Genomic DNA, 144,179 nt, shown 5'->3' with positions numbered 1-144,179 from the left:
TGTGTCCCCAACTTTTTACTATTGACGCTGCCTATGCGGCATCAATAGTAAAAATAGGTCATGTTAAAAATAATTTAAAAAAAAAAAATAAACCTGCTATACTCACCCTCCATAGTCTGCTGAGCCGCTCCCGCCGGCCGCCATCTTCCGCTGCAGTTTCCGGTGGCAACGATGGTATGGGAGAAGGACCTGCCATGATGTCACGGTCATGTGACCGCGACGTCATCACAGGCCCTGCGCTCTAATACCAACCCTGGGACCGCAAGCTGCCGTGGACTATAACGGGCCTTCGGAAAGGTGAGTATATGTTTATTTTTTATTTTTTCACCTGTGACAAACCTGGCTGGGCAATATACTACGTAACTGGCCAATATACTACGTGACTGGCCAATATACTACGTGGCTGTGCAATATACTGCGTGACAGGCAATATACTACGTAACTGGCCAATATACTACGTGACTGGCCAATATACTACGTGGCTGTGCAATATACTGCGTGACTGGGCAATATACTACGTGGCTGGGCAATATACTACGTGGCTGGGCAATATACTACGTGGCTGGGCAATATACTGCGTGACTGGGCAATATACTACGTAACTGGCCAATATACTACGTGGCTGGGCAATATACTGCGTGGCTGTGCAATATACTGCGTGGCTGGGAAATATACTACGTGGCTGGGCAATATACTACGTGGCTGGGCAATATACTACGTGGCTGGGCAATATACTGCGTGACTGGGCAATATACTGCGTGACTGGGCAATATACTACGTGGCTGGGCAATATACTACGTGGCTGGGCAATATACTGCGTGACTGGGCAATATACTGCGTGACTGGGCAATATACTACGTGGCTGGGCAATATACTACGTGGCTGTGCAATATACTGCGTGACTGGGCAATATACTACGCGGCTGGGCAATATACTATGTGGACATGCATATTCTAGAATACCCGATGCATTAGAATCGGGCCACCATCTAGTATTTTATATATATCTTTATTTTTGTATATTTTTTTTTTATAATATATATATATATATATATATATATATATATATATATATATATATATATATATATATTATACTGAAAATATTCCTATATACAGTGTAGTACATATACACACACTGTATATATATATATATATATATATTCTGTATATTAGATCTGTTCAATGTTGTTTGTTTTATGCTTTTGGTTGTTGTTGATATATATATATATATATATATATATACACACACACATACATACATACATACACATATATATATACACACAGGTCCTTCTCAAAAAATTAGCATATTGTGTTAAATTTCATTATTTACCATAATGTAATGATTACAATTAAACTTTCATATATTATAGATTCATTATCCACCAACTGAAATTTGTCAGGTCTTTTATTGTTTTAATACTGATGATTTTGGCATACAACTCCTGATAACCCAAAAAACCTGTCTCAATAAATTAGCATATTTCACCCATCCAATCAAATAAAAGTGTTTTTTAATAACAAACAAAAAAACCATCAAATAATAATGTTCAGTTATGCACTCAATACTTGGTCGGGAATCCTTTGGCAGAAATGACTGCTTCAATGCGGCGTGGCATGGAGGCAATCAGCCTGTGACACTGCTGAGATGTTATGGAGGCCCAGGATGCTTCAATAGCGGCCTTAAGCTCATCCAGAGTGTTGGGTCTTGCGTCTCTCAACTTTCTCTTCACAATATCCCACAGATTCTCTATGGGGTTCAGGTCAGGAGAGTTGGCAGGCCAATTGAGCACAGTAATACCATGGTCAGTAAACCATTTACCAGTGGTTTTGGCACTGTGAGCAGGTGCCAGGTCGTGCTGAAAAATGAAATCTTCATCTCCATAAAGCATTTCAGCCGATGGAAGCATGAAGTGCTCCAAAATCTCCTGATAGCTAGCTGCATTGACCCTGCCCTTGATGAAACACAGTGGACCAACACCAGCAGCTGACATGGCACCCCACACCATCACTGACTGTGGGTACTTGACACTGGACTTCAGGCATTTTGGCATTTCCTTCTCCCCAGTCTTCCTCCAGACTCTGGCACCTTGATTTCCGAATGACATGCAAAATTTGCTTTCATCAGAAAAAAGTACTTGGGACCACTTAGCAACAGTCCAGTGCTGCTTCTCTGTAGCCCAGGTCAGGCGCCTCTGCCGCTGTTTATGGTTCAAAAGTGGCTTTACCTGGGGAATGCGGCACCTGTAGCCCATTTCCTGCACACGCCTGTGCACGGTGGCTCTGGATGTTTCCACACCAGACTCAGTCCACTGCTTCCTCAGGTTCCCCAAGGTCTGGAATCGGTCCTTCTCCACAATCCTCCTCAGGGTCCGGTCTCCTCTTCTCGTTGTACAGCGTTTTCTGCCACATTGTTTCCTTCCAACAGACTTACCATTGAGGTGCCTTGATACAGCACTCTGGGAACAGCCTATTTGTTGAGAAATTTCTTTCTGGGTCTTACCCTCTTGCTTGAGGGTGTCAATGATGGCCTTCTTGACATCTGTCAGGTCGCTAGTCTTACCCATGATGGGGGTTTTGAGTAATGAACCAGGCAGGGAGTTTATAAAAGCCTCAGGTATCTTTTGCATGTGTTTAGAGTTAATTAGTTGATTCAGAAGATTAGGGTAATAGGTCGTTTAGAGAACCTTTTCTTGATATGCTAATTTATTGAGACAGGTTTTTTGGGTTATCAGGAGTTGTATGCCAAAATCATCAGTATTAAAACAATAAAAGACCTGACAAATTTCAGTTGGTGGATAATGAATCTATAATATATGAAAGTTTAATTGTAATCAATACATTATGGTAAATAATGAAATTTAACACTATATGCTAATTTTTTGAGAAGGACCTGTATATATATATATATATATATATATATATATATATATATATATATATATATATTTTATGTATAACAACAACCAAACAAAAGCATAAAACAAACAACATTGAACAGATCTAATAAACAGAAGGCACAAGTGTATATAATGCTGAAACATAGAAATAAACATGGCAAATCACGGCCACATTCCTACTAAACATCAGAAAATAAAAAGATCGTGGCTGATAAATCCTGTCTGCGTAACCCTTAAAGGGAGAAACACACGGGAAGACACAACACCGCTGCTGGCATCTGCAGTGCCCGTACCCACTGCTCCGGGCATGTAATAACCCCCCTGCAATAACCCGAGAGGCAGCGCTCTCCCCCTACCCCGGTCCACTTCAGATGCCAGGGTGGCAGCGGCCTGGGCTGGAAAATGACTTTTGCCCTGTGTGGTCCAATAAATATCAGTAATGGACGAAGCTGCTGACAACTTCTGTGTCTGTGATGAGATGGCGGTGCCACATAGCAGTCAAGAAAACGCCCCCATTAAGAAAAAAAAACAAAAAACCCACTACATTTATAGGGAGAATACTAAAGTTGTGCAATGAGGTGAGCCCACTTGTGCCAGACAGGCACTGGCAGCTGCCCAGCATGGACCGCAGGGTCAGGGCAGTGACAGGAGGAAGTGGGCACCTCTCCCAGGTCAGGTGGTGTAGACAGCGGACCAGAAAGAGGACTGCACCTAGCCACCCAGTCATAGCGCAGGGCGGCCGCCAGAGGGCGGAGCTGTGCTCACTGCCCACCCCGCATGCGTTACCGTTATACCGGAGAGCCCTCTTCTCTTACCGGGAGCCGCCGGCTCAGGTCCCCGCCGCTCTATCCGCCCTCCACACAGGCTTACTGCTTGCTCCTGAGTCCCGCGGGCCGTCCCCGGTTCCGTACCGCTCCGGTTCACTTTGTCCCCGGCCGCACGTTTGCAGTTACTACGTCCCCCTCCCTCCTATCACTCTTCTCTCTTTCGTTCTTCCCGTGTGCGCGGCCACGAGGCGCGCTCCCTCCAACGACGTCAGCGAAGGAAGCAGGCGGGAGCGCGGCGCCTGAGGGAGGTGTCGGGAGCGCGCACCAGAGGGAGGTGTCGGGAGCGCGCACCAGAGGGAGGTGTCGGGAGCGCGCGCGGCCGGCCTTGTTCTCGGTGGCGGCTGCGGCTCCCAGGTCGGAGCTCTCATCTTGGCCACGTTCACATTTACATTTTTTTCCCCTCAGACTTTTTCTCTGCAATAAAAAAAAAAAACCGCGAACTTATTTTTTTATTCTCTGCCTTATGTAATCCCCCCATTGTTCACTTCTATTTCCTTCCGTGGTAGGACTGAAAAAAATAGATATTTCTGGCTTTTCATTTTCTTGGTTAAATAGTTGTATAATGTGACAGACCAGGCTGCCTTCCCACCCTGAGCTTTTGGGCGACTTTTGATGTTGCAGATTTTCTTACATTACTTTTTTTTTTTTTTCAAAAATACCCAGCATCAAAACGCGGGAGCGCAGCCTTACAGACGCACCGGACGTTCATTATTTGTATTGGGGGATTATTAACACTTGAATTTTTATTTATTTTCATTTTTTTTAAACTTTTTCCTCTTTTTCTTTATTTTTTAGTCCCCATTAAGTGACTTGAACCTGCGATCGCTTCATCATTTGCATAATTCCCGCACCTGGCACTGGACAGTCCTGACAATGCGCACACTGCACACTGTAATGATTCACGTCTGCAGTCACTCTATATTACTGCAGACTTGTGAATCCTCAGGAGCCGGGCATATTTCCAGCCACATTCTAACTAGACGTGCCAGTTTGCTCAATACACTTGTACAGCGCATGTCTAGTCTGCATGCAGCCATCTGCACCCAGCACTGGAGAATCCTGACAATGCGCACACTGCACAATGTAATGATTCACGTCTGCAGTCACTCTATGTTACTTCAGACTTGTGAATCCTCAGGAGCCGGGCATATTTCCAGCCACATTCTGACTAGACGTGCCGGCCTTGTTCAATACACTTGTACAGCGCATGTCTAGTCTGTATGCAGCCATCCGCTCCAGGCACTGGAGAATCCTGACAATGCGCACACTGCACACTGTAATGACTCACACGACTGCAGTCACTCTATGTTACTGCAGACTTGTGAATCCTCAGGAGCCGGGCATATTTCCAGCCACATTCTGACTAGACATGCCGACCTTGCTCAATATACTTGTACAGCGCATGTCTAGTCTGCATGCAGCCATCCGCACCCGGCACTGGAGAGTCCTGACAATGCGCACTGTAAAGACTCACATCTGCAGTCACTCTGTTACTGCAGACTTGTGAGTCCTCAGGAGCCGGGCATATTTCCAGCCACATTCTAACTAGACGTGCCAGTTTGCTCAATACACTTGTACAGCGCATGTCTAGTCTGCATGCAGCCATCCGCTCCAGGCACTGGGGAATCCTGACAATGCGCACACTGCACAATGTAATGATTCACACGTCTGCAGTCACATTACTCTTTAAGGATAACACATTTTTTCATTCTTGCATATGAAAAAAAAAAAGAATAACATTGATGGTAAAAACGGACACTGGGAACCAAAAATGGATGAAAACTGGATAAAAAAAAACAGTTCAAGCGCACAAAAAAATGAGGCCTTACCCCGAACTGTAGTTGTTACAGAGAAACGGTTCGATATAACGGAGGTTCTGCACATCGGGACAGATTTATTAACGCTGCCCCTGCATTTTGGAATGTTCCAAAGACATCTAATTTATTGCCATGTTTAGTTTGGGTTTTTTTGTGCACAAATTGTGACTTTTTGGTGTTCAGTTTATCCCAAAAACTGGAAAAAAAACAAACAAACAAGCCTGTGCATAGTCTGGTGCAGAAAGTAACATTCCGCATGATTCGTGGCCGATATAATGTTTTATGATGAAAATGTGAATAAAGTTGGGTACGTGTGCGTCTTTCAAGAACTTTATGCAGTTACCCAAGTTTTGTTTTTCTTTTCTTAGGAAGATAAAAAGTTTGTTTTTTTCCGTGGCCCTCCCAGTATTAAACGCTACATAAAACGCCTTATCCGAGCACATTCGCTCATCACTATTGGTAAACAGATTCTGGGAAGAATTCCACGCTGAATTGTTGCTTCATCGTTCATACATCGTTCATACATTGCAGCTTTTTTTTCTACATTTGCGATATACGGAGATACAGAAACAGAGCAGATTCCTTTTGTAAACCGAGGCCGGCAGCCTCCTGTGTATTAGCACTGGGTGGGGTAATCTGCCCCCTATTCAAGTGTTTGTCCAGTGCAATGTAAACCAGGGCCAAGGCCGCTGCTGTTGTGAAATCACCGCATCTGTTCAGCTCAGCCGACGACATGTGATGATTCCGGCCATTTTTATTGATTAGTAGAAGTGGCTTGTAAGGCCACAGTTTCACTTTTTGGATTTGTTGTGATGTCCTGACACTATTTTTTGGAAAACTAAAATAAAAATACATGCAAACTAAAGGCAGAAGTCCACATAAGATGAATGGCCTCCAAACTGGCTGATTCTGGAGGGACCATATGTATGGTGGTGTCCTAACTTTCCTTTGATGGGAGATGCCGGGGAACAGAGGGGTCAGGCGGTTTGAATTGCAACATACACATTAGACAAAAAGTCTAAATTTCTGCGGGATCGGTCGTCAGTCTAGTGTGTACAAGGGCCTACCGATTTTTTTCCCGATAGATGATGTCACTGCAGAAAAGGATCTGGCCTGTTACATTTCCAGTGGCCGATCCTTTTGCTCTCTGGGAGATCAGCTACGAATAGCGGAGTCGGTGATCTAGTAGAAAACAGGAGAACGTTGCTGAGCCGCCGAGCGTTCTTGTCTATGGAGGCGTTGGCGGAGATTGATATACGATATATACAGCTATATACTGTGTATAGTGAGCTTAAGGGCTCATGCAGACGTCCATGGAAATGCTCAGGCTGGCCGTGACTCTCCCAACCCAAGTGTGACAGCCTCATAGAAATACATGAAGCCATCACGCTCAGGTCACCGCCAATCCGTTCATTAGTTCCCGATTTCTGACCATTTTGCTCAGACATCTCCATGAGTGTTATTAGTCTTTTTTTTCAGGAGCGGTAGGTTGGGAGCAGAGGGGTCTGGCAGCCGCTCGTTCCCTCTCCGCAGTGAGGACACATATATGTTAGGCCTTCTGAAACTCTACAAAGAGCGAGAAGACGTGAAAAGGCAGAAGCACCTAAGGAATGTGAGACGTCTTTTGCGAGAGGTGTGTTTAGAGAGACTTTTGAAAAGTAAAGTTACTGGGTTGGTCTCAAACAACAAGAGATTACATTCCTGAGGCTACAGACAAGGATCAGATGTTTTGGTCACAGATAATATTACAGGACCCTACACACATTAGACTTATGTGGTCGTCCGAGCCCACCGATATCAACATGTTTGGCCTACAGTCTAATGTGTATGGGGTCCCTGGATTGTTGGGGTAGATGTCGATGGAGCATGTCCGATTTCAGACTGACGATTGCTTCGCTTTCCGGTCGGGAGACAGTTCTCGTCTGGTGACCGCACGCTCATAGAGAACGCAGGAGCCCTCGGACATATGACGAATAACCGGCCAACAGCTGTCTAGTGTGCATTGTGGGCTTAACCAGTGCACACAGATAGTGAAAGACACATACACATTAGGTTGCTTTCACATTGCAAGGCGGGGCATACGTCCGAAATCCCCGCAAAATGGGGTTCGGATGCATCCGCCAATGGAGCCATAGACCGTAATGGTGAAGGATGAGCAAACATGCGCTGTGCCATGCATCGATTTCAGGAGTGTGCGCGTACTGGAGGCAGATACTCAGACGTACTAGACTGCGTCTGAGTGTCCTCCTCCTGTAGCCGTACACTCCCGAAAAAAGGACACAGCAGAGGGCACCTTTGCTCTTTCGTCACCATTACAATCTATTGGTCCCATTCTCGACCCCGTTTTGCTTAGGATTTGGGATGTATGCCCCGATGGGGGAACAGAACGCAATGTGAAAGCACCCTTAGACTGAACTCGTCGATATCATCGAAATTGTTTGATAATCTAATGTGTTTGGGGCCTCATAGATAATATTGGAGGATAGAAGGCCAATTTTGGATTGCAAAACGGTTTTTTTTTTCTGGGAGAGAAACCACTGCCAAAGGAGTCTGGCAGCGACTTTCTCATAATAGAGAAGACTGAAATGTTCCTGAATACAACAGACTCAGGAAAGATAGCCATCGGCCAAACACTTCCCCGGCTGACAGCTAGCAATTGTGTAAGGGGGGCATCATATATGTATATCACTGCAAACAGTATTATCAGAAAATCAACCAGATTGAAACCTTGCAGGCAGTGGTAACAAGCTGCTCTACACATGAGATATTTATAGATAAATGGCAAATCCAGATAAAATTGGACAAATCTGATGATGCTACACATCAGATTACCAATAATTGGTACTAAGGACCTCCATACACTTTAGATAATGCTCATCCAATTTCAGAGGGATGAGACAATCATCTACTGTGTATGGGATAGTTTCTTGGGACTTCACCTCTGCCCAACTCTGCCCAGATAGATTTTATCAGGGGACAATAGGATCACACATAAGCCACCACCACATTAGATCAATATTTGTCAGGAAAGATGATTTCATGGGACCAGAGGTGGTCGGGGCCGCCCATCATCCCATAGATTATATTAGGGGAGATAACAATCCGCACTTTGAATTTTAACTCTCGATCCTTTGTTCTCCCACTGGGTAAAACTCAGTACACAGCAGATAAGTGTCGGCTGATGGATTGATGAATGAGCCCTCAAATGTCTTTCTTCTCCATTGATAAGTATGAGGAATTGGCTGGTCCAGATAACTAGTGTAACGAATCTCACACCCTCAGACATTTTTCTATCTGGAACAACTTTCCTATCAGACTGATGTTTGATTAAAAACAAACAAACAGATATTTGAAACATATTGTGCGGCATTTTCTTTGTTCTAAGTCCTAGAAAATAGTTAGAATCTCACACGACCACCAAGTGAAAGCAGTGTTAAGTACAGTATGTACCCTATTTTTCAGACTATAAGACGCACCCCAGGTTTAGATACGGTAGCAGAAAATAGTAAAAACATAAATCCTACTAATAAAATGTTTCCTGGCAATGTAAAGAAATGGAGAGGTTAATAACACTCATTTTCTCATTTTAATGCATTAGGGTAGAATAGGAAGATAGTAGATCTGTTAGTGTTTCTCGGCAGAATGTGTATTTGCTACATACTGTACGCACACTACATCAACATACATAGCTTTGCTACATACACACAGCTCTGTTGTACACACCCACCTCTGTTACACACAGCTCAGCTACATCAATACACACAGCCTTGCTAAATATACACAGGTCTGGTACATACACACATAATTCTGCTATGTACACACACAGCTCTCCTAGCTACACACAGCTCAGCTACATCAACACACACAGCTTTACAACATTCACACAGCTGTTATGTGCATAATCACAATTCTGCTATGTACACACACAGCTCTACTACTTACATACAGCTCAGCTAATGTTCATCAACATGCACATGCAGCTTTGCTACAAACACACACATACCTCAGCTACACACCCCCAACTCTGATACTTACAGCACTGATACATACGCACACTGTTCTGCTACCTACACAGAGCTCAACAACATCAACACACACAGCTTGGCTACATACACACATAATTCTGCTGCATACACACAGTTCAGCTACATCAACATGCACCCACAGCTCTGCTGTATCAATACATATACAGCTCAGCTACAGAAACACACAAAGCTTTGCATAGCCTCTCAGTAATGGCAAAGGATGCAGTGTCAGCATTCTCGTCACTAATAGGAAGATGTCTGTTCACACTAAAAAGTGCGTCTTATAGGCTGAAAAAATATGGTCGTTTCAAAACTAATAACTACTGATAATGCTACAATTGCCGATCAGACTTTTTCATGGGAGATGTGAAGAATTTCTTATACGCTGATTTACTGAATATTTCTGCTTGTCTTTTTCCTGTATATCATTCATATTTTCACTGCAGAGCAATAGGGTGTGTGCTGCTCACCAATACATAGCACCAACAGGATATCATCTAGAGTTTTCCAAAGAAACAACCAGGCCAAGTAAATGGAATGTATTATTATTTGCCATACATCAATGAGATCATTACCAGACATGACTAGATCAGATCTGACACGAGCTTTATGATAATGAGGAGCGCATGGCACCACTTCAGCTATTACAAGAGTATTACTCATAAAATAATACATAATTCCTCAGTACAAGGTATATGTAGATTTATATGCTGCTCATTCAAATTAGAGGGGGTGTCCACCTTTGAATTTATTTTTTTTTTGTATGGTGACAAATGGGGAAAAAACTACAGGTTGATGGGTACGTGACCACTGCAAGCAATCACTGGCTGCTCGGGGGACTTAGTGTCTTTAAATCTTATTAAGGAATATATAAAGTTATTTGTAGATCTGCTGAATAGCTATGAATGATACGCTTGCATTCTGGATGAATTACTCCCAGCAGTATGGTAGACGTGTATGGGCTGCGCCTGCAGCTAATGGATGGAAAGGAATAAAAATAGTTGTGTTTATTGTGATGTCACTTTTCCCGTCTGTAACATTTCTTGGCAGGCGTTGTTCTTGGGCTGGAAGTGGCAGAAGCGGCATTCTGTTATACTTACTTGTGAGATCAGGATGCCGGGTGACCACTTACTTTTTCCAAGCCAAATAACAGACATATCATTCATGAGCAAATGTGGCAAACACTTCAAAAAATGAAGCGTCGAAGGGAACCTGTCATTAGATTTTGGGCAACTAAACCACATGCAAGTGGTTATGCCTCTGGGGATTAGTGACCCAAACATGCCCATCTGATCAGTGGGTGTTTAGCCCTTTAAAGGGGTTGTCCAAGACAATTTTTTTTGCACAATGGGCTTAAAGACTAACAGTCAGGTAGATGCTAACAGAGACAACTAGCTGCCAGATCTATGCGGTGCCGCTCCTGCCGGCGATTCAGCTGCGTCGATAGAGAAGCTCTTCCTTTTCCGGGCTGTTCTGCTGATGGAGTGTGACTGCCGACGACATGCTGATTGACAGCCGGCTCCCCACAGTTAAGCTGCGGGGAGCCGGCTGTCAAACAGCAGTATGTCGACAGTGACGACCCAGTTCTTTTTCTCCTTGGCCCAGGTAAAACGCCTCTGGCATTGTCTATTGGTCATGAGTGGCTTGAAACAAGGAATGTGACACTTGTAGCCCATGTCCTGGATACGTCTGTGTGTGGTGGCTCTTGAAGCAATGACACCACTCCTTGAAAATCTCCCCCAAATTTTTGAATGGCCTTTTCTTAACAATCCTTTGAAGGCTGCGGTTATCCCGGTTGCTTGTGCACCTTTTTCTACCACACTTTTTCCTTCCACTCAACTTTCCATTAATATGCTTGGATCCAGTACTCTGTAAACAGCCGGCTACTTTATCAAAGACCTTTTGTGGCTTCCCCTCCTTGTGAGATGTGTCAGTGACTGCCTTGTGGACATCTGTCAGGTCAGCAGTCTTCCCCATGATTGTTCAGCTACTGAAACACTAAGGGACCTTTCTAAACACTTAGGAAGCCTTTGCAGGTGTTTTTGTTAATTATTCCAATTTACTGATATAATGACTTTTGGGTTTTCATTGACTGTAAGCCATAATCATCAACATTAACAGAAATAAACACGTAAAATAGATCACTCTGTGTGTAATGACTATATATAATATAGGAGTTTCCTTTTTTTGTATTGAAGAACTGAAATAAATTAACTTTTTGATGATATTCTAATTTTGGGAGAAGCACCTGTACCTGGCTGCAATCGCACAGTCAGGCTCTGATTCATGCTGCCCATGGTTCAGGCAGCATGAATCTAATGACAACCTCTTTTTTCATTACTTGTTACATATTTTTAGCCTTCTCAGCGTATATGAACCCACAATCATTTAATCTTTTGTACAATCTATTGCAATGCTTTACTATTGAGGTATCTAATTAAATTTTGTTTTTTTTATGAAGACCAGCCAAACAAGCACCAAAATGCTGATGACAGATGCCTTTAGTAGTCCCCCACCCACCATGGTGACCCATCAGCACCCCACAATGGCATTGAAGGATGAGGAGAGACGATTCGCACATAGAATCTGCACCTCTTTGAACCGTTTAAATGCTACAGTCACAGAAGAACATTGTCATCTACGTCGCTGCTATTAGAGGTTGGTGCTGGCTGTATTACACAGGTAGCTCCTGCTGTGTATAGAACAGGCTCGGCTCCTGAGCCTGCTCTATACACCAGCAATTAAATTACGACGTATAGATATATGTCACTAATCGTTAATGGGTTGATCATTAAGGAGTAACAGAGTTTATAACTTACTTAAGAGTCCGGGACTCAATCATTCATTTGCAGGTGACACATTTCTAAAGATTCGCAAACATTAATATTCTACTAATTGATCTCTGTATACCATCCTTTCTGTACATCCTCCATACACGTTAGATGGCAGTCGGCTAAACGATTCTTTGGCTGATCATTCGTCTGGCAGCCATCTCGGCCACTCTCCCATGCATAGGAATGCTCTTCTGGTGGCGGCTTATCTCAGCTTAGTACTCCCTAATAGGGTATGTAGACACATACATGGACAATCCCTTTAAGTATAGAAAACTAAGCTCCATATACTCCGGGCATGTGTCCAGAGTCAAGACATTCTCAAAATGTGATTATAGATGAACTAGGATGGATAGCTTCCTGTCTTTAATTCTAAGATGTCATAAAGGGGTTGATTGGAGCCGCTAATTTCCACAGTGGGAGGCGAGCAGTGCTGATGGCGCCGTGTCCCCACATACCTGGAGGAACGAGTTCAGAGTGGGCAGGTATCATTATCGGGTCGTATTCTAATGAAAGTCCTGCATGACGGACGCAAAAACTGAATTGAGCCCGTTATATTCAACGGAGGACTTCTGCTTCAGTTTGCATTCTACAATGGAAGAAAGACTTATAATAAGTGAAAATGCAGGTGTGAACAAAGCCTTAAAGGGAACCTGTCACCTGAATTTGGCGGGATCGGTTTTCGGTCATATGGGTGGAGTTTTCGGGTGTTTGATTCACCCTTTCCTTACACCCGAAAACTCCGCCCATATGACCGAAAACCGATCCCGCCAAATTCAGGTGACAGGTTCCCTTTAACTGCTGATGGACAGCTCCCTCCCGAGAACCAAAGTATGGGACAGTTTAGGTTCAAACACCTGATCCGTTTCTCCTATCTGTTGCTGAAAAAAATTGCCGGCGCTAAAGCTTAATGCAATTTTGAAAAATTCAACAATTTCTTTTTTTATTTACTTTACGATGAGAGTTGACGGAAATACCAAACATAGAAGGTCTAAAAACAGGCGACGTCAAGGATCAGACACGTTGTAATATTCCTGCTGATCACAAGAGGGCAACAGACACATAAAATCCCATCATATGGTTAATATTACACTGTCCTATATTCCAGACTGGGGGACACGTTTTGACATCTGACAATTCCCAAGTTGAGAGACGCCACTTGGCAAACTTTTCCTTAATTCCTGCTAAAACAGATGTTTGTGTAAAAGCACATGGCCCAAAACATTTGTGGCAACTTAGTGCCACCAGGACACCCCATTATAACAGATAACTTTTTTTGCCTCTTTTCTTTTCCATCTCAGTACTTTTTTAGTTTGCAGTGTTGTCACTAAATATCTGCAATTATATGAACGTCGCATCGTGAAGCAAAATAAGTCGAATGTTCTATATAAAGGTGACTTATGGGTTATTCTCAAGTTCTTCGATGGATAAAATTGCAAAGTGCAATACTCAAAAAAATGACTAATTCATTCTATCATTCACTGCTCGTTGCCTAGGTCTCTGGACACCGCTGTAGTCAATCACAATATATAAACTGCATAAATGATAAAATAGATGTTGTGGACCTGACGAGGCTGGTGTACTTACCCAATTACCAAGCACACAGGCTGGTTGACAGCGTCTCAGTGTGCCGCCTCCCTGCTGCTGAGATCTCACACTGCTCAGTACAATCTGCAGCTGTCAGGCTGGATGAGCAGAGACTAAATACTCTTGGACTCATGAGCTCTCTCCCTCAATATCAGGATTATACAGCCATTGTCATATGGATTTTTAAAGTCAACACATCAGTGCCATCGGGTCTAAGATCTATCTCATAATGTATACAGTTTGTATTGTGAAATATGGTGACATCATTTGTAATTATGTATTTTCTTTTTTTTTTTCTGTAGAGAAGACATAACCAGCATAAACAGCATCGTCATGTGGAGGGGGACTATGGCTGGCACGGTATATGAAAGGACATGAGGTGGACACTGTATATAGGGGAAATTTGGCTTTGATGGACTGTTTTTAACCTTGTGACTGTCCTAATTTAAGAAGCTTTTCTTGACACAGATCCCCCTTAAGCAAGAAATGACCTATCCTTAAAGGGGTTGCCCAGGCTTGGGGTACAAGTCTGCAGTCACTCCTAGTGTGCACAGTGCGTGCTATCAGGATTCTCCGGGAGCTGGAGGTCATGTGATGGCAAGTAACCGATTTGCATACTTCCGGACACATCCCGACTAGATGTATTGTATTGAGCGAGGCTGAGTGCGTCTAGTCAGCATGTGACCGCATGTAGGCTAATCACATGCATGCTTGTGGTCATGAGCCCCTTGCTGCTGATAGCGCGCAGTGTGAGGATTCATGTCACATTGAGTGACTGCAGACCGGTACCCCAAACCTAAAGCCTAAATAAAAGATTTATGAGTCATAGACCAAAAAATTGCATTAAACTTGTACAGGATGTCAGTGCTTCCAAATCCTAAACTAGATTCTGTCATGAGACTAGTGATCAACAATACCATGATTCATCCTCTCGTATGGTTACACAGTACGGGCGGCAAAGTTCAACTGAGGGAAGGGAAAGGATAAAAAAAGGGGATTATTATCACATCTGGAACGAATGACCCTATCTACCCTAAAAAAACCAACCACAATTCACATTCCCTATCAGTATATCTTTGGGTTGCGGCAGAAAACCCACACAAACACTGGGGAGAACATACCAACTCCTTGCAGATGTTGTCCTTGCTGGGATTGGAACCCAGGACCCCAGTGCTGCAAAGCAACAGTGCTAACCACTGAGCCACCATACAGTGCTAACCACTGAGCCACCATACAGTGCTAACCACTGAGCCATCATACAGTGATAACCACTGAGCCATCATACAGTGATAATCACTGAGCCACCATACAGTGCTAACCACTGAGCCACCATACAGTGCTAACCACTGAGCCACCATACAGTGCTAACCACTGAGCCACCATACAGTGCTAACCACTGAGCCACCATACAGTGCTAACCACTGAGCCACCATACAGTGCTAACCACTGAGCCACCATACAGTGATAACCACTGAGCCACCATACAGTGATAACCACTGAGCCATCATACAGTGATAATCACTGAGCCACCATACAGTGCTAACCACTGAGCCACCATACAGTGCTAACCACTGAGCCGCCATACAGTGCTAACCACTGAGCCACCATACAGTGCTAACCACTGAGCCATTGTGCTTTGTACAGTGACAGTATTATGTCCCCATCCATACCTCTTAATACTTGACAATATCCTGCTGGCCGTAGAAGTCACTAATTCACATTGAATGCTGTTCTACAAGTACTCCCATTTCCTTCTCTACAAGTGACTCTTCTAGTTTTACTCCTCGAGAACATGATGCCCGCGTTTTATTAGTGTCCAGGTGTGTAAATGTACGCTTATCAACATTGCCAAGATGAAGCCCAAATACTCATTATGTCCAAGTAAGCCTGTAATGTATTAACATCCTCTATAGATTATATCTATAATATCTATATATATAATTATATCTATACCTCTATAAAACATAGTGTTGTGTCATCTGCGAGAATAGAAACAACACTATTAACCCCGTCTTCTGTATCATTAATAACTAAGTTGAAGAACAGCGAACCCAGCACTGAGCCTTGGGGGTCACCACTTCTAACCGGAGACCATTCAGAGGAGCCTTCCTTCACCACAACTCTCTGGGTGTGATTGATCTTTGAGCCAGTTTTTGACCTTTTTACAAACCTATTTAAGGTCACATTCACACTCTCAGTATTTGGTCAGTATTTTACATCAGTATTTGAAATCCGAAACCAGTAAAGGCTGATAAATACAGAAATGGTGACGTGTTTCTATTATACTTTTCCTCTGGTTGTTCCACTCCTGATTTTGGCTTACAAATACTGATATAAAATACTGACCAAATACTGGACATATGAACGTGGCCTAAGCCATTTACACCTGACACGTTCTAGACTAGAGTTTGCTCTGTGCAGATCATGACACAGGAGACTCTAGTCTAGAACGTGTAAGGCTGTGTGCCCACACTGCAGAATAGAAGCCGAATTTTCTGCTTCAATGCCGCATACCCTTGGCAGGAAAAACGCATGGGGATTTAGACACGTTTTAGTCGCGTTATTGACTCATTTTTAATGCGTTTTTCTAATACATGTCTATGGGTGCGGAATTGCCGGGATTCCGCAAAAATAATGAACATGCTGCGTTTTTTTCCGTGATGTGTTTCAGCTGTGGAAAAAAAACGCAGCATGGACACAGCAATTGCGGAATGCAATTAAAATGAATGGGATGCGTTTTGATAGCATCTTTTAAGCGTTTCCGCAGCGGAAAAATGCGGTGAAAACGCTTAAAAAACGCAACGTGGGCACATAGCCTGATGGTCAGCTGAAAGGATTCTAATCTAGAACGTGTCATGTTTGGCTGCATAGAGCAGATTCTAGTCTAGAACATGTCACATATGGCTGCATAGAGCAGATCCGAATCTAGAACATGCCATTTTCGGCTCCACGGAGCAGATTCTAATCTAGAACATTTCATGTTCTGTTCCAAAATTGGATTCTAGCCTAGAATGTGTCATGTACTGATCCATGGAGAATATCCTAGTCGAGTTTCATGTTCAACTGCAGAGTTGATTTTAGTGTAGAACGTGTTACATATTGTTCCACAGAGCGGATCCTACACTAGAAGGTGTCATCTTCAGCTGCACGTAGTGGGTTCTAGTTTAGAACATGTCATCTTCAGCTGCACGTAGTGGGTTCTAGTTTAAGTTTAGAACATGTCATCTTCAGCTGCACGTAGTGGGTTCTAGTTTAGAACATGTCATCTTCAGCTGCATGTAGTGGGTTCTAGTTTAGAACATGTCATCTTCAGCTGCACGTAGTGGGTTCTAGTCTAGATTGGGTCATCTTTGGCCGCACAGAGTTGATTCTAATCTAGAGTGTGTCATGTACAACTGCACGGAGCAAATCCTAAACCGTGTCATGTTCTGATCTAGAACGTGTTGTGGGTTGGATCCTAGTCTTGAACACGTCATGTATTACTGCTCAGTCTAGAATTTGTATTTTGTTAATGCATGCTGTACAGTTGTGCAGAGCAGACCCTAGTCTAGAACATGTCACGTTCAGCTACCCAGAGCGGATCTTAATCTAGAACATTTCCTAAATGGTTGCACAGAGCTGATTCAACTCTGTTACATGTTGTGTGCAGCTGCATGGAGCAGAAGCCACCATCTAGAACGTGTGATTTCTGGATGTCCGTCTCCAGGAGGTGCACACTCCCGAAAATATTGCATGACAGAATATGCGTTCGCTCTTTCGCCACTATTAGGGTATGTTTCCACGTGCAGGAAACGCTGCGTGTCTGACGCTGCATAGAGCCGCAGCGTCAGACACGCAGCGTCCAGATGTTACAGCATAGTGGAGGAGATTTAATGAAATCCCGTCTCCACTATGCGTGGTAACACGCACGCGGCGGCCCTGCGACTCCGGACATGCTGCGCGTCTTTTCAGATCGCAGCATGTCCGTATATCTTGCGGCGACGCTGCGTCGCCGCAAGATATAGAACAGGGCCCTATGCGATGGGTGCGATGATGCCGGATGTGTGCTGTGAACACATCCGGCATTATGGCGTCCCAGAAGGGGGCGGGGCTTAGCGCAGAGCGGCAAAGCCGCTCCGACGATAACGCCGGCCATCCTGAAAGTGGACACATACCCTTATAGTCTATGGCCCTGTTGGTGAATATGCCCGAATCCCATCTTGTGGGGGGTTCAGACCTTAAGCCCCGACGGGACCACCGAACGGGCGCCGAAGTGAAAGCACCCTAACTAGTGATGCGCGAGTGTACTCCTTGCTCGGGTTTTCCAGAGCACGCTCGGATGGTCTCCGAGTATTTGTTAGTGTTCGGAGATTTAGTTTTCCTTGCAGCAGCTGAATGTGTTTCAGGAGGTCCACTCTGCTTCTGCTGGATTCTGAATGAAGGACGCTGGCTGGAATTCCTTGATTACGTGAGAGCATATAAAAGCTGACTGCTACTCCACGTATTTCCAGTCTAAAAGAACACACTTTATTCACAGCACACAGAATATATAACACAGATACACAGGGCAGGCCAATAGAAAAAGCAGGCCAGACATACATTACAATAGCCGCAGGTGGCCGGAGCCTGCTGATATTTACTGTGGGAATTACAAAGGTGGAGGTCAGAAGAATATCTTGTCCCCTCTGACCAGGGGCGCAGCCTGTGGATTGATGCATTTCACATGGAACCTATTATACATAATATATACTGCATAACATATTCTTGGTGCTGGGGGTTCTGTAACAACGTCTTTTGGGCAGCACGGAGCGGAGTCTGATCTAGAACGTGTGATTCTCTGTAACGCATGTTGTACGGCCGCACACAGCAGTCAGGTGTGGACGGTGCCATCTCCTAGAACGCGTCCTCTGGGCAGCACGGAGCGGACTCTGATCTAGAACGTGTGATTCTCTGTAACGCATGTTGTACGGCCGCACACAGCAGTCAGGTGTGGACGGTGCCATCTCCTAGAACACGTCCTCTGGGCAGTACGGAGCGGATACTGATCTAAGACGGGTGATTCTCTATAACGCATGCTGTACGGGTGTGGACGGTGTCATCTCCTAGAACACGTCCTCTGGGCAGCACGGAGCTGACTCTGATCTAGAACATGTGATTCTCTATAACGCATGTTGTACGGCCGCATGCAGCAGTCAGGTGTGAATGGTGTCATCTCCTAGAACACGTCCTCTGGGCAGTAACGGAGCGGAGTCTGATCTAGAACGTGTGATTCTCTGTAACGCATGCTGTACGGCCGCACACAGCAGTCAGGTGTGGATGGTGTCATCTCCTAGAACACGTCCTTTGGGCAGCATGGAGCGGAGTCTGATCTAGAACGTGTGATTCTCTGTAACGCATGTTGTATGGCCGCACACAGCAGTCAGGTGTGGACGGGGCCATCTCCTAGAACGCGTCCTCTGGGCAGTAAGGAGCGGATACTGATCTAGAACGTGTGATTCTCTGTAACGCATGTTGTACGGCCGCACAGAGCAGTCAGGTGCCATCTCCTAGAATACGTCCTCTGGGCAGTACGGAGTGGAAACTGATCTAGGACGGGTGATTCTCTATAACGCATGCTGTATGGGTGTGGACGGTGTCATCTCCTAGAACACGTCCTCTGGGCAGTACGGAGCGGACTCTGATCTAGAACATGTGATGCTCTAGAACGCATGTTGTACGGCCGCATACAGCAGTCAGGTGTGGACGGGGCAATCTCCTAGAACACGTCCTCTGGGCAGTACGGAGCGGACTCTGATCTAGGACGTGTGATTCTGTATAACGCATGTTGTACGGCCGCACACAGCAGTCAGGTGTGGACGGTGCCATCTCTTAGAACGCGTCCTCTGGGCAGTTCAGAGCGGACTCTGATCTAGAACGTGTGATTCTCTGTAACGCATGTTGTACAGTCGCACACAGCAGTCAGGTGTGGACGGGGCCATCTCCTAGAACGCGTCCTCTGGGCAGCACGGAGCGGATACTGATCTAGAACGTGTGATTCTCTGTAACGCATGTTGTACGGCCGCACAGAGCAGTCAGGTGTGGACGGTGCCATCTCCTAGAACACGTCCTCTGGGCAGTACGGAGTGGAAACTGATCTAGGACGGGTGATTCTCTATAACGCACGCTGTATGGGTGTGGACGGTGTCATCTCCTAGAACACGTCCTCTGGGCAGTACGGAGCAGACTCTGATCTAGAACATGTGATGCTCTAGAACGCATGTTGTACGGCCGCATACAGCAGTCAGGTGTGGACGGGGCAATCTCCTAGAACACGTCCTTTGGGCAGTACGGAGCGGACTCTGATCTAGGACGTGTGATTCTGTATAACGCATGTTGTACGGCCGCACACAGCAGTCAGGTGTGGACGGTGCCATCTCTTAGAACACGTCCTCTGGGCAGTACGGAGCGGACTCTGATCTAGAACGTGTGATTCTCTGTAACGCATGTTGTACGGTCGCACACAGCAGTCAGGTGTGGACGGGGCCATCTCCTAGAACGCGTCCTCTGGGCAGTACGGAGCGGATACTGATCTAGAACGTGTGATTCTCTGTAACGCATGTTGTACGGCCGCACAGAGCAGTCAGGTGTGGACGGGGCCATCTCCTAGAACGTGTCCTCTGGGCAGTACGGAGCGGATACTGATCTAGAACGTGTGATTCTCTGTAACGCATGTTGTACGGCCGCACAGAGCAGTCAGGTGTGGACGGTGCCATCTCCTAGAACACGTCCTCTGGGCAGTACGGAGTGGAAACTGATCTAGGACGGGTGATTATCTATAACGCATGCTGTATGGGTGTGGACGGTGTCATCTCCTAGAACACGTCCTCTGGGCAGTACGGAGCGAACTCTGATCTAGAACATGTGATGCTCTAGAACGCATGTTGTACAGCCGCATACAGCAGTCAGGTGTGGACGGGGCAATCTCCTAGAACACGTCCTCTGGGCAGTACGGAGCGGACTCTGATCTAGGACGTGTGATTCTGTATAACGCATGTTGTACGGCCGCACACAGCAGTCAGGTGTGGACGGTGCCATCTCTTAGAACGCGTCCTCTGGGCAGTTCAGAGCGGACTCTGATCTAGAACGTGTGATTCTCTGTAACGCATGTTGTACAGTCGCACACAGCAGTCAGGTGTGGACGGGGCCATCTCCTAGAACGCGTCCTCTGGGCAGCACGGAGCGGATACTGATCTAGAACGTGTGATTCTCTGTAACGCATGTTGTACGGCCGCACAGAGCAGTCAGGTGTGGACGGTGCCATCTCCTAGAACACGTCCTCTGGGCAGTACGGAGTGGAAACTGATCTAGGACGGGTGATTCTCTATAACGCACGCTGTATGGGTGTGGACGGTGTCATCTCCTAGAACACGTCCTCTGGGCAGTACGGAGCAGACTCTGATCTAGAACATGTGATGCTCTAGAACGCATGTTGTACGGCCGCATACAGCAGTCAGGTGTGGACGGGGCAATCTCCTAGAACACGTCCTTTGGGCAGTACGGAGCGGACTCTGATCTAGGACGTGTGATTCTGTATAACGCATGTTGTACGGCCGCACACAGCAGTCAGGTGTGGACGGTGCCATCTCTTAGAACACGTCCTCTGGGCAGTACGGAGCGGACTCTGATCTAGAACGTGTGATTCTCTGTAACGCATGTTGTACGGTCGCACACAGCAGTCAGGTGTGGACGGGGCCATCTCCTAGAACGCGTCCTCTGGGCAGTACGGAGCGGATACTGATCTAGAACGTGTGATTCTCTGTAACGCATGTTGTACGGCCGCACAGAGCAGTCAGGTGTGGACGGGGCCATCTCCTAGAACGTGTCCTCTGGGCAGTACGGAGCGGATACTGATCTAGAACGTGTGATTCTCTGTAACGCATGTTGTACGGCCGCACAGAGCAGTCAGGTGTGGACGGTGCCATCTCCTAGAACACGTCCTCTGGGCAGTACGGAGTGGAAACTGATCTAGGACGGGTGATTATCTATAACGCATGCTGTATGGGTGTGGACGGTGTCATCTCCTAGAACACGTCCTCTGGGCAGTACGGAGCGAACTCTGATCTAGAACATGTGATGCTCTAGAACGTATGTTGTACGGCCGCATACAGCAGTCAGGTGTGGACGGGGCAATCTCCTAGAACACGTCCTCTGGGCAGTACGGAGCGGACTCTGATCTAGAACGTGTGATTCTCTGTAACTCATGTTGTACAGTCGCACACAGCAGTCAGGTGTGGACGGGGCCATCTCCTAGAACGCGTCCTCTGGGCAGCACGGAGCGGATACTGATCTAGAACGTGTGATTCTCTGTAACGCATGTTGTACGGTCGCACACAGCAGTCAGGTGTGGACGGGGCCATCTCCTAGAACGCGTCCTCTGGGCAGTACGGAGCGGATACTGATCTAGAACGTGTGATTCTCTGTAACGCATGTTGTACGGCCGCACAGAGCAGTCAGGTGTGGACGGTGCCATCTCCTAGAACACGTCCTCTGGGCAGTACGGAGTGGAAACTGATCTAGGACGGGTGATTCTCTATAACGCATGCTGTATGGGTGTGGATGGTGTCATCTACTAGAACACGTCCTCTGGGCAGTACGGAGCGGACTCTGATCTAGAACATGTGATGCTCTAGAACGCATGTTGTACGGCCGCATACAGCAGTCAGGTGTGGACGGGGCAATCTCCTAGAACACGTCCTCTGGGCAGTACGGAGTGGACTCTGATCTAGAACGTGTGATTCTCTGTAACGCATGTTGTACGGTCGCACACAGCAGTCAGGTGTGGACGGGGCCATCTCCTAGAATGCTCTAGGAGATGCTCTAGAACGCATGTTGTACGGCCGCATACAGCAGTCAGGTGTGGACGGGGCAATCTCCTAGAACACGTCCTCTGGGCAGTACGGAGCGGACTCTGATCTAGAACGTGTGATTCTCTGTAACGCATGTTGTACAGTCGCACACAGCAGTCAGGTGTGGACGGGGCCATCTCCTAGAACGCGTCCTCTGGGCAGCACGGAGTGGACTCTGATCTAGAACGTGTGATTCTCTGTAACGCATGTTGTACGGTCGCACACAGCAGTCAGGTGTGGACGGTGCCATCTCCTAGAACGCGTCCTCTGGGCAGTACGGAGCGGACCCTGATCTAGAACGTGTGATTCTCTGTAACGCATGTTGTACGGCCGCACACAGCAGTCAGGTGTGGAAGGGGCCATCTCCTAGAACACGTCCTCTGGGCAGCACGGAGTGGACTCTGATCTAGAACGTGTGATTCTGTATAACGCATGTTGTACGGCCGCACACAGCAGTCAGGTGTGGACGGTACCATCTCCTCTGGGCAGTACGGAGCGGAGTCTGATCTAGAATGTGTGATTCTCTATAACGCATGTTGTACGGCCGCACACAGCAGTCAGGTTTGGACGGTGCCATCTCCTAGAAAGCGTCCTCTGGGCAGTACGGAGCGGATACTGATCTAGGACGGGTGATTCTCTATAACGCATGTTGTACGGCCGCACACAGCAGTCAGGTGTGGACGGTGCCATCTCCTAGAACGCGTCCTCTGGGCAGCACGGAGCGAATACTGATCTAGAACGTGTGATTCTCTATAACGCATGTTGTACGGCCACACACAGCAGTCAGGTGTGGACGGTGCCATCTCCTAGAACGCGTCCTCTGGGCAGTACGGAGCGGACTCTGATCTAGGACGTGTGATTCTCTATAACGCATGCTGTAAGGCCGCACAGAGCAGTCAGGTGTGGACGGGGCCATCTCCTAGATCGCGTCCTCTGGGCAGTACGGAGCGGATACTTTTCTAGAACGTGTGATTCTCTGTAACGCATGTTGTACGGCCGCACAGAGCAGTCAGGTGTGGATGGTGCCATCTCCTAGAACACGTCCTCTGGGCAGTACGGAGTGGAAACTGATCTAGGACGGGTGATTCTCTATAACGCATGCTGTATGGGTGTGGACGGTGTCATCTCCTAGAACACGTCCTCTGGGCAGTACGGAGCGAACTCTGATCTAGAACATGTGATGCTCTAGAACGCATGTTGTACGGCCGCATACAGCAGTCAGGTGTGGACGGGGCAATCTCCTAGAACACGTCCTCTGGGCAGTACGGAGCGGACTCTGATCTAGGACGTGTGATTCTGTAAAACGCATGTTGTACGGCCGCACACAGCAGTCAGGTGTGGACGGTGCCATCTCTTAGAACGCGTCCTCTGGGCAGTTCAGAGCGGACTCTGATCTAGAACGTGTGATTCTCTGTAACGCATGTTGTACAGTCGCACACAGCAGTCAGGTGTGGACGGGGCCATCTCCTAGAACGCGTCCTCTGGGCAGCACGGAGCGGATACTGATCTAGAACGTGTGATTCTCTGTAACGCATGTTGTACGGTCGCACACAGCAGTCAGGTGTGGACGGGGCCATCTCCTAGAACGCGTCCTCTGGGCAGTACGGAGCGGATACTGATCTAGAACGTGTGATTCTCTGTAACGCATGTTGTACGGCCGCACAGAGCAGTCAGGTGTGGACGGGGCCATCTCCTAGAACGCGTCCTCTGGGCAGTACGGAGCGGATACTGATCTAGAACGTGTGATTCTCTGTAACGCATGTTGTACGGCCGCACAGAGCAGTCAGGTGTGGACGGTGCCATCTCCTAGAACACGTCCTCTGGGCAGTACGGAGTGGAAACTGATCTAGGACGGGTGATTCTCTATAACGCATGCTGTATGGGTGTGGACGGTGTCATCTCCTAGAACACGTCCTCTGGGCAGCACGGAGCGGACTCTGATCTAGAACATGTGATGCTCTAGAACGCATGTTGTATGGCCGCATACAGCAGTCAGGTGTGGACGGGGCAATCTCCTAGAACACGTCCTCTGGGCAGCACGGAGTGGACTCTGATCTAGAACGTGTGATTCTCTGTAACGCATGTTGTACGGTCGCACACAGCAGTCAGGTGTGGACGGGGCCATCTCCTAGAATGCTCTAGGAGATGCTCTAGAACGCATGTTGTACGGCCGCATACAGCAGTCAGGTGTGGACGGGGCAATCTCCTAGAACACGTCCTCTGGGCAGTACGGAGCGGACTCTGATCTAGAACGTGTGATTCTCTGTAACGCATGTTGTACGGCCGCACACAGCAGTCAGGTGTGGACGGGGCCATCTCCTAGAACACGTCCTCTGGGCAGCACGGAGTGGACTCTGATCTAGAACGTGTGATTCTGTGTAACGCATGTTGTACGGTCGCACACAGCAGTCAGGTGTGGACGGTGCCATCTCCTAGAACGCGTCCTCTGGGCAGTACGGAGCGGACCCTGATCTAGAACGTGTGATTCTCTGTAACGCATGTTGTACGGCCGCACACAGCAGTCAGGTGTGGACGGTACCATCTCCTCTGGGCAGTACGGAACGGAGTCTGATCTAGAATGTGTGATTCTCTATAACGCATGTTGTACGGCCGCACACAGCAGTCAGGTTTGGACGGTGCCATCTCCTAGAACGCGTCCTCTGGGCAGTACGGAGCGGATACTGATCTAGGACGGGTGATTCTCTATAACGCATGTTGTACGGCCGCACACAGCAGTCAGGTGTGGACGGTGCCATCTCCTAGAACGCGTCCTCTGGGCAGCACGGAGCGAATACTGATCTAGAACGTGTGATTCTCTATAACGCATGTTGTACGGCCACACACAGCAGTCAGGTGTGGACGGTGCCATCTCCTAGAACGCGTCCTCTGGGCAGTACGGAGCGGACTCTGATCTAGGACGTGTGATTCTCTATAACGCATGCTGTAAGGCCGCACAGAGCAGTCAGGTGTGGACGGGGCCATCTCCTAGAACGCGTTCTCTGGGCAGCACGGAGCGGATACTGATCTAGGACGTGTGATTCTCTGTAACGCATGTTGTACGGCCGCACACAGCAGTCAGGTGTGGACAGGGCCATCTCCTCTGGGCAGCACGGAGTGGACTCTGATCTAGGACGTGTGATTCTCTGTAACGCATGCTGTAAGGCCGCACACAGCAGTCAGGTGTGGACGGGGCCATCTCCTAGAACGCGTCCTCTCTGATCCAGGACGGGTCCGCCTCCTGCCCGTGTCCTGCCGGTGGTGGAGGTGGGGAATGGGGATGACACGGGAGGAGTGGGCAGATGTCGCTCAGGAGAGGAGGGGTGAGTCTGGACTGGGGGAGGGGAGGGAGCGCGCAGGATTCTGGGAGCAGGAAGAAGAGCTGAGCAGCCGGAAGGACACGATGCTCCCCGCTCTCCGCCAGGCGAGCCCCCCGCCGGCAGCTCGAAATGCCCGGGACACGGACAGCTGAGACCCATCGCCGGTGAGTGCTGCGGTCCCGCCTGGGGCCTGGTGTGAGGACTGATGGCGGCTGGCGCCGTCGCTCTCTGGGAGGAGGGTGTGCTATTCTCAGCTCCCGGGGGGAGGTGGGGGATGGATGCGATTACAGCTGCTGCTGGGCGACAACGGCTAGGCCGCAGGCTTTCTCGGGGGTCTCCTGCCCGCGGCCGCCGCTACGGAGGAGGAGGAGGCCCGGAGCGGTGTGACTCGGCACCTGCCCCGCCCAGACCGCGCGGCTATTTACTAATATGGATTACAACCGCGGCGGCTGAGGGAAGCTGCAGTTACCCGTAGCAACCAACCAGACGGCCGCTTTCACTTTGCTTCTATAAGAGCTGCGTTCTGATTGGTTGCTACGGGCAACTGTTCCTTTCTTTGTTGTTGGCTGCCATTATCCGTTGGGCCCAGTGTGGGGCGGCCGGGCTCCCGCGGTGCCGGGGACCGGGAGAGCGGCGGCAGGGTGTGCCCGGGTGAATGCTAATGAGGAGTGGGGGGCTGGAAGTCACGTGACTGACGTGTCGTTAATATCCTGCAACATTGTATCACTGGTTGTTATGGTTACAACAGCCATTGTCATTTCACACTTTGATTCATTTGTTTGGTTTTTTTTTTGTAGTTTTTTTTTTTAATGTTTCACACAGTAAAATAAATATATAAAATGATATGACTTACCCTGTCTTCTGAAGGGAAATACGCTACTGTTACTGTTGTGTTGGGTTAGCTTCGGACCCGTTTAATCGAAGCTGGTGGCAGCGAAAGTGCGCTGACTGTTGGATTATGCTGAAGCAACTGCGGGTTTGATAATTATGGTTCCTGCCTGAGTGGGAGTAGTTATCGAGTCGCTGCAGCGTGCCCAATAGCCAGTACAGAGCAGGCAGCCTTTCTGGCGACTAATTACCCAGGGTGCAGTACCTAATCTGACCTGAGAGTAAGGGGGGCGCCAGAGAGCTGCAAGTGTTAAGGGGAACTGTAAGCGGGATATTCATAAATCCCTGCAGTTCGTGGTATATAGAAAAGCAGTGGGATACCTAGAATAAGCCCCTGCTGTAAACTAAGAGGTCAATAGCCTTGTGTGTGGTTTTTCATCACATCGTGGAGTGGAGGGATAACTAAGATAAGCCCCCCTGCACATGTGATAGCCGTCTGTTGGCCTAAAGTCACCTCAATCCGTGACGTAGGGGTGACGGTCACGGTGTGAATCCTGACCCATTGGTGACAGCGGTCAGGGGAATCGTGCCCTCCGCTCCGCTAATGACCTCAGGTTAGCATCCTCAATAATCAGAACCTCCCACTCCCGTGTCCAAGACTTTACACGTGCTGCGCCGATTCTTTGGAATGCACTACCTAGGTTAATACGATTAATCCCCAATCCCCACAGTTTTAAGCGTGCCCTAAAAACTCATTTGTTCAGACTGGCCTACCGCCTCAATGCATTAACCTAACGATCCCTGTGTGGCCTATTTATAATAAAAAAAAAAAAAAAAAGTTCCTCGCATCATGTTCTCATACACTTTATGCAGTATTAGCCCTCTGTGTCTGTACTGCTACATACTTAGGCAGTTAACTGGTTCATGCAGCTTTACATGAACACCTGAGCCTTACACTATAGCTGGTCCGAATAACTAAAGCAATTGTTACCATCCACCTCTCGTGTCTCCCCTTTTCCTCATAGTTTGTAAGCTTGCGAGCAGGGCCCTCACTCCTCCTGGTATCTGTTTTGAACTGTATTTCTGTTATGCTGTAATGTCTATTGTCTGTACAAGTCCCCTCTATAATTTGTAAAGCGCTGCGGAATATGTTGGCGCTATATAAATAAAAATTATTATTATTATTATTGTGACCGCTGCAGCCAATCACTGGTCATGTGATGAGTTACCAGCGATCATGTGGGTGGGCATGACATTATTGTTCCTGGGAACTATACAGCGGCGGTCAGAGGCCCTGGAATCGCAAGCCTCTGTCATTACCGCGTCCTGGTGGGCTCAACGTTCACCTCTAGGGACCTTTTTTTTATTATTATTATTATTATTATTATTATTATTATTATTAAATGCCTGCATTTGTAGCTTGAAAAAAATAATCACTTTTGCAATTGGGTTTCTTTAAAAAATTTGCGTCGGCTTTTTTTTTTCCTGCATATTAAATTTATAATATACCGTAATCTGTGATCAATAAATAAACTGAGAGGAGCTCAGAACAAGACCGATAACATCAGGACCGCTCCCATTAGAGCTCACTGACAGATCCTCAGTTAACTCCTTCTGCAGCCAGCAAAAGAAAGTGCAACGTTTTTAATGAAACCAAATTGCCAAAATAACTTTTAGCCCAAAATACATGGATGAAAGTAAAAAGGGGGGGACAACCTCATCAACATGAGACTACACAGGCAGATTAGGGAGATACTTTATGCAAACGGTAGTCTTTGGTCTGCCGGTTATAATTTCCAAATGATCGACTATAATGGTCAGAATTGTCAAATTTGCCGTATTATTGTAGTTTAAATAAAAAGTTGGTGGTCTCCGCTCATGTGATGAGATTTGCCCCCTCCGGCCGGCTATGGTGGGTGAGGACCTTTACGTTACCGTGGAATTCCTGCTGTGTTACTTGCTCCTTGTGACATCAGTTGCTTAGCAACAGACACCATTCTGGTCACCGCGCCGGTGGAAAGCGATTCACTAGAGATTCTGAATGACTTCCTAACTAATGGCGCCAAGAGTTCACGTGTGGCAGGTACATTGATGATTTTCAGTCCGAATTTCAGAGGGAAAATCCACAGTGGACGAAAATGTCCTAAATCTCATCCACACCCTACAGAAACCGACACACTGCAGATTTTTAATCCACAATGTGTCAGTTTATGTTGTAGATTACTCACGAATCTGTAAAAAAAAAAATATATATATATAGTGTTTAAAAAATAAATATATATATATTTATAAAAAAGTGTATAGTGTTAAATAAATAAATAAATTAAAAAAAATAATATATATATATATATATATATATATATATATATATATATATATATATATATTATATATATATATATATATATATATCAGTAAATCTGCACTCGAATCGTCGCAATTTGTTGTTGATATTTCTCCAGTGTCAGACAAAATTTCAGCGATTTCTCCCCTTATTAACATATCCTAAGGCATTGTTCATATGTGCGCATTTTTTGTTTCCCCACCAAAATACACAATAGCGGTCTGTTGTTTATCGCCTGTTGTGATACATCCGCATTGTCTGTGCTCTATTGTGATGCTTTTTTATTCCCCTTTTCTCATGCATTTTTGTTCACCGCCTTAGGGTGAATGCACATTTTTCCCTTGAATTTGCTTGCCGAAAATTTGCAGCGTTAATAAAAGCACCAGCTTCATTAATGAGATTGTAATACTCTCGTCTACATGTTGCAGAAATTTTCCTCCCACAAATTTGCGACTTGTAAATTCTGTGTGCAGAATTCATTGCGGTTTTCACTCTTGCAGCGCACAGGCTAAAATTCTCACCAAAATCCGCATGCAGAAGGCAAATACGCCCGGGCATCATTTTTTGAGCTTTTTGGCAATGACTTTACTTTGGTTTTTTTCCTTATTGATTACAGTAAAAAAAAAACTCTGAAAGTCACTCTAAAAACACTAGAAAAAAAACTGCTGAAAAAAACGATCAGGAAACGACTGAAAAAGACACTTTCAGGGGAAACAAACTTCAGATTCCAGAACTCTTTATATTGTTGCTGTGGTATGGGGGGCACATTACATAGATTGCTCTGGGACTGTTTGCACTTTGGTTTCATAGGTAACAGAATTGCATGGCCGACCATGTTGCTGAATATTGACTTTTTTTTTTTTTTGTCCTTCTTTGGTAGACGGATGTTTACCTGCCCCCCTATGATCAGTAGAGTTGAGCTAAAAGATTTGCAGGACGATAGCTCCGTAGTCTGTGGCCACCATGCCAGAGCCCTGTGAACCTCCTCCTACCTGCCACCATCCCTGGCCGTCTTTGGATTAGTGGACCCGATGTGGCGCCATCCCCTCCCCTCTCCAAGAAATATTTTATTTGCTAAACCTCACTAAATACGTGTGTACTGTAAAATACTGATCGTCGCCTATCCCAGTTTCCAGCGCTGCGTCGCTCTTCTCGCTCACTGACATTCCGATTTTCCGGATCGCACTGCGCTCTGTGTGTGAGTCAGAAGTCACATTTATGGCCGTATTGTTGGCCCGAGGGCGATCTGACAAAATATCGGATCGCACCAAGACCAATGTTGGTCTACGGGGCTGTTCACATGTCTGATATTTGGATCGTACTATGTCTAGGCCATGCGAGTCAGCGAGTGCGTGGAAATCATCGGACTGCACTCGGATGACAATCTGAGTACAGTCCGATTTTCGCTCTCTGAGCGCACTCTGGTGTACCGCCTTTACGATATAAGTCTCTGTCGTGTGAGAATGCGGAACTATAGACAAGGGAGGTGGTGAAAACTGGGAATACGATGATCGCTAAGTATTTTATTGCGCTTCTATTACATGTATTTAGAAGAAAACTCCCGGGAGTGCTTCCATAAAGGGAATATGTATTAGAAAATGACATATCGTTTAAATCAGGTTTTTGTGCTAAATATAATTTTTAACATTTTTTTGTAAAATTTTTTTTCATTTGTCAGTATAAGGGTATGTGCACAAGTTGCGGATTTGGCCCTGCGGATCCGCAGCAGTTTTCCATGCATAGTACAGTACCATGTAAACCTATGGAAACCAAATTCAAAGTGCAGATGCTGCAGAAAATTCCACGCAGAAACGCAGCAGTTTATTTTCCGCAGCATGTCAATTCTTTGTGCAGGTTTGTCAGCGTTTTACACCTAGGAATCCGCAGGTGTAAAACCGCAAGCGAATTCCGCACGGATTTCCCAGGTAATGTGCAGACGTTGCAGATTCCATTGCAGATTTTTCTGCTCAGAATCTGCAGGTAAAATGACCTGCGGTTTAACTGCTGGTTTTCTTTAGATTTTGTGTGGATTTCGCCTGTGGTTTTACACCTGCGGATTCCTATAATGGAATAGGTGTAAAACATTGTGGAATCTGCGCAAAGAATTGTCATGCTGCGGAAAATAAACCGCTGCGTTTCTGCACGGAATTTTCCACAGCATGTGCACTGCAGATTTGCTTTTCCATAGGTTTTCATGGTACTGTACAGCGCATGGAAAACTCAAATCCGCAACGTGTGCACATAGCCTTAGGCTCTGTGCACACGTAGGAAATGTGGTGCAGAATTTTCTGCACTAAGGCTATGCGCACACTTTGCGGATTTTGCTGCAGATCCGCAGCGGATTTGACCGCTGCGGATCCGCAGCAGTTTCCCATGAGTTTACAGTACAATGTAAACCTATGGGAAACAAAAAACGCTGTGCACATGCAGTGGAAAAAAACGCGCGGAAACGCAGCGGATTACATTCCGCAGCATGTCACTTCTTTTCTGCGGATTTTCACCTGCTCCAATAGGAAACTGCAGATGAAAATCCGCATAAGAAACCGCAGTAAAAACCGCAATAAATCCGCAGTAAAAACCGCAACGGGTTTTCACTGCGGACATTGGAATTTCGCTGCGGAAAATTCCGCAGTGGAATCCGCAAAGTGTGTACATAGCCTTAAATCTGCATCTGCAGTTTCTGTGCAGTTTCTGTGCAGTCTCTGTGCAGTCTCTGTGCAGTCTCTGTGCAGTCTCTGTGCAGTCTCTGTGCAGTTTCTGTGCAGTTTCTGTGCAGTTTCTGTGCAGTTTCATGTAAATCAATGTGAAAAAAAAAGCTGTGCAGATTTTTCTGCACCATGTGCACAGCTTTTTTCTTTTCACATTGATTTACATTGTACTGTAAGGCTATGTTCACACATAGCGTCCTGTCCCTGCGGGTTCTCCCGCAGCGGATTTGATAAATCTGCAGGGCAAACCCGCTGCGGTTATCCCTGCAGATTTATTGCGGTTTGTCCTGCGGGTTCCGCTGCGGGATTTTACCCCTACTATTGATGCTGCATATGCAGCAATATGCAGCATCAATAGTAATGTTAAAAATAAAAAAAATAATGTTATACTCACCCTCTGATGTCTCGATCTCCTCGGCGCTGCAGGCGGCGGTCCGGTTCCAAAAATGCTGTGCGAGAAGGACCTTCGTGACGTCATGGTCATGTGACCGCGACGTCACCGCAGGTCCTGGTCGCATAGCAAACCTGAGACCGGACGGCCGCGTGCAGCGCTGAGACTTCAGAGGTGAGTATATCATGATTTTTTATTTAAATTCTTTTTTTTTTTTTTTTAATCAAATATGGTTCCCAGGGCCTGGAGGAGAGTCTCCCCTCCTCCACCCCGGGTACCACCCGCACATTATCCGCATTACTTCCCGCATGGTGTGCACAGCCCCATGCGGGAAGTAAGCGGATCAATGCATTTCTATGGGTGCAGAATCGCTGCGATTCTGCACAAAGAAGTGACATGCTGCGGGTTGTAAACCGCTGCGTTCCCACGCGGTTTTTCCCGCAGCATGTGCACAGCGGTTTCCATAGGGTTTACATGTTACTGTAAACGCTATGGAAACTGCTGCGGACCCACAGCTGCAAAATCGCCGCGGTTCCGTGGTAAAAACCGCAATCTGTGAACATAGCCTAAATCACAGAGCAGTTCTGCAGCAGAAAAATCTGCTGCAGTTCTGCACCAATTCTGCACTAAATCTGCATCGTGTGCACATACCCTAAAACACAAAATATAAATTCTTGCAATTTTCACACTGGCCTTTAGGGCTTTTTTTGTTAAGACTCTTAGGCTATGTTCACACTTTGCTTTTTTGCAGCGTTTTTTTGTAGGCACATTTTCAGTTGCATTTCACAGTTCAAGCAAAGTCTGAGATTTCAGAAATCTCATGCACACAGCTTGTTTTTTTTTTCCTGTCTGTTTTGTCAAAGAGCTGCGTTTTTTCAAAATGAAGCATGTCACGTTGTGTTTCTCCTTCGCCTCATTGGGGGACACAGGACCATGGGTTATGCTGCTGTCACTAGGAGGCTGACACTAAGCTGAGACAAAAAAAGGTTCGCTCCTCCCCTGCAGTATACACCCTCGTACTGGCTTCCAGACACCCAGTTTAAGCTTAGTGTCCGTAGGAGGCACACTGATTTTTAATTTCTCGAATTTTTTCTTTTTAATCTATTCCGGACGAAGGGGGCGACGGGTCCTTTCAAGGTCCGATCTCCCCCGAACCAACAACAGGCGAGCACGGGAGTTTCACCTCTCCGTATCCTCTCCTGCGACGTGGGAGCCACTGCCTGAGCTGACATTTTTTGGGCGACGGTTTCTCCCCTAAAAGGGCCCCGATCTCCCCTTTTTTTTTTTTTTTTATACAGACGAGCACTGGTGTTTTCCTCCAGTATCCTCCTCTGCAGCCAGGCCTTTTTATTGCCGGACATGTGCCCTGTCCACCAGGTTCTACCCTCGGCTGTACAGTGGCCCTATCCCCGTGGCATCCGTGCAGACCACACTGCATCACCAATGTTCTGTGTGACTCAGGTGGTGGACGGTTCCTCTCCACCCCTCTCTCTCAGGGGCTGGTGGATTGAGGCTTCCCAATCCCTGCACCGTCCCAGCCATCCTAAGGTTCCTCTCACCTCCATAGGGGTAAGTGTTCCGTGGGGGATGGGGGGGTCACAGCGGTCCGGAGGACTCCTCCTCAACTTGGCACATTGGCGGGCTGCAGCGCAGATGGTGGGCCGAGACGTCGGCCCTTTGCGGCCGCGCGCCGGGCCGGGGCCGCAAATTTAGTCCCCGGCTTCGGCCTGGCCGCTGCCGATAGGCTCCGCCCACTCCTGCGCGTCATCGGCGGCGCCGCCCCCCGGTCCCTGGCGCTTCTCGCAGCCGCCGAGATCTCTCCCCTGATCTCGGCAGCCATCTTGGTCCTCACATACACGCCGCAGCTCCAGCTCTGCCGCATCCCGGAGGCACAGCGCCCACGTGCAGCTAGTTCCCTATCTCTGGATTCACAGCTCGGCTCCCCAGGACAGCGGGACACAGGACCGGGGTAAGGAGACATCGTCAGCTTCCCCTCTGCAGCACCGCCCTCTGCTTCCCAGGCCAGATTATAGCCCCTGTGGCTCCTTGTGCATTAGAGTCATGTCGCAGACTAGATCTAAAAAATCCTCTAAGGTGCATACGACCTTTTTTTCTGCGTGTACCACCTGTCAGGCCCCTCTTCCTAGGCCTCAAAGTTCCCCCCTCTGTTCTGCCTGCGATGCTCCATGTGCCCAGGAGCCCTCCACCGCCACCGACTCTGGCGTACCTAGTCCCCCCCCGTGGGTCGCTTCTCTCTCTCAATCCGTGGATTTTTTAGCCAACGCCATCAAATCCATTCAAAATCCTCCCGGGGAACGAGGTAACCCGTTACAGGCGTTAAGAGATCACTCCATAGCAGGGGAATCGTCGGTTAGCAGGGGCCGCTCTCTCCATAAAGAGGCTCGGTCATCCCGAAAGCGGATCCGCCCTTCCTCTCCTGAACGCTCTCCTCGCCGCTCGGAATCTGACAGCTCCCCCTCTCGCTCACCCTCTTTGGGGGCTCACAGCGTTCCCGACTCTGAACATGAGTCCGAGGTATCATTGGACCCGGAGGCTCCGGAGTTCAGAGCTACGGTCGACTCCCTCATTGTAGCAGTCAATCACGCTCTTAAGGTGGAGGATGACGCTAATTCCGCTCCAGAACACGCGGTCTCTTTTACCAGATCCAAACGTTCCCACAAATCCTTTGCCTCTCATCCAGCCTTTCTGGATATAGTCAGGCGTCACAGGGAGCATCCAGATAAGCGGTTCACGGGTAAGAAGGATCTGCTATCTAAGTACCCCTTCTCAGCGGATCTCGTGAAAGACTGGACGGATCCTCCTTTAGTAGATCCGCCGGTCTCACGCCTAGCTTCTAAAACGCTTCTTTCAGTTCCGGAGGGCGCGTCAATTAAGAGCCCCACCGAACGCCAGATAGACTCGCTAGCTCGTTCGGTGTATGAAGCCTCTGGCTCTTCCCTGTCCCCCTCCTTCGCAGCGGCTTGGGTGTCCAAGGCTATGGTCTCCTGGGCGGATGCTCTAGCGAAATCCATTAACGAACAGGACCTCCCGTCTGATATGGCAGACCTAGCCAAGCAGTTAGCCATGGCTAGCGATTATGTGATGTTCGCATCCCTCGACGCGGCGAATTGCGCAGCATCCGCGGCTTCCAACGCCGTCGCTATCAGAAGGGCTCTTTGGCTCAGGGAGTGGCGCGCAGATTCCTCCTCTAAGAAATCTCTGATCTCCCTCCCTTTTCAAAGCGGGCGTCTTTTCGGCGAAAAGCTTGACCAGCTTATTTCCGACGCCACAGGGGGAAAGAGCAAGTTCCTTCCCCAACAGAGGCCCAAGGCGGCCTTCCAGCGCCAGCCTTACTTTCGCTTTCGGCCCTTTCGTACCAGCCCAGCCTGGTCCAATCCTACCGGTCTTCCCAGATCGGACCGTTCCGCTCGCACTGACAGAGACGCTCGTCCCTCCTTCAGGCCTATTCCTTCCTGGCGCGGGAAACCGAGACAACGCAGATCCCGAGGGTCCAGACCTCCCAGATTCCCGTCTCAATGACTCGGGAACGGCGCCAGTCGATACCATCAGAGTAGGCGGACGTCTGCTCCTTTTTCAGCAAGCCTGGCTCTCCGTCGTGCACGACGAATGGGTCAGGGATCTGGTATCGTCAGGCTACAAGATAGAGTTCTCCTCTCCTCCTCCAACTCGGTTTTTCCCCTCTCGTCTTCCCAGCTCGGCAGCTCAGGCTCGCGCCCTTCTTTGCGCCATCCACTCCCTCCGCCAGAGCGGGGTCATTGTCCCGGTCCCGGAACACGAGAGGTTCAAAGGTTTCTACTCAAACCTCTTCGTCGTGCCAAAGAAGGACGGAAAAGTGCGGCCCATTTTGGATCTGAAGCTCCTGAACAAGTGCGTAAGAGTCCGGCACTTCAGGATGGAATCGCTCAGATCGGTCATCTCTTCGATGGAAAGAGGGGAATTTCTGGCCTCGATAGACATCAAGGATGCCTATCTTCACATTCCGATTTTTCCGTCTCATCAGAGGTTCCTCCGCTTTGCCATTCGGGAGGACCACTTCCAGTTCACGGCCTTACCCTTCGGTCTCGCCACGGCGCCCAGGGTATTTACCAAGGTCATGGCGGCTGTCATGGCCATCCTTCATTCTCGAGGAGTCGTCGTGTTACCTTACTTAGACGATCTCCTCATAAAGGGCCCGTCTTTTCAAGCCTGCGAGTCAAGCATCCACATTACCCTGGATTCTCTTTTGCGCCTAGGTTGGTTGATCAACTGGGACAAATCCGCTCCCGTTCCGGCCCGTCGGATCTCCTTTCTGGGAATGATCCTGGACACTTCGAGGGGTCTGGTCTTGCTTCCTCGGTCCAATGCCCAAGCACTTCAGAAGGGAGCCCGAACGCTCTGTCACCCCCGCCCACGAACCATTCGGTTCGCCATGAAGATTTTGGGGAAGATGGTTGCCACAATCGAAGCAGTTTCTTTTGCTCAACTCCATCTCCGTCCCTTGCAACAGGCTTTGCTGGACATCTGGGACAGGAGTATCTCATCTCTCGACCGCCCTTGTCCCCTGTCCCCGCGGGTCAGACAATCTCTCGTATGGTGGACCCTGGGCCCATCTCTTCTCCAGGGGAAGTCCTTCCTCCCGATCCGCTGGTTAGTGGTAACTACCGACGCCAGTCTCCTTGGCTGGGGGGCGGTGTTCCTCCACCACTCTGCCCAGGGCCGCTGGACAGTTCGGGAATCCAAACTCCCCATCAACATCCTGGAGATTCGTGCTATCAGACTTGCACTGAGTCACTTTCACGCCCTGCTCGCGGGTCACCCAGTACGAGTCCAATCGGACAACGTCACGGCGGTGGCTTACATCAACCACCAGGGGGGTACCCGCAGCAGGGCGGCGATGCAGGAAGTCTCCCTCATCCTTCGTTGGGCCGAAACCAACCATTCCATCATCTCTGCGGTGCACATTCCAGGAGTCGAGAACTGGGCGGCGGACTTCCTGAGCCGCCAGGGCCTTGCCTCGGGGGAGTGGGAACTCCACCCAGAGGTTTTTCACCAGATCTGTCTTCGCTGGGGGACCCCGGACGTGGATCTGATGGCGTCCAGATTGAACGCCAAAGTTCTCAACTTCATTGCTCGATCTCGGGATCCCCAGGCCATAGGAGTGGACGCGCTGATCTCTCCGTGGCATCAATTTCAGCTCCCATACGTGTTCCCTCCCCTTCCCTTACTGCCGAAGGTGATCCGAAAGATCAAGACGGAGGGAGTTCCAGTCATCCTGGTCGCCCCAGACTGGCCTCGTCGCGCTTGGTACGCGGAGCTCGTTCAGCTCGTAGCCGACGTTCCCTTGCGGTTGCCAGACCGCCCAGACCTGCTTCGCCAAGGACCGATCTACCATCAGAGCTCAGGGGCCCTACGTTTAACGGCGTGGCTGTTGAAACCTGGATTCTAACTCGTGCCGGTTTCTCTCAGCAGGTCATCCCCACCATGTTAAGTGCTCGCAAGGCGTCTTCCGCCTCCATCTACCACCGCGTCTGGAAAACCTTCTTCTCATGGTGCAGGCTCCGGGGTCACCCTCCGCTCGTTTTCTCTATCCCTTGCATCTTGAATTTCCTTCAGTCTGGTCTGGACTCCGGTTTGGCCCTGAGTTCCCTCAAAGGTCAGATCTCAGCGTTATCCGTGCTTTTCCAGCGTAGGATCGCCACCAACCTTCAGGTCAAGACTTTCATCCAGGGAGTCTCCCATGTGGTTCCTCCCTACAGGATGCCGCTAGAGACCTGGGATCTCAACTTGGTTCTGGGGGTTCTTCAGGAACCTCCGTTCGAACCCCTTCAAGACGTTCCGCTCTCTGTCCTCTCTTGGAAGGTTGCCTTCCTGGTAGCGGTGACGTCCATCAGAAGGGTTTCAGAGCTCGCCGCTTTATCCTGCCGAATTCCTTTCCTTGCCTTTCATCAGGACAAGGTAGTCCTACGTCCTTCTCCGGCATTTCTTCCGAAGGTGGTCTCATCTTTCCATCTCAATGAGGACATCATTCTTCCCTCCTTTTGCCCGCAGCCCAAACATAGGGTCGAGAAAGCTCTCCATACCCTGGACGTGGTAAGGGCCCTCAGGAGGTACATTTCCAGAACGGCTCACTTCAGGAAATCGGACGCCCTTTTCGTGCTCCCGGAAGGTCACAGAAAGGGTTTGGCTGCGTCTAAATCCACGATAGCCAGATGGATCCGATCTGCTATCCAGGAATCCTATCGGGTCAGGGGCAGTCCTATCCCGGCGGGGATTAGAGCTCACTCCACTCGGTCGATGGGTGCTTCCTGGGCCATCCGGCACCAGGCAACAGCGGAGCAGGTTTGCAAGGCCGCAACGTGGTCCAGCCTGCATACTTTCACAAAGCATTACAATGTTCACATTCACTCCTCTGCGGACACGGCCCTTGGCAGGCGTATCCTGCAGGCGGCCGTTGCGCATTTGTAGTCAGATGGTACACGGAGTTATTTTGGTTGTATTGTTTCCCTCCCAGGGACTGCTTTGGGACGTCCCATGGTCCTGTGTCCCCCAATGAGGCGAAGGAGAAATAGGGATTTTTGTGTGTACTCACCGTAAAATCCTTTTCTCCGAGCCACTCATTGGGGGACACAGCACCCACCCTGGTAGCCTTTCGGCTCGTGATCTTGTTTTTTTGATCTTGACTGTTTGTTTGACATGTTATATTCTAATGTTACTTGTTATATTGTTACTATCCTACTGCTTTTGCACTAAACTGGGTGTCTGGAAGCCAGTACGAGGGTGTATACTGCAGGGGATGAGCTAACCTTTTTTTGTCTCAGCTTAGTGTCAGCCTCCTAGTGACAGCAGCATAACCCATGGTCCTGTGTCCCCCAATGAGTGGCTCGGAGAAAAGGATTTTACGGTGAGTACACACAAAAATCCCTATTTTTCATCCATTGAAAGCAATGGGTAGTGCAAAAATGGCTGCATAAAACACAGGTATCAGGTTTTGCTGCGTTTTTGCTTCCAAAACCTGATGAAGTTGAATCAGATTTTTTTGGGAGCACTAAACTTTATCAGCATGCACAAGAGACAAAACGTGAGCTGACAAAATCTAAGCAAAACCTGCTTTCTGTAAGGTCCTTAAACGTTGCATAAAAAACGCTGCAAAAACGCAACATGTGAACATAGCCTAAACTTCCTGGAAATAACTCATGAACATTAGCCACAATGGTTAGACCTCAACCCTATGTTTTGTATTGAAGCATCTAATGAGCGTGTGCAAAGCTCCTTGTCATACAGACGCTGCTGCATTATATGGTATAAAAGCATCATAAAATGGGGGTCGAATTTTTTTGGGGGGTGGGGAGATTGAGGTGCATGGACTAGTATAACAGGTTGGATGAAGTGGGTGCATGTCTGCAGTGAGGAGGAGCGGTGGGGTGCTCTATTCAACATCTATGGGACCCTCGACAACACGCAGCTGCTGTGAATGTAGAGTGTTTTCCTCCATTTCTTACTTTACACTAAAATATTGGACAAACGAGTGAAGGTTCGACTTCCCTTGGGGTCAAAACAATAAAGTTAAAATTAGTAAATAAAATATAAAGTAAAATAAATATATACACTGTACGTAATGTATGTTTAAATCGCCCTCCCTTTTCCCAATTCAATGATAAAGAATTGAATAAAAATAAACATAACTAAGTTTTGTTTTCTCCCTAAAGGTCCAATCTGTCAAAATATTACATTTACCTGGATGATTAAAGGGGTTTTCTAGGACTATTACATTGATGGCCTATACTTAGGGCTCGTGTAGACGACCGTATTTTCGTTTTGAGAGCGATCCAACAAAACATCCGATGGCCCTCGGGCCATGAACTTGTTTGATATTTTTTTTTTTTTTTTGGATCAGGTCTGTCCAAGGAAAACAATCGCCACATGACCAATTTGCATCCTAAAATCGGATCGCATTTGACTATTCAAGTCATTAAGTCTATGGAAAACACTAGACTGCACTCGGATGACATCCAAGTGCAGTCGGATTTCCATGAACTGACAAAATGGAGAAAATTGAGGCTTTTTTTTCTCCCATCTTCTCGTGTGAGAAAAAAACTGATCAGAGTGTCAGTAGCATAATCGGACTGATTTTTCTCAGATAAGAAAAAAAAATAGTCATGTGACCCTAGCCTTAGGAATACGAGTTCTATGTGCAGTCCCCGGGCTCGGTCACTATGCAGTTGGGGGAGCTGTGCTGTGCAGCTGAGCACGTTCGTCTGGCACTGATAACAGCTGATCGGCGGAGGTGTCGCACCCCCACCAACCTGATATTCATGCTGTACCCTATGAAAGACCATCAGTGTGAAAGTCCCAGACAAATCCTTTAAATTCTGAAAAAATAAAAAATATTGAATCTTCGGAATGTCTTTTTTTTTGGTAAATAAGTCATACAGCTACATTGACCAAAAAGGATAAACCGTATGGGGCTTATATTCAGAATTTGCATAAAAGTGGCGCTGAGATCTGTGCGTGATTGAGGGGACAAATGCTCTCCAGGATTACGCAGACCCCAGAGGTGGGATTCCCGTCTTATCGGCCACATTCTTGGGGTGCAGTAAAAGTCTGATCTGGAAATGTCCCCTATAATTGTCCGAAAATAACAGAGCGTATCATTCAGCTTAGAAGAGAAAACGGCAAGTGTGAAATTTACCAAAAATGTACAGATTTCCCTTATTTTGTTACAGTAAGGCAGCGTGGCTTGTTGTGGAAACGCTGCTTCATCTGTGGATTTTACACTGTGGCGGGCTGCGTGACTGGGGGGGAAATTCGGCTTAATGTCATTCTCTGCTTGTTTTGTTGGTGATGATTTCCGTTCTGTGCTGAGTCATGACAGGTTGCTGTGATGGTAGTGACGTGCACGCGGCCGGGCTGCCATCATACCAAGAACTCTGGAAAGGAAAGCAGCCGGGGGTCCTCCTCTTCTTTGGTGGGGATTGGGGCCAGGATGTATCCCATCTTGTGATTGGGAGCGAGAAGTCATTCCCGGAACCATCATGCAAAGTCTGGTTTGCGTTTAGTTGGACCATCATTTATTTTTCAACAGGACAATGACCCCAAACACACCTCCAGGCTGTGTAAGGGCTATTTGACCAAGAAGGAGAGTGATGGATGCTACACCAGATGACCTGGCCTCCACAGTCACCAGACCTGAACCCAATCGAGATGGTTTGGGGTGAGCTGGACCGTAGAGTGAAGGCAAAAGGGACAACAAGTGCTAAGCATCTCTGTTGGAAGACCATTCCCGGTGACTAACTCTTGAAGCTCATCAAGAGAATGCCAAGAGTGTGCAAAGCAGTCATCAAAGCAAAAGGTGGCTACTTTGAAGAACCTAGAATATAAGACACTAGATGGTGGCCCGATTCTAACGCATCCAGTATTCTAGAATATGCATGCCCATGTAGTATATTGCCCAGCCCACGTAGTATATTGCCCAGCCCACGTAGTATATTGCCCAGCCCGCGTAGTATATTGCCCAGCCCGCGTAGTATATTGCCCAGCCCGCGTAGTATATTGCCCAGCCCGCGTAGTATATTGCCCAGCCCGCGTAGTATATTGCCCAGCCCGCGTAGTATATTGCCCAGCCCGCGTAGTATATTGCCCAGCCCGCGTAGTACATTGCCCAGCCCGCGTAGTACATTGCCCAGCCCGCGTAGTACATTGCCCAGCCCGCGTAGTACATTGCCCAGCCCGCGTAGTACATTGCCCAGCCCGCGTAGTACATTGCCCAGCCCGCGTAGTACATTGCCCAGCCCGCGTAGTACATTGCCCAGCCCGCGTAGTACATTGCCCAGCCCGCGTAGTACATTGCCAGTCGCTCTGATATCAGTCAGCAGCCTGTGTGTGGGGTCTGCCATCTCTTCGCCCAACAGAGGACGTAGGGAGACATTAGGGTCAGGCAGATTGGGTTCTACTGCGGCCTTGCCAGCCCGTTTGCAAATGATTTTTCTTAATTAAATGAGCATGTTAATTAAACATCTTAAAACTCGAATAAACATTTTTAATTTGATAAATTAATAGTACAAATAAAGAAACTTTGTAATCTATCTCATAGAAATCTGTTTCTTTCTGTTCTAGGACTGATCATTAATTTTCAAAATTGCCATTTCATAGGTCAAAATCTCTATTCAGTGAAGACAGATTTTCCTGTATTTCAGCTAGGAGATGGCAATTGGTGCACATAGGTCTCCGCTCTCATCTATATAGAATCTTGGCAGATGACAGTTTTTACTGATTAGTGATGAGTGAATATACTCGTTACTCGAGATTTCCCGAGCACACTTGGGGGTCCTCCAAGTATTTTTTAGTGCTCGGAGTTTTCGTTTTTCTTGCTGCAGCTGAATGATTTACATCTGTTAGCCAGCATAAGTACATGTGGGGGTTGTCTGGTTGCTAGGAATCCCCACATGTACTTATGCTGGCTATCAGATGTAAATCACTCAGCTGAGGCAATAAAAACTAAAACTCCGAGCACTAAAAAATACTCGAGTGTGCTCGATAAATCTCGAGTAACGAGTATATTCGCTCATCACTAGTACTGATAATTTCTAAGCAGAGGAGAGGAGGAAGATGCAGAGCTCCTCCTTTCTGCAAAGAATCTTATGAGAACCAACTGTCATCTCCTATCTCCATAATGGAAAAATCTTAACTTGTGAAATGAGAATTTTGAGAATGAATGATCAGTCCTGGAGGAGAAAGAAGCAGATTTCTCTGATGAGATATATTCCAAAGGTTATTTCTTAATGTCAGGAATTGTATGCCAATATGCCAATATTCAAAAAGGGCTCTAAAAGTGAACCTGGAAATTATAGGCCAGTAAGTCTAACCTCTATTGTTGGTAAAATATTTGAAGGGTTTCTGAGGGATGTTATTCTGGATTATCTCAATGAGAATAACTGTTTAACTCCATATCAGCATGGGTTTATGAGAAATCGCTCCTGTCAAACCAATCTAATCAGTTTTTATGAAGAGGTAAGCTATAGACTGGACCACGGTGAGTCATTGGACGTGGTATATCTCGATTTTTCCAAAGCGTTTGATACCGTGCCACACAAGAGGTTGGTACACAAAATGAGAATGCTTGGTCTGGGGGAAAATGTGTGTAAATGGGTTAGTAACTGGCTTAGTGATAGAAAGCAGAGGGTGGTTATAAATGGTATAGTCTCTAACTGGGTCGCTGTGACCAGTGGGGTACCGCAGGGGTCAGTATTGGGACCTGTTCTCTTCAACATATTCATTAATGATCTGGTAGAAGGTTTACACAGTAAAATATCGATATTTGCAGATGATACAAAACTATGTAAAGCAGTTAATACAAGAGAAGATAGTATTCTGCTACAGATGGATCTGGATAAGTTGGAAACTTGGGCTGAAAGGTGGCAGATGAGGTTTAACAATGATAAATGTAAGGTTATACACATGGGAAGAGGGAATCAATATCACCATTACACACTGAACGGGAAACCACTGGGTAAATCTGACAGGGAGAAGGACTTGGGGATCCTAGTTAATGATAAACTTACCTGGAGCAGCCAGTGCCAGGCAGCAGCTGCCAAGGCAAACAGGATCATGGGGTGCATTAAAAGAGGTCTGGATACACATGATGAGAGCATTATACTGCCTCTGTACAAATCCCTAGTTAGACCGCACATGGAGTACTGTGTCCAGTTTTGGGCACCGGTGCTCAGGAAGGATATAATGGAACTAGAGAGAGTACAAAGGAGGGCAACAAAATTAATAAAGGGGATGGGAGAACTACAATACCCAGATAGATTAGCGAAATTAGGATTATTTAGTCTAGAAAAAAGACGACTGAGGGGCGATCTAATAACCATGTATAAGTATATAAGGGGACAATACAAATATCTCGCTGAGGATCTGTTTATACCAAGGAAGGTGACGGGCACAAGGGGGCATTCTTTGCGTCTGGAGGAGAGAAGGTTTTTCCACCAACATAGAAGAGGATTCTTTACTGTTAGGGCAGTGAGAATCTGGAATTGCTTGCCTGAGGAGGTGGTGATGGCGAACTCAGTCGAGGGGTTCAAGAGAGGCCTGGATGTCTTCCTGGAGCAGAACAATATTGTATCATACAATTATTAGGTTCTGTAGAAGGACGTAGATCTGGGTATTTATTATGATGGAATATAGGCTGAACTGGATGGACAAATGTCTTTTTTCGGCCTTACTAACTATGTTACTATGTTACTATGTATGTCTTCAGGTGCATAGAGGGTCGCTCCTTGGCCTCGCGATGAACTTAAGGTACCGTCACAATAAGCGACGCTGCAGCGATATAGGCAACGATGCCGATCGCTGCAGCGTCGCTGTTTCGTCGTTGTGTGGTCGCTGGAGAGCTGTCACACAGACAGCTCTCCAGCGACCAACGATGCCGAAGTCCCCTGGTAACCAGGGTAAACATCGGGTTACTAAGTGCAGGGCCGCGCTTAGTAACCCGATGTTTACCCTGGTTGCCATTGTAAATGTAAAAAAAAAAACAAACACTACATACTTACATTCCGGTGTCTGTCGCGTCCCTCGCCGTCACCTTTCCTGCACTGTGTAAGCGCCGGCCGTAAAGCAGAGCGGTGACGTCACCACAGTGCTGTGCTTTACGGCCAGCCGGCGCTGACAGTGCAGGGAAGCAGAACGCCGGGGGACGCGACAGACACCGGAATGTAAGTATGTAGTGTTTGTTTTTTTTTTTTACATTTACACTGGTAACCAGGGTAAACATCGGGTTACTAAGCGCGGCCCTGCGCTTAGTAACCCGATGTTTACCCTGGTTACCAGTGAAGACATTGCTGAATCGGCGTCACACACGTCAGCGGGTGATCCAGCGACGAAATAAAGTTCTGGCCTTTCTGCTCCGACCAACGATGTCACAGCAGGATCCTGATCGCTGCTGCGTGTCAAACACAACGATATCGCTATCCAGGACGCTGCAACGTCACGGATCGCTATCGTTATCGTTCTAAAGTCGCTCAGTGTGAAGGTACCTTTAGACTAAACTTTCAAGACCTCAACAACAAGTGATGCTAATGAAAATTTCACTGGCATATCGAGAAATCTCTGCGCATGTTATTGCCTGCCATAGTTGGTCATATGGAAAAAGATGAGATAAAGATGAGACCAAACCCCTTCAAGACTCCTCACTATGGTTTTTCAGCATTTTTTTTCAATATTTTTTTTTTTTACTTTTTTTTTTTAATTCCATTCTGCACTCTATTTGTAAAAATAGCCAATGACTTTCAATATTCTATAATCAATTTTTTTTTGTTTCCTGCCCTTTTTTTTTTTTCCTTTCCCTTTAAACCTATGCTGGGAAAAAGTTTTACTTGTGTTTTTTTTTTTACATTAATGTTTGTGATCCAGTAGTTGCTGCGCTATTGTGCAATGTGTTTGGTGTAAATTTGCTGCTGGTTTTTTTTTTTTTCCCGCCTTTCTTGCGGCCGATGTTGTTATTTTAGGAAATAAATTAGTCACTTGAAGTATAATTACCGAATATCCAGCGCGCCATGGGAGAGGCAGGAGAATGAATGAGCAAAGGAAGGGTTTATATAAAGTAGTGTACAGGAATAACCTGAATGTTCACCGATGGATCATGGCGGCCTCCCTGGACGGCACTTTATGGGCTGAATGATGCTCGGATCGCCTGTAGTCACCGGGGGTGGCGTTCACCCCAAATTTATATGACATGGCTCACACTAAATGGCGCTAATAGTTATTGTGCTGCTGTAATTTGCCTTCTTAAATAGGGCGATTTACACAGATTTTCATAGCCCGGTGGTGACTGCGACGAGTCATGTTACAGCCGCGCTCGTCATGTCAGCCGCTCCACAGACATAAGCGTTCAGTCTAAACTATTATGGCATTAAAGGGACACTGTCACCTGAATTTGGAGGGAACAATCTTCAGCCATGGAGGCGGGGTTTTGGGGTTTTTGATTCACCCTTTCCTTACCCGCTGGCTGCATGCTGGCTGCAATATTGGATTGAAGTTCATTCTCTGTCCTCCATAGTACACGCCTGCGCAGGGCAAGATTGACTTGTGCAGGCATGTACTACGGAGGACAGAGAATGAACTTCAATCCAATATTGCAGCCAGCATGCAGCCAGCGGGTAAGGAAAGGGTGAATCAAAAACCCCAAAACCCCGCCTCCATGGCTGAAGATTGTTCCCTCCAAATTCAGGTGACAGTGTCCCTTTAATAGGATTTGTCGGGGACTTGTACTTTCTGACTAAATTAATTCATTCATTTATTTTACATGGCGGATTTTGGATGACGATTGCCCCTTTCTGGCATCCGTATGAGAGTTGCCCCTTTCTGGCATCCGTATGAGAGTTGGCTCTTTCTGGCATCCGTATGAGAGTTGGCTCTTTGACATCCGTATGAGAGTTGGCTCTTTGACATCCGTATGAGAGTTGGCTCTTTGACATCCGTATGAGAGTTGGCTCTTTGACATCCGTATGAGAGTTGGTTCTTTGACATCCGTATGAGAGTTGGCTCTTTGACATCCGTATGAGAGTTGGCTCTTTGACATCCGTATGAGAGTTGGCTCTTTGACATCCGTATGAGAGTTGGCTCTTTGACATCCGTATGAGAGTTGGCTCTTTGACATCCGTATGAGAGTTGGCTCTTTGACATCCGTATGAGAGTTGGCTCTTTGACATCCGTATGAGAGTTGGCTCTTTGACATCCGTATGAGAGTTGGCTCTTTGACATCCGTATGAGAGTTGGCTCTTTGACATCCGTATGAGAGTTGGCTCTTTGACATCCGTATGAGAGTTGGCTCTTTGACATCCGTATGAGAGTTGGCTCTTTGACATCCGTATGAGAGTTGGCTCTTTGACATCCGTATGAGAGTTGGCTCTTTGACATCCGTATGAGAGTTGGCTCTTTGACATCCGTATGAGAGTTGGCTCTTTGACATCCGTATGAGAGTTGGCTCTTTGACATCCGTATGAGAGTTGGCTCTTTGACATCCGTATGAGAGTTGGCTCTTTGACATCCGTATGAGAGTTGGCTCTTTGACATCCGTATGAGAGTTGGCTCTTTGACATCCGTATGAGAGTTGGCTCTTTGACATCCGTATGAGAGTTGGCTCTTTGACATCCGTATGAGAGTTGGCTCTTTGACATCCGTATGAGAGTTGGCTCTTTGACATCCGTATGAGAGTTGGCTCTTTGACATCCGTATGAGAGTTGGCTCTTTGACATCCGTATGAGAGTTGGCTCTTTGACATCCGTATGAGAGTTGGCTCTTTGACATCCGTATGAGAGTTGGCTCTTTGACATCCGTATGAGAGTTGGCTCTTTGACATCCGTATGAGAGTTGGCTCTTTGACATCCGTATGAGAGTTGGCTCTTTGACATCCGTATGAGAGTTGGCTCTTTATGAGAGTTGGCTCTTTATGTCATCCTTATGAGAGTTGGCTCTTTCTGGCATCCGTATGAGAGTTGGCTCTTTCTGGCATCCGTATGAGAGTTGGCTCTTTCTGGCATCCGTATGAGAGTTGGCTCTTTCTGGCATCCGTATGAGAGTTGGCTCTTTCTGGCATCCGTATGAGAGTTGGCTCTTTCTGGCATCCGTATGAGAGTTGGCTCTTTCTGGCATCCGTATGAGAGTTGGCTCTTTCTGGCATCCGTATGAGAGTTGGCTCTTTCTGGCATCCGTATGAGAGTTGGCTCTTTCTGGCATCGGTATGAGAGTTGGCTCTTTCTGGCATCGGTATGAGAGTTGATTCTTTATGACAGCCCCTCGTTATGGCTGATTTCCACGTATTCCATAAGCCGTAGTAGCATCTTAGCTTTACACTGGCAGGCTCAGAAAGGCGGTGTAAGGTTGGCTATATCACCACCGCATACAGGGAAATGTCTGTCTGTCGGGGGCCACGGGGAGCGAACAGCGGGGCCGATCTGGAAGAAAATTAATGGGAAACCTGGGTGGATGACACCCAGCTTTCCCAACTTCCTCAGACTTCAATTCACCTTAGAAAGGTTGGTTATGATCCATGCTGGGCTCTGCGCCCCAGCCATGGTTTTACCCATCTTTCTCAGAGTCCTGAATGACAAATATTCTCAGCTACATCCCATCGTTTAAGTAGAGCTATCGTCTTGGAAACCTGTGGTGTTGTCACCCAGCTTTTCCAGGAACAGATATATCTTGACAGTAGATGTTTATTTTTTTTCTCCCCGCACTGGCTGCAATCCCCCAGGGTGGCACTTCAATCTCCACGATGGGAGTGAGTTTCCATGAAGAGTAGCAAGGCCATTGATGGGGGATGTCGGCGCCTATAGTGTTAGTGCCATGGAGCATGTAGTGATAGGATACTCACTCTGTCATACAGGGGAGGCTGTCAATCACTAACTAGCTCCTCCCACTGGACACCTAAGCAGAAAGAGGAGGCATTAACCCTGCTGTTCTGTTGGTCAAAAATGACCGACTTTGAACTTCAATATTCTTTAAAATATTCAAGATGCGGCTCTGAAACCCGTGGCCGACCGACCCATCCTCATTTAAGTCAATCAACCACAAGTTTCAGAACCGCATCTTGAACACCCCAAAAAATACCAAAGTTCAAAATAGGTCTCCCCAGACCGAACAGAACAGCAGGGTTAAAGTGAATCAGTTTTTGGGGGGCCGTGAGATAACGATGAATCACGCAAAACCATGCTCAGAAGCGCACTGCCCAAATTATTTGTTGGGATTTTTAGGACACAAATTTTATTTTTTAACTCTTATTTCATGTAATTGGGGCTAAAAAAAAAAAAAAAAAAATCAGTTTTGCAATTTAGTTTAATAAAAAATTTGCCCCGTTTTGGCTTTTGCAGGCTCTTTTTTTCTCCTCTGCACATTCAACTTTGATGTTGCTTGTGGCCATAGACCAGCTGATAGGAACGAAGTATAAAATAAATAAATAAACAAACAGAAGTAACAAACTTTAGAACGCACTCGCTGATGGGTTCTCTGAGAGCTCATTCTGCAGCCTTCATTGGACGGTGCAGCACAGAGGCTGCAGAAGGCAAACAGTGCAAAATGATTCATGGAAACCAATTATCGTAATAACATTTTTCTTTTTAGCCCAAACTACATGCATTTAAGTAACAAAAAAATAAAATAATAATCATCATCCCCCTTATATCAGACATTATGTGCGGCGGACGTCCGACCTTCTTGATCCTAAGAATTAAGGACTGCAGCGCTAATGCAGCACCATCTCCTTCACTTTTTCGGTGGGGGGGGGGGGGGGGGGTTTGTGCCTGGGGACAGACCCCTTTTTAAGTGAACAGGTCCGGCTGCCTTTTACCTGCACAGACAAGTGGCCGCGAGCTCCGCAGTGCAGGGGAAAAAAATACTGCAAATCAGCCCCATTAATTTTCAGGATTGGCGGTGGTACTAGAGGTCGCCCCACACCATAAACTTCAGGGTGCCAGGATGGCACTACCCTTTCCCCGGTGGTCCCGGAGGCTTGGGTGGCGCCTTAGCACGGCTTACATCCCGCTCGTGTCCTGGTGCACGAGTCTCTTGCATTATGCATCTATACATTGTGGTTTTCACAATGACAGCAGGACAAAAAAAAAATAATAATAATAATAAGACCTAAACATGCAACAAGCAATGTCTTGAGGGGGCGGATAAAAATGGGAAGAGAAACTACGCCGTCGTGTATTATTGCCAGAATTAATAGGAATGACATTTCCTGAATAAACCAGAATTGTCACCCTATCCTACCGGGGGGGGGAGAGACCCTCCGGTGCCCCCATGCCATCACCCCGGTCCTGCCATCCTGGGTGCCCACTTCTAGGTTTCGCCTGAAAACTAATTTCCCTCTCCCACCCCCTCCTCTTTTTCAATGTAAATGAACCAGTATGGCTGCTCACTGCTTCCTCTTTTCTTCTTGAAGAGGAGCGCTGCCCCTTTAAGGAGGGCGTGGCAAATAACTTGCAGGAATGAGGAAGCCGAGGCTGAGCAGACAGCAACTTTATTACACACTGAGGTGCTGTCAGACCAAGAAAAGGGACGGTCCGGACCCCTCGGGGGACTGGTGGCAGCTTGATGGAGGGGCGGAAGGCTGGTGAGTGACGGGTGGCATTGGCTCCTGTGCACACTGTGGGCAGCTTGTTGATGTTGTTGTGCAGCGCTGGGTGTGGGATATTGTGTAACCTCTGACAGGAAGAGCCGGGTTTTTTTTCTTTCTTTTTTTTTTTGCTGCATTGTATAAGGATTGAGCCCATTGCTGTAGCAACAGCTCTTTGCCCCCGTTTGTTTGACTGCCACCATTGTGTGGTGCGTCTGCCCAGGCTGCCAGCATCGGTCCGGAGCACAAGCTCAGCTCTGTGTTATGTGCATGATGGCTTTCTGCTCCTACACGCTTTATCCGAATCGCTGCATTGTCATAAAATCGCTCTGCTGTACGGGGTCCTTGTCCCCAGTTCACACACAGTTTGGAAATCTGCTGCATTTTTATATTCGATTTTTTTTTTTTTTTCTTTTTTTTTAACAAGATCCTGCAAGTATTGCATAGAAAGCGAGCGCTGGAAAATAGTACACAAAAAGCGCCCACAAATGTAACATAAAGAGCGAGCAGCCACAACGATGGGCAAGGAGCGAGCGGCCACAAATGCAATATAAAGAGCGAGCGGCCAGAATGCTAGGCAAAGAGCGAGCGGCCAGAATGCTGGGCAAAGAGCGAGCAGCCAGAATGCTGGGCAAAGAGCGAGCGGCCAGAATGCTGGGCAAAGAGCGAGCGGCCAGAATGCTGGGCAAAGAGCGAGCGGCCAGAATGCTGGGCAAAGAGCGAGCGGCCAGAATGCTGGGCAAAGAGCGAGCGGCCAGAATGCAATATAGAGAGTGAGCGGTCAGTCACAATGCTGGGCAAGGAGCGAGCGGCCACAATGCTGGGCAAGGAGCGAGCGGCCACAATGCTGGGCAAGGAGCGAGCGGCCACAATGCTGGGCAAGGAGCGAGCGGCCACAATGCTGGGCAAGGAGCGAGCGGCCACAATGCTGGGCAAGGAGCGAGCGGCCACAATGCTGGGCAAAGAGCGAGCGGCCACAATGCTGGGCAAGGAGCGAGCGGCCACAATGCTGGGCAAGGAGCGAGCGGCCACAATGCTGGGCAAAGAGCGAGCGGCCACAATGATGGGCAAGGAGCGAGCGGCCACAATGCTGGGCAAGGAGCGAGCGGCCACAATTCTGGGCAAAGAGCGAGCGGCCACAATGATGGGCAAGGAGCGAGCGGCCACAAATGCAATATAGAGAGTGAGCGGTCAGTCACAATGCTGGGCAAGGAGTGAGCGGCCACAAATGCAATATAAAGAGTGAGCAGTCACAATGCTGGGCAAGGAGCGAGCGGCCATAATGCTGGGCAAGGAGCGAGCGGCCACAAATGCAATATAAAGAGTGAGCAGTCACAATGCTGGGCAAGGAGCGAGCGGCCATAATGCTGGGCAAGGAGCGAGCGGCCACAATGCTGGGCAAGGAGCGAGCGGCCACAATGCTGGGCAAGGAGCGAGCGGCCACAAATGCAATATAAAGAGTGAGCGGCCACAATGCTGGGCAAGGAGCGAGCGGCCACAAATGCAATATAAAGAGCGAGCGGCCACAATGCTGGGCAAGGAGCGAGCGGCCACAATGCTGGGCAAGGAGCGAGCGGCCACAATGCTGGGCAAAGAGCGAGCGGCCACAATGATGGGCAAGGAGCGAGCAGCCACAATGCTGGGTAAGGAGCGAGCGGCCACAATGCTGGGCAAAGAGCGAGCGGCCACAATGATGGGCAAGGAGCGAGCGGCCACAAATGCAATATAGAGAGTGAGCGGTCAGTCACAATGCTGGGCAAGGAGTGAGCGGCCACAAATGCAATATAAAGAGTGAGCAGTCACAATGCTGGGCAAGGAGCGAGCGGCCACAATGCTGGGCAAGGAGCGAGCGGCCACAATGCTGGGCAAGGAGCGAGCGGCCACAATGCTGGGCAAGGAGCGAGCGGCCACAATGCTGGGCAAGGAGCGAGCGGCCACAATGCTGGGCAAGGAGCGAGCGGCCACAATGCTGGGCAAGGAGCGAGCGGCCACAATGCTGGGCAAGGAGCGAGCGGCCACAATGCTGGGCAAGGAGCGAGCGGCCACAATGCTGGGCAAGGAGCGAGCGGCCACAATGCTGGGCAAGGAGCGAGCGGCCACAATGCTGGGCAAGGAGCGAGCGGCCACAATGCTGGGCAAGGAGCGAGCGGCCACAATGCTGGGCAAGGAGCGAGCGGCCACAATGCGGGGCAAGGAGCGAGCGGCCACAATGCTGGGCAAAGAGCGAGCGGCCACGATGCTGTCCAAGGAGCTAGCAGCACAAATGCTTCATGGAAGGCACAGAAAATTGTAATGTTTTCTTCCTGGTGGCTCTGATGTCTGACTTTGGAAGATATTTATTCTGGAGGGACCTTTTTTTTTTTTTTTTTTTAACAGACCTGAACATTTTGTGTGATTGGGACCACCATCGCTGAAAACATTGACATGTTGACGCAATTGTTGCATTAGGAGCGAACAGGCGCAATTGTTGCATTAGGAGCGAGCGGGCGCAATTGTTGCATTTGGCTGGGTTCACATTGCGTTCAGTGTCTCCGTTTAACGGACTACGTTACACTGCAGCATAACGCGGTGTAACGTAGTCCGTTAACGGCACCATTGAATGCAATGTCGGACACAACGCTAGCGCATGCCCACAATGGGCATGCGCTAGCGATGCGTCCAACATTGAGTGAAGGACCCGAAACGCGGGCTGCAGCGTTTCCGGGTCCGTCACCGCTAGCGCAGATAAAGCTAGCAGATGCTCCATCTGTGCTAGCGGTGTGCAAAGTCGGCACTTGCGTCAGCGCAGTCCGTTTAACGTATGCGTTGAACGGACTGCACTAACGCAATGTGAACCTAGCCTTAGGAGCGAGCAGGCGCAATTGCTGCGTAAGGAGCGAGCGGCTGCTGTTGGTGGGCTAGAAGCAAGTGGCCACACATGCTACATGGAGGGCGCATATAATTGTGATGTTTTCTTCTTCCTGACGGCTCTGATGTCTGACTTTGGCCGATATTCCTCCTGGAGGGGCTTCCTTTTCTAATAGACTTGTACGTTTTATCTGTGACCGCCGCCTCTGAAAACATTGACATTTCATATATGCAGTTTGTTTCCCTATGAGGGATTATTTGGGTCACTTGCCTTATGTGCACGCGTCTTGTGCCTCATATTGGGCCGCACATTGTTGTGTATAAATGGGCCGGAACGGAAAATATGTAAAATATATAAAATTACAACAGGGAAGTTATTTCACGATTTCTCGTAATTAAAAGTTATTCCCACAGATGCCTCCATTGAGAAGGGGTAAATCAGCTAGTACAGACCCCGGCCACAGGTCTCCTGACCCACGCCCCTCAGCCTCATATATGCCCCCCTAAAGTCCACACATGGCGGTCCGTTCTCAGACCCCAGAAGATTTCTCCACCCGTTGTGGAGCCACTGAAGTGACCAGTATGAGACTATAATGGGGGGTTGAGGGCAGAATGTGCGCTGCCACAAGGAGACTGCTCAATAAAGTTTTATCGAAAAGCACAAGCTCTTGTTCACACACAGTTTTTGCCAAGAAAAAATCCCGCAGCATTTTCCAGTACCAGCAAAGTGCGTGAGATCGGTGACCCCCCGTGCACACACTGCTTTTTGTTTCCTTGCAGATTTGAGCCAGCAAAGTGTTTTTGTCGACTCTTGCAGCATTTTTTGTGTAGAGTTTTTCACTTGCCGGTATTCAAATAAATGTGGAAAAAAACGAAAGTAGATATGCACCAAAAATGAACTTATTACATGCAGCTTTTTTCCTGCCAAAAAATCTGCTGCAAAATACTCACCTAAGACTATGTTCACATTTTGCTTTTTTTTTTTTGCAGCAAAAAAAATGCTGCAAAAATGCAATGTGTGAACATACCGTAGCTTAAACCCTAAAATGAGCATGCTCAGATAGCATCATCACTAGTATGCACCCTAAAGGTACCGTCACACTGGACGATATCGCTAGCGATCCGTGACGTTGCAGCGTCCTGGCTAGCGATATCGTCCAGTGTGACAGGCAGCAGCGATCAGGATCCTGCTGTGATGTCGTTGGTCGGTGCAGAAAGTCCAGAACTTTATTTCGTCGCTGGACTCCCTGCAGACATCGCTGAATCGGCGTGTCTGACACCGATTCAGCGATGTCTTCACTGGTAACCAGGGTAAACATCGGGTTACTAAGCGCAGGGCCGCGCTTAGTAACCCGATGTTTACCCTGGTTACCAGCGTAAAAGTAAAAAAAAAAAAAACACTACATACTTACCTTCCGCTGTCTGTCCCTCGCTGTGCTTCTCTGCACTGTGAGCGCCGGCCAGCCGGAAAGCAGAGCGGTGACGTCACCGCTCTGCTTTCCGGCTGCTGTGCTCAGTCAGTGCAGGAAAGCACAGCGCCGAGGACAAACAGCGGAAGGTAAGTATGTAGTGTTTTTTTTTTTTTTTTTTTTACTTTTAGGATGGTAACCAGGGTAAACATCGGGTTACTAAGCGCGGCCCTGCGCTTAGTAACCCGATGTTTACCCTGGTTACCGGCATCGTTGGTCGCTGGAGAGCTGTCTGTGTGACAGCTCTCCAGCGACCAAACAGCGACGCTGCAGCAATCGACATCGTTGTCGGTATCGCTGCAGCGTCGCTGAGTGTGAAGGTACCTTAAGAACAACCCCTGCCCATCTGCCCTGGAATCATATGGATGCCCTTCTGGGACCCCCGCCTGCTCTCCCTGGGCTCACATTGTCCCCTTTAGCTAAACAATAATATGGCACGAGTGATCCTTTAAAGGGATTGCCCAGGATTTACAAGGCTGAATAGTCTGCAGTTACTCTACATGGCTACAGACTGATGAATCCTGACCATGTGCAATATTCACACGGTCACAATTCCCCTGTACTGGCAGCGCGGGGGGTCGGCCATGGGACCGTGTGTATGCATTTTGGTTATGGTTACGTGTCGACTAGATCGTCATTGTAGCTAGAACTGTGTGAGAAGCAGCTGAGACTCTAGTCGGCACTTGCGCTTTTTTTTTTTCCTTTTTTTTTTTTTTTTATGAACTCTGCACCGTGTCAGTTCTCATTTTTGCAGCATTTTTTACCCATTGAAAGTAATGAAAAATTGCCAAAAAAAAGTCTGAAAAAAACCCTCAAAAGCATAGCATTTCTGCTGCATTTTTGAAGCTTTTTTGACTAATTAGAAAAATCAGCAATAACAAATATCTGCGTTTTTATTGCCAAGTGCAAAACTCAAACATGTGAACAAAGCCTTAAACCTTACATAAAAACTGCTGATAATGGGGATATTAGTAGTAATAATAACAGGGTAATGCTCGCCTTACCAACTCCCCTCCTCTCCCATTCTGGTTCTTGCTGAACCCCCCCCCCCCTGCTTGTCTCCTAGTCCATCTTGGGTGGACATGTGACCGCTGCAGCCAATCCCTAGTTACAGTATATGCATGTTCCCCTTGGTCCCTGTACATCCTGCTGCAGTGGACAGGAGCCGGTAATTGGCCATCGTGGAGGCATGTATAGAGACCGGCGGGCGACCCTGGGCTCGTCTTATTACATTATCCGGACTTATTACATCACGGATGTCTGTGCTAATTGCATAAGCCCCGAGCGTGTGATTCCTGCACTCCCGGGTGAATGGCGGGGACTTCGCCGGCTTCCAGAATCGCAGGACATTGCTATCCACATAGGGGGGGCCGTCTTTATATGATCCGCACTGATACCGTGGGGAGCGAGTAGTTCTGCGCTCTTCATGGGTCCCTACAGATGACAGTCCGTGGGTGTGGGCCGCAAATTCCACACTGGATTTATACAAGTTGATGCATCATGTCCTCCGCATGTGACTCTCCGCCACTTGCCCACCTCAGGCTATTTCTCACATATCTTCCTTGTGTAGTCGTCCAAGAGTTTTAATAAAAGAAACTATTTCCTGAAAATGTAATAAAATAGTTCAGGCGCTGCACAGTTACTTTAAAGGGGTTGTCCACTACTTTTTAAATTTTTTTTTTTTTAAAAAAGAATAACTTTCCTAACCCCCATCCACTGTTTCTCTTGTTCCCGGCCAGGTCTCCCAGTTTCCTTTCTGATGAATAACATGAAGTTACCACTGCAGCCACCGATTAGCTGCAGTGGTCACGTGTCATCCGCACGGGAACTTAAGCAACACTTGACCACTGCAAGCAATCAGTGGTTACTGATTGTCTACAGCGGTCACTTGACCTCCAGAAGAGTAAGCAGGGGGTCCTTGAGAGGGCACTACTGAGGAACTTTGAGGGTCCGGTAGGGTTTTTTTTTCTTTCTTAAAGACCGCCAATTTATTGTATGTTAGGACGCCCTCCCCTGGATAGACGCGTTTCCCCCAGTTGTAGTCTAAAATAATATATATATATATATTATTTATTTTTTTTTAATGTATTTATTGTTTACATCCAGAACCAAATTGACTTCCTATTTCAGCACGCTCCTTTTTCGAGGGATTGTCAGGATTTAAAAAAAACCATGTCCGCTTTTAGGCAGAAATAGATCCTCTCCTGTCCACGGGTCGTATCTGGGATCTGCGTCCATTGTCCGACACAAGTTGATTTTTGATCATAAGTCGCGCACAACTTCAGTGTAGGTCGTATAAAGCTGATTTTCCATTCAGCCAAATCTGTGACCTGCAGCCAAAATAATCAAATAGTCTTGGATTTTTTTTTTAGCCAGACATGTTACGGTTGCGGGTCACAATGCAAAACCATGGACAATTGGAAGAGGCAATAACACAGTAACCTTCGTGCGACACAACACTTGTCACGTAAGGCCGGTGCTAGTGATACCTGTCAGCGATTTGGGTTTCACAACAATTTTAGTATTGGGTCTCCATTGACACTCAGTTGTGAAGTCGCAAAGTGACACCGCCATCTTCATATCTTGCATGTTGTCGCGTGGCCCTGGCATTTTTTGATATCAGCCTGAGCTGCAGTTTCAGACACAGCCTGTTTACTGGTGTGACACTTTAAATTAAAAAAAAAAAGTGTCCAGTTTTTCCTCATCTTTTATTCCCGCGTTGCTCCCGAGTATTCCTTTTTTTGTATTTTTCAAATCTGCCATACGGTTCCAGAGATATTTGCCTTTTTTATCTGGTGCTGATTTTAATAGTCTTTGCCAAGGGGGCATGGCTCACAGTGTAATCCTAAATACACGCCCCTGAGGATCCTGTGAGTCCCTTTAGTAAAGATTCTAGATATAAAACATCCCATATCTCCGGACCTGTATGTCAGATTTAGGAAAAAATAAAAAGCAATACTCAGGGGAGCGGTGGGAATAAAATAAGGGAAAAAACTGCCCACTCTTGACCTGGTGACAGGTCCTCTGGAAAGATGGCAGTCATGGCCACAGGAATTCCAGAAGATTCTGATTTGAGAACCCCCGTCTAGCATTCTTCTGTCCGGTTAATAGCTGGTGATATCTGCTTGGGCCGTGTGTTTCGTTCCTTCCTTCCGGCTTCTATATTTGTCTCTGCCCCGTGTGCCCGGTGTCACAGGCGCGCTATTCTTAACCGTTTGTAAGGCGACCTTTATCGCCCACGGGGGTCACAAGATAGAAGTGTCTTTTCTGTCTGCTGTGAGCTTCCTTCTATGAGTCACTCCAATAACATGACCCCTTTTCATTTTTTTTTTTTTTTTTTGTAATTTTTTTTTCTGTCATATCTTCCTCCTTTTTGATGATTCATTTCACCGCCCGGTGTGAACCGCCAGGGATTGAGGGGTTAATGAGGCAGGGTGAGGCGTGCCGCCTCCTTTTAAAGTATCATGAAACCAGAGCAATTGGACCTGTGCACTAAATGTGTGTAACTCCTGAGTCACCCGGCTGAGTGAGCTCGGCAATTTGTCAGACGGGTCGGTCGCCGCTCACATGTCTGTGTGGTTATGGAGAAGGGGTGTCCCTTCATCTGTGGAGGAGACGACGTCTTGTAAGTTTTATTTGGCGTTATATTAATACGACTGGATTACCGTGACGTAATGACTTGTGAGTCATCATCCGTCATAGGTCTCCATGCACTCGGCTTCTGGATGACCTGTAGGGGCCAATACTTCTATCTCTGTAAAGTTTCACTCCGACTCTACCAAAATGGGGTTCATGTAAGCCTCGTTATAGATTCCTGTAATCGTATAACCACGAAGACGAGGATCTGCTGTGTGAACAGGAGCCATAATGTCGATGTGCGACTACTGCCTCCATTTACCGTCAGGACAGACGGAGAAACCCGGCACGGCCATGTCTGTCTGTCCCATAGACCGAGTGCTGGTCCCGCCACTGCTCCGTTTGCACAGGGGACTCGGGGACCCTCCATTCTTGTGGATAGTTAATAAGGTACTATAGACCGTTTCTAACCTTTGTGAGCAGAATTCTTTTGCATTGCCCTTAAGAGTCCATGCTAGCTGGATCACTTTATGGCGGAGCAGCATTTTAGCTGGATCTCTTTAGGGCGGATCGGCATTTTAGCTGGATCTCTTTAGGGCGGATCGGCATTTTAGCTGGATCTCTTTAGGGCGGATCGGCATTTTAGCTGGATCTCTTTAGGGCGGATCGGCATTTTAGCTGGATCTCTTTAGGGCGGATCGGCATTTTAGCTGGATCTCTTTAGGGCGGATCGGCATTTTAGCTGGATCGCTTTAGGGCGGATCAGCTTTTTTTCCTAGTTGGAACTGAAATTAAAGGGGGTTCCCACCAGGGCTGTGGAGTCGGTAAGCCACAGTTGCGACTCTGACTCCTGGATTTTATCAGGTTCCGACTCCGACTCCTTCATAAATGGCCAATTCGTAACAATAAATTTACTGTTGTAAAATATTAACATCGTGCTTATTCAGTTTCTCACCATCATATAAGTAATCAGACCACTTGGTAATACTGTTATTCCTCATGTACTCAGTTAACTGATGCAAAGTTTGTTGAAAGGATAATACTTCTTACAGTCTTCCTCTTCTGAGTAGCAGCTGTGAGATGCTTGGAAGACCCACACCTAGTAAACATCTAGTCTAGAGGAGGGGCTCTACTACTAAAGGTACCGTCACATTAAGGCTAGGTTCACATTGCGTTAATGGGACCGCGCTAACGAACAGCGTTGCACGGCGAAATTAACGCCGTGCAACGCATCCGTTAGCGCACCCATTGGCAGCAATGGGAACGCGCATCGCTAGCGCGTGCCATTTTCGGCACGCGCTAGCGATGTGCCGGTGTTTTGTGACGCGCCTCGGACGCTGCGATGCCGATCGCTGCAGCGTCGCTGTGTGGTCGCTGGAGAGCTGTCACACAGACAGCTCTCCAGCGACCAACGATGCCGAAGTCCCCGGGTAACCAGGGTAAACATCGGGTTACTAAGCGCAGGGCCGCGCTTAGTAACCCGATGTTTACCCTGGTTACCAGTGTAAATGTAAAAAAAAAAAAACACTACATACTTACATTCCGGTGTCTGTCCCCCAGCGTTCTGCTTCCCTGCACTGTATAAGCGCCAGCCGTAAAGCAGAGCGGTAACGTCACCGCTGTGCTCTGCTTTACGGCCGGCCGGCGCTCAGTCAGTGCAGGGAAGCAGAACGCCAAGGGACGCGACAGACACCGGAATGTAAGTATGTAGTGTTTTTTTTTTTTTTTTTTACATTTACACTGGTAACCAGGGTAAATATTGGGTTACTAAGTGCGGCCCTGCGCTTAGTAACCCGATGTTGACCCTGGTTACCAGTGAACACATCGCTGGATCGGCGTCACACACGCCGATTCAGCGATGTCTGCGGGAGATCCAGCGACGAAATAAAGTTCTAGACTTTCTGCACCGACCAATGATGTCACAGCAGGATCCTGATCGCTGGTCGCTGTCACACTGAAAGATATCGCTAGCCAGGAGGCTGCAACGTCACGGATCGCTAGCGATATCGTTCAGTGTGACGGTACCTTAAGAGTTTACAACACATTTTCACTTTCAGTTTCATACATTGTAAGTAGGGGGGTTGGGGCAGCGTGAGGTTAACCAAGTATAAGATTAGATAAGGGCAGTGGAGAACAGTGACACACAAGAAGTAAAGGTACCTTCACACTGAGCGACGCTGCAGCGATACCGACAACGATGTCGATCACTGCAGCGTCACTGTTTGGTCGCTGGAGAGCTGTCACACAGACAGCTCTCCAGCGACCAACGATCCCGAGGTCCCCGGTAACCAGGGTAAACATCGGGTTACTAAGCGCAGGGCCGCGCTTAGTAACCCGATGTTTACCCTGGTTATCAGCGTAAACTTTAAAAAAACAAACACTACATACTTACCTTCAGCTGTCTGTCCTCCGGCGCTCTGCTTTCCTCTGCACTGTCAGCGCCGGTCAGCCGGAAAGCAGAGCGGTGACGTCACCGCTGTGCTTTCCGGCTGGCTGGCGCTGACACAGGATGCAGGAGGAGTGCAGAGAAGCAGAGCGCTGGGGACAGACAGCTGAAGGTAGGTATGTAGTGTTTGTTTTTTTAACGTTTACGCTGGTAACCAGGGTAAACATCGGGTTACTAAGCGCGGCCCTGCGCTTAGTAACCCGATGTTTACCCTGGTTACCAGTGAAGATATCGCCGATCCAGCGATGTCAGCGGGAAGTCCAGCGACGAAATAAAGTGCTGGACTTTCCTCAGCGACCAACGATCACCCAGCAGGGGCCTGATCGTTGGTCGCTGTCACACACAACGATTTCCTTAACGATATCGTTGCTACGTCACAAAAAGCAACGATATCGTTAACGATATCGTTATGTGTGACGGTACCTTTAGAAATGTCTCTATCTCCAGCAGAACTGCTTATCACTGTTGTTCATAGTTTGATAGAACATATATATTTGAGTAACATTTATAAAATTCATATGAAAGTTCAATTATGAAATATTAATACATTTTTTAAAATGCTGGAGTCGGTACATTTCTACCGACTCCAACCAAAACTAACTCCGACTCCGACTCCACAGCCCTGGTTCCCACAACTGAACAACATCTTACTAATCGGCCCAGGGTGCTGCACAAGTTTAAAAAAAAAATCCATACTCACCTCCCAGAGCAGCGCTTGTGTCCCCCACTGAACTCCTGGCATAAAAGATGCTACATGATCGGCTGTAGTCGTCCGTCCGGGTGGACAGAATTGTGAAGGCTGCAGCCGATCAGTGGCTGCACATCTATCATTTTATGTCCGCAGACCAGTGGAGGGCACAGGGCTGAGAGCCGAGCAGCGGCACCAGTCTCTATGGTGGTCTTTCAGATAATACCAGGGATATGCATGTAGTCATAGCTGATATCCTTCCCCCCCCCCCCCCCCCTCCAAAACAGTAGAGGGTCACAATCCCCCCAACTGTAGTGTGCACTATTACCATCGGAAACCTCCTGGTGAGACGATCCCTGTCCATGTTGGAGGTGGGGTTGTTGGATAAGAATTCTTTAATGCTGGATTTTCACGTTGCCCCTGAATCCATGGCCATGTATGTTTGTACAGTGGGGGAAATAAGTATTTGATCCCTCTGGCAAACAAGAATTAATACTTGGTGGCAAAACCCTTGTTGGCAAGCACAGCAGTCAGTATTTTTCTGTGGTTGATGATGAGGTTTGCGCACTTGTCAGGAGGAATTTTGGTCCACTCCTCTTTGCAGATCAATAGTGATGAGCGAATGTACTCGTTGCTTGGGTTTTCCTGAGCATGCTTGGGTGACCTCCGAGTATTTGTTAGTGTCCGGAGATTAAGTTTACATCGCGACAGCTGGATGATTTACAGCTACTTGCCAGGCTGAGTACATGTGAGGATTCCCTAGCAACCAGGCAACCCCCACATGTACTCAGGCTGCCTAATAGCTGTAATTCATTCAGCTGCGGCGATGAAAACAAAATCTCCGAACACTTACAAATACTCGGAGACCACCTGAGCGTGCTCAGGAAAACCCGAGCAACGAGTATATTCGCTCATCACTACAGATCATCTCTAAATCATTAAAATTTTGAGGCTGTCGCTTGGCAACTCGGAGCTTCAACTCCCTCCATAAGTTTTCTATGGAATTAAGGTCTGTAGGCTGGCTAGGCCACTCCGTGACCTTAATGTGCTTCTTTTTGAGCCACTCCTTTGCTTCCTTGACTGTATGTTTTGGGTCATTGTCTTGCTGGAAGACCCAGCCACGACCCATTTTTAGGCTGTCTGCACACGGTCAGGATTTTTCGCATTTTTTTCCGCGATAAAACCGCGAAAAAAACGCATACATTAAGCATCCTATTATTAGAATGCATTCCGCAATTTTTGTGCACGTGTTGCATTGTTTTCCGTGGCGGAATCTCATTCCGGAAAAAAACGCAGCATGTTCATTCTTTGTGCGGAATCGCGGGGATTCCACACACATAGGAATGCATTGATCCGCTTACTTTCCACATGTGGCTATGCACACCATGCGGGAAGTAAGCGGATCATGTGCAGTTGGTACCCAGGTTGGAGGAGAGGAGACTCCTTCAGGCCCTGGGAACCATATACCTGTAAAAAAATAAATAAAAAAATAAAGAATTAAAATAAAAATTCATGATATTCTCACCTTCCGGCATCCCTCGCAGCGTTCCCGCTCCTCGCGATGCTTCCGTTCCCAGGGATGCTTTGCAGCAATGACCTGTGATGACATAGCGGTCTCGCGAGACCTCACGTCATTTGGGGTCATTGCCGCGAGGCATTATTGGGAGCGGAAGCTGCGGGGGCCGCCGGAAGGTGAGAATATCACAATTTTTTTTTTTTTATTTCTATTATTTTTAACATTAGATCTTTTACTTTTGATGCTACATAGGCAGCATCAATAGTAAAAAGTTGGTCACACTTGTCACACACTGTTTGGCAAGTGTGACCAACCTATCAATCAGTTTTCCAAGCGATGCTACAGATCGCTTGGAAAACGCTAGCATTCTGCAAGCTAATTACGCTTGTAAAACGCTAGTGTTTAGTGGGAAAACGCATGCCAATTCTGCATGCGTTTTATCCGTGGCACAGTTGCGGAATTGCCGCGGATATTCCGCTGCAATTCCGGACGTGTGCACGTAGCCTTAATGTCCTGGCGGAGGGAAGGAGGTTGTCACTCAGGATTTTACGGTACATGGCTCAATCCATTCTCCCATTGATGCGGTGAAGTAGTCATGTGCTCTTAGCAGAGAAACACCCCCAAAACATAATGTTTCCACCTCCATGCTTGACAGTGGGGACGGTGTTCTTTGAGTCATAGGCAGCATTTCTCTTCCTCCCAACACGGTGAGTTGTTAATTCCAAACAGCTCAATTTTTGTCTCATCTGACCACAGCACCTTCTCCCAATCACTCACACAATCATCCAGGTATTCATTTGCAAACTTCAGACGGGCCGGCACATGTGCCTTCTTGTGCAGGGGGACCTTGCAGGCACTGCAGGATTTTGAACCTTTAACAGCGTAATGTTACCAATGGTTTTCTTGGCGATTGTGGTCCCAGCTGACTTGAGATCATTAACAAGTCCCCCCCCTGTAGTTTTAGGCTGATCTGTCACCTTCCTTATTATCAAGGAAACCCCACGAGGTGAGATTTTGCATGGTGCCCCAGATCTATGTCGACTGACAGTCATTTTGTATTTCTTCCATTTTCTTACCATTGCACCAACAGTTGTCTCCTTCTCACCCAGCGTCTTATTTATGGTTTTGTAGCCCATTCCAGCTTTGTGCAGGTCTATGATCTTGTCCCTGACATCCTTATAGAGATCTTTGGTCTTGCCCATGTTGTAGAGGTTAGAGTCTGACTGATTGAGTTTGTGGACAGGAGTCTTTTATAAGGTAACGAGCTGATTAGGAGCGTCTAACTGGTCTGTAGGAGCCAGAACTCTTAATGGTTGGTAGGGGATCAAATACTTATTTCTCACTGCAAAATGCAATTAAATGTATATAATTTATACAGTGTGATTTTCTGTGATATCCCCCACTGTATGTATTCTAGTGCCCATGCCCATTGTATGGGGAAGCCACAGAATGAAAATGGCCCAATACTGACTATTCGGGCACATTATGGATGCCATCATAGGGGTCAGCCTTACTCCGAGAGATGTTGCCCATCTATGCATGACATGATTGGGAATTACCATGGCCACTTCAAGGGAAATGAATGGCCAGATGTGATGAACCATGGTGGCACCAATGTAATATTTTATGGTGCTCATATTGTCCAGCGCCATGTTGCTTTCCATGAGTTAACCTCCTTTTTTTTCTCTTTTTCTCCCCTCTAGGTCACATACTCCACTATGTGCTGACTGTCTGTATTTACAGAAGATATATAAGAAAGACAAACTTTATTTTGGAAAGGTTTTTTGATTCCAGTGGAATCTGTGCTTAGCTCCCTTGCCCCCTTTTTTTTGCTTTTGCAAGCTCCTATTTTAAAGTGGGACAACATGCCTGTACAAGCTCCACAATGGACCGACTTCCTGTCTTGCCCCATTTGCACGCAGACCTTCGACGAAACCATCCGGAAACCCATCAGCCTGGGCTGCGGGCACACAGTTTGCAAGATGTGCCTGAACAAGCTTCACCGCAAGGCTTGTCCGTTCGACCAGACCACCATAAACACAGACATTGAGTTGCTGCCTGTCAACTCTGCCTTGCTGCAGCTGGTAGGAGCTCAGGTGAGTGATGCCCTTGTGGCTTTTTGCTCTGACCACAGCGATGTCCTCCTCCTGTATAGCTACGTGCTATCCGCAGGCTTTTCTTTATTCGTTTCTTAAAGGGGTTGCCTGATCTCATTAACCCCTTTCTGACCTCGGACCGGATAGTACGTCCGAGGTCAGATCCCCCTCTTTGATGCAGGGCTCCGGCAGTGAAGCCCGCATCAAAGCCAGGACATGTCAGCTGTTTTGAACACCTGACATGTGCCCGTAATAGCGGCGGGTGGAATCGCGATTCACCCGCCGCTATTAACTAGTTAAATGTCGCTGTCAAACGCTGACAGCAGCACTTAACCGGCGCTTCCGGCCAGGCGGCCAGAAATGAGCGCATTGCCGACCCGCGTCACATGATCGGGGGTCAGCGGTGCTTCTGTATAGTAACCATAGAGGTCCTTGAGACCTCTATGGTTACTGATTCCGGCTAGCTGTGAGCGCCCCCCTGTGGTCGGCGCTCATAGCACACCTGCATTTCTGCTGCATAGCAGCGATTTAATGATCGCTGCTATGTAGCAGAGGCGATCGAGTTGTGCCAGCTTCTAGCCTCCTATTGAAGCATGGCAAAAGTAAAAAAAAATGTGAAAAAAATAAGAAAGTTTAAATCACCCCCCTTTCGTCCAATTCAAAATAAATCAATAAAAAAAAAAAATCAAACCTACACAGATTTGGTATCGCCGCGTTCAGAATCACCTAGTCTATCAATAAAAAAAAAAAAGCATTAACCTGATCGCTAAACAGCGTAGCGAGAAAAAAAATCGAAACGCCAGAATTACGTTTTTTTGGTCGCCGCTACATTGCATTAAAATGCAGTAACGAGCGATCAAAAGAACGTGTCTGCACCGAAATGGTATCATTAAAACCGCCAGCTCGGCACGCAAAAAATAAGCCCTTGACCGACCCCAGATCATGAAAAATGGAGACGCTACGGGTATCAGAAAATGGCTCAATTTTATTTATTTTATTTTTTTTAGCAAAGTTTGGAATTTTTTTTCACCACTTAGATAAAAAATAACCTAGTCATGTTAGGTGAACTCGTAATGACCTGGAGAATCATAATGGCAGGTCAATTTTAGCATTTATTGAACCTAGCAAAAAAGCCAAACAAAAAACAAGTGTGGGATTGCATTTTTTTTTTTTGCAACTTCACCGCACTTGGAATTTTTTTCCTGTTTTTTAGTACACGACATGCTAAAACCAATGATGTCGTTCAAAAGTACAACTTGTTTCGCAAAAAATAAGCCCTCTCATGGCCATATTGATGGAAAAATAAAAAAGTTACGGCTCTGGGAAGGAGGGGAGAGAAAAACGAATATGGAAAAACTGAAAAATCCCAAGGTCATGAAGGGGTTAAATATATAAAATTACAAAGCGCTTGTAAAACCATGCAACTTTGCAAACCAACCACCTCTGCAGTCTATCGGCGATTGCCGGGTTCCTGGGTAAGGAGCGTGCTCTTGTAAGGTCCGTGCTTTAGATCTTGCAAGTGCTGCACTAAAATTGGCAGATCCGGCCAACTTCATTGTCCTCCTTTGATGCTGCATGGTAAAATCTGCCTCTGCTTGCGGCATAGGAGAGTGCACACTCCGCATCTACAGTGCTACCATGCCGCCTGTCCAAACTGTCAGTCTTCAGGAACGCAATGCCCCCTGGCTAGTAGGAAGTCGGGAGGCAGGGGAGTACTGTGCTCCTGAAGAAAGAAGGGGGAAAGAATGTGTGTGTGTGTGTTGTTTTCTCCCCTCAGAAAACTAGGGTGCGTCTTATAGTCCAAATGTAGCCGGGGGACCCCCAAATCCTCTCAGCCCAGGGCACGCAGGATTGCCCCACTCCTGCCGCCAGCTTCAATCCCCAGCCCCCAAACTAAATTCACGCTATAAGACTGACCCTAATTTTTTTCATAAAAAAATTATTTTTTTCTATTTTCCACATCTAAATTTGGGGTGCGTCTTATAGTCTGAAAAAAAAGAAACATTTTGGGGATGGAGGAAGAAATCTGTGTTTTGGTGGCTACAGAGTAGAGACAGAAGCGGTTTATAGTGTGATTCTGCCATCGTGTGACTCCATTCTGTCTTTTTTCTCTTCCTTACCCCCAGGAAGCCGCCATACATATTCAATGAGCTGCCGAAATCTGCACGTTTGGCTGACTCTTATCTAATATGTATATGGGGGTATTAAGGGGGAGATTTATCATGAGACGTTTTTGAAGTCCTTTTTTTCTTGCGGATTCAGTGCCATTCTCCACTTATTCCTCTCTCGCCCCCTGCACCGGAGTAGAATTAGGACGTAAAATAAAAAACACAATTCCTAAACCTGTCTTAGAGGGGTCGGTATTCCTTGGCCACTGGGTGGAAGCCATGTGTACGCCTCCTACCTGATGACGACATCCGCGCCTCTTTTTATGACTAGCCGGACTGGCGCGATGTCATTGTTGCAACGTGACGCACAGATGTCGTTGCTCCAGGCTGGCTAAGAAAAAGGGGAGCAGGTAGGATCCAATTTGCAGGGATCCTGTCCATTGGTCATGTCTGGGTCATGGAAATCGAGTCGCTCATCTCTACTAACCGTGGCTGCTTTACCACTCGCGTATCAGACGTGGCAAGACTGGTTTTTAGAAGAGCAAAAAGTTGCACATTTTTGTGCCAAAATTTGTGACTTTTTAAATAAAACTGGCTTCTAGGCCTTGGTATATTGCCCCCTCCTATATCTCAAGGAACTGGCGAATGTTAGTGGTTATGTCCTAAAGATGATCAGGGCTGATCCAAGATGGTATCTGGTTAGTTATTAACCCTAAAGCGGCTGCATTCAATTGAATGACCATCTATGACATGCATTAAGAGATCCCACAGATCAGGATTCTGTCTCTGGTGGCTCATGGAGTGGTGGTCCTAAGTGGTGGACCCCATGTCCTAATGCAATACTTGGTTTGCACACCACAGCATCATCCGGAAGTTCGATAGTGTGGAAACTTGAGATTTTCTTCACTATCCAAGTTGATCTGTTCTTGGGTAATATCGGCATTTCCTAAATGAATTGTTGACGGACGGCTTAAAATATGCGGACGATTGTGCAGGTAGTAAGACGAGAACTAATGGGCTGTTCTGTACCGGAGCACGTCTGACATTTAATAAATGAACATTTGAAGTTGAGTGTTTCGGAAAATGAATCTGATGTTAGTAAAAGTCATGCATCGTTTTAATACACGAGTGCATCCATTTCTTTTCAAGAGCTCTGCTTGCAGTCATTGGAGGGCGGCCTTCACCTTTTCCATAACAAGAACCGTATCTGGGAGTCGACTGTGAATCTTTCCCTTTAATGACTGCAAGCAGAGATATTGTACACTTTCAATGTTGGGAATAACTCACTCATCCATTACATAGGTGATAACTTGCTGATCAATGGGGATCCGACCATTGGGGACCCGCACCAGTCTTAAGAAAGGGGCTCTTAAATGCACGGTCACTATGGAGGGGTGGCGGCGCTCGCCACCGCTTCATTATTTTGTCCTGTGGTTAGGTGATGACATATAATGCACTACTTTTATATTGACAGCCTATCATAATGAGATGTCATGAATGGAAGATTGGTGGGGGTCCGGCACCTGGTACCCCACACGATCAGCTGTTATCATGTCTGTCGGCGGCCGGATGTACAGAGCTGCCGCCGCCAACAAGGCACAATACAGCTGATCACGTGTGGTGCCAGGTATCGGATTGATCTTACATTGACAACACTCCTCAATATTGAATTTGCAACACCAAGAAAGAAAAGTTGTGGAATTATGGAAGTCACAGAATGGACAGACAGGTTAGTGATATGCAAAAACGAAAAATATATATTGAAAATATCTCAAATTATTCCATATCAACTACGAGTGCCACGTGCTGGCATCACCGCCCTTAACAGGCTCGGCTGCCATCATTGAGGTTATTAATGGTCGTCTGAAGAATGTTTTGCCGCACTGAATGCACATGGGCAAATCATCAAGATCCGCTGCTGGCAGCTCCCTTTGCAATCGCCGAAGAATGACGTTCCAGAGATTCTCGATGGGAGGCAAGTCTGGAGATGCTGCAGGCCATGGTGTCACGTTAAGGCTGCTCACAGTAGTACAAGCAATCGTACTTTGTGCCACTCGTACAGCATAATCCCAAGAGAAGGACCTGTGCCCACGTGGTCTCCACATGGAGAAATGGAGATCTGTCCTCTTAAACGATGACTGCCACTTTTGTCTTGGTTCCAATGATGGCTGGCGATCGGTCTGGAGACCATGAAGAGGCCTTCACGAGGGAACACCAGTCCTAGTCCTGGTGTTATTGTGTGAGGTGGCATAATGTACAGCAGCCTACATTCGATGTACACGAACAGCTCAGCGTTAAATCAGTTTGATCATGATGTGGCCATTTTTCAACATGACAGCACCAGTCCGCATGTTGCTGGTGCAATTGTGAGCCACCTGCATGACCTAAATGTGCTGCCATGGCCTGAATCATCGCCATCAAGCATATGTGGGACAACTTTGGGTAACCGTTACAAAGGAGCTGCCAGCAGCGGATCTTGATGATTTGCCTAAGTGCATTCAGCGCAGCAGAAAATTCCTCAGATGACCATTAATAACCTCAGCAATGGCTGTATGTGCAGGAATCTCTGCACCTGATGCTCATACTCCATACTGAATAAATCGAGATGTTTTGAATATTTTGCTTCAATCCATCGTGTGATTTCTGTAATTTCATGACTTTTTCCTTGTTGGTGTTGCAGCTTTAGTATTGAAGATTGTAGTTCACCAGTAAAAAAAAAAAAAAAAAGTAGTGGACAACCCCTTTAAGAAGTTGTTACTCTTGATCTATTAGAAGTTTGCAGGTTTTGTATGACACAGTGATCATGCTTCATTTGGTAAAGTTGTAATATCCCTTTAAGTGATTTGTAATAAATTCTGTTTTTTTTTTATCAGAGGTAGTAAATCTTTTCCGCAGGACCGGAGTGCCCTCTGTGAAACGTGGCATTGTCAGCGCTCTCGGCCGCTGCGTGCGGTGCCAGGCGTCTCGGATAATTTTTGTTGCGCTCCTTCCCTCCTCCCGGGAGTTTTCCTCTTGTCTATTCAGCATCCTGCTTTGCCGCTGTGCCAAACCGTAGGAGACGGGGACGATCCCCGACATTGTTTCTGGTGGAATCGTCCTTGAAACTGCTTGTGAAGTTTCATTTTGTCCCCTGCCGTCATCCGCAGCTCAGGGAGGAGGGTGTGTGAGGACGGCGCAGTGTATCCCGCGCCGCGGTGCAGGATGCCACCGCATTGAACCCGCTGCCGCTTTGCTACCATGCTGCGTCCTGACCAATGCCACGGGCCGGTCCTAGAAATGGGCAGTGGCCGGTAGCTTGTTATATTCAGGGTGGAAAGGACTGATAGTTTAGTTAAGCCCGAACTACACCCGGAAAGTCCAGTTCTTCTTCGGAAAAGCCGCCATTAATATTTAAAGGGACAGTGTTCTTTTTTTTTTTTTAACAGCAATTAAAGGGCTTGGTTTATGGTACCGTTATTAACATCATGGAGGGGGGCGCATTTTAATTGCCGCCATGTAATGGTAAATTTCCCTACTTGCCTCCACTTTGTCGTGTCTTCTCTTGGATTGCAGTGACTACCAGGCAGCCCACCTTACAGACAGTATATGCCTTAAAAGTCTCCTCTAAATTTTACCATGGCCCTGTGAGTAGTTCGTCATTGAGGCCCGCGCACAAAAGTAAATGGTTCCTCACGGCGCTGGGAATTCTGTCGACTGGCCATACTGCACCACAAGGAACGTCCAATCACGACGCCTTTCTCCATGGGGAGTGTATGATGGGCCAATCAGGTGTGCCAGGGGCGGGGAGAGGGCATCTGGCTGAGCCAATGAGGAGACGGAGGTGTGTCTCAGACTACCACAACCTCCTGCAGACACTGTATATAAGGTGTAGTCACAGATATAGGGATGGTCTGTGATGATAAAAAGGACGTACTCGCCCCAGCTCTGCTTTTTTTTCTTCTTTGGGTTGTTATTGCATTTTACAGCTTAGTTGTATTCATATGCATATGATGAGCTGCCATACCAAGCGCGGCCTGTAGATATATGTGGCAGTGTTTCTAGAAAAAAATCTTAATATAAATCCTATTTCGACTCTTGGTAAACCCCTGTATCTGATGGTCACCGTGCCCCCACTCCTGTCCTTTACACGTGTGCTTGTCCCGCAGGTCCCTGAGCAGCAGCCGGTCACTCTGTTTAGTGGGGCGGAAGATACCAAGCACTATGAGGAGGCCCGAAAGTGTGTGGAGGAGCTGGCTCTGTACCTGAAGCCCCTGAGCACGGCCAGAGGTAAGAGAAGACGCCCAAAGTAATGTAGTCGTGCCCCCTGCCGGAGGCACGGAGATAGATGGCCGCCTGTTCTAGAGGTGATAACTGCTGCCGTCTAAACACTGGGACCCCCACTGATCACGAGAATGGGGGTCCCTAAAGTCCCCCGTGTGAGTGAAACATTATTCTCCATTGCTCCATTTATTTCTATAAGAGCAGTAATATGCATGAGAGACCACCGCCCCAGTCACACCTACGGGATTGTGGCAGTGAGCATGGCTGACCACTGCGTCATTCACTGTACATCAGGGGTGTCAAACTGCATTCCTCGAGGGCTGCAGCCAGGTCACGTTTTCAGGATTTCCTTGTACTGCACAGGTGATAATTTAATCACCTACACACATAATGATTGCAGCACCTTGTGCAATGCTAATGAAATCTTGAAAACACGCATGGTTTGCGGCCCTCGAGAAATGCAGTTTGACACCGCTGCCGTACATGGATGCAGTGATAGAAGTGAATAGAGCAGGGGGGTCACATATTATCACTACTGCTCACATAGCCCTATGGAAGTGAATAGAGCGGTGGATTACACATGCCGCTACCAATCACATAGCCCTATAGAGGTGAGTGGAGCGGGGTTCACACATGCTCACTACCAATCACATACCCCTATAGAGGTGAGTGGAACAGGGAGGGGTCACACATCACACATGCTCACTACTAATCACATAGTCCTATAGAGGTGAGTGGAGCGGGGGTGTCACACATGCTCACTACCAATCACATATTCCTATAGAGATGAGTGGAGCCGGGGGGGGGGGGTCACACATGCTCACTACCAATCACATAGTCCTATAGAGGTGAGTGGAGCGGGGGTCACACATGCTCACTACTAATCACATAGTCCTATAGAGGTGAGTGGAGCGGGGGTCACACATGCTCACTACTAATCACATAGTCCTATAGAGGTGAGTAGAGCGGGGGTCACACATGCTCACTACCAATCACATAGCCCTTTAGAGGTGAGTGGAGCTGGGGGGATCACACATGCTCACTACCAATCACATGGGGGGTCACACTTGCCCACTACCAATCACATAGCCCTATAGAGGTGAATGGAGCGGGGGGTCACATATGCCCACTACCAATCACATAGCCCTATAGAGGTGAGTGGAGCGGGGGGATCACACATGCTCACTACCAATCACATGGGGGGGGGTCACACATGCCCACTACCAATCACATAGCCCTATAGAGGTGAATGGAGCGGGGGGGTCACACATGCTCACTACCAATCACATGGGGGGGGTCACACATGCCCACTACCAATCACATAGCCCTATAGAGGTGAGTGGAGCGGGGGGTCACACATCACACACGCTCACTATTGCTCCATGCACACCAGGGACTTTGGTCCTTGGCAATCATACAGTTCTAGGCACATGTGAAAGCTGCCAATGTTTTACGAGGTTCTTGAAAAGTTGATTAGTTTCACAAGATAACATTGCAGTTGTAGGAGCCTGATGAGGGGCGCGGGGGGCGTCACTCCTGGCCCCTGAAACATTTCTCCATCTCTTGTATTAGTGAATGTAGTGCTATACTGGTGTAAGCAATGCTTAGTCCTGACATCTGGCGTCACCGGACCCCGTTCTCGCTGTGCCATGGTGCGTTATGCAGAGTATGGGGTTGTGGCCCCGTACACTTCATGGAGACACAGTGTAGGAAGCCGAGAGCCGCCCGGCAGCCCCCTTACACTAGATAGTGACTGTCGGGAGGGAGTGTGATATTTACATGATTTCTGTGGTGGAAAAGGGGAAGAAATCTTCACACTTCCCCATAATCTGCGGAGACGTGACCATTACATAACTATTGTACGGAAATAGAAAGCGGACTCGTTCTTGTGAGAACTTTCACATTTAGCTCAAAGGGGTTGTTTTTCCCATCTTATATATTGATGATATTTCTTGAGGTTGATTTATCCCTTTACGATCAGTCGGGTCCCCAATAATCTGACCTTTTTTATAAATTGATTATGTATAAATGACGTACCGTCACTCTGACCCCCTTTAATATACTTAGACATAACGATGTTCGGAATAGCTTTTTTCTATACCACTTGTTACTTGTGAATGTTTTGCATATGAGCCGGCCATATTAAATGCTTCTATAAGCCGAGCTGGGGCTGCGTATTCTCCAACTAAACTGTGCACAGTGGATCAGGGGCTGACGAAAAACCGGCGCTCTTTATTTCCATGGTAAATTGTCACTTTTGTGCAGGTCGGGCCGTTACTTTCTGATCCTGAAACAGGTGGCTGGGACTGCAGGAAAATGCTGAGCGCTGTGCTAGGCAGTCCCATGGAAAATGAATGAAACGGTGCATCCATCCGGAGAGAATATCTCAAAGCCCATTCTCTGGACCTGTGAGACTCCCAATATTTAGACCCCCACTGTCCAGAATGTTACCTCCTATCCTATGGCTAGTTGATGACTTTCAATGATGGGAATGTTATATTCCCAACCTTTTTAACATCTGGGCACTCCTACCAAATCATTTTTATACAAACGACCAAAACCATATACTCTGCCAGAATTTAAAAAAAATATACAGTGGCATGTAAAATATATATTACACTTTAAAAATTTCAAAAAGGAAAAGTTTGTGTGCTCAGGTAACTTTGGCCAAGGTTGCAGGTCTTAATTAGCCTGCTGGAGTTATGGCTAGTTTACTGTCATCGTAATTAAAGGCCAGGTGGAGGCTCACAAAGCAGGAGACGGCTATAAGAAGATAACAAAGCATTTTCAAGTTGCCCTTTCCTCAGTTCGAAATGTAATTAAGAAATGCCAGTTAACAAAAACAGTGGAGGTCAAGATAAGGTTTGGAAGACCAAGCAACATTTCAGTGAGAGCTGCTCATAGGATTGCTAGAGAGGAAAATTAGAACCCCCACTTGACTGCAAAAGACCTTCACAAAGATTTAGAAGGCTCTGGAGTTGTGGTTCATTGTTCTACCATTCAGAGACATCTGTACAAACATGGCCCTCATGGAAGAGTCATCAGAAGAAAACCTCTCCTGCATCCTCACCATAAAATTCAGGGACAGAAGTAAGCAAAAGAACATGTAAACAAACCTGATGGATTTTGGAATCAAGTCCTGTGGACTAGTGAGGTTAAGATAGAACTCTGTGGCCAGAATGATCATAGGTAATGTGTGGAGAAAAAAGGGCAGAGAATTTCAGGAAAAGAACATCCCGTGAACCATTAAGCATGGGAGGTGGATCAATCATGCTTTTGGGTTGTGTGGCAGCCAATGGTACGTGGGACATTTCACGAGTAGAGGGAAGAATGGATTCAATGAAATTTCAACAAATTCTGATGTAAACATAACATCTGTAAAAAAGCTGAATTCATTAAAAAGAGAATGGCTTCTACAGATGGATAATGAACCTAATCACACTTCAAAATCCACAATAGACGACCTCAAAAGGCGCAAGCTGAAGGTTTTACAATGGCCCTCACTGTCCCCTGATCTGAACATCATTGAAAATCTGGGGCTGGGCCTCAAAGTGCATGCAAGAGGAACACCCAGGAATCTCACAGAACTCGAAGAATTTTCCAAGGAAGAATGGATGAAAATCCCTCAAACAAGAATTACAAGCTGTGTTACTTGCAAAAGGGCGTGCTACTAGGTACTAACCATGCAGGAGGCTCAAACTTTTGCATTGGACCATTTTCCTTTTTGTAATATTTCAGGGGTGCCCAAGCATTTACATGCCACTGTACACTGTGCCAAAGAAAAAATAAAATAAAAATTCTGTGCCCTCTGTATACATGATGAAATACACTCTGCCCCTTAGAATAAAACAGAAACTGACTCATTGGCCACTATGCAGCCCACTATTTTGCCTCCTCCTTAAGGGGGCGCTGCTTTACTCCATTGTGCCAACTTGGCGGATGTGGAATAAATTGGCGGCACTACTCTCCATCCTCCATTTCTAACCGCAATGCGGCGGCATCTCCATAATGTTTCACTGGTCTGGTACCCAGCAGAGAAATATGGCGGCCTTTAAGATGAGTATCCATCCTTGCAACATGTAGTATATCGGAATAGGAAAGAGGCTGAAAGAAGGGGGTCCCAGACTGTGTCCAAATGATTTAAGTCAACCGCCCCCCTTTTTAAAGTAATTTATAAACACTAATTGTTGTAACTTTTCCTTCCCAGGTGTCGGTCTAAACAGCACCACACAAAGTGTGCTAAGCCGCCCCATGCAGCGAAAGCTGGTGACGCTTGTTCATTGCCAACTGGTGGAAGAAGAAGGACGGATCCGAGCAATGAGAGCGGCGCGATCGCTGGGAGAGAGAACGGTGACCGAGCTGATCCTACAACACCAGAACCCGCAGCAGCTCTCCTCCAACCTGTGGGCGGCTGTCCGTGCCCGCGGCTGCCAGTTCCTGGGACCAGGTATCGTTTTGCTTTTATGCGGCGTAGGATTTATTGCGTACCCACGGCTGTAATGACAATGTGACCGTAAGTCATCTTCTCCATTTCAGCCATGCAGGAAGAAGCCTTGAAGCTTGTCCTCCTGGCTCTGGAAGACGGATCTGCGCTCTCACGGAAGGTCCTTGTTTTGTTTGTGGTGCAAAGACTGGAACCGCGCTTTCCTCAAGCCTCGAAAACTAGCATTGGGCATGTTGTCCAGCTGTTGTATAGAGCCTCTTGCTTTAAGGTAAAAAAAAAAAAAAGTGATTTTATTACTTGTTTGGCCGTCCCTGTGTGATGCACAGTAATAGTAACCACTGCGGAGAACACCCTTTAATTATCCAAACATAGCCCCCTAATCTAATTACATGACAGGGAGATATATGGCTAGATGTGGCTTCCTTCCGCGACAAAAGATTTTTGCTGGGGAGGTGGAAAGCAGGAACCAAAACATTCAGATGATCGCATCTCTGCCATTGATAAATTCAAGGGACGGACCTTTTATTGGGACTGTTTTATTGGTGCTGTTTGGGGATGTTTTATTCCAGAGAAATCCACGTTTTCTTCATACGTAAATGAGCTTTTAAGATCTATATAGGCCGGACATAGATCTCCCCGTGAATCTGCCTCCAGAGCTTATTGTATATAAAAAAGGGGGCATAACCCGTGTGGGACTTGGTAATGACTGGCAGTCTGCAAGGCTGCGATAATTGGCATGTACTTTTTAAAAAAAAAAAAAAAAAAATTTTCTTGTACAATTGAAGACATCACCTTTAATTTCAGGTCACAAAGCGTGATGAGGATTCCTCCTTGATGCAGCTGAAGGAGGAGTTTCGCACTTACGAGGCGCTGCGCAGAGAGCACGATTCTCAGATTGTGCAGATAGCAATGGAGGCCGGCCTGCGCATCGCCCCCGATCAGTGGTCCTCTCTTCTGTACGGGGATCAGTCTCATAAATCCCATATGCAGTCCATTATTGACAAGGTAACCGCTTCATTTCTGCTCTTTTCTTTTAAAATCAACTTGTCCAAAATGTATTTATTTTTGTACATTTTTAGTTTGTTGTCGACTTTCACCTCTTTGCCTTGAATCTTCTGATCGGGTTCGATAACTCATGAATAACTAACTTTGCATTTTATAGTTTTAGACTAACTTAGATACCAGTTAATTTATTACAAGAAAGTTTTTGTTAAGTTGCAGACCCCGGCCTCGTTTGCTCAGAGTGTCCAGGAACTGACCATTGCTCTGCAGAGGACTGGAGACCCCGCTAATCTCAACAGATTACGACCGCACCTAGAGCTGCTGGCGAATATAGATCCAAGTCCCGGTGAGTTACCAGCATCTTATGTATTAACATTGGGAGGTGGGGATTGTCTGGCATGTCCCCTACAATGCAGCCCACGAGTATTGCTTATTTGTGGAAACTGTGAGTGCAAAAAGACACAACGGTGACCATAAACTTTAACGGGAACTTGTCAGCAGGTTTTTAGACACCAAAGTATCATCAAAACAGTAAAGTGCCTGTAATGATAATTACTTCCATACCTTAATATTACAAATCCATATCTCCTTCATCTGCGAACGTGCTCGAGACAGCAGCTCTCTGGCCTCTTTCTCCTCTCGGTGCCGGCCTCTGTCTCCTCTCGGTGCCGGCCTCTGTCTCCTCTCGGTGCCGGCCTCTGTCTCCTCTCGGTGCCGGCCCCTTTCTCCTCTCGGTGCCGGCCCCTTTCTCCTCTCGGTGCCGGCCCCTTTCTCCTCTCGGTGCCGGCCCCTTTCTCCTCTCGGTGCCGGCCCCTTTCTCCTCTCGGTGCCGGCCCCTTTCTCCTCTCGGTGCCGGCCCCTTTCTCCTCTCGGTGCCGGCCCCTTTCTCCTCTCGGTGCCGGCCCCTTTCTCCTCTCGGTGCCGGCCCCTTTCTCCTCTCGGTGCCGGCCCCTTTCTCCTCTCGGTGCCGGCCCCTTTCTCCTCTCGGTGCCGGCCCCTTTCTCCTCTCGGTGCCGGCCCCTGTCTCCTCTCGGTGCCGGCCCCTGTCTCCTCTCGGTGCCGGCCCCTGTCTCCTCTCGGTGCCGGCCCCTGTCTCCTCTCGGTGCCGGCCCCTGTCTCCTCTCGGTGCCGGCCCCTGTCTCCTCTCGGTGCCGGCCCCTGTCTCCTCTCGGTGCCGGCCCCTGTCTCCTCTCGGTGCCGGCCCCTGTCTCCTCTCGGTGCCGGCCCCTGTCTCCTCTCGGTGCCGGCCCCTGTCTCCTCTCGGTGCCGGCCCCTGTCTCCTCTCGGTGCCGGCCCCTGTCTCCTCTCGGTGCCGGCCCCTGTCTCCTCTCGGTGCCGGCCCCTGTCTCCTCTCGGTGCCGGCCCCTGTCTCCTCTCGGTGCCGGCCCCTGTCTCCTCTCGGTGCCGGCCCCTGTCTCCTCTCGGTGCCGGCCCCTGTCTCCTCTCGGTGCCGGCCCCTGTCTCCTCTCGGTGCCGGCCCCTGTCTCCTCTCGGTGCCGGCCCCTGTCTCCTCTCGGTGCCGGCCCCTGTCTCCTCTCGGTGCCGGCCCCTGTCTCCTCTCGGTGCCGGCCCCTGTCTCCTCTCGGTGCCGGCCCCTGTCTCCTCTCGGTGCCGGCCCCTGTCTCCTCTCGGTGCCGGCCCCTGTCTCCTCTCGGTGCCGGCCCCTGTCTCCTCTCGGTGCCGGCCCCTGTCTCCTCTCGGTGCCGGCCCCTGTCTCCTCTCGGTGCCGGCCCCTGTCTCCTCTCGGTGCCGGCCCCTGTCTCCTCTCGGTGCCGGCCCCTGTCTCCTCTCGGTGCCGGCCCCTTTCTCCTCTCGGTGCCGGCCCCTTTCTCCTCTCGGTGCCGGCCCCTTTCTCCTCTCGGTGCCGGCCCCTTTCTCCTCTCGGTGCCGGCCCCTTTCTCCTCTCGGTGCCGGCCCCTTTCTCCTCTCGGTGCCGGCCCCTTTCTCCTCTCGGTGCCGGCCCCTTTCTCCTCTCGGTGCCGGCCCCTTTCTCCTCTCGGTGCCGGCCCCTTTCTCCTCTCGGTGCCGGCCCCTTTCTCCTCTCGGTGCCGGCCCCTTTCTCCTCTCGGTGCCGGCCCCTTTCTCCTCTCGGTGCCGGCCCCTTTCTCCTCTCGGTGCCGGCCCCTTTCTCCTCTCGGTGCCGGCCCCTTTCTCCTCTCGGTGCCGGCCCCTTTCTCCTCTCGGTGCCGGCCCCTTTCTCCTCTCGGTGCCGGCCCCTTTCTCCTCCCGGTGCCGGCCTCCTACCAGTGATTGACAGGTCTCTCTTTTCAGTGAGCTGCTTCCCTGGCCTACCTTGCAGGTGCCATCGTTCCAGGGGAATCTCATGCACCGTGACGTCCTAATGGCGTGGCAAGAGTCGGCATATTCATCTGTGCATGTGCCGCCCCGCGGAATGATGGCGCCTGCCGTCAACTACCTAACAGCCCCTTTTGAATGACCCCAGTGTGCTCGGACCAGTGCCTCTCCTAGCGCTCTGTCCTTTGGCAATGTCGTGGCATTTTTTATGTGCAGTCCTGTTGTGTCCGCTGATGGACTGCAGCTGTCACGGTGCTGCAGCCCATCGCGCACCTTATACCTAATCCTCACCTGTAAATCTTCTCCATCCTAGATGCTCCACCTCCAACATGGGAGCAGCTGGAGAACGGTCTTGTGGCGGTGAAGACTGTTGTGCATGGGCTGGTTGATTACATCCAGAACCACAGCAAGAAGGGGACTGACCAGCAGCAGGTGAGCGAGGCTCGGAGCTACCACATGATCCAGGTACCACACCATAAACTACAAGTGTCTCCTCATTTCTTTCAGCAGGCGTATTAATAATGACGATAAACCCAATTCTCTCATTAATGCAGAAATTGAAAATTTCAGCTGCAGTTTTCTATTCTCTCCAGAAACCTTCTTTACTGTCCTGCTTTTTGGTTTATTGTTTAATACAGCAGTAATAATGACTTTTGAGGAAGTTTCACAGGAGGAGGGGGAATCCTGGGCCGATCAGCGCTGACGTGCCCGGATGAATGATCGGAGGATCTCCTGGGTGCTCCTGGTGGACTTTACACTTGCAGTGGCTTTTATAGGGCTTTTTCTGTATTAGGGGATTGCATGCTTATTCCCCCACGGGGGCCGTGGTTCTGTAGATGTTTGCCGTTCTCACCGGACTGTGTACTGTATAGAGCGCAGGGCTGATACCACATGGGAATGTATCGTACAATTCCTGGTAATGCAGGACGGATCCCTCCAAACCACAGGTCTACCGCGGGGTTAGGACTTCCAAGTTATAAGTTTAATTATTTAATCTCTTTTATTATGTGATTGACTTTTCTTCCCCCCCCCCCCCCCCCTTTTGAAGCTGATGACTGACATTTAGAGGGTAAAATAGTCTAAAAATGTATTGCCCATTAAATTTGCATTAATGTGATTGTCCTCTACTTGACAACCATTTCTTAATTACTTAAAGGGTTGTCCGGCCTTAGGTTACAGCTCTGCAGTCCCTATGTGACTGCAGACTTGTAAATCCTCACATCATTCACACGGCACTGTGCGATGATACTCCTGGAGCAATATGCATACTACCGGCCACATTCCAACTAGACGTGTCCGGCCTCGCTCAATACACTTGCATTGAGCGAGATTGCACGTCTAGTCGGCATGTGATCGCACCGGAGAATCCTCGCAGTGCATGCCAAGTGAGGATTCCGAAGTCTGCAGCCACCTAGAATGATGGCAGACTTGTAGCTTAAGGCCTGAAAACCCCTTTAAGTGCCCCATATTAAGTAAAATGTGTGTGTGTGTATATATATATATATATATATATATATATATATATATATATATATATATATATATATATATATATATATATATATATATATATATATATATATATATATTAGTAGAAAAGGAACAGCACCACGCTTATACTTATCTTCAGGTGCAGGGCCTCAGGCAACCAGTCCAACGATTGCACCAGATTCACAGAGATTCAAAAAAGAGGCAGCACTCCATTATTAAAGTGAAAGAATGTGGAAGGTTTTAATCAACCCACATAGCCGGGTGACGTTTCAGCTCCATCTGAGCCTTTTTCAAGCTTGAAAAAGGCTCAGATGGAGCTGAAACGTCACCCGGCTATGTGGGTTGATTAAAACCTTCCACATTCTTTCACTTTAATAATGGAGTGCTGCCTCTTTTTTGAATCTCTGTGAATCTGGTGCAATCGTTGGACTGGTTGCCTGAGGCCCTGCACCTGAAGATAAGTATAAGCGTGGTGCTGTTCCTTTTCTACTAATATATATATATATATAATTAGTAGAAAAGGAACAGCACCACGCTTATACTTATCTTCAGGTGCAGGGCCTCAGGCAACCAGTCCAACGATTGCACCAGATTCACAGAGATTCAAAAAAGAGGCAGCACTCCATTATTAAAGTGAAAGAATGTGGAAGGTTTTAATCAACCCACATAGCCGGGTGACGTTTCAGCTCCATCTGAGCCTTTTTCAAGCTTGAAAAAGGCTCAGATGGAGCTGAAACGTCACCCGGCTATGTGGGTTGATTAAAACCTTCCACATTCTTTCACTTTAATAATGGAGTGCTGCCTCTTTTTTGAATCTATATATATATAGATAGATAGATAGATATATAGATATAGATAGATAGATATAGATAGATATATATATAGATATATATATATATATATATATACTTGCCTTCCAGATATACTGTATGTATGTATGTATATATATATATATATATATATATATATATATATATATATATATATATATATATATATATATATATATATATATATATATATATATATATATATACACACTTGCCTTCCAGACCAGCGATGTCATGTACTTTACCGCTGATTGTCTGCAGCCTTCACTATTTCTTAATATCAGACGTTGCGGGAATCACAGCGCTAATATCGCAAGAGCAACGCTGTTCTAGGAGGCTGATATTTAGCCTGTCTAAAATTTGAAAAAAATAAGTAGCCCACTCCTGGACAACCCCTTTAACATGAGCGTCTATGGACATTGTATGGCTATGCAGTGGCATATGTCACAGCCTGCCTTTGGAAGTATATGGTGGGATATCTTGAAGGAGCGAATAGCCCCTTAAATTCTATTTGGTTTCTAATGATTGAAGTAGAGAGAGTACGGTAATTTATTGTCCGGAGCTGAAATCATAGTTCTGCTGATTGTTACTGGGCACAGAAAACAGCTTAGCTGAATTTCTATAACATGCCGGGACTGTTAGGGTGTGAACATGGTGACATCTGTGGGAGTTGGAGTGCAGAAAATTAAAGTATACCTCTTATTTCACCCTAAACTAAAGCATGGTCTTGCTGCTAACATAACTGACAAGTTAAAGCAGCTCTTTTTTGCATCTAATATATCCAGGCAGTGTCCTGATTTCCCTGCTCTGTAACTTGCTCTGCACTCTGTCTAATTGTATGTTTCTTCAGCATTCTACCAGCACTATGGGAGCTGGAACTTTCTTTTTCTTAATTCCCAGCGTGCATTACATTTGCCATCGTCCAATGTCTTGTCTGCCCTGAGATGAATAAACCTGCCTTTCTGTTAATTCTGAATGCAGTATGGCAGGAAGGAGCAGAGACAAAGGTCTGCCCTCATTTCCCGTATCTTGTCTCCGCCACCGTACTGCTGGAGAAGGATTACACCTGACAACAGGCAGTGGTCAGAGAGTCGCTCTAAAGGGAGGCGCCTGGGTTGTCAGCATTTTTCAGAGATGTGTAGCTTTGAAAATGGTGTCTATAAGTGGACAGTTTGCATCTTGTATAAATACCATATTCGAGGAACACATATTTTTTCCTTTGATGTCTTATTATTAGGACAGATTTCTGCAATGTTTTTTATAAAATTTCACAAAGGTAATGGCTGTTCAGAACAATGACCTTGTGCCAGAAATCTCAGCATTGTGCCGTAGATCTGCGTTGCACACTTCTGATGAGCGATTACTGTATGTGCCTTTTAATTACGGTAGATATAGAGAAATGTGTGACCGTGACCATAACGACTGACGTTGTCCGCATGGTGCAAAAAAACAAGGGTGTTAATTGTCCCACGGCTGCAGCAAGAATCTTTCAATCATTTATCGGATCGATTTTGTTGGCTTTTTTTTGACTTGGAAGGATTTCCGGTGTCCATCTGTAATAACCTTCTCTGTATTCTTTTTTTGGCACAGCCTCCGCAGCACAGCAAGTACAAGACTTACATGTGCAGGGACATGAAGCAGCGTGGAGGATGCCCCCGTGGGGCCAGCTGCACCTTCGCTCACTCTCAAGAAGAGTTAGAAAAGTAAGACGTTACTGATTACGGACACAGATGGTTTCTTTTTTTTTTAAACCATGTTTCTTTTTTTTTTTTTTTGCTTTTTTTTTTTTTTTAAAGGGTCAGTCATTGGTAAAACACTGGCTTTAACGCTATGTGCAAACGTCAGGATTATTTGCAGAAATTTCCTGAACAAAACCGGACTTTTTCCGCAGGAAATCCACATGTGTTTTTATCTCATTTTTTGCGTGTTTTTTTTCCGGAGCTTCCCAATGCATTAAAAAATGGGAAATCCGCAAAAAATCCACAAAATTAATGAACATGCTGCGGTTTTGTTTTTTCCATGATGCGTTTTTTTTTTCGTGGAGAAAAAAAAACGCAACATATGCACAAAAATTGCGGATTGCATTCTATTAATAGGATGCTTAATGGATGCGTTTCACGGTTTTATTGCGTTTTTATAGTGAAAAAAAAAACGCGAAAAATCCGGAACGTGTGCACACAGCCTTAGGGTCAGGCCATCTGATCCTTCACAGATTACAACTTTTGCTTGATAGATTTGAAAATGGCCTTGTCCTTTTTACTTATGGGAAAAGCTAGTAAGAGGGTTGTGTCTCATCTTGTTAAATGGGTAAAATTGCAAAATGCTTTTAAAAAAAGACAATTTTTCAACTTACCACTCATTTAAAAATCTTTTCAGTTCCCAAGAACGGAGGGATTTTCTATTATACAGTTTACAGCTCGTTGCCTAGGTTACCGGCCACCTGTGCTGTTTTAGCAGCAGTGGCCGGTTTCTTGCACAAGGAGCACACCTTTACATTCTCTGCTTTTATAGCTTGCAAGTGCCGCTATCTGGATCGCGGGGTCTGGCTAGTGTCCGTGCACCTGCGCTCTACCAGTGCTGCACAGTTTGGACCAGCGTGGCACTGTGCCGCTGGCTCGGACTGTCAGTCTTCAGGAGCACACCGTCCCCATTAAGCTGGGAGGCAGGAGAGCGGTGCGCTCCTGAAGATAAAAGATAAGATAAACCATTAAGGGACTGTACACACAGGACTGATAGGCTGCAGATTTTTGCAACAAAGTCAACTGAGAAAATTGCGCCAAATTGTGTTCTTTGTTGCATTACTGATCTATATGATCCATTAATAGGTGCTCCTAATGAAATGTGGATCTTGCCTAATGTGACTGTGCACTAAAATACTAGACGTAAAGCTACAAGTATAGTTTTTCTCGAATGTCTGAAGGCAACTTTTTTTTTTCTTTTCTAGGTTTAGAAAGATGAACAAACGTTTGGTTCCTAGGCGGCCATTGAGTGCCTCGCTCGGTCAACTGAACGAAGTAGGGTTACCCACTGGGGCGATACACCCAGATGACGGGCCCATGGTTAAACAAGGTGCCCTTCCCAATGGCATTGTGACGGGGAGCTCAATGACCCAACTGATTCCCCGGAGTACGGACTCTGGCTACGAGTCTGTCATGAAGCCCGTGAAGTTGGATCATCTGAGTAACAGTGCCCCAGGCTCTCCCCCGGAGTTGTACGTATACCTTAAGTACATTTTTGCAGAACCTACATTTGTTTAGGCAATTAGTGAATTTTTCTTTTTTTTTTTTAATACTTTTAGGCTTGACTCCATCCCCAAGAACTCCATGCCTGCCTTACCAGTCAGTTCTCACCCTCCTCCTCAACGCGTGTCCGGTGATCTCCCCCCTCTGCCGGTGTCTAAGCAGATACAGATGGTGCCACGGGGCTCCCAAATCTATGCTCCCCCTCAAACTGATATCTTTTACCCTGACCCTAGAGGAGGGGGCCCTCCGTTCGAACCTGTATCCTACCCACCAAGTAAGTGGCTTAAATGATGGCGTTACATCCTCGCTTGCCTTTGATTGTCTTTGATTCATGGTGCATTTGCTTTATCCTTTCCAGGTGTTTATTACCAACAGCCTCGCTTCGTCAGACCTCAGCCATCGGCCCCCGAGTCGTCCCCTACCTACCTCGATCACTATCCTTCCTATTTACAAGACAGGATGGTTGGCACGCAGTACACAACCCCCACTCAGCAGTACTCGCCCATCAGCCAACCTATGTACCCCCCACACTACGATGGCCGCCGTGTATACCCTTCTGCTCCACAATCCTACCAGAGGGAAGAGCTCCTTGACATGGCACCTGCTGCCGGGTCACCCTACGTGCCGGAAGCTCGAGAGAGGTACCAACAAGTAGAAGGCTACTACCCTGTGGCTGCCCACCCGGGGCAGATAAGACCACCGTATAACAGGGTAGGTTTCTCTTTGAAGATTCTAAACTTTCATTCCTATTGTGTTTGTGACCGCTGCACATTATGGCTGTGTGTGTTTTTAACTTTGAATGTGGAGTAATGTTTTGCTTTAATTATTAAAGGGGTATTTCCAAAATCATGCCATATACAGTCCCTTAAAGGGGTTTCTCCATCAGCGCTCAATTCTGTATTGGAAGGTGAGCAGCTCTGATGTTTTCCCATGAGGAGCAATGCTGGTATTATGCATGCATCCTATAGGACAGGTCTACGATACCTGCCGGTATCGCAGCAATATCGGCACTGCTCCCCTCCTGATGCAGAAGTGGGGTCCTAACCTGTGGGACCCCCAACAATCCATAATAACAAAGGTGCAGCAACTCTGCTTTTGCACCAGTTTTCCTCATGGACGCTCAGCTGTGCAGGGTTCTGCTGCTGGTCCGTCAGGGTGAGGGTATCTGTGCAGAGTTAAAACTGAGAAGGGGATGTAGTTGTGCTTCCCCTCCATTCTTGGAGTCAGATCGTTAAGTGATCATATTTCCCATCACTTACTGAGATGGGAAGCCTTTTTTTTTTTTTAATAGCGACGCCAGTGAACCTCAGTTTTTATCAGGTTCACTTGTGTTTTAATACATTCAATCATCTTTATAGGAGTCTTACAACCGTCTGCCACCTCAGCATCCATCACAGCCCCATCCCAGCCTGGATGATCTTCACCGTCGACGTAAAGAGATCATGGCTCAGCTAGAGGAGAGGAAAGTGATCTCGCCGCCTCCATTCGCTCCTTCACCGACTCTGACTCAAACCTTCCATCCAGAAGAGGTAACACGGTCGGCTCTAATGCACGTCTGATGGCAATCGCTGTGTGTCACCTCGGTTGGGGTGTCAGTAAGTAAATGTCTCCATAGTTTGTTATACACATCTCCTGTTCTTGTAGTATCTTGATGAGGAACTGAAAGTATCTGGGAAGTACAAAGGGAACGACTACAGCCAGTACTCCCCCTGGTCCTGTGACACGATCGGTTCCTATATTGGAACCAAAGACGCCAAACCCAAAGACGTTTCAGCCGGTGGCTGCGTGGAAGTAGCAGTAAGTAGAAATTCTTCTTTTATACAACTTTTAACAGATCTGAGGAGCCCGGAGATTTTCTGCAGCCACTTGCAGTATGGTACACGAGGATGGTCTTTTGGAAATGCCATTGATAGCCGAAAAATTAAAATGATGCAGACATGTTGTCTACTCTTAAAGAGAACCTGTCAGCAGGCTATAGCACTGTAAACTAAAGGTATGGCCAGAACGGCGCTATTACGCTGATCAAATCAATACCTTTGATGAAGGAATCTGGTCAGTAGTTCTTGTTTAATTATGGTTTTAACTTTTCTTCAGTGCATTTTGGAGGGGGAGGGGTGCGTCTTCTATTCCGACCCCCCTCCTATGTTCCTACCTCTGTCTGGAAATGTTACATCGGCATGGGCGGTGCGTGAGTATTGTAATTCCGCATATAGTCTTCTGGTCTTCAATAAAATGGCGATGGAGGCGGCGCATGCGCAGATAGAAATCTCAGCTCATCGAAGACTTCATTGAGCTGAGAACTTAATGTGCGCATGCGCCTCCTCAGGTGCTATTTTATCGAAGACCAGAAAACCGGCCATGAAATCGAATTGCGCTCACGCCAATGACCACGTAGGCAGGTCACTGAATAATCGGTGACCTGCAGGAACACAGGAGGCAGGTGGGGGAGAGGTCGGAGCAGAAGAAGACTCAACCCCACCAGGCCCACCCTGATGCACGAAAGACGTCATCAGAAGAAAACTTAAAACCATGATTAAACAAGAACCACTGACCAGATTCCTTCACTAAAGGTATCGATTTGATCAGTGTAGTAGCGCCGTTACGGCCATACCTTTAATCTATAGTGCCAAATCCTGATGACCGGTTCTCTTTAATATTTTTTTTTTGTTTATGTCCGCCCCCAATTGAATTGTGCAATACACGCCAGCAAATAGTAGTTAGAGCGATAGGCTGAAAACTACAGATCCCAGGATGTCTTGTGGTGCATGCAAATTGCGCGGGCAGATCCAGCAGATCCGGGTAGCTCTCGGCTCCGCCTAAGTACCCTAAAATGTCATCTATTCTAACTTTAAAGAAGAGGACGACAGGTTCCCTTTAAATAAGTTCATTTACATAGAGAAGCCCCCCGTGATGAGTGTACGCGACGTCACCATCACCGTAGTAAGGGAGTGCGTTTTTGATCATGTAAGGGCAAATCTAAGGAGGACAAAGTAAATTGAATAAAATGTCTTTATTGGGCATCAGAATTAAATGGTTAAAAAAATTAACATTTTTTTTTGTTCTTCCCTTTTTCTCCCATTACAGAACGCTGAGAGCAAAGCCCTAAGGGATCAGCGCCTTGAACTTCAGCGGCGAGCCCCAGAGGCGGGAGAGGATGATCTCATTCCGTTTGGCGACCGACCCACAGTTTCCCGTTTTGGTGCCATCTCCCGCACCTCCAAGAACTTGTACCAGCCATCTGGTCTTATGCAGCCGGCAATGGGAGGCCAAGGTGTGCCAACCAAACCAAGCGTTACTGGTGCGTTCAGGCAGCGGCTTGTGTCGTGATAATAATATATTTGCCTCATTTTATTTATTTATTTATTTTTTTAATTGCTGAATATTTTCTTTTAAAAAGTCATTCAATTACTAGGTTACATTAATTACACAAAATAAAAAATAGTAGATGCTTGCGTGATTATATGCAAGTTAATCAAATGGGATTTAAAGGGACTCTCGGTTTTTGCTATTTAATCTGAGAGCAGCATAATGTAGGGGCAGAGAACCTGATTCCAGGTTTGTCACTTGCTCAGCAGCTTGCTGTAGTTACAATACAATCAGTGTTTTATCAGCAGGAGATTATTCCTCTAGGCAGTTTAGAAAATCTGTAACCCCGCCCCCACCACTGACTGGTACCTTGCTGACACTGTACACCGTATACTTCCAATCGGGGGAGGGTTTTACAGGGCTCACCATTCTTGGCACTACTACAGACAAAACAGTAATTTTATCGAAACTGCAGCAAGTAGCTCACTAAGTGACACATCGCTGGAATCAGGGTCTGTGCCCCTACATTATGCTGCTCTCAGATTCCTTAGCAAAAATCTGCTGACCTATTCCTTTTAATGGTTGCTGATGGCCCTTAATTAGATGGCTATGCATCCACTTGTCCCTGATTTGCCATACTATTAAAAGGGATGTTGCTGTGCACAATCACTTTTTCATAAGAACGATCCCTTAACAATAAGTTGATCACAAGATTATTTCGGTGGGTACTACACAGTATTCTCCCCCCCCAAAGCAGGACGCTTACTGTGTAGTACCCACCGAAATCATTTGGCTTCCCATATAATGCACATACGTGTCCCTCCAGGGAGGGCGCTCTGCTCCACCTTGTATTCAAAGTAATAAAAAGATTGTGAGTCAAATATGATCCATTTTTAATATTTTCTAATGTATTTTATTTTCTTCTTTTTAGTTGGGTTATTGATTTCTATTATTTTATTTTTCTACAACTGAAATCTATTTTCTTATTTTAGCAGATTACAGCCTGTACAGTAGTCATGGCGGCCTGGGAGCTCCATCATATTCTCCCCACCAGAACCTTCCTTCTCAGGGACATTTGAGTGACAGGTAATATTCACTGACTGCGACTGATTTATTTAAGAATTTCTATTTTTTTTCTCTACAACGTAAACGTAATCTAGGCGGCCTGACTATTTGTCATAGTGAATTATTGAACCCTTTTGTCAAACTATCCACTACCTATTCATTGACATAATTTGCACATATTGTGCCTATTCAGACTACATCTCCTCCTATGCAAACCACAACCCTTTGTGTAAAACTCATAATAAATGTGGCACACGACATTCAATAATTACCGTGTATACTCGAGTATAAGCCGACCCCCCTAATTTTACCACAAAAAACTGGGAAAACTTAATGACTCGAGTATAAGCCTAGGGTGGAAAATGCAGCAGCTACCGGTAAATGTCAAAAGTAAAAATAGATTCCAGTAAAATTAATTGAGACATTAGTAGGTTAAAGGGACACTGTCACCTGAATTTGGAGGGAACAATCTTCAGCCATGGAGGCGGGGTTTTCGGGTGTTTGATTCACCCTTTCCTTACCCGCTGGCTGCATGCTGGCTGCAATATTGGATTGAAGTTCATTCTCTGTCCTCCGTAGTACACGCCTGCACAAAGCAATCTTGCCTTGAGCAGGCGTGTACTACGGAGGATAGAGAATGAACTTCAATCCAATATTGCAGCCAGCATGCAGCCAGCGGGTAAGGAAAGGGTGAATCAAACACCCGAAAACCCCGCCTCCATGGCTGAAGATTGTTCCCTCCAAATTCAGGTGACAGTGTCCCTTTAAGTGTTTTTGAATATCCATATTGAATCAAGAGCCTCATATAATTCTCCATAAAGCTTGATGGGCCCCATTAAATGCTCCATATTAAATTATGCCCCATATAATGCGTTAGAATCGGGCCACCATCTAGTCCTGCATAAAAAGTAATAAGGGCCCCATAAGATGCTCTATAGACACATTTGCCCAATATAGTGCTGCACAAATGTTATGGCCCCATAAGATGCTCCATACAGTCACTTGCCCCTTATAATGCTGCACAAATGTTATGGCCCCATAAGATGCTCCATACAGTCACTTGCCCCTTATAGTGCTGCACAAATGTTATGGCCCCATGAGATGCTCCATACAGTCACTTGCCCCTTATAATGCTGCACAAATGTTATGGCCCCATAAGATGCTCCATACAGTCACTTGCCCCTTATAGTGCTGCACAAATGTTATGGCCCCATGAGATGCTCCATACAGTCACTTGCCCCTTATAATGCTGCACAAATGTTATGGCCCCATAAGATGCTCCATACAGTCACTTGCCCCTTATAGTGCTGCACAAATGTTATGGCCCCATGAGATGCTCCATACAGTCACTTGCCCCTTATAATGCTGCACAAATGTTATGGCCCCATAAGATGCTCCGTACAGTCACTTGCCCCTTATAATGCTGCACAAATGTTATGGCCCCATGAGATGCTCCATACAGTCACTTGCCCCTTATAATGCTGCACAAATGTTGTGGCCCCATAAGATGCTCCGTACAGTCACTTGCCCCTTATAATGCTGCACAAACGTTATGGCCCCATGAGATGCTCCATACAGTCACTTGCCCCTTATAGTGCTGCACAAATGTTATGGCCCCATGAGATGCTCCATACAGTCACTTGCCCCATATGCTGTGGCTGCAATAAAAAAAAAAAAAAAATCACATACCTCTCCGTCGCTCAGGACCCCGGCACTTTCACCTGCTCCTCGTTCGGGTGCGGCTCCGTCTAGCACTGACGTTCAGCAGAGGGCGCGCACTGACCACGTCTTCACGCCCTCTGACCTGAGCGTCACAGCCAGAGGACGCTGAAGAGGGAGCCACACCGGAACGAGCAGAGGTAAATATCGTGCAGCGCTGCGCTCCCCCTCCTTGTATTCTTACCTGCTCCTGGCGCGGTGCAGTCCCTACTTCTCCCGACGCTGGATATTCTTCCTGTACTGAGCGGTCACCGTTACCACTCATTACAATAATGAATATGCTGCTCTACCTCTATGGGAGGTGGAGCCGCATATTCATTACTGTAATGAGCAGTACCATGTGACCGCTCAGTACAGGAAGAATATGCAGCGCTGGAAGAAGCAGGGACGTCCAGGGACCGCGCCGGGATTAGGTGAGTATAATTAGATAGCCCCCGCTCCCCCTCCCCTGCCGACCCCCGGGTATGACTCGAGTATAAGCCGAGAGGGGGACTTTCAGCCCAAAAAAATGGGCTGAAAATCTCGGCTTATACTCGAGTATATACGGTATGTTTTTTATTTGTGCATTTAGTTTTGTAAAACTTTTTCAAAACTTTCCAATTGTTCACTTATCCTATACACCAGAGTCACATGTTATCTCTTAGTCTCCTCTAATCCCAGTGACTCTATAATGAGCAGCTCCTTTATCCTATACCATTAATATTAGCAATGGAAAACTGATCTAACCTGTATGCCGAGCACCTCTTTATAGGAACTTCCCCTCTATATTAAAGGGGTTGTCCATTAAAACGAAGTTATGTTGTTAATTGGTGCGACCAACACAATAGTGGTGGGGCATCCAGAAAAAGCAAATATCATCACTCAGCAACCCCATTGAAAATGTATGGAGCGGCCGTCCAACACTGACTGCCCAGTATAGTGTCGATTAAAGTTCCCTATTCAGACGATTAGTGGTCGGACCCCCACCGATCAATAAGTTATCGCTAGTGATGAGCGAGTGTACTCGTTGCTCGGGTTTTCCTGAGCACGCTCGGGGGTCCTCCCGAGTATTTGACTGCTCGGAGATTGTTTTCATTGCGGCAGCTGAATGATTTACAGCTGCTAGACAGCTTGATTACATGTGGGGATTTCCTAGCAACCAGGCAACCCCCACATGAACTCAGCCTGGCTAGAAGCTGTAAATCATATGCAGCTGCTTAAACAAAAACTGAATATCCGATTTCACAAATACTCGGAGATCACCCGAGCAACTAGTACACTCGCTCATCACTAGTTATCACCTATCCTGTGGATAATTGGTAACTTTTTGTTCCCTGGACTGCTCATTTTCTCCCTATAACTAGTTTTACCCTTATTGCACCGCAATAATCATGATTGGTCTTTTTAAGTGATGAGCGAATGCGCTGGGATAAGGTGTTATCGGAGCATGCGAAGGTGCTAATCGAGTGTCTTTGGCGTGCTCGAAAAATATGTTCGACAGGTTCATGTTTCACGGCTGTTCGACGGATGCAGTACATGCAGGGATTGCCTAACAGGCAATCCGTGTATGTGTTGTGCCTGTTCAAGAGCTGCGGGGACTCGAACATATTTTTCAAGCACACTGAAGTCACTAAGTTAGCACATGAGCATGCTCAGATAACGCCTTATCCGAGTACGTATGCTCATCACTAGTCTCTTTTATGTTCGTCCTGCAGAGATCGTATGCCCAAGCCTATACCTACATCTGAGAGAGATCAGCTTAGGATGGAGTTACACCAGCTAAACCAGCAAATCAGTCAGCAGACACAGGTAATGTGGCGAGGACGTGATATGGTGGTTTTCTACTGTAAATTTGCCTTTTCCTCCAGTGGTAGTCCCTCTCTCCCCTCTTAAGCAGTAGACATTGGGGAGATTATTTTTGTTGTAAGATATCAAACCGTCATATTTTTTATATGAGAATCATCGAGACCTTAATTTCTATTTATTGAAAAATAGCAAGAATTGGATGAATAGTTTATTCCTGTGTCCTACAGGTTGCAAGTAACCGTCTCCTCGTGCAGAGAGAATCCTCCACTTTAGGAAGTCAGCAGCAGCCGCCTCCTCCGCCACCAGCCAAATGGTCAACCATGTTGTCTAATGAACAGCTGAGCCTTGAGCTGCATCAAGTGGAGCGGGAAATCGGGAAAAGAACTCGCGAGCTTAGTATGGTGAGTACCATGAGAATATTCCCATTTATCATTTCCCACCTATGCCCTAAAGCTTAGGAGGGCTGATCAATGGCCAATATGTCCTACTTGATGAATGCATCACACTGCTCTTTAGATGGATATCTACTTCTTGATATTCTCAGTTTTAATTACCAGTCTTATTACCTCCTAGGAGAGTCATCCCATGGGTGTTAAAAGCAAATCGGAGGTCATCAAGGTGGAGAATGGACAGCTGGAGCCACAGACCAAGGTGCTGGCACATGAGCTGCCCTTGACTTTCAGGTAAGGTAATATCTCTATGACGTAGTCTGTAAAATTATAAATCCAGGAATGCCAGCGTGCAAGGTGAAACGAGTAAAGGAGCCACATTGATGGGGTATTCCAGTGTATTCCCAGCATTGGGACCACACGGATTGTCAGTGCAGGGGATTTGTGGACCCCACCGCATGCAAGATCGCAGCATGGATGAGTTAAATGGAGACAACCAAACAACCAGATGTCTGATCAGGGGTCAAAAGACCAAAAAGTACAAAAAAAAATCTCTCTAAAAATAACCTTTATTGATGATCAATAAAAACTGAACAAATGTGAGATACAACCTATAAATCAGGGCCCATAACAGGGTATCCGGTAAAGACAGATGTCTGAAGATAAATATGTCACAGGGCTACATCCAAGTGCCCCTGGAAGGTCCTGAAATCTGATGGCCTACCTACCACCGGAGGTTGGCACGCTACAATTGTGAAGTGGTGCCCCCACTTGACGACAGCTGTGCCCTGACATACCTGTTATTCCCTTCATCCTTTTTTTTTGTATATTATGAGTTAAATGGATCCACTGTATACGCATGCATCCTGCCGCTTCATCCTTAAGTCTACTGCACGGCCATCTTCATCAGTCCGACAAAGACTTCAGATGGAGCGTTGGGGTGCATGTGGGTCCAGACAATCTAGTTTGGCTTCAGTCTTGCATTCATTGGGGGCCACAAGTCAAATGCTCTGATCATTGGTGGGATCCACAGTTTTCACCTGTCCAGCGGTTGGACAGGTGAAGACCAGATTATCCTTTTAACCACAGCTGGGTCCCTTCATTTGCAACTGGATCCTTTGTAGAAATGATAAAAAATATATATATTTGGTTATTGTTAGTGATGAGTGAACGTGCTGGATAAGGTGTTATCTGAGCATGCTCGGGTGCTAATAGTGTCTTCAGTATGCTGGAAAAATATGTTTTAAGTCCCCGCGGCTGCGTGTCTCAAGGCTATTCGACAGCTACATCATGTGCAGGGATGGCCTGTTTGTTAGACAATCCCTGCATTTGTTGCTGCTGTTGAAGGGCTGCGAGACATGCAACCGCGGGGACTCGAACATAGTATTCAAGCACGCCGAAGACACTCGGTTAGCACCCGAGCATGCTCAGATAACACCTTATCCGAGCGTGTTCTCTCATCAGAAGTCATTCTATCATGGGGTCGGGTAATCTCAAGAGGCGTCTAGGATGGTGGCGGATGACCGGATCAGGGTTGTACAAATCTTTATTGCTGATTTCTACTCCCCTCCTGTAGATCACAAAGTATGATCCCTACAGTGTAGATCACAAAGTATGATCCCTACAGTGTGTAGATGGCTTCTTGCTTTTTTAATACAGTAAAAAAAAAATAATTTATATGCATTTTTCCTATCTTTCAGCAACGAGGTGCCAAATGGATCTAGCTTGGCCCAAGACATCACTATGCTATCTGGCAAGACGGCGTCTTTAACTCTTTCAGAGGATGCCCAATCTGGTGGGGATAAAAATGAGCCCCTGAGAACTGGAGTCAATTCCACTGCTGCTCCATAGGCAGTGAGGGCTGTTTTACCCACACGATTAACCCTTTTAAGTTTTTGTTTAGTGGGCGGTTAAAAAAAAAAAAAAACATTTACAATTTTGTTTTGTTTTTGTTTTTTTTTTGTGGGGTTTTCTTTGTGTTTGGAGGGAGAGTTCAGAGCATTTTTGGGGTTATCAGAAAAATTATTATTATTTAAGAATCGCCTACATATCCCCCGTTTTTGGGGGTCATTTATGGGAAGAACCTGTGACCCTGCTCTCTTGTTCCCTGGCCTCCAAAGCATGACAGACTACATATAAAATGTGCATTGAACACCACTAGTAACAACAACCTCTGCACATATTTTCACGTTAACACATTTTTTAATAAAAAAAAAAATATACAGAATACAAAATATATATTAAAAAAAAAAAAATGACACAGATGAAAATTAGCAGTATCTGCAAGCAATTCAAGATTAGTTGTTTTTGTTCTGTGAATGAACTTAATTTTAATACCTTTCAATGCCTTGGATGCAAGGCTTTAAAGACAAAAAAAGGAAGATATTATATATATATATATACTCTGTTTGATTAATTGTACGATCTTATTGCTGTAGATTTACATTTATTTTTTCTTGTTTTATTAGGATGGTATTGCATACCCAGGAGTTCTGTAAGTGCCGTTGCTCCCTCAATGGCAAAGCTGGCTTTCCCTTTTTGATTTTTGTATCATTAGGGTTAGGGTTGCCCTGCAACATTACAAGATGCATATTTGCTAAAAAAAAAAGATGGAAATATTACCATCATTATATGTGTGTGCTTTTCAGGATCTGCTTTCCTTGGCTGGACCATTCATTTCCTTTTCCCTCTTGGATTGAAAAGTGTTTTAGAGGGCAAAAAAAGGAGTAAAATCCCATTTGCAACCTTTTATTTCATTGCTCCAGTACATCCAAATTGAAAATCAACGATGCAAGTAATCCTAATTATCATTATACGTTTGTGTTCTTTGCTCCTATGTTACATCTGTATGGTAACAGACTGCAAAAAGACCTACACTTTTTTCCATCTGTATTCTAAAGCCTGGTGTCCGACATCCAAAATCCAGCGTCTGAGCAACGGACTTCAATATGCCGACCGGGCCGCTTGCCTTCCGACTCAAACTCAACTGTTTCATAGGCATATATGTGGCTGTTGAGTTCGGATCAGGAGATCGCTGCCAGGTCCGAACTTTGCAGTCCGTAGTCGGACCATGAAAGCCAGACTATTTCTCAGCAACTTTAAATTAGCAGGACTACAAAATCCGACGACGTTGAGCTTCTGTTTGTAGTCTGTTACCGTGGAGAAGAGTATAAGCACTAGTAATGCGATAGGAGAATTACTATTTTTCTATTGTTTTTCTTCGGATGAAATTGAGCAAGGAAACTTCTGCAAAGTGGAACTTTTCAATTTTTCGTTCCTACATTGGACCAGTACTGGGTCACATCAAAGGGGAACCAATATAATTTTGCCCTCTAAGTAAGGTCCGAACACACACAATGCAGAGACATGTAAAACGCATTAAATTATTCTTTTTATGTTGCCCACAAATTTGAGATGTGTGTGTGTATATATATATATATATATATATATATATATATATATATATATATATATATATATATATATATATATATATATATATATATATATATATATATATATATATATATATAGAAATCTGATTTGGCGGGTACATAAAAATTCCCTTTTTTTCCCAAGGAAAGTAAGGTGGATGGGGCAGACAACTGGTTATGTAATACCTTCCCACATCGTTTTTTTGGTGGGGTAAAAAGCGAGAATTAATTACTTTTTTTTGTTGTTTGTATTTTCTTAGTGTTTTTCCTCCTTTCTTTTCCTCTTCTCCCTTCCCCTCTCCTTTCTCCGGTTTCTCCTAAATCTTTAACTCCTGCTGGGTCATTGTCCGCCTCAGCGTTACGTTCCATGAATCCTATTTCGAAAGAATTGTAAGAGAGAATTTGTACAATATGTGTACTTTTTTTTTTTTTTTTTTTTAATCTTGTTTTTTTTTTTCTTTTTCTTTATTAAGAAGTAGAGATGGGTTTTTACGGTCCCTCGCCTGCCTACCAGTTGAGGTTTCCATACTTGAAGGTGCTTGGGAAAAAAGAGCGCCTGTTTGATTTATCCTTATTGCCAGGAGGAGGCACCGCGTTTAATATACTGTTTCACATTGAATTAAATTGAACATTTCGGACCTGCTGGTCACACATTTGATATTTACATGTATCGGCTTGGAGTTCAAGCTAACTTTTTTTTTTTTTTAATTTAAATAAAATACCATAGTGTTATGTGTGTTTGTGTATGTCTGCAATTTTATGCAAGCACATATAATCTGTTTTAAGGGTTTCTTCTTTTTTTCTTTTTTTTTTTTTTTTTGGATGAGTGCAACTTCTAGGCGGCATGGAGATCTGCCAAATAGTATGATAATGATGGAACTTGGCCTTTTTTGTAGTATATTTAGCTTTATATTCAATGAAGGCAAACTTACAAAAAAAAAAGCCAAATGGGTTAAAAAGTAAATTATAAAACTCTTTGACTTGGTGCTATGTTCCTTATCGCTTATCCAGAAGTGCGTCTTTTACTATTTTGCAGGGACGGCCCTAATGCAAACTTTCTGGCTTGAGGCTATGAGGTTGCCTTAGTAGACAGGAATTCAAGAAAATACTCTCCCAAGTCATCTTTATTGCCTGCTTGGTAAATCCCTCTTAAGCGCTGGTACGAACCATCCCCTAAGGTTACGTTCAGCAGTTATGTGCCTTATGGGGATCATCACACCTTGTCGTGTACTGTTTGACGCTACCCTATGTAGCCTGGTTTACATATACATCATTCACCTATGGATATAAGTAACTAGCAGGTTGCACTTCTGTCTTACAAGCAGTATCTTGATACATACCTATTAGGATGCAGTCAGACGGCTCTAGAAGTCCGGCCACGATCCACGGACTGGTCGGCGACTCTCCCGACCCAAGCGTGTCAGCTTCATATATTTCTATCCAGTTGTCACGCTGTGGTCAAAAGAGCCGCGACCAGTCGAAGCATTGCGGTCCGTCTGACTTCGCCCTTAGGCCGTTTTCATTGTCCCTGTACCAATTGGCCTCGGTTCTCTTGAAGCTGTTGAGTTTGGGTCAGGAGACCTTCGGCCAGTCCTTACAGCGCCGTTGAATCGGCCTAATCTGAAGAGGGAAGACTATTTACCCAATAGGGGACATCAAGTTCCACCGTGGCTTCCCTTCCATATGTTAACGGTATACAGACCAGTTTACAGTCTTTGGATGGAGCTCTCATGTTGTGCTGAATGAAGGACCCATCATTCTCTGAAGTCTTCGTAAAGGACTTTTATATTGGTCCGATGCATCTAAAAAAAAAAAGTCTTAATTAAGAATCTTATCGATTCTGGGTCTACAGCCTCCATGGCAGACTTATGCATCTCCATGGTTACAGAATACAGTGTTTGTTAAAGTGGTCCTGCAGTTGGGATGGAATGTTGGCTGACTGCAGGATCAGACAACACACTTTGTTTGTAGTCTGTTACCACGGAGACACATTGTGTACAGTAGATTTTTACAAGTGAACGGCGGTCTTGTTCCTTTTGCTTTATTATAGTCGAGGGATTTCATGTTGAGTTGCAGCTTTTTTTGTGGTGTTCACATTCTTCATTGGATTAAGTTCGATTATGACCTGAAGAATACCGAACCGCATGCAAAAACCAGTATATGGCTTACGTAAACACACCCTAGATCTTTGTATCCACGAGCATCTCCTTGATTTGCGTGATCTGTCTTCTATCCTCCTAGAAGCTGCCTCATCAATACTATGAAGAGAAGAAAAAAAAAAAAGAAAATGAAAATGCATTCAGACGAATTTATTTAGCACATAACTTCTGTGAAGTTGCTGTTTTTCTAATGGTGTTATAACTCAATAATGTAGAAACGTGGGGAAACCCTCAACTGGTAGGCACCGTGCACACTAGCCGGGATCTTACTGTGATAAAGATGCGCACATAGCCGTATTTTCACCTTTTAGATGTTTTCAGTCTTGTGATGAACATTTCCAATACTGCTTCAAGGGTACCTATAAGGGCACCGCGATGGCCCCTCAACTGTCAACATACGGATCTAAGGGGGTTAGTGAAGCTGTATTTTACAGGTCTCTCAGCTGGACTTTAGCTATCTGCAGGGATGTTTGTACCGGATTGAAAATGGCTGAAACTTGTATATTTCCATCTATTTTTTACTATTGCCCAATCTTCTGCATGGGTAGCAATGCAGCTTTTACAGCTTCTAAACTGCTTTACTGCATACAATATAGGATACAATACAGATAAAGGACTGAGCGTGATCTGTGCAGCCATAAATTCAGAGTGGATACACTCCTTCCTTTTCCCAATGAATTTAATTGGGAAATGTTGGCATTTCCTTAGTGTAACATATAAAAAAAATCAGACTCTTGAGCCTCATTCAGTTGAATGTAATATGTGCCCATTTTATTATTAAATCCAGTAGTCCCAGCCTGATTTTAAGTCTTATCCACCCAAACTAATCTCTAATACTGTGAGGTCAGGTAAAAAGAAGCAACCACTGGTCGGATTGGCTGTCATAATACAGACTTAAAGATGTCGGGGTCACGGGCGACTGAATGAGACCTTACTGGCCAACTAGGCCATGTCTTATTGACTTCCATTGTTAAAGTAATGCTGTACAATCCTTGCTTTCAAACAAGGGGATAAACTAGTGGAGCTCTGTAGGCCTGAAAGCACATCCCTCTACTTTTTATATTGGGGGGCTACACACTTATGCGAATGGTACCAGTCAGGAGACTGGTGCAGTAAGAAGCGTTTCTGCTCAGGAATCTGTGAGCAGGTTTTTACTATGCAATCCAAGAGCAGCATGATGTAGGATCTGAGACCCTGATTCCAGTGATGTCACTTGCTGGTCTACTTGCAGTTATTTTGATACAATCACAGTTTTCTTTGCTGCAGAGCTCAGAATGCTAAGCCCTGTATAACCCTGCCCGCTCCACTGATTGAGAGCTTTCTGTGTATGCTGTATGTTAACAGAAAGCTGCTAGTCATTTGGGGGGGGGGGGTTACACTGCATGAGGACTAGGAGGCACGAGACACCTAGTCCTGTAGTGATAATCTCCTACTTATAGGACACTGATTTTATTAACACAGCCTAATAAGTGACATATCGCTTGAATCTGGGTCTTAGACCCTACATCATGCTGCTCTCATGGGACTTGCAGCCAAAATCCAGATAAGAAAATGCAACCTCTACAAATGTCATGTTAGTGCGATTTCTTCACGTCATGGTTATGTTTAATGGAGGATTGATGGGGACTGGTTCAATATTCTAGTATAAATCTACATCTAGTGCTGAGAAGTGTAAATTCTTTGCTTCACTTATCAGACTTAGGAGATATGTTTTCTTAGGGTGGCTGGCAACAGACATAACTGACTATGTGAGAGCTGCAGAGGTTAGAGGGGGGATTCCGAGCATGAGGACATAGTTTTCTATGATTTAGTTTGGTACATTGATGTAAAGGTTTTTTTTTATGCCTTCAAGATGTCTAGAAAAAGCCTGTGAGTCCTGCTGTTTCCACACACACAGTGATTGACAGCCTTTCGTGTATGAGCCTGTATGCCAAGAGAGTGGTCAATAACTTTGTGAGGCAGGGCGATCTCGGATATACAGGTTTTCATTGTGTATGGGTGGGAAAATTGGCCCCATGGGCTTTGTGTGGGCATGAGAAAGCCTGTGAGTCCTGCTTCACCTGCCCACAGATAGAAAGCCTGTGGGTCCTTTGTAATCAAGGACTTCTCTGTGTGAGCCTTGGAAGCAGGACTCTCAAACTGTCTCGGGGGGGGGGCAAGACTTGGAGGTTTTCTATTTGTGAGCCGTGGGGATGGTCGGGGAGCAGGACTCACAGGCTTTCTCTATGTGAGCAGGGGGAAGCAGGCCTCGCAGAATTTCTGTGTGGGTGGGGGAAGCAGGACTTGTAGGCTCGCTCATTGTGGGCAGGGAAAGCAGGAGTCGCATATTTTCTGGGGTTTGTGGGGGGGAAGCAGGACTCACAGGCTTTCTCTGTGGGGGGAAAGCAGGACTCTGGCTTTTTCTGTATGGGTGGGGGAAGGAGGACTTGCAGGGTTGCTCCATGTGGGCGGGGAAAGCAGGACTCAGGTTTGATCCATATAGGTGGAGGAAGGAGGACTCACATGCTTGACCCATGTGGGCAGGGGGGAAGCGGGGCTGACATGCTTAATATATGTGGGCGGAGAAAGCAGGACTCACAGGTTTTCTCTCTGTTAGTAGGGGAAGCAGGGCTTGCATGAGAGCAGGGGAAGCAGGACTTGTAGGCTTGCTCCATGTGGGCGGGGTAAGCAGGACTCACAGGCTTTCTCTGATTCCTGGCAGCATATAAACTTCTTTTTACATGAAAAGACTGAATATAATCTGAGAAAAATCTATATTCCTGAGCTCTGTCTTTTACTGCATCACATGACTCCGCTGGGATACCTGGCAGCGATACATAGAACCTTGAGATGAAAGTTTGGGTCGCAGCTATATATCTTAATGGAAAAAAAAAGTGGGGAAAAATACTTGACTGACATGAAAATTTCAAAGCAAACAATTTACTTAATAATTTACCTTGCAAATAATTGATAGTTTATAACCTCCAAACTATAAATCCCAACGTGCTAATCTTTGTCTTTTTACCACAGCTGGGCAATTCGTAGTTACTGGCTACCCGTTGTTGCAGTAGATAAAATGGTTTCCCCTAAAGTAAAACCAAACAAACTGATGAGCGCATTTGGAAAAAAAAGTTTGAAATGCGTTAATTTTATATAAATTATAATCTGCTAAATTTAATGCAGAAACCAGTATGATACTTTGTAGCAAAGTTTGCTTAAACATCACAAGGCTGACTTCTATCTGTTGGCCCAACCGGCTTGTGAAGAAAAGACCCATCATGCGCCTGTGATTTGTAGAGTGCTTCAGGTTGGAGACTTCCTCTCGGGAGCATAATCTTTGGTATGAATCCCTACAAGGCAGTTGGTACAATAATTCCATTTGGTACAGAGTGAAAAAAAATTCCTCCCAAAATAAAAACATCAGTAAAGTTGGAGCTTATTTTTTTTATGGCATAATTTGCTACCTTTAGTTATGTAGATGATCACATCTTTTTTATGTAGTGATATAACGAGGGATAATGACTCAGATGGGATGAGAACCACAATGACGGTTATATTAGTTGTCACCCAGCTGTTCTCAAAATCTAAGGAGTAACTAAACTTTATGAATATTTGTAAAATATGTAATTACCTTATTTTGCTTCTTTCTCTGTGAAACACCGTATTGCAGTGCTGTTTTAACTGACTAGTTCATGTTCTTTTAGTAGCTGCTTTGAACTGCTGCTCAAGTGAGAATATGTACTCAAACACTATTTACAAACACTCTCCCTGCCTGAGGATGAAGGAGGGGGAGCAGGTGTAAGCTCACACAGAAGAGGGTGTTTGTAAATAGTGCTCTGCTAGAACAGCAGTTCAAAGCAGCTTCTAAAAGAGCATGAACTAGGTAGTTAAAACAGTACTTTCAGCTTGGTGTTTGAGAGAGAAGGAAGTAAAATAAGGTAATGGTGTATATAAGAGATTTGTGACTTTGCAAAGGCTGATTAATTAAATGAAAACAAAAAGTTTAGTTAATCTTTAATTCATTAGAAAGGTCCTCCTACAGAAATAGCACAACACTTGGCCATAGGCTGTGTGGTATTGGGCTGGAGTTCCAATACCATATGTGATATATGGCACTATTATTTTTTTCCCTCTTTTTCTCATTTAAATATAAATTTTAAAAACTTTGTGAAAGAAAATAAATTCCTTTTACTGGTGATTTTGTAAACTTATCTTATTTTTTTTTTCCCCCAGAAAAATTATAGTCTATATAATTAACAGTATTAAATATAATTTATATCAAGACTGTAAATTATAAACTTACTATTAAAAAAATTAAGTTTCACAGTTGCCAATGCATAAACCAACGTAGTCTCCGGTTTCTATCCTTTTGCCTACGTGGTTTTGTTTTGCCCGACTTCTCTGTGCCAATAGGTAATCGAGGTTACTTTGAATCTCTAATTGTGTGTCCCCCAAGTAGACCTGCCTTGTGTCATTACATATCCGCTACTAACGAACCCCCGAAACACCCCACAATTCACAGGCCGCTGTCTGCACCTGTTAACAACCTGCATTATATTCTTTCAGGCTGGATTCAGTTTAAGATTATTATTATTAATAATTTCCTTGTTCTTTGGCTCATACCAGTCTCTCAGAGACATTCTGCAGCTATTAATCACCTTTTTGGGTGGAGTTAAATTTTTGTTTTTGTTGTTTTATTTTTTTTTTTTTTTTGTTTTTTTTTTTAACTTTTTAACTTTTTGATGCATTTTGCTTGAAAAAGAGCTTGTGATATTCACCAATCTTATTGATTGTTCTGTGACTGTGCCCTGCAGAGGTTTAATAAAATGAAATATATATAAAAAAAAAGTGACTTTGTCTGTTTTTATGTATTTTCCTAATATTTAGGCCAGGTTCACACTACCGTATTTTACAAACCTTATTCGGACCGCCATGCCCGACCATGACTTATAGACTGACGCTTGAGGCTGTAAATTCGGGCAGGAGTCCTGTGGTCTGTCCCAGGCATTGTGGTCCACTCGTGTGAACTCAGCCTAATGTATTCCTGTATATGCACACTATATACCCTTTTCTAATACTGTATGGTTTTTCAACATTAGACAGGCATACACTTTGTATAAAGTTCTGCTACACTTGCGATTTTCCTTGCTACACTATAGAAATGGTGGCATATCTTCTTAAAACATCAAAAACTGCAAAAGTGCTAACAAGCACCCTCAGTTACATTTGGTAAGCCTGTATAGCAGATTTAAGGTATTTTATACCCTTCGCCACGACAGCACCCACTGAGAGAGGGACCCGCCCATAGGAATAGGAAACCTACAGAGACAAAAAGGGCGGTCCCCCTCGCCTCTGTTGGTTTCCTGTTCCTATCGGAAAGCCTGGAATACCTACATGGAGGGAGGTGGTTGGAGCACCTCCATGTTACCTGACCCATGCACCCGCCTGTGTGGTATCCGAGGGAACAGCAGGGGCTGCGGTGGCAGCGTCGGGGGAGGCACTGCACGCATCCTTTCCCCTCGTCTGGGCAAGTGTGGAGGATCATCCGCTCTCCAGCGGCACTGCTGGGTGAGTGTTTCGCTAGGAGCGGCGGCGGCAGCATCGCGCGGGTAAGTCTGCGCTGATTCACTGAACCAGAAGTGGTTGGGTACACTTCCGGTTCGCGACAGGATGGCCGCGCTTTTCAAATACAGGCCAGGACACAGAGCTAATCGCTCACTATGCTGTCCCCGGCACATAACGAGCTTCCACCAGCGGTAGATGACAGCGTGGAGAAAAGCAGCACTAAGTCTGCAAAAAAGAGTGATCGCTACATGGCAGGAGCTGATACAGGAGTAAGACAAGAAGTAGAGATTCAGATCTACTCATTCCCCACACAGAGTCTCCACCTCCAAGACCCGTATGACGTTAGCTTCACTGGGTGAGTGTTTCATGGTTCTCTACCTATAAGCTGATCCCTTCCTTCTCTGCCTCTCCCCTTAGGCTAAAAAGACCAGTAAAACTAAGCACAAGCAATGTGCACTATGTTTGCAACCCCTGCCCGACACGTACCCCAAGAGGTTATGTCAGAACTGTATAAAACAGACTTTGCAAGTCGAGGAGGCTGTTACAACCACAAATATTAGGGCTATAATAAGGCAGGAAATCTCTTGGATCAAAATCCCTAGAGAAACGTGGAAATAAGCGCCTCTCTCCTGCCTCTAGTACGGAGTCTGAAGAGGGCCTCATCCGGTCTTCTAATACTTCAGGATCATCTCCCAGCTCTTCTGAAGATGAAGGTGGAGCATGTTTTCCTGTAGAAAGTATAGACAACCTCGTAAGATCCATCAGGAACACTATGGGGTGTCCAGATACGAGAGCTGTAAAATCTGCACAGGATATCATGTTTTCAGGTCTGGGTCATAAGAAAAGGCGAGTTTTTCCAGTTGTTTCTGCCGTCAAAGACCTTGTAAAAAAAGAGTGGGGCAAACAAGGAAAAGGGTTTCTCCCATCCTCTTCTAAGAGGTGTTACCCCTTCAGTGACGAGGAGCTAGCAGTATGGTCCAAGGTTCCGAAAGTAGATGCAGCAGTGGCATCCACCTCGAAACAATCATCTCTTCCTGTGGAGGATGCAGGGATCCTACTAGATCCTTTGGATCGCAAGACTGAAGCACTCCTGAAAAGATCCTGGGAGACAAACACAGGAGCCTTTAAGCCTGCCATATCTAGCACGTGCATTGCAAGGTCATTGCTGGTATGGGTAGACCAGCTGGAACAGCAGATAAAAGGAAAAGTCGCAAGGGACAAAATCTTACAAGCAGTCCCTTTAATTAAAAGTGCGGCGGCATTTTTGGCTGACGCTTCAGCGGATTCCCTAAGATTGGCGGCAAGGTCTACAGGACTTGTCAATGCGGCTGGTCGAGCTCTCTGGTTGAAGGGATGGAAGGGCGATGCACAATCTAAGTCCAGATTATGTACAATCCCATGCCAGGGTGAGTTCCTGTTTGGGAAGGTTCTTGACGAACTCCTTAATAAAGCAGGAGAAAGAAGGAAGGGATTCCCTAAACAGTTTCTTCCTTCTTATAGGAGAGCGTTTAGGAGACGGCCGTTCAACAGAAGGAGGCCGTATGAACCGCAGAGAGACCGTTGGGATTCGAAGGAAGCAAAACCGAAAGGTGCCTTATTCAGTAACCCCGAGACCTCTAGACGTGGTAGATACCATCAGTAGTATCCCAGTAGGGGGAAGACTGAAATTTTTCCATCAACAGTGGGAGCAAATATCTTCGAACCAATGGATCCTTAACATAATCAAAAGGGGACTAAAATTAGAGTTCTTCAAATTACCATCAGATACTTTTGTAGTTACATCATTAAAAGCGCCGGAACAACGTAAAGCGCTTCAAATAGAAATTCTGAGCCTTTTGGCTAAGAATGTTCTCATAGAGGTACCAAAAAATCAGGAGAGGAAAGGATTCTATTATTCTTTGTTTCTGATTCAGAAACCAGATGGTACTTTCCGTACTATAATAAATCTAAAGAGATTAAACTCCTATCTCCGTGATCACACCTTTAAAATGGAATCGATAACATCAACTATTAAACTTTTGTTCCCTAGGTGCTTTATGGCGGGTCTAGATTTGAAAGATGCATACTACCATCTTCCCATCTGTGCAGAACACCAACAGTATCTAAGAGTAGCGGTACAGCTACAGGGCCGGATCCGTCACTTCCAGTTCACAGCCATGTCGTTCGGCCTCTCCATGGCTCCTCGGGTTTTCACAAAGGTTATGCTCGAGGTGATGGCTTATCTGCGTCATCAAGATACGTTAATTGTCCCTTATCTAGATGACTTCCTGATAATTGGTAACTCAGCTTCACAATGTAAAGAACGTCTGACTAATGCCATTTCATCAATACAGGATTTGGGTTGGATTGTGAACTTCAAAAAGTCCAGACTACAGCCAGAGACTCTTCAGTCCTTCCTAGGTCTAATCTTGGACTCTGTAAGTCAAAGATGTCTCTTACCAGAGGACAAAAAATCAGTTATAATTTCAAAGGTGACTATGGCGAGGTCTAACCCTCGGATGTCCCTCAGAGACGCTATGTCTCTCTTGGGTTCACTGTCCTCTTGTATTCCGGCGGTTCAATGGGCCCAATACCATACTAGAACCTTACAGCATAAAATTCTGCAGGTTCAGTCGTATTGCCATGATCGTTTAAATACAAAAATGACCCTGTCTAAAGACGTACTTAGTTCTCTCCTTTGGTGGTTAGATAGAACACATTTGTCCAGGGGAGTCTCATGGTCAATAAAACCCTCAAAATTAGTCACTACTGATGCAGGTCCAGAAGGTTGGGGGCTCATCTGAATCAAGATATAGCTCAAGGCCGCTGGAATTCTAATGAAATTCAGCAGTCCTCCAATTGGAAAGAATTAAGAGCAGTTTATTATGCTTTGAATTTGTTTCTTCCCCAGCTCCGAGGATCTCATATCAGAGTCCTATCGGACAACACGACGGTTGTCGCGTATTTAAATCATCAAGGAGGAACGCGATCAGGAAGTCTAATGTGTTCAGCGGCAAACATCTTCAACTTAGCAGAAAACAATTTCTTATCACTAACAGCTCTCCACATCAGAGGAGTAGAAAATTTAAAAGCCGACTTCCTAAGTTGCCACACACTCCATCAAGGAGAGTGGACTCTCAATCCTCGGATATTCAAGAACATAGTGGACATATGGGGCCTGCCGCAAATAGATTTATTTGCAACCAGGAACAACAGACAGGTACCGATGTTTGCCTCCTTAAATCCAACAGACCATCCAGACATGATAGACTCACTCCAACATTCGTGGGAATACGATCTGGCTTATGCGTTTCCTCCAATGATGCTGATTCCTTTGGTCATCAAAAAGATAAGGGAAGAGAAAGCAAGGGTGATATTGATAGCACCGTTTTGGCCAAAGAGGCCCTGGTTCTCATGTCTTCGAGCAATGTCAGTTTGCGATCCCTGGATTCTGCCAATGACCCCAGACCTACTATCTCGGGGTCCATTTTATCACCAGCAAGTCAAAAATCTTCGCCTGACGGCGTGGAACTTGAAAGGCAGATACTAACACTAAGGGGATTTTCTCAAGAACTTATTAACACACTGCTGCTAAGTAGAAAGAGATCTACAACCCTAATATATAGCAGAGTATGGAAAAAATTCCTTACCTTCTATACAAAGCCCTTCTCTAGTAAGGTTCCTATTAAAGCTATCCTAGAGTTCCTACAAAAGGGACATGAGCTCGGTCTATCAGTTAATACCTTAAGAGTTCAGGTGTCTGCTTTAGGAGCCCTCTACAGTGCTAACATAGCGGGTGATGGATGGATAGCTAGATTTATTAGAGCATGTGAACGATCTACTCCGGTTCATGTCCCACGTCTACCACCTTGGGACTTGAATCTAGTTCTAGACACCTTAACGGGACCTCCTTTTGAGCCTTTAGATTCTATCCCTCTAAAAAATGTCACATACAAGGTAGCTTTATTGATAGCCTTAACATCGGCCAGACGAGTAGGAGATATCCAAGCCCTCTCCATAGACCCTCCATTTTTAATGACATATCAGGACAGGGTGGTTCTCAAACCAGATCCATCATATCTCCCTAAAGTAGCGACAAAATATCATAGATCTCAGGAAATTTTCCTACCTTCCTTTTATGATAATCCACTAAATCCAGAGGAAGAGAAGCTACATATGTTGGACGTAAAAAGAGCAGTCCTAAGCTACATAGAGAGAACCCAGTCCTGCAGACAGAGTAGGGATCTGTTTGTATTTTTTCAGGGTCACCGAAAAGGCCACGGTGTCACGAAGGCTACCTTGTCCCGTTGGATCAGAGAGGCTATCCATCTTGCATACTCGTCAAAAGGCAAAGATCCTCCAGAGGGAGTGAAAGCACATTCAGCTCGGGCTGTGTCATCCTCGTGGGCGGAGAATAAAGACATCTCCATCGAGCTCATATGTAAGGCCACAACCTGGTCGTCGCCTTCGACTTTCTATAGACATTATAGACTTGATCTGTCTTCTGCATCTGACTTGGCATTCGGGAGAGCCGTCCTTAGTACGGTAATCCCACCCAGGTGAAGGTTCTCTGAAAATCTCTCATAGTGGGTGCTGTCGTGGCGAAGGGTAAAAAGCCAGATTACTTACCGGTAATGCCCTTTTAATGAGCCATGACAGCACCCTGTCACTTCCCACCCTAGCTATATATATATATATATATATATATTTATGAAAAATATTCCACGGGTGAATATAGAATAAATGATTTATGCAATAAGGAGCGTATATGCTAATTGGACAATGGCGGTTCCTCTTGTACTCTGAAAAACAACTGAGGAGGAGAGGGGGACCGCCCTTTTTGTCTCTGTAGGTTTCCTGTTCCTATGGGCGGGTCCCTCTCTCATAGTGGGTGCTGTCGTGGCTCATTAAAAGGGCATTACCGGTAAGTAATCCGGCTTATTTTAGTGCAAAACAGAGACTCTGGCTCCACGACCTGTGATTCTTTATTCACATAAGCAATTTGGAGGACATACACAGTCAGCGATACAAATTCACATGACCGGCATCAACCCGTTTCAGTTGTCTGCGCACAAGACTTAGAAAGAAAAAGGAAAGAGAAGAGAACATTTTTTTATGCATTATGTCTATACAGGGGCATATACTAATTGCACTCTACAATCAAAATTTCTATGTTGAAATCCTCCTAAAAGTTATACATCCAATATGTCTCGATCTCAGATTAATAATTATTATTTTAGTTTATGCTCGGCGGCATGAAACTATATCCTGTGTTTTTCGGACTATAAGACGCACCTTTTTCCTCCAAAAATGTGGAAGAAAATGGGCAGCCGTTCACATTCCAAGGGTGGAAAATTGGGCCGCCGATTCTCTGTGACCTCAAGGTCTCGCATCGGGCAAGTGGTCACTCAGCCCCACTGTTTTCAAGCAGATATGCCAGAAATTGGCACACCGGATGTTGACCTGATGGTGTCTCCGATGAACCATAAGGTTCCTCAGTACTTAACCTGGTCCTGGGATCCCTAGCCATCAGTTGCGATGCTCCAGTAATCGCATGGTCACATTTCTAACTGCCTTTTCTTTTTCCGTCCCTCCCCTTGATTCAGAGAGTCATGAAAAAGTTAAAGGCAGAAGGGATTCCCATAATCCTGATAGCTCCAAACTGGCCAAGACGGGCCTGGTACGCGAAGCTGGTGAACATGCTCATGGACGCTCCCTGGAGGCTTCCAAACCATCCAGATCTTTTTTCACAAGGCCCCCTCTTCCACCAGATTTCAGTCTAAGTTTAACTGCATGGCCGTTAAGGTCGCAGTTCTGAGAGAGGCTGTTTTATCCCATTAGGTAATTCTGACCATGATTAGGGTGAGAAAACGAGCACCTTCACGTATCGACCACAGATACTGGAAGGCCTAAAGGTACCGTCACACTAGACGATATCGCTAGCGATCCGTGACGTTGCAGCGTCCTCGCTAGCGATATCGTCCAGTGTGACAGGCAGCAGCGATCAGGCCCCTGCTGTGCTGTCGCTGGTCGGGGAAGAAAGTCCAGAACTTTATTTGGTCGCTGGACTCCCCGCAGACATCGCTGAATCGGCGTGTGTGACACCGATTCAGCGATGTCTTCACTGGTAACCAGGGTAAACATCGGGTAACTAAGCGCAGGGCCGCGCTTAGTAACCCGATGTTTACCCTGGTTACCATCCTAAAAGTAAAAAAAACAAACACTACATACTTACCTACAGCCGTCTGTCCTCCAGCGCTGTGCTCTGCACTCCTCCTGTACTGGCTGTGAGCGTCGGTCAGCCGGAAAGCAGAGCGGTGACGTCACCGCTCTGCTTTCCGGCCGCTGTGCTCACACAGACAGTACAGGAGGAGTGCAGAGCACAGCGCTGGAGGACAGACAGCGGTAGGTAAGTATGTAGTGTTTGTTTTTTTTACTTTTGGGATGGTAACCAGGGTAAACATCAGGTTACTAAGCGCGGCCCTGCGCTTAGTTACCCGATGTCTACCCTGGTTACCGGCATCGTTGGCGCTTACACAGTGCAGAGAAGCACAGCGCCGGGGGACAGACACTGGAATGTAAGTATGTACTGTTTTTTTTTTTTTTTTACATTTACACTGGTAACCAGGGTAAACATCGGGTTACTAAGCGCGGCCCTGCGCTTAGTAACCCGATGTTTACCCCGGTTACCAGGGGACTTCGCATAGTTGGTTGCTGGAGAGCTGTCTGTGTGACAGCTCTCCAGCGACCAAACAGCGACGCTGCAGCGATCCGGATCGTTGTCGGTATCGCTGTAGCGTCGCTAAGTGTGACGGTACCTTTACAGTGGTGTGAGGATAGATCCATGGGATCTTAACCTTCTTGGTGCACTCATTTTTTTTAGCCCATTCAGGACATTCTGTTTTCTCTTCTGTCATGGGAAGTTGCCATTACGGCCATCAGGGGAGTTTCTGAGTTAGCGGCATTATCCTGCTATTCTCCTTTTCTAATTCCAAATCAGGACAAGGTAGTTATCAGACCTGTTCCTTCCTTTCTACCTAAGGTGGTCTTTTCATTTCACATTACTGAAGACATTGTCCTTCCTTCTCTATGTCCCTCTCTGGTCCATTCCTAGGAGAACTCCTTCCTGGGCAGTTTGTCACCAGGCCTGGACTTTACAGATTGCAAGGTCGTGACCTGGTCATCTGTGCACACCTTTGCGAGGTTTTAAAGGGTTCATACTCATGTCTCGTCTGATGCAGGCCTAGGAGGGAAGGTGCTGCACGCGGCTACGTACCGGCCGACCTAAGTCTGTTTTTTTTTCTTCGCATTTTTTCTGTTCCCACACTTGAGGACTGCTTTCGGACATCCCATGGTTACCTGTGTCGCCCAATGAAGCGATAAAGAAAGAAGGATTTTTGGTACTCGCTGTAAAATCTTTTTCTTGGAGCCTTCATTGGGGGACACAGCACCCTCCCTAATTGTTTGTACCACTTTTGGGCCTAAGTGCCTATGTTGTTGGGTTGGCACATAGGTTGCGTTTTGGTTGCTTCTCCTACTGCTTTAGCACTAACTGAGGTACTTTGTACCTGTCGGTGGGTGTATACTGCGGAGGAGGAGCCGTTTTCCTTTTTTTGCCTAGTGTCCGCCTCCTAGCGACAGCAGCATACACCCGTGGTTACCTGTGTCCCCCAATTAAGGCTCCAAGAAAGAGATTTTATGGTGAGTACCAAAAATCCTTTTTCTATTAACGGGGCTGAGTAAGAACTTGTTTTTTATGCAGTGAGCTGAAGTTTTTATTGACATCACTTTTGCGTACATATGATGCTTTGATTGCTTACTTATTACATTTTTTTAGTGAAGGGACCAAAAAACGCAATTCTTTTTTTTTTGGTCTTATTTCTCTTTGGAGTTTATTGATTGGTTTAATTAATTTCATGTTTTAATAGATCAGACGTTTACGAATGCAGCCATGCCAAATAGCCATACCAAATTTTTTTTATTTTATTTCCTTTTATTTTTAACTTTTTTTGTTATATTTTTTATATCTTTAAAACCTTTTTTCTTTTATTTTTTTTTACATTATTTTTTTAGTCTCCTTAGATTGTTTGATCATTCATACTGTATACTGCAATACTATAGTATTGCAGTATGTAGTGAAAATATCGGTGGTCTATGGAGCTCAGCCTACGGCAGAACTTCACAGGAGTACCACTGTCACGGATCCCAGTCCGTGGTGTCACTAATTTGTCACGTACTTGCTCTCAGCACGTGACTTAGGCTTGTGCCTGCAAGGGTTAGTCTATTTCCCCTCTCTGTCCAGCATTCAACCTCTGTCCTATGCTGTAATGGGAGTATGAATCGCACAACGACCCAGGTCACACACCCGCTCATACACACTGCCACCACTCACTGAATACACGGGCGATGAGTCCTGGAAATTACTAATACTGTCTACCACCCATACGGATCATACAGTTTAAGGCTATGGATTCTTTTAGAACATTCAAGGTTCAACTTGTTAAAGTTTTATGCTTTAATACAAAAAAAGATTCAGTAAGAAAAAGGTATAAAAATGATAATAAAAAGACATACAGATATGCAAAACATTATAAAATAAACAGGAGAAAACTTAGAAATGTCTAACTTTGGTCTTTCTGCTCCGAGGGGGGTCAATATGGAGTTGGTGGAACACATCAGCTGCCCTCACATGTGAACACGATTCTATGTATACAGGCCTAATTTATAGCTTTACTCTGGAGGTCAGATTTCTAGACCAGCCCCTCAGGTTAATATCATAATTGCTTGTTTTTGATTGGACCATGGCTGCGCCTCCCAATGAATATATTTGCTCTGAGATTCCCTGTGTAAAAGTTCTCACAGAGATACTATCAGGCCGTAATTAACATCTCTCTTCCAAGAGCTAGGAGGCGTCAAATGTTTCCCTTTTTCTTGGTTCCCAGCACGACCCCCTGGCGAGAGTGGAGACAGTAGTCTGCCTTCTCAAGATATGTATGCTGTGACCTTTGTGAGGCCTGCAGTTTCAGGACAGATGTTCAACTACTGCTAGTTACACATAGCCTTAAGGTACCGTCACACATAACGATATCGTTGCTTTTTGTGACGTAGCAACGATATCGTTAACAAAATCGTTATGCGTGACAGCGACCAACGATCAGGCCCCTGCTGGGAGATCCTTGGTCGCTGGGGAATGATCAGGACTTTATTTCGTCGCTGGATCACCCGCTGACATCGCTGAATTAGCGTGTGTGACGCCGATTCAGTGATGTCTTCACTGGTAACCAGGGTAAACATCGGGTTACTAAGCGCAGGGCCGCGCTTAGTAACCCGATGTTTACCCTGGTTTCCATTGTAAAAGTAAAAAAAAAAAAAACATTACATACTTACATTCCTGTCACGTCCTTCAGCGTCAGCTTCCCTGCGTCCCCCAGTGTCAGCGCCGACCGGCCGTAAAGCAGAGCACAGCCGTGACGTCACCGCTCTGCTTTCCGGCCAGCACTTACACAGTGCAGGGAAGCTGACGCTGGGGGACGCGACAGGAATGTAAGTATGTAGTGTTTTGTTTTTTGTTTTACTTTTACAATGGTAACCAGGGTAAACATCAAGTTACTAAGCGCGGCCCTGCTCTTAGTAACCCGATGTTTACCCTGGTTACCCGGTGACTTCGGCATCGTTGGTCGCTGGAGAGAGCTGTCTGTGTGACAGCTCTCCAGCGACCAGACAACAACTTACCAACGATCACGGCCAGGTCGTATCGCTGGTCGTGATCGTTGGTAAATCGTTTAGTGTAACGGTACCTTTAGACATGCGTCACTACACACATATAGATATATACATATTTCACAACAACCACAATGACAGCGACGGAGGTCTTCAGCAGTCATAGTAACCCATCGGTCCTCCGCCATCACATCGCAGGTGGCCGATGGGAGCTGGTGCGTGCGAGCACCAGCACCCGTTCCATTTAAATGCCGCTGTCTTCTGACAGCGAGTGAATAAAGAGGAGGTGCGTGTGATCGACTACTACTGCCCCATTTACATGGCGTTGTTCTGAGCTCCCGTTCTTGGGATTGGTGTAGGGCCTCCCTTTAAGGTTGGTTGTTAGGGCACATAGCACCTCTAGATCTTGCCTAACCCCCAATTGAAACCACTTATATGAGATGGCGTTCTTATATTTTGGGCCCTCTGGAATAGTGTTTTGTGTGTGTGTGTGTGTGTGTGTGTGTGTGTGTGTGTGTTTGTTTTTTTACATTCTGGGTATTAATGAGCCCCCATCCTTTCTAAAAGGTGTGCAGTTAGACAGGATCACAGAACAGCCATTAGGATAGTTGGGTGGAGGAGACCCCCTGTGCACTCCCCTTCAGATTGCCTCTGTTATTGAGTAACCAGGCCGAGCTATGGCGTTATTTACACGGTCACTGGCCGATGGGATGTGGAAATCACAGCTAAGTAAACTTGTCATGTTACTGGCCTCCTCATTATTAAGGGCATGTTCACATCCGGCTTTCTACTGCACTGCAAGAATCGTGTCCTAAATGCGTCTTGTGCTCTGGTTTATCTGCAGTTGTGTTAGTTTTTTCTAATATTATTAGGACTGGGATGTGGAAACATGGAGGAATGCTCTTACATCGAAATCCACTTGTTGGCAAACTCGTATTTACCAGTAGAAGAAATGCCACATTTGTTTTCCTTTTTTATTTCATAGAATAAAGTAGTTCTATAAACCTCTGAACTAAATACTAGGCATATGGAGCTATTATTACGGAATGCTGAGGGAGCAGATTAATCAAAATAGGTGCAAAGGATAAGAGGACTGAGCGACCAATCGGATTCAACGGTTCATTTTTAAGAAACCCCTTCACAAATGAAAGCTGCAAACTGACTGGTTGCCATGGGCAACTGCCCTCCTCTGTCTCTTAAACACTCCATGCAGGGTATATATATATTTTTTTCTTTTACCGTATTGTATGCTATATTAATATAACATATAGTATATTATTATAGTGTGCTATATATAATACTAAAAATATTGACACTACTTTCCTGTGTATTTTAGAGATTGACGTAAAATATATTATTGTTTGTGGAGCGATTTCCTGGTGTTTTGCAAGATTATATAGGTAGATTGTGTGGAAACAAAAGAGTTAAAAATAATTCCCACCCAAAGTAAAGAGTAAAGCTCAGATTAAGATTTCAACTGGTTGGTCATGCACCTTTTCACCCCGTGTCCCTGACCCCGGGGGAGTAGGACGTTCAGTACCTGGGCTGCGGGGACATTGGGTATTTTGTCTTCCACAACACAAAGACAATCACTGAAGAGCGGAAGGAAGAACAAAAAAAAAAGAGGTAAAAATTATTTTTTTAAGTTGTTTTATATATATATGTATATAAGGGATTAGGTTTCATATTGGTTTCATGATTATTTATTGTTTTAAGGGTTAATGCTCGATAACCCTCTATGGGGAATGTGATTGATCGAGGCTCCTCATTCTCAGGACCCTCACGATTAGTATTAGGTGCGTTTTTTTCCCACTGCATATTTTTGTGCATTTTTTTTTTAAACTGCTGCGGTCATTGACCTTTGGTGTTTTTTTTTTTTTTTCTGTTTTGAACCACAGCGTGCAAATTTTTTTTGCTGTAAATATCCATTTTATTTGTTGAATTTCTACATGTGGTTATTTCCTGATGAAGAATCACTCTGTACCTCGAAACGCGTTGAATAAACCACCACGTTTTATTTCATCATGCTTGGATTTACGTCTGGCTTCTATTCAGCAGCGCGGATAATATCCACCTTTATTCTGGTAATTGAACTAATTGATGCAGGCAATGCTGCAATATCAAAAATGCGCCACATACTCATCACACCCCTTCAGCACCAGACAGACAGGTCCGTAATGTAGGAATTCCAACACTATGGGGAAAATCTATCAGTAGTAGAGGGTAACATAGTTGTCTGACATGGCTCAAATTGTGCACAGGGCTTTGAAATTCGTGCCATTCTATGGCTGCTGTCAACATTTACACCAATATATTGAGCCTAAAAATGGAAATTGGCACATGAAGCCTTACCAGCCGCCAAAGTCACGGCTCTATACATCATATAGGGTTTTATAAAGACACAAAACCCGGACTTATATTATTGACCCAAACATAGGTCATGGAATCACCTAGTGATTGAAGTTTACTTTTGGTAGAAATAGTGGGGATTCAGGTTTTTATGCCTATATTTTTTATAGTTTTTATACCCGCCTAAGGACTCAGTCAGACTTGTATAAATTGGACCGAGATCGGAATGTAATGCATGGACTGGCCGGCGGCTCTTCAGAGCCGTGTGTGACGGCTGCAAAGAAATACATAAAGCTGTCACCCACGGGTGAGGAGAGCTGCCGGCCAGACCGTGCACTGCTCTCCGATGAGCTGCCGGCCAGACCGTGCACTGCTCTCCAATGAGCTGCAGACTAGTCCGTGCACTGCTTTCCAATGAGCTGCCGACCAGTCCGTGCACTGCTTTCTGATGAGCTGCCGACCAGTCCATGCACTGCTCTCTGATGAGTTGCCGACCAGTCCGTGCACTGCTCTCCGATGAGCTGCCGACCAGTCCGTGCACTGCTCTTCGATGAGCTGCCGGCCAGTCTGTGCACTGCTTTCCGATGAGCTGCCGGCCAGTCTGTGCACTGATTTCCGATGAGCTGCCGACCAGTCCGTGCACTGCTTTCTGATGAGTTGCCGACCAGTCCGTGCACTGCTCTTCGATGAGCTGCCGGCCAGTCTGTGCACTGCTTTCCGATGAGCTGCCAGCCAGTCTGTGCACTGATTTCCGATGAGCTGCCAGCCAGTCTGTGCACTGATTTCCGATGAGCTGCCGGCCAGTCCGTGCACTGCTCTCCGATGAGCTGCCGACCAGTCCGTGCACTGCTCTCCGATGAGCTGCCGACCAGTCCATGCACTGCTCTCCGATGAGCTGCCGACCAGTCCGTGCACTGCTTTCTGATGAGTTGCCGACCAGTCCGTGCACTGCTCTTCGATGAGCTGCCGGCCAGTCTGTGCACTGCTTTCCGATGAGCAGCCAGCCAGTCTGTGCACTGATTTCCGATGAGCTGCCAGCCAGTCTGTGTACTGCTTTCCGATGAGCTGCCGACCAGTCCGTGCACTGCTCTCCGATGAGCTGCCGACCAGTCCGTGCACTGCTCTCCGATAAGCTGCCGACCAGTCCGTGCACTGCTTTCCGATGAGCTGCCGACCAGTCCGTGCACTGCTTTCCGATGAGCTGCCGACCAGTCCGTGCACTGCTCTCTAATGAGTTGCCGACCAGTCCGTGCACTGCTCTTCGATGAGCTGCCGGCCGCCAGTCTGTGCACTGCTTTCCGATGAGCTGCCGGCCAGTCTGTGCACTGATTTCCGATGAGCTGCCAACCAGTCCGTGCACTGCTCTCTGATGAGTTGCCGACCAGTCCGTGCACTGCTCTTCGATGAGCTGCCGGCCAGTCTGTGCACTGCTTTCCGATGAGCTGCCGACCAGTCCGTGCACGGCTTTCCGATGAGCTGCCGACTAGTCCGTGCACTGCTCTTCGATGAGCTGCCGGCCAGTCTGTGCACTGCTTTCCGATGAGCTGCCGACCAGTCTGTGCACTGCTCTCCGATGAGCTGCCGACCAGTCCGTGCACTGCTCTCCGATGAGCTGCCGACCAGTCTGTGCCCTGCTTTCCGATGAGCTGCCGACCAGTCCGTGCACTGCTCTCCGATGAGCTGCCGACCAGTCCGTGCACTGCTCTCCGATGAGCTGCCGACCAGTCTGTGCACTGCTCTGCGATCTTGTCCGATTTATACAACCGTTTCACTGCGCCCTTGGTTGTGATTGCTGCCACTTTGGCTGCCTAATGCAAATATCATTGCACTTTTTTTTTTTTTTTTTTTAAAGACCATCACGAGGGAGTTCATATAGGCACTTGAGCTGTCACTGCAGCACTCACTCAGGGTAATATGTCGTAGGATGCTGATTTTTTTTTTTTTCTTCTTTAATTGTGAGGAGAATCTCAAACACAGAGGAAATCCAGAGAGATAGCAAGATAATGTATTACATGGGCCTCGTACATATCACAAATGTCATTACTTGTATGCACAACATGGCAGTGTATTTATATTGGACATGTTCAGTATATGGAGAGTATAGAAAAATAAGTAAATTTCCAAGTCAAATCTTTAAATCTAGGAACATTGGGACTTTCCTTCACCCAAAGAATAGAACGGTATCTTAAGTATTTCTTGTCACAATGGAGAGTTTCCAAGTCCAGTAGATCTGCCCGGATGTTTCAATGGTTTCAATTCATCAAAGCAATTTTGCAAAAATTCTGGCGTAAAGGGCATTGAAACGTCACAACTTTTTTGCAACGTGAAATTGCACAAAAATTTTTACTTGTGACCCTTTTCTCGGCAGTTTCTCCCAGATCTGTCCAGAAGACTTCTATGTGCACGTAGAAACTGAGCTGAAACTCCAAGTTTGTTGAGGAGTTTTGAGATTTGGAGAGTTTTTCGTTCAGTTTCTGCTCCATAACACCTCAAAATTTCCTTCTGCACAGAGACTTCCAGTGGTTTTGCACTAAAAAAAAAATGCATGAAAAAGAAAAACAACCAAAAAAACTCTGCAGTAAATGTGCACCATAATAACTCAAGAGTCAGGGTAAACTGCAATTGCATATTGCCAAAACCTGAATAAAAAAAACACGGCAAAGAAAGGTAGCATTTTCACATGTGGTAAAAAGGGCCCCAAGGAGCAATACAGGGTCATCGAATCACAAACTAAGGCCAGCTGCCTAGATAATTTTTCTTCCCATAATATTTTGAATGCATTGGACTTGCGGTACTTTTGGTCGTATGTCAGTTTTTACAATTCGTGGTGCATCTATTTTCCACGTATAGAAAACAAAAATTCTTAGCTTCTTAACTTGCATTGAGGAGATTCATCCGCAAAACAGATCAAAGTGCAAGATGTCTCCATTTTTTTTATTTTTTTTTTGCAATTGTAAAAAAATAAATAAAAATGGAAATGTGATGAAGCATGGTCATTGTAATGGGTCCGTGGTCTATCTGTAAAAATAAAAGATAGCACTCGTAACAATTAAAATATGAAATTGGCCTAAGAAACTTCAGCTTGTTTGTATCTCTGGAGTTGGGATTGTTTGGTTGCTCATTGCATGAACAAATATAGGACATCATGTTTATTGGATTTTAGTCTTGTCAGGTCCATAAAAAAAACGTTCCTACCTGTATCTATAATTACCGAGGTCACTTCAGTCCTTTGTACAGGGTATCTCTAATGTCTGGACGCACAGGAATGAACTATAATTTAAATTATGTAAAAACTGTAAAACCAACGTATACACCTAAGTGCATACAGGTACGCGCTGGGTGTTAGCAATACAACCGTTACCAAATGACCTAAATGACAATCTGCAACGGTGCAATAAGGGTCATATGCAATCGAATAAATAACACTGTGACATAGATAGCAGTCCACTGGAGAAAATAAAGTGCAAGAGTGTATCTACGTCTTCCTACCTCCGGTAATAGGTCCTTGAAGCACAGCAGGGCTGAAGTTATGCCGATATGACTCCAGAAAGTCTCCCCGTGTCCTTCCAATAGATAAGGAGAAAATCCAAGACGAATAACTGCCAACATGCAGGGAAAAAGTCCAAGACGGGTGGCTGCTCCGGCCGGTAGCAGCCACCTAAAGCAGATCTCCGGATAATAGCGTGGTCCGATGAAATCAGAACGCCGCCGCGTGTAGTGAAAGCGGTGCGCAGGACCTGCGTGACGTAACCAGTCACGTGACCGCTTACCCGGACCCGCAAGTGAAAAAAAGAGAGATACGGAGTGCTGTGAGATCAATCAAACCAACGCGTTGGTTTGATTGATCTCACAGCACTCCGTATCTCTCTTTTTTTCACTTGCGGGTCCGGGTAAGCGGTCACGTGACTGGTTATGTCACGCAGGTCCTGCATGGACTTTTTCCCTGCATGTTGGCAGTTATTCGTCTTGGATTTTCTCCTTATCTATTGGAAGGACACGGGGAGACTTTCTGGAGTCATATCGGCATTACTTCAGCCCTGCTGTGCTTCAAGGACCTATTACCGGAGGTAGGAAGACGTAGATACACTCTTGCACTTTATTTTCTCCAGTGGACTGCTATCTATGTCACAGTGTTATTTATTCGATTGCATATGACCCTTATTGCACCGTTGCAGATTGTCATTTAGGTCATTTGGTAACGGTTGTATTGCTAACACCCAGCGCGTACCTGTATGCACTTAGGTGTATACGTTGGTTTTACAGTTTTTACATATATTTTTACAGACTATTTGTGGAGGTCTGTTGGTGTCGCTGCAGGGATTTTTAGCATATTGATATTTTGCGCCACCAAGTTTTTGTTGTATATAATTTAAATTAATTTAATTATAATAGAATTTAGCAAAACGCATCAACCTTTGTATTGCTAATGATGGACATCATATTGAAGAAGCTAATATTCCAATTGAATTAAATTTTAATTTAATTTCTTGAAAATACGCTACTCTCAAAAAGTTACGGATATTTGGCTTTCGGCCGAAATTTATGGAAAACTTAAAGTTGACACTACAGTGATATTTTATCATGAAAGTCATTAATTTAAGTAGAAGCATTTAATTATGATTTCCTCATTTCAAACAATTTATTGAAACTGAAGCCAACAACAGTGCTGGGTATACCCCACCAAAAAATGTCACACTTTCTCAATAACTTGTCATGTGGCCTTGAGCATCAATTACAGCTTGACGACGACGTCTCCTGCTGTTCACAAGTGGAGTTATTCTCTGCTGAGGCATGGTGTCCTACTCTTCTTGAAGGATGGCCCTTAGGTTATTGAGGTTCTGGGGTACAGTGTTACGAGTCTCTACACTACGACTCAACTGATCCCATAGGTTTTCCATGGATTTAGGTCTGGATAAAGTGCATTCCACTCCATTTGAGGTATCCTAGTCAACACAAGCTTTTCCTTAAGGATGCAACCTCGACGAGCTGGAGCATTGTTGTCCATGAAGATGAAATTGGCCTGTGTTGTTCGTGCAAAGACACAATGAATGGAATAATTGTTATTCAAGTAGTATTGGCTGGTTACTATATCTTTCACAAAGTGTAAGGGTACCGTCTCACAGTGGCACTTTGGTCGCAACAACGGCACAATCTCGCTGTGTCTGACACGCTACTGCGATCAGGGACCCCGCTGAGAATCGTACGTCGTAGCAGATTGTTTGAAACTTTCTTTCGTCGTCAAGTGTCCCGCTGTGGCGGCATGATCGCATCATGTAACAAAGGTGTGCACGATATTGTATACGATGTAATGGGTGAAGGAGCTTGATACGTACGACTTCAACATCGCAAATATGTCATGAAATTATCGCTCCAGCCCAATGCATTGCGAAGTGTGACCGCAGTCTACGATGCTGGAGTGATAATAGAGCGACGCTGGAGCGTCACGGATCGTGCCGTCGTAGTGACCAAAGTGCCACTGTGAGATGGTACCTTAAGACAGACACTAGACACACCTGCCCATACTGTAACTCCACCACCACAAAAGGCTTATCTGGGGACAACAGTGGCTGATGCATTGCACTCTCCTTGATGTCTGCAATATCGTTGACTGCCATCATTTCTGTTCAGCGTGAATTGACTTTCATCAGTTAATAGCACTGAGGCCCACTGGTTCCTTTCCCAAGGTAGATGTTCCCAGACGATGACGCCTGTGCCGGGTGGTGTGTCAGGCACCCTTGCAGGTCGTCTAGCATACAGATCACACTGATGTAAATGGTTTTGAATGGTCTGATGTGACACTTGGGTGCCTCTCACCTCCCTTACATTTACCTGGAGTTGTGTGGCATTCATCATCCGGGTCCAAAGGGCATTGTTCACAATTAAGCGGTCATCAGTGTGGGATGTGGCCAAAGGATGTCCACTTCTCTGCCTTTCTGTAACTCTTCCAGACTCTGTATCTCTGTTGCAACCTCATGATGACTCTGACTCTCTAAGCTTAGTGGCCACTGAGCCGTCTTGAGAACATCCTGCTTGAAGCCTCGTAATGGCGAGGTTATGTTGATCAATTGTTAGATGTCATCTTGGTCTCTTGATGTCCATATGTGAACGGCATGATGTGGCGGACTGAATAATACCAATTCTAATTGAACCCCAAAATGTATAGGCCGATTCATATCAAACACCTGTTCTAAATTTTGCCATTAAAGCGAACCTGTCACCAGGTTTGGCCTATATGGGATACAGCCACCAACTTTCAGGCCTGATATATAGCATTATATAAAGCTGTATAAATGCCCCCAACTAGACCTGCAAGAAAAGAAAAATACCTTTATTATACTCCCCTGCGGGGTGGTCTGATCCGAGGAGTGTCGCTGGTCTTGGTTCGGCTTCTCCCTTCGTCTTGTAATGCCTTCCTTCTGGCTTTGTGTGGATGACGTATCCCTATGTCATCCACACAGTCTCCCCGGCATTGCGTTCCTGCGCAGGCGTACTTCTCTGCTCTGCCTAGGACAGAGCAAAGTACTGATGGGCGCATGCGCTGGGTCTCTTTGATCTTTCCTGGTGACTGTGCACTGCAGTACTTTGGATTTCGGACAAAATTTCAGGGCAGAACAAATATCTCTAATAGTGATGAGCGAGTGTACTCGTTGCTCGGGTTTTCCTGAGCACGCTCGTGTGATCTCCGAGTATTTATGACTGCTCGGAGATTTAGTTTTAATCGCCGCAGTTGAATGATTTACAGCTATTAGCCAGGCTGAGTACATGTGGGGGTTGCCTGGTTGCTAGGGAATCCCCACATGTAATCAAGCTGGCTAATAGCTGTAACTCATTCAGCTGAGGCGATGAAAACCTAATCTCCGAACATTAACAAATACTCGGAGACGACCCGAGCGTGCTCAGGAAACCCGAGCAACGAGTATACTCGCTCATCACTGATCTCTAACTTTTTGGGAGTAGTGTATATATTTTTGCCTATGTGTCCAGACTTTAGGGACACCTTGTATAATGGATATTACGGTGTAGAAAGTGTTGGAAGAAAGAGAATTGTCCAGTTGGATATAAAACTAAATATCTAACCTATATCTAGCCTATTACCATGGATATTTAGGGCATGAAGTACCATCATTTTAGATTAGATCTCGAGGGATTCCTCCCTTGTTCATTGATCAGATATCACATTTTAAAAACAATGGAAGCTTATTCAATGTGGCATGAGGCAAAGCCAAAAAATGGTGACTTGAGTCGCCCTCTCGGTATCTGTATAAGGAAGTACAGTAGTCAGAGGGTGTTAAATAAGAAAAGCAATATAAAGCATGGATATGCCAATAAAACAGAATTATAGAGGCCGCCCTAAGGAGAAGTTAGGATTGGGATACAGGGATAGGTGCCAGGGAGGAAAGAAAATGTATTTGTTGGCAAGACAGGACATAAATTCTGGTTCTGCAGGTCTGTTTTGGTGCTGGGCAAAGCAATAAAAACTGCACGTGGTTGGACCAAAGGTGCATTGTCTGTGTGAACGCTGCCTAATGCCTACTGGAAAGCGGGAACCCCCTACAATTGGTGGATGCGGGTGTGAAGAGCGAACTGGCGATTGCAGTATAAGGATTCAATGTCCTGGATAATGTAGGCTATAACGTTGGGGTCATGGTCTGGAAGCATGAAGGAGCTCTCTGGCCAGAGAGCTGACATTGCCTCGGAGTTATGGCATCACTGATGCAGCTCGGTGGAGTGCTGGGAGCCATCTCAAAGTCTAGTTGTGTGGAGGAGAAACAGGGTCCACAATGCCAGGGTCCAGTGGACTGCAGTATTGGCTGGCGCAGGCCTACTCGGCCTACCCTGTTTACAGTGCTGTTCCTCATCCTGGCGGGGACATAAGGTGTTCCAGGTGACTGTGTAACGGCGTACAAATGATAAAACTTCTGGACTCCGAAAGATTGGTGACCCTGGAAAGGGCCACATTTCCGTATGTGTTAGTCCCTAGGGTGGAGGTAATGTGTATTAATAGCAATGCCAAGAACTATCCCATAGCCCAGGTCAACATACGCACACACTGTGGTCCTGTGTCCCACCAGGTGGGAGTGTTCAAGGACTTGTTGCATGCTATGGTATTTGTGGGCTGAAATGGTAGCACCCAATAGTCTAGTATGCTGCCGATGAGGCCACATGACGTCTGGTGATGTACACGATGTGAAGGGTGACTTTCCTCGCTGTACTGGATATAGAGGAGGATGTAGCGTACTGAGCTCATACCAGCGTCAGTGCATGTGTGCAGTGAGTTTGCAGTATTATGATGTGACAGCATTGCTAGGCTGTGTGTTTGCAGAGCAGTTGGTACTTGTGCAATTGTTTGGTTTGCTTTTCTTTTAGTACTGGACCGACTGCATGTTGCAGGTAGCAGAGCATTGCATGTAATCTGTAAGTAGCAGAGCATTTTGTGTAGGTAGCAGAGCTCAGTGTGTAAGCTGTAGATAGCAGAGCGGTGTGTGAATGGTGTTCTCCAGAAGCTGGGAGAAAATATTCAGTTTTGGTAGAGTGACCACATGTTATTATTATTATTATACATTTTTATAGCGCCATTTATTCCATGGCGCTTTACATGTGAATACGGGCAAATATAGACAAATACATTAAACATGAGCAGATAACAAGGCACACGAGTACATAAGGAGGGAGGACCCTGCCCACGAGGGCTCACAGTCTGCAGGGGGTGGGTGAGGATACACTAGGAGAGGGAAGAGCTGGCTGTGCGGCTGTTCAGTAGGTTGAGGATCACTGCAGGCTGTAGGCTTGTCGGCACATGTTGGCACTTTTGGTTGGCAGATAGGAACCAGCCCTCTGTTTTGGGCAAAGGGGGGTGATATGTACCATAGCTGGGAAGGACGGTTTTAAATTTCAGCTCTGCAAGTCTTGATTAGGGATGCATCTGTAGTGTTTTCTGCTAAGAATCAGGAAGTGGATTCTGTGTATGACGGTCTCCAGACGTGCGCAAGTCTGCTGGGTGAAGCAGAGTCAAGTGTGCTACTGATGAGTGATCAGCGAAAATGTGAGATGTAGTTGAATGAGACATGCTATAGTCTCTCAATGAATGGAGTCTGCGCTAAGCAGTCTGTTTATGAGAGCTGCAGAGAACCGTGTGGAAGCTGCGGCCTATTCAGCGTCAACTGTGCCCGGAGTTGAACACTAGTTTGGCGCTGGGAGCTGCTGAAGGGGATACCACAACTGGTGGGATCGTGCCTCTTCTGTGCATGAAGTCTGCTTCGGGAGAAAGGACTGTAATGTTTGAGTGAGTCTGCACTGACATATGTGATTATGATTAAATGCACAGGCCACATGCAGAGAACCGCAAGGATCAGTGGGTGCTATGGACAATGGCTGTTTTGTTTGACCGAGCTGGGGCTAGCTGAGCTGTGTATTTTGGCCAAAACTGCATTGCTTGTGTGAACGCCACCTAATGCCGAACGCCTATCAGAGATAATGAACCCCTACAGTGGCTACTGTATTGGGTTAGGCTGGTTATAAAGTGATTTTAGGCGAGGTGTAGAAACTCATTCACAGATAGAAGCAAATCTAACCTTTGGTTGTCACTATTTTTGTTGCAATTGGTTAAGAACACAGTACTGAAAGTTGGTCGGAGATGACCAATGATTGCTTGGGCAGAGCATGGACAATGCAGTGGGCACTACTGCCTCCTCAATTGGTTCCACTTGGGCCCTAATGTCAAATAATGGGTTATGAATGTTGAAGGAAAAAAAATGCTGATGTCATGAATAAGGGGCTGTGGTGGCGCTGCAGTGGCCAATTTCCTCCACCATATAAAGCTGACATCCGGGGGCTCCAGCACCAAGAAAGGGACTCTCGAAAGTGTGCAACCAAGTATTATATTGAGTGATGGACACCCAAAAAAGGCTCCTGTATAAGAACAGTATATGGGCCCTTTGCAGGCCACTAGTTTATAACAGAAGCTGATGGCTGATTTGGAGACGGATATGGGCCCCCTTACCTCTTGGGCTCCTGTGCAGATGCACAGGTTGCACCATTGATATGTCTACCCACGCGTTGAAAATGTCAGGTCTCTAGTTTGGCCATGGCATTGTGCTATTGTGTATATCAGTATATAAAAGTTTTACAATTCTAAATCCAACTTAAGAGAACGTTTGAAGGCATCGGTCAGATGAGAACAATTTATCCTAAATTTCCTACTCTGAAATAACTGAAAATCTGGGAAATTCAATCGCATAAAAGTTCACGAAAGACCTTTTTCCTATAATACTGCAGTTAGTAAATGTTTTATGGCCTGTCTTCTCACATTTATTGTAGGCATGCATCTCCTTCCAGCACTACTCTTAAGTCTTTTGGGCTTGGTTTCTTCCCACGCCCAATATCCTGATATTTGCATTGCTAAACCCAAAGATATTCCTCTGAACCCTATGTGCATCTATCGTAAGGAAGTGGTAGAAGTGGAGGAACAACAGGAGAAGGAGGACTCTCCTCCAGAGAAGATCCCTGAAAATACTAACCCTAGGGTCTGGGAACTCTCCAAGGCAAATTCCAGGTTCGCTATGGACCTCTTCAAAATTGTAGCCGACTCCAAGACCGATGTCGAAAACCTTTTTATGTCGCCACTAAGCATCTCTCAGGCCTTCACCATGGCAAAGCTTGGGGCTTGTGATAACACTTTAAAGCAGCTTATGGAGGTGAGTGCAAAATAGTGCTGTAAGAATTTGTTTTTAAGTGTCTTTTCCATTTCACATTTCTTTTATGAGGAATGTCTATGTGAAATGTTTTTTTTTCTATTTTATTTTTTATTCCATAGGGTGGCCATATTTAAGGTAGTAGTGTGCTTCCTTTAGACGTATAGACAGTGAAGCAGCACCTTACAGTGGCTGCAATTAATGGAAGTTTATGGTCAGAAAAGTGTCTCCGTAAAGACCTAGAAATGGCAGGGAATTGAATAGGCGATGAGCTGCAGGCCTTGGAAATGCGCACTATATAGTGTATTGTGCTGTGATGTTCTGCTCCGTATATTGCTTACATCTGGGTGCTGATCTGTGGGGTGCAGTGTGTCATACCCTCATCCGTCTTATATTTATGACCTATCCTCAATATCAAAGTAGTGGACAGCCCCTCTAATGTCATTTTTCATGGAAACGCTAACTATCCAGTTGTCCTGCCTCAACAGTTGAATATATGTTACATTAAATTGGTTGTCCTACAGATATAACTTATTACATATCAACAGAATTACTGGTGGTCCCACCGATATGAGAACAGCGCTCGGCTAACTCCGTCCCTCCAATAATCTTTAGAAGGAGTGACACCCCTCATACTGCCCCATTCACACGCATGGTTGACATCAGACCCACATTCTTGTGATTTATGAGGGTCCCGGCGGTGGGATCCTCAGCAATCAGACACTTATCAAGTATTCTATTGATGCGCGATAAGTAGTGATTGTAGGTCAAACATATGACTAAAGTTAATCTATATATAATGAAGGCAAAGGATTCTTAAACTTTTCCCGTTGACCAGTGCTAAACTTCATGCCAAATTACACTACGTCCAAGCTGTGTTGAATTAGGTTTCCATGAAATTACTACAGGAAATTATTCTGAGAGACCATCCTCCATCTTTACAGAAAACTATAAGCACACAGGACATATTCTCAATCCGATTAATTGTTTATTTCTGGATCAAAGACTTAAAACTCAGTGGCAAATTAATGATTCCAAAGGCATCTTCACATGGGGTTGTCTTCTACTTGACCTTTGGATCTTTCAAAGACTTAACACATTGGCCTAATGCAGGCTAAAGTGGCTGAAAACGATGGGTTCGGCCAACAGTCTAATGTGTAGGAGGCACCAGCCAACTGCTTATCTGGAACGAGGTGGATTGGGCATGTCCAATATATTGGAGTGCCAATCGTATTGTTCTCCTGGAGGTAAGCTACCAGCCGAACTGTCAGCCGGCGGCTCTCTCATGGAGAACAAGGGAGTGCTCTGACAAGCGAACATGCATGGGAGAATCATCGGGATTGTTCGAGCCGAATGATCAGCCAAAGCATGATTCGGCCAACAGTATCTAATGTGTATGGTGGCCTTGAGCTTGTCGGAGGATCCTTGGGTGTTCTTGTAGACCAGTCAAATCCTTGCCTTCGGGGGACTACCTAAGTAGCAGAGAAGTGGTAAAATGCTGACCATACTCCTCACAATCTTGTATAATCCGATATTTACTTCCAGCTAAACCTCAGCTATCTTTATAGGCTTTAAATAATTAATTTACTTGTTCTAATAGGTTTTCCACTTTGACCAAGTTTCTGAAAAGGCCTCCGACCAAATCCATTTCTTTTTTGCAAAATTGAATTGTAGACTATACCGAAAAGCCAACAAGTCATCAGAACTGGTATCCACCAATCGTCTCTTTGGCGAAAAGTCTTTGACCTTTAACGAGACGTATCAAGAAATTAGTGAGGCCGTTTATGGAGCTAAATTATGGCCTCTGAACTTCAAGGTATGTGGAGTTACTATGCAAAATGAAAATGTATTTCTCATAGGCCCAGCATCATTGTCTCACTGTGTAAGTGATATGACTTCATCATATGACTTCAGCTGTGGAGTTTAATGTGATTTGATGAATATAGTAATATTCCATATTTATGTTTTTGTGTATTAGGAAAAAGCTGAAGCGTCTCGTGAAATCATCAATAATTGGGTGTCCAATAAGACCGAGAAGAAAATCACTGATGTGATCCCAGAAGGTGCCATCACAGAGGATACCATCCTTGTCTTGGTGAACGTCATCTATTTCAAGGTGCGAAGTTGAACAATGTTCACTCTGCTGAACCTGGAGAAACCTAATTCTCCAGGTCATTTCGATTAAGGAGATGCCAAACATGGGGGCTTGTTTTTTTTTTTTTTTTTTGCGTGGCAAACTGGTGTTTTTTTTTTATTAAGACCATTTTGGGGTACATACTTTGCTTTGATTGCTTCTTATTGCATCCGAAAAACCGCAATTTTTTTTTTCACTCTTACTATGGCTTTTACCAATCAGCTTAATTCATTTTATTTTTTGATAGATCAAACTTTTCTGGACACCAGTATACCTTTTTTTAATTATTGATAAAAGGGGAGAAGGTGGGTGATTTAAATCTTTCTTTATATATATTTTTAAAAACTTTATTTTTCTACATTTTGTTTTACTTTGTTAGTCCCTTTAGGGGACTTAAACCTGCAATTGTTTGATACTATATACAGTAATGACAAAGTATTTCTGTATATAGCCAAAATCCGAGGCTTCAATGACGCCTAGCCACAGGTATTCTATGCGGGGCTACATTATATTCCATGGGGAGGTGGACTGTAATATATTCTACAGGGGAGGGCTGTGTTGGATTTTATGAGGGGGGATTGCATCATACTCTTTGATGGGGCTACATTATTCTATGGGGAGGTGGGCTATATTCTATTCTATGGGGGGCTACATTATATTCTATGTATTAAATTTATTCTGTGTATTAAATTTATTATATTCTATGAGGGGTGATTGCATCATACTCTGACGGGACTGCATTGTATTCTATGGGGGGCTGCATTATATTCTATGGGGGGCTAGATTTTGTATGGGGGGCTTCATTATACTTTGAGGGGGCTACATTATATTCTATGGGGGCTGCATTATACTATATGAGGAGGGCTACACTGTATTCTATGGAGGGGCTACATTATATTCTATGGGGAGCTGCATTATACTCTATGAGGGGGCTACCATATACATTCCCTGACAGAAGTTATGTCTCTTATCCATGTTATGTAAATAAAAGCTTATAACCTGACGTTAAATTCATCCATTGGTTGTGTAAATTATTCTTTTGAAAGCTGAAACCCTCCGAAATGTGGTTTAGGTTAAGAAAATAAAGTGGCATCAATGCAGAAATATTGATCAGTTAATGGACACAGAATGGTCAGATTTTGGCAAGACAAAAGTTTTGTCACCTGGCCTAATAATGCACCCAATCCTAGTTTACATCCTCACCTGTGCTCAGTAAATGATTGGTTAATTAGTGTGCGTGTATAAAAAGAAACCCAGCAGCCCAGACCTTCACTTGAACTGCAACTTGAGCTCTGACAACATGCCAAAAATCCACCCTGCAACCAAAGCCTGGATTATCAAGAGGTTGAAGACCAGATCCACTGCAGAGGTGGCTGGCACCTTTAATGTGTCTCGGCGTCAAGTACAAAGAATTAAAAAAAAAGATTTGAAGAGACTGGAGATGTGTTTAACAAGCCCAGGTCCGGTAGACACCGCAAGACAGCTGCTCAGGAGGAACGTTTGCTGGTTAGAAAATCCAAAGCAAGCCCCTCTTCCACTGCAGCAGAGCTCCAACAGGCCTGGTCACCTCAAGTCCCTGTGTCAACTAGAACTGTTTGTAGGATTCTCTCTCGAAATGGCCTCCATGGTCGAATCAGTGCACAGAAGCCAGCACTAAACAAATGGCAAATAAAAAACCGTGTAGCATCTGCAAAGTTCCACAGCCTGCTAAACAGATGGACGCTGGAAAAGTGGCAGAAGGTGGATTTCTCGGATGAGTCTTCAGTAGAATTACACCACAGCCATGCTGTATGAGACCTACTGGAGCCCGTATGGATCCAAAATACACCCAGAAAACTGTTAAATTTGGTGGTGGAAAGATCATGGTCTGGGGTTACATTCAGTATGGGGGTGTGCGAACCATTTGCAAGGTGGAAGGCAATATCAATAGCCTAAAATATCAAGAAGTATTAGCTACCTCTTATATTCCAAATCATAAAAGGGGTCAAATTATGCAGCAGGATGGTGCTCCATCTCATACATCCATCTCTACAACAAAGTTCCTCCAGGCAAAAAAGATCAAGGTGCTCAAGTACTGGCCAGCCCAGTCACCCAACATGAACATCATTGAGCATGTTTGGGGTAGGATGAAAGAGGAAGCTTGGAAGACAAAACCAAAGAATCTAGATGAACTCCGGAAGGCGTGTCCCATGCAGTCTTTCAAGCTCATGGAAGTCACACAAAATATTAAATACTAGATGGCAGCCCGATTCTAAAGAATCGGGAGTCTAGAATCCATATATACTTTATTTATTCAAATGTAAGAATAATACAATTAATAAATAATAGTAAGAAAGAACAAAAAATGCTCTGCATCATTACCATACTTTATATCAGACCTGATCTTACGTGCGCCTCAGCAGCTTTGGACTCTGTGTCATTAGTATACTTAACAGTGTCCATGCGCTTGCATCTATCCTCTGTACTCTTGTTAGCACGCTGTTTGCGCTTACGTGCGGCATCGACGGCTTTTCGCTCTGCATCATTACCATACTTTATATCAGACCTGATCTTACGTGCGCCATCAGCAGCTTTGGGCTCTGTGTCATTAGTATACTTAACAGTATCCAGGCGCTTGCATCTATCCTCTGTACTCTTGTTAACACGCTGTTTGCGCTTACGTCCGGCATCGGCAGCTTTTCGCTCTGCATCATTACCATACTTTATATCAGACCTGATCTTACGTGCGCCATCATAAGCTTTGGACTCTGTGTCATTAGTATACTTAACAGTGTCCATGCGCTTGCATCTATCCTCTGTACTCTTGTTAGCACGCTGTTTGCGCTTACGTGCGGCATCGGCGTCTTTTTGCTCTGCATTATTAGTATACTTTCTATCAGACCTAATCTTACGTGCGCCATCAGCAGCTTTGGGCTCTGTCATTAGTATCCTGTTGTGAATTCTGTGGCTGAGTTCACTTCTGTGGTCACAAGTGGTATTGCAGTCTCTGGGCTTCCTCCCTCAGGTGTTTTGGTGAGCTCGTTGGCTGCCTTGCTATTTAGCTCCACCTGAGTCTGTCTTCCTTGCTCCTTGTCAATGTTCCAGTGTTGGATCTGAGCTACTGCATCTTTCCTTGGGCCTGCTGCTCTGCTAGATAAGTGCTTCTAGTTTGTTTTCTGTTTTTTCTGTCCAGCTTGCTATTAACTTTTGCTGGAAGCTCTGAGAAGCAAAGGGGTGCACCGCCGTGCTGTTAGTTCGGCACGGTGGGTCTTTTTGCCCCTTTGCGTGGTTTTCGTTTTAGGGTTTTTTGTAGACTGCATAGTTCTCTTTGCTATCCTCGCTCTGTCTAGAATATCGGGCCTCACTTTGCCCGTTTGCTACGTTTGTCTTTTCATCTTGCTAACAGTCATTATATGTGGGGGGCTGCCTATTCCTTTGGGGTATTTCTCTGAGGTAAGTCAGGCTTGTATTTCTATCTTCAGGCTAGTCAGCTCCTCAGGCAGTGCCGAGTTGCATAGGTAGTTGATAGGCGCAATCCACTGCTGCTTATAGTTGTGTGAGGATAGATCAGGTACTGCAGTCTACAGAGATTCCACGTCTTAGAGCTCGTCCTATTGTTTTTGGTTATTGCCAGATCTCTGTATGTGCGCTGATTACTGCACGCTGTGTTGCCTGATTGCCAGCCATAACAGTACAAGGAGACCTTCAATGATTTCCAATAGAGGGAAAAAAGAAATCCTGACATCATTTTTTTTTCTTAGCTCTGTCTTCAGTCTTTTTTTTCCCCTAGACATTAGAGTGCTTCAGGACACAGCTGTGGACATGGATATTCAGGCTCTGTGCTCCTCAATGGATAATCTCGTTGTAAATGTACAAAAGATTCAAGATACTATTGATCAGAAATCGATGCTAGAACCAAGAATTCCGATTCCTGATTTGTTTTTTGGTGACAGAACTAAGTTCCTGAGCTTCAGAAATAATTGTAAGCTATTTTTGGCCTTGAAACCTCATTCTTCTGGTAATCCTATTCAACAGGTTTTGATTATTATTTCTTTTTTGCGCGGCGACCCACAGGACTGGGCGTTTTCTCTTGCACCAGGAGATTCTGCATTGAGTAATGTTGATGCATTTTTCCAGGCGCTGGGATTGCTTTACGATGAGCCTAATTCAGTGGATCAAGCTGAGAAAAATCTGCTGGCTTTATGCCAGGGTCAGGATGATGTAGAAGTATATTGTCAGAAATTTAGGAAATGGTCAGTACTCACTCTGTGAAATGAATCTGCACTAGCGGCTTTGTTCAGAAAGGGTCTCTCTGAAGCTCTTAAGGATGTAATGGTGGGATTTCCTATGCCTGCTGGTTTGAATGAGTCTATGTCCTTGGCCATTCAGATCGGTCGTCGCTTGCGCGAGCGTAAATCTGTGCACCATCTGGCGGTATTGTCTGAGAGTAAGCCTGAGCCTATGCAGTGCGACAGGACTATGACTAAAGTAGAACGGCACGAACACAGACGTCTGAACAGACTGTGTTTCTATTGTGGTGATTCTACTCATGCTATTTCTAATTGTCCTAAACGCACTAGGCGGTTCGATAGCTCTGCCGTTATTGGTACTGTACAGTCCAAATTCCTTTTGTCCATTACCTTAATGTGCTCTTTGTCATCATATTCTGTCATGGCGTTTGTGGATTCAGGCGCTGCCCTGAATCTGATGGATTTGGATTATGCTAAACGTTGTGGATTTTTCTTGGAGCCTTTGCGGTGTCCTATTCCGTTGAGAGGAATTGATGCTACACCTTTGGCCAAGAATAAGCCTCAGTACTGGGCCCAGCTGACCATGTGCATGGCTCCTGCACATCAGGAAGTTATTCGCTTTTTGGTACTGCATAATTTGCATGATGTGGTCGTGTTGGGGTTGCCATGGCTACAAACCCATAATCCAGTATTGGATTGGAACTCTATGTCGGTAACCAGCTGGGGTTGTCAGGGAGTACATGGTGATGTTCCATTTTTGTCTATTTCGTCATCCATTCCTTCTGACATCCCAGAGTTCTTGTCGGACTTTCAGGATGTATTTGAAGAGTCCAAGTCTGATGCCCTACCTCCGCATAGGAATTGTGATTGTGCTATCGATTTGATTCCTGGTAGTAAATTCCCTAAGGGTCGTTTATTTAATTTGTCCGTACCTGAACACACCGCTATGCGCAGTTATGTGAAGGAGTCCCTGGAGAAGGGACATATTCGCCCATCGTCGTCACCATTGGGAGCAGGGTTCTTTTTTGTAGCCAAGAAGGATGGTTCGCTAAGACCGTGTATTGATTACCGCCTTCTTAATAAGATCACTGTTAAGTTTCAGTATCCCTTGCCATTGATTTCTGACTTGTTTGCTCGGATTAAGGGGGCTAGTTGGTTTACTAAGATTGATCTTCGTGGTGCGTATAATCTGGTGAGAATCAGGCAGGGAGATGAATGGAAAACGGCATTTAATACGCCCGAGGGTCATTTTGAGTATCTGGTGATGCCGTTCGGACTTGCCAATGCTCCATCTGTTTTTCAGTCTTTTATGCATGACATTTTCCGTGAGTATCTGGATAAATTCTTGATTGTTTACTTGGATGACATTTTGATCTTCTCAGATGATTGGGAGTCTCATGTGAAGCAAGTCAGAATGGTTTTCCAGGTACTGCGTGCTAATTCCTTGTTCGTGAAGGGATCAAAGTGTCTCTTCGGTGTGCAGAAAGTTTCATTTTTGGGGTTCATCTTTTCCCCTTCTACTATCGAGATGGATCCGGTTAAGGTTCAGGCCATCCAGGATTGGACTCAGCCGACATCTCTAAAAAGTCTGCAGAAATTCCTGGGCTTTGCTAATTTTTATCGTCGCTTCATCTGTAATTTTTCTAGCATTGCCAGACCATTGACCGATTTGACCAAGAAGGGTGCTGATTTGGTTAATTGGTCTTCTGCTGCCGTGGAAGCTTTTCAGGAGTTGAAGCGTCGTTTTTGCTGTGCCCCTGTGTTGTGTCAACCTGATGTTTCTCTTCCGTTCCAGGTCGAGGTTGATGCTTCTGAGATTGGTGCAGGGGCGGTTTTGTCACAGAGAGGTTCTGGTTGCTCAGTGTTCAAACCATGTGCTTTCTTTTCCAGGAAATTTTCTGCTGCTGAGCGTAATTATGATGTGGGCAACCGAGAGTTGCTGGCCATGAAGTGGGCATTCGAGGAGTGGCGTCATTGGCTTGAGGGTGCTAAGCATCGCGTGGTGGTTTTGACTGATCATAAGAACCTTACTTATCTTGAGTCTGCCAAGCGCTTGAATCCTAGACAGGCCCGTTGGTCGTTATTTTTTGCTCGTTTTGATTTTGTGATTTCATACCTTCCGGGCTCTAAAAATGTGAAGGCGGATGCTCTGTCTAGGAGTTTTGTGCCCGACTCTCCGGGGTTATCTGAGCCGGCGAGTATCCTCAAGGAAGGAGTCATTGTGTCTGCCATCTCCCCTGATTTGCGGAGAGTGTTGCAGAAATTTCAGGCTAATAAACCTGATCGTTGTCCGGCCGAGAAACTGTTCGTCCCTGATAGGTGGACTAGTAAAGTTATCTCTGAACTTCATTGTTCGGTGCTGGCCGGTCATCCAGGAATCTTTGGTACCAGGGAGTTGGTTGCTAGATCCTTCTGGTGGCCATCTCTGTCACGGGATGTGCGTGCTTTTGTGCAGTCCTGTGGAATTTGTGCTAGGGCTAAGCCCTGCTGTTCACGTGCCAGTGGGTTGCTTTTGCCCTTGCCGGTCCCGAAGAGGCCTTGGACACATATTTCGATGGATTTCATTTCTGACCTTCCCGTTTCTCAAAAAATGTCGGTCATTTGGGTGGTCTGTGATCGCTTTTCTAAAATGGTCCATCTGGTGCCCTTGGTTAAATTGCCTTCCTCCTCTGATTTGGTGCCTTTGTTCTTCCAGCATGTGGTTCGTTTACATGGCATTCCTGAGAATATTGTTTCTGACAGAGGTTCCCAGTTTGTCTCGAGGTTCTGGCGAGCCTTTTGTGGTAGGATGGGCATTGACCTATCTTTTTCCTCGGCCTTCCATCCTCAGACTAATGGCCAGACCGAACGAACCAATCAGACCTTGGAAACATATCTGAGATGTTTTGTTTCCGCTGACCAGGATGATTGGGTGTCATTTTTGCCGTTGGCTGAGTTCGCCCTTAATAATCGCGCCAGCTCGGCTACCTTGGTCTCTCCATTTTTCTGCAATTCTGGGTTCCATCCTCGTTTCTCTTCAGGACAGGTTGAGTCTTCAGACTGTCCTGGTGTGGATTATGTGGTGGACAGGTTGCAGCAGATCTGGACTCAGGTAGTGGACAATTTGACCTTGTCCCAGGAGAAGGCTCAGCTTTTCGCTAATCGCAGACGCCGTGTGGGACCCCGACTTCGTGTTGGGGATCTGGTTTGGTTATCTTCTCGTCATATACCTATGAAGGTTTCCTCTCCTAAATTTAAACCTCGTTTTATTGGTCTGTATAGGATTTCTGAGATTCTCAATCCGGTGTCTTTTCGTCTGATCCTCCCAGACTCCTTTTCCATACATAATGTATTCCATAGGTCGTTGTTGAGGAGATACGTGGCACCTATGGTTCCATCTGTGGAGCCTCCTGCCCCTGTTTTGGTGGAGGGGGAATTGGAGTATATTGTGGAGAAGATTTTGGATTCTCGTGTCTCTAGACGGAAACTCCAGTATCTGGTCAAATGGAAGGGTTATGCTCAGGAAGATAATTCCTGGGTTTTTGCCTCTGATGTCCATGCCCCAGATCTTGTTCGTGCCTTTCATGTGGTTCATCCTGGTCGGCCTGGGGGTTCTGGTGAGGGTTCGGTGACCCCTCCTCAAGGGGGGGGTACTGTTGTGAATTCTGTGGCTGAGTTCACTTCTGTGGTCACAAGTGGTATTGCAGTCTCTGGGCTTCCTCCCTCAGGTGTTTTGGTGAGCTCGTTGGCTGCCTTGCTATTTAGCTCCACCTGAGTCTGTCTTCCTTGCTCCTTGTCAATGTTCCAGTGTTGGATCTGAGCTACTGCATCTTTCCTTGGGCCTGCTGCTCTGCTAGATAAGTGCTTCTAGTTTGTTTTCTGTTTTTTCTGTCCAGCTTGCTATTAACTTTTGCTGGAAGCTCTGAGAAGCAAAGGGGTGCACCGCCGTGCTGTTAGTTCGGCACGGTGGGTCTTTTTGCCCCTTTGCGTGGTTTTCGTTTTAGGGTTTTTTGTAGACTGCATAGTTCTCTTTGCTATCCTCGCTCTGTCTAGAATATCGGGCCTCACTTTGCTGAATCTATTTCATTCCTACGTTTGTCTTTTCATCTTGCTAACAGTCATTATATGTGGGGGGCTGCCTATTCCTTTGGGGTATTTCTCTGAGGTAAGTCAGGCTTGTATTTCTATCTTCAGGCTAGTCAGCTCCTCAGGCAGTGCCGAGTTGCATAGGTAGTTGATAGGCGCAATCCACTGCTGCTTATAGTTGTGTGAGGATAGATCAGGTACTGCAGTCTACAGAGATTCCACGTCTCAGAGCTCGTCCTATTGTTTTTGGTTATTGCCAGATCTCTGTATGTGCGCTGATTACTGCACGCTGTGTTGCCTGATTGCCAGCCATAACAGTATCCTTACTATTAGAGCTCATTTTGGCTAAGCTAAACAGCTTTAAGCGTGGTGGTGGCAAACAGCAGGTTAATAAGAGGCAGTGTCAGGTAGTAGGAAAATAGCCAGTTAATAATAGGCAATAGTTCTTTGCAGGAATGCAGATATTAATAAATAGGCAGTTTATATTGCAGAGAAATTGCTGGGCAATAATGGACAATGTCCTTATGTGGCAAATAATAGAGCAATATACCCAATGTGGCAAAGAAGAGGTTAATAAACGGCAGTCTCTCAGTATAACAGTCAGTGAATAATAGGCAGTATATGGAGAAAACACCAAACAAAAGTTCAAAATTGGTGTGAAAATGTCACTGAACCACTTCACAACTAAATATATATAGTTTTGGTAAATGGTATTATCATTTTTTTGACGAAATTCGGCAGGAGCTTGAAGAGCAACGTCACTGGGCCCGCCTCCACGCAGTAGAAACTTGCTGTGAGGTAAAAATTCAAAAATCACACCAAAATGGCGGGCGGAGTGTGTCACAGTACGGCACGTTTCTGATTGGTCGCTCGCAGCAGGCGGCAACCAATCAGACACTGGACACTGTTGACGTCACTTATCTCCGGACATTAGCTCCGGACATTAGCTCCGGACATTAGCTCCGGACATTAGCTCCGGACATTAGCTCCGGACATTATCTCCGCACATTAGCTCCGGACAAAGCCACGGAAGTTGGCACAAATTGCAGGAAGTAGTATTCTAGGCAATTAATCTCCGGACATTAGCTCCGGACATTAGCTCCGGACATTAGCTCCGGACAAAGCCACGGAAGTTGGCACAAATTGCAGGAAGTAGTATTCTAGGCAATTATATATTAGATGACTCTAATAGCACCACAACTTCATTCACCAATGTTACGCAACATATATTTGTATTTTAAGTTAATTATTCGTTTGAATATCACAATACTTTCTGTGGGCAACAAAACTTTTGTTTTGCCAAAATCTGACCATTCTGTGTCCATTAACTGATCAATATTTCTGCATTGATGCTAATTTAATTTCTTAACCTAAACCACATTTCATAGGGTTTCAGCCTTCAAAAGAATAATTTATGCAACCAATGGATGAATTTAATGTCAGGTTATAAGCTTTTATTTACATTACATGGATAAGCAACATAACTTCTGTCAGTGAGTGTATTCTATGGAGGGGCTGCATTATACTATATGAGGGGGCTGCAGTATATTCTATGGGGGGGTTATATTATATTGTATGGCGGGGCTACATTATACTCGGGGCTACATTATATTCTTTGGGGTGGCTGCATTATACTCTGTGGGGTGGCAGCATCATACTATATGTGGACTGCATTATACTGTATCGAGGACTATGGGGAATACATTATACTATATGAAGAACTATGCGGTGCATTATACTATGGGAAGTGAATTGTACTACATGGATGACTATAGCGGTGCATTATACTATATGGAGTACTATGACAAGTGTATTATACTATATGGAAGACTGAGCAGTGTATTTTAAAGGGAACCTGTCACCCCCAAAATGGAAGTTGAGCTAAGCCCACCGGCATCAGGGGCTTATCTACAGCATTCTGGAATGCTGTAGATTATCCCCCGATGTATCCTGAAAGATGAGAAAAAGAGGTTATATTATACTCACCCAGGGGCGTTCCCGCTGCGATCCGGTCCAATGGGCGTCGCGGTCTGGTCCGGGCCTCCCGTCTTCATAGGATGACATCCTCTTCTTGTCTTCACGCTGTGGCTCCGGCGCAGGTGTATTTTGTCTGCCCTGTTGAGGGCAGAGCAAAATACTGCAGTGCGCAGGCGCCGTGCCTCTCTGACCTTGCAGACAAAGTACGCCGGCGCCGGAGCCACAGCGTGAAAATAAGAAGAGGACGTAACCGTAAGAAGATGGTAAGCCCCGGACCGCGACGCACATCGGATGGGACCGCCCGCCCAGGTGAGCATAATCTAACCTCTTTTTCTCATCTTTCAGGATACATCGGGGGGGGGGGGGGGGGCTTATCTACAGCATTTCAGAATGCTGTAGATAAGCCCCTGATGCCAGTGGTCTTAGCTCAACTTCCATTTTGGGGGGTGACGGGTTCCCTTTAATATATGGAGGACTATGAGGAGTGTATTATACTATATGGAGGGCTGGGAAGTGTATTATACTATATGGAGGACTGAAGAGTGCATTGTACCTATATGGAGGCCTGAGCAGTGTATTTTAATATATGGAGGACTATGAGAAATGTATTATACTATATGGAGGACTGTGTGTATTATACTATATGGAGGACTATGAAGAGTGTATTATACTATATGCAGGACTAAGCAGTGTATTTTAGTATATGGAGGACTATGAGGAGTGTATTGTCCTATATGAAGGACTGAGGAGTGTATTATACTATATGGAGGACTGAGTAGCGTGTTATACTATATGGAGGACTGAGTATATTATACTATATGGAAGACTATGAGGAGTGTATTATACTATATGGAGGACTATGGGTAGTGTATAATACTATATAGAGGACTGAGGAGTGTATTATACTATATGGAGGACTGAGGAGTGTATTATACTATATGGAGGACTGAGGAGTGTATTATACTATATGGAGGACTGAGGAGTGTATTATACTATATGGAGGACTGAGGAGTGTATTATACTATATGGAGGACTGAGGAGTGTATTTTAATATATGGAGTACTATAGGGAGTGTATTATACTATATGGAGGACTGAGCAGTGTATTTTAATATATGGAGGACTATGAGGAGTGTATTGTGGTATATAAAGGACTGAGGAGTGTATTATACTATATGGAGGACTATAGGGAGTGTATAATACTATATGGAGGACTATGGGGAGTGTATAATACTGTATGGAGGACTATGAGGAGTGTATTATACTATATGGAGGACTGAGCGGTGTGTTTTAATATATGGAGTACTATAGGGAGTGTATTATACTATATGGAGGACTATAGGGAGTGTATTATACTATCTGGAGGACTATGGCGAGTATATTGTACTATATGGAGAACTATGGGGCACATTATATTATATGGAGGACTATGTGGTGTGCATTTTACAATATGGAGGACTGTGGTGTACATTATAATATATGGAATACTATGGGGTGTATTATACTAAACAAGCAAAATGCTGCATATTCATCAAGTGATTGGATTATTTATGCCGAAACAAAAATCATTGTTCTCAGCAGCCCATCGCCCGGTATAAACTTTAGATGTGCTGCTGATAACATGATACTGTATGGGAACAGATTGATCTAATTGTGATTGTTCTGTTCCCTTCATTCTTTCTCAGTTGGTGTAAAGAGGCCGGGAAACAAGCATTGAAAGACTTCAGTATTGTCGATCACACTCGTTTAGCTGCCTGAACTTAGCGCATGTAAATACAACGGAAATACTTGTGTGATGTGCAATATGTTAGCATTTGGGGCCCCATTTTAAACTTTTGCCTAGGGCCCACTTTGCCTAAAACCGGCCCTGACTGTAACATCATACAATCTCCTGGGCAGAAAGAAGCTCACTGACAGATTCGGGAGGAAAACACTGCAAAGAAACTGCAAAAATCATGTCTATCCCAATATACATGCATTTAATTAAACTTAATAAGTTTCCCCAAAGATGTCCCTCATCATTTAATCCTTATTATCTTTAGGGCTTGTGGAAGTCAAAGTTTGACGCTTTGAATACAGAAAAAGCAGAATTCCACATTCCGGGGAGAACAGAGTCCTGTGTAGTCCCAACCATGTATCAGGAGAGCAAGTTCCGCTATGGCTCCTACCAGGATGACGCTGTCCAGGTTCTTGAATTACCCTACAAGGGTGATGATATATCGATGGTGTTGGTTCTGCCATTTGAAGACACCTCGCTTGAAACAGTGGAGCAGACAGTGACCTTGGATAAGTTCTCGGATTGGCTAAACAATCTTCAAGAAATTCAGTTATCTGTGCATCTCCCCCGCTTCAAGATTGAAGACGAATTCAGCGTTAAAGACAAATTAGAAAAGTTGGGTCTTGTGGACCTGTTTGACCCTCAAACTGCGCGGCTGCCAGGTAATGATTGCGCTGGTGCAAATGTGATCCTTGACGTAATCTTTAAGATATCAAAGTGAAGAGCGAATGTGCTCGGATAAGGTGTTTTTTTCCATTAGTTGAAAAAAAGTTTTGTTGTTTTTTTTTTGATCAGTGTGCTTGATCCAAATTTGATCTGAAAATTGGATTAAAAAAAATTTTTTTTTTTTTTTTTTTTTTTTTTTACTGATAATCGGACAAGTTCATATCACTCTTGCCTATAACGGTTACATATTCTCAATGTCAAAAACAGAGATCGAAAAAATCTATGAAAAACAGACACGTTAATGTGGCCACATAAAAACATGACCGCTTTTCTATGACATTTACATACAAATATTATATTACTGTCATTCACAAATTTGCCTAAGCCTCTGTATAATATTAAACTACGGTAATTTGTCTGTACACGTTGCAGTATACTGTGCCAAAAACACTGCTCATGTAGTAAGGTAGCGACTTGCTGCAGCACAGCGGCCTACCGGGGGATTCACCGGCTCACCAGTCGGCCAGACCAAGCCTGGTACTTCGTGAAGTGATATATTTCCTTGTAAACTCTGCATCCAATCTTCCATCTATATATTAGCTGCCGTGTTTTGGGTTTTTAAACTTTTATTTTTCTTTCTTACTTTTTGCAGGGATTGTTTCCAGTGGAAGATCAGACTTATATGTGTCCGATGCATTTCACAAAGCATTCTTAGAGGTAAGATAATAGTGGTGAAGGATGGACAATGCTTGAGGAACCTTAGACCCCTTGTTAAAATCTGACGTGTCACTTTATGTAGTAATAACGCTGGAATACTTTAATACATGCCAGTGATTGAGATTTTTTTTTTTTGCGACACATTGTATTTTATGTTAGCGAAAAATAAAAATATATTATTATATAAAAATATTTTACGAAAATTTCCCCAAAATTGCAATTTTCAAACTTTGTGTAGACCCTTCAAAATATTTAAAACTATCGGGCAGGAAGTTTGTAAACCTTTCTGGTGATTTACAACAATTAATGCAAAGGGGAATGAAGATTTAAATGTTTTTTTTCCCACTAAAATGTTGCTTTTGCCTCAAATTTTTAATTTTCACAAGGGGTAAAAGCACAAAATGGACCCCACGGTTGTTGTGTTTTTTTTTTTTTTTTGCATTTTCTCCTGTGTGCGCCGATACCCCCCCCCCCAAAACTACTCTTTTGGACACACAGCAAGGTTGAGAAGCGCAAGGAGCACTATTTGAAGTTTGGAGCTCAAATTTAGCTGGAATAGATTGTAGACACCATGTTGCATTTACAGAGCCTCTGAGGTGCCAAAATTGCAGTAACTCCCCCCAAAATGTCCCCATTTTGGAAATTTAAACACGTCAATGAATTTATCTGGTGATGTGGTGAGCATCTTCAATCTACAGGTGACTCGCAGAACTTTGTAGCACTGGTCCGTGAGATTGAAAAATTATGTTTTTCTCCCACTGAAATGTTGTTTTAGTGCCAAAGTTTTAATTTTTACAAAGCATCGCCAAAACCCCATAATTAGGCAATTTTTCACTAACAGTGATATTTTGGCCCCCCGACATAATTTACTGGGATAGACTTGGGAGGCCCCCATTACATCAGGTGGTCCGCGGATTGGGTGGGCTTTCATTTATCGTGTATTATCGTGCCTTTATTCTTCAGGAAGTGATGAAGTAGCGTCCCCTCAGTCCCATATCAAGGGGTGATTAAGAAGAGCTGCATTAAGAGATTTCTATTTATTTGATGCTTTCTTAGTTTATCTAGACCTCCGCCAGCCCCAGAAATATGGCTTTAATGTAACCATCCATATTGAAAAAATGACTCTGCTTATTTTGTCCCAATCAGTACAGTAAAGCTGGCAAGTGAGCCTAGTTTTTTTTGCTCATATGAATAGTTTAAAATTTGAAAATACTTCAAATAAAATCTTTTTCTTTTTTTAGGTCAATGAAGAGGGCAGCGAGGCGACAGCGACAACTGCTCTTTTGCTAGTCGGACGCTCATTCGGCCCAAGGAGGGTCACATTTAGAGCCAACAGACCCTTCCTGGTCTTCATTCGAGAAGTTGGAATCAATGCTATTATTTTCATGGGCCGAGTTTCCAATCCTGGATGTAATTAATAATTATACTATGACCATGGTTCAATCCACTTCCACGTGTCTGCCTTTCCAGCCTTCTTAAAGGCACAGTATCATTTTCGTTTTCACTTGTTTACCTAATGGATATATTAATATTAGATGCTGTAATAAAACTTGATGCTGAATAAAAATCATCAAGTCTGACTTTGTTTTGGTTTTTTTCTGTGCATTTGGAG

General features: G+C 45.9%; 3 protein-coding genes across 11 annotated transcripts in view; 2 read left to right on the top strand and 1 right to left on the bottom strand.

Annotated features, from left to right (window-relative positions):
- The window catches only part of RABGAP1L (RAB GTPase activating protein 1 like), a 304,875-nt gene extending 300,956 nt beyond the window's left edge, over positions 1-3,919 (bottom strand). The window contains exon 1 of one of the 3 annotated variants that reach the window (XM_069737819.1): positions 3,718-3,919. The gene's annotated coding sequence lies outside the window, so the exon portion shown is untranslated. The remainder of the gene's footprint in view (positions 1-3,717) is intronic. The other 2 variants (XM_069737817.1, XM_069737820.1) reach the window with 2 other exon arrangements.
- Positions 3,920-26,208: 22,289 nt separating this feature from the next.
- Positions 26,209-95,491, top strand: RC3H1 (ring finger and CCCH-type domains 1). Of its 5 annotated transcripts, none has more exons than XM_069737815.1 (20): positions 26,209-26,334; positions 64,799-65,191; positions 71,445-71,565; positions 75,767-76,006; positions 76,096-76,271; positions 76,808-77,008; positions 77,219-77,351; positions 79,614-79,732; positions 83,212-83,324; positions 84,566-84,832; positions 84,920-85,137; positions 85,222-85,574; positions 86,222-86,392; positions 86,508-86,660; positions 87,948-88,161; positions 89,162-89,255; positions 92,648-92,741; positions 92,966-93,139; positions 93,312-93,421; positions 94,828-95,491. In XM_069737815.1, the coding sequence occupies exons 2-20, from the start codon at positions 64,961-64,963 to the stop codon at positions 94,976-94,978; spliced, it is 3,333 nt and encodes a 1,110-aa protein (XP_069593916.1). In that variant the 5' UTR covers positions 26,209-26,334; positions 64,799-64,960; the 3' UTR covers positions 94,979-95,491. The 5 variants fall into 5 exon arrangements, with proteins under 5 accessions (XP_069593916.1, XP_069593915.1, XP_069593917.1 ...); XM_069737814.1 differs by having other exon boundaries at positions 77,225-77,351; positions 79,614-79,765; positions 94,828-95,331; XM_069737816.1 differs by having other exon boundaries at positions 89,165-89,255; positions 94,828-95,331.
- A 19,999-nt stretch (positions 95,492-115,490) lies between these two features.
- On the top strand, positions 115,491-144,146 carry SERPINC1 (serpin family C member 1). 3 transcript variants are annotated; one of them, XM_069736550.1, is made up of 7 exons: positions 115,491-115,589; positions 126,630-127,006; positions 128,604-128,819; positions 128,982-129,119; positions 141,450-141,846; positions 142,503-142,567; positions 143,809-144,146. In XM_069736550.1, the coding sequence occupies exons 2-7, from the start codon at positions 126,632-126,634 to the stop codon at positions 143,983-143,985; spliced, it is 1,368 nt and encodes a 455-aa protein (XP_069592651.1). In that variant the 5' UTR covers positions 115,491-115,589; positions 126,630-126,631; the 3' UTR covers positions 143,986-144,146. The 3 variants fall into 3 exon arrangements, with proteins under 3 accessions (XP_069592651.1, XP_069592652.1, XP_069592650.1); XM_069736551.1 differs by lacking the exon at positions 115,491-115,589 and adding an exon at positions 125,520-125,595; XM_069736549.1 differs by lacking the exon at positions 115,491-115,589 and having other exon boundaries at positions 126,468-127,006.
- Positions 144,147-144,179: the final 33 nt, after the last annotated feature.

The sequence above is a fragment of the Ranitomeya imitator genome, chromosome 8 (assembly GCF_032444005.1).
Source record: "Ranitomeya imitator isolate aRanImi1 chromosome 8, aRanImi1.pri, whole genome shotgun sequence".
In the NCBI taxonomy this organism is placed as follows: Eukaryota; Metazoa; Chordata; class Amphibia; order Anura; family Dendrobatidae; genus Ranitomeya; species Ranitomeya imitator.
Note: the sequence above shows the minus strand (reverse complement) of the source record. Positions and strands in the feature narration are given on the sequence as shown.

What these genes read in the sequence shown, in the direction of transcription:
- RC3H1 (XM_069737812.1), top strand. Translation starts at nt 64,961, where the DNA reads ATGCCTGTACAAGCTCCACAATGGACCGACTTCCTGTCTTGCCCCATT. An exon ending in TAAGACCACCGTATAACAGG is followed by an intron (nt 85,575 to 86,221) that starts GTAGGTTTCTCT and finishes TCATCTTTATAG; the next exon opens with GAGTCTTACAACCGTCTGCC. An exon ending in AAATCAGTCAGCAGACACAG is followed by an intron (nt 92,742 to 92,965) that starts GTAATGTGGCGA and finishes TGTGTCCTACAG; the next exon opens with GTTGCAAGTAACCGTCTCCT.
- SERPINC1 (XM_069736549.1), top strand. Translation starts at nt 126,602, where the DNA reads ATGGCCTGTCTTCTCACATTTATTGTAGGCATGCATCTCCTTCCAGCA. An exon ending in CTTTAAAGCAGCTTATGGAG is followed by an intron (nt 127,007 to 128,603) that starts GTGAGTGCAAAA and finishes TTGTTCTAATAG; the next exon opens with GTTTTCCACTTTGACCAAGT. An exon ending in TCAAACTGCGCGGCTGCCAG is followed by an intron (nt 141,847 to 142,502) that starts GTAATGATTGCG and finishes TACTTTTTGCAG; the next exon opens with GGATTGTTTCCAGTGGAAGA.